Genomic DNA, 144,179 nt, shown 5'->3' with positions numbered 1-144,179 from the left:
TTCCATCCACAATGTAAAGACTCATAACAACGGAAAAAAACCCCAGCAGAATTAACTGCACTGACAGTTTGCAATAAAATCCCACTGTGCGTATCAGACATCTGCAGTCATTATCAAGAAGTGGGACATACTATCGCTAAGCTCCTCAGCAAATTCCAGACCACAGTCTTGGTAATCTCCCATTTTTTTCCCCACTAGTTGCCTATCAGTAAAGCCTAGGGATTTGAGAGGATATGCAGGTTTAAAACTGCACTTTCTGAAAGGTGATACATATTTTTCTAGCATCTTGTAGTATCTGGATTTCTCAGTGGTGATCTTTTTGGCACAGCCTTTTGTGGGACGTGCTTTATTTGCTGCCAGACTGCCACAGTGAAATTTCAGCTACATAAATGCAATGAAATCTTGCCTTTTCATGCATTCGTTACTATTAAGAAGACAGAACTTGACCTTCTGAGGAATTCCTGCATCTTCTTCTTATAGAATTCCTGTTTCTCAGTCCTTTTCCTTAAAAACCAGTTCAAACAGCTTCAATGAAAATTGAGACCAGTTGCTATTGAAGACAGAACCCATTTATCTTTTAGGCCCAGAATAACTCCCTCCTCCTCTATTTGCCCAGATGTATCTTGTTGCAATACTTTCTCATCTTCTCTCTCTGATGGCTTATAAATCCAGGTCATTGATTTCTCCTATGTTTATCCCCTCTGGGTGGTATAAAGACAGCTGGCACACTAGCATATTAAATTTTTAAGTTATATGATCAGATGGGATTCAATATAGTAAGAAGAAAAGGGCAAAGGCAGGAAATCCAACTAGCAACCGGGTGGTGGCTGAGGGAAGGGAACATTCCTGCAAAGAGCAAACTAGAACATTCCTGCTCAGAGCTTGAGTTTACTGTAGCATTCCTAAAGAGAAAGGCTTATTCCAAATGCCCTCAAAAAGTGGAGTAAAAATGCCTGAAACCTAGACACCAAATACATTTTTTGTCTGTCCTAAATGGACAACAAATATAAGATGCTGATCTTGACACTTGTAGGTGTGCTCAGCTGTAATACCAGTTCTAGATAATGTGAGTCTGGGATGGTGCCCTTTCCATCGTACAGAGCTTTGCGGGAACTTTTAGTTTCCAGGCTCAAGTTTTCCCTGCTTATTCTCACAAAACAGCTTCCCAGCATAACACATTACCTGCTGGACATGATACAGAGAAGATCAGGTGAAGAGTGGGTCATAATTTCAAACATTTTGGCTCCATGAAGCTGGTCTCAGAAGCAACATGTGGTCCAGATAGATGCTTGCTGCTGGTTGGTTAAAAAGGGGAACCGAAATTCTCCTTTATTCTCAACTGAAAATTATAGCTAGAATAATTTCCTGTCATGGGTGGTGAAATGGACTTAAAAACCCCACAACAACCCTTCAGATCAAATAGATGGGTAACAGCTAAAAGCTGACTCATCAGAGAAAGTCTGCGTGATCCCATTCTTCTATTCCTGCTTTTCCTTGGTTTAGGTGGATGTGACAGAGTAAGGGCAAACCACAGTAGGATCCAAGGCAGAAGGGGATTTGCAGCAGGAGAGAATCTTTCTTGGCACAAACCAGAGCCAAAAAAGAAAGTGTAAGTAGAAGGGAATGCATTTTTGCAGGAGTAGAAAAGAGAAGCAACGACGGTCCCCTCACTGCATGCGTGCAAGGAGAGGCTCATGGTCAGAGGAGGCCTGTTGCTTGAAAGCTCTGTCAGACAAAAAAGACAGTTCTAGGTTTTAGCAAGGACTCTGGGGCAGTCTAATCCCATACAGACAGCAATACAAGGAGTTAGTTAAAACAGAGTTCTCACAAGCTAATCAGACTAATCTCCTTGGGCTAAGCATGCTTAGAATAGCACTCTCCTCACTTCCTCACCAGCCATTCCATCCCTGCTGCAGTTCTGGGCTCTGAACTTCTGCTGCTTGGTATATGATAGGGAAGCACTGATAAATACAAAGTGTTTTCCCAAAGTGGGACCTATCCACACATTGTGCTGCTGTGCAGATACAAACGATTACCCAGTCATATCAAGCAGCGCTTAGCCACCCGCATTATTTATGTCTACACTTCAAAGACTGCTCTACTGGGAAGGGGATAGTCAGTGGTCTCTAGAACTAGTTATTTAAGTGTTTTTCCTTTGAACGCTCTCATCTGACTACTACAAACCCCTGAACTATAATGAGACAGCTGTTGGAGGCTGCTAGATCCTTCCCCGTGCTGCTACAGATGATCTATCTTTACATGCTAGCATGAATCCTATCTCACAGTGACTGGTACTATATATTATGAAGGTTAGTCATTAGGGAACACATGCAAAGAGGAAACACATTGTAGCTTTCTGCAAACCCAGGATTATTATCAGACAACCAACAGCAGATTTCTCTGCTAATGTACAGACCTCCAGTCTGATGGCTCTGGGAAGCCTCAGGTGTTAACTTTGGCAAGTACTGGCTTCCAAGAAAAAAAAATCAGAGCTCTTTTCTGCAGTGGCTCAGTAATGTAGAGCACAAGAAAACACTTGGTAAACACATTATTCATGCGGAGGAAACAGCTCTTTTGCAGTTCTGGGAAAAGAAATTATTTAGTCTAATTTTGATGTCGGAGTCTGCAGACAATCACTCTAACACAGTTCCTTTTATCATCATAATAGTATGTTTTCCATTCCTAGTGCGTGTTTTCCTCCCTGGTAGATATGAAGTATTGTGCTCTTGGGTTTCTTTAAGAGCTCTTTTTCTCTCTCAGTGCTGGTTTCTAAAACCATTCATTTTTATCCTGTCCTCACTTTACTGCTTAAGCATTTGTAATGTTTTAGCATTCCATCTATTTTAATTGAGAGCTTAGCCAATCCAATAAAGGCTGTTTTCTCCCTGTTTAGACTGATGATGTGGCAGGATTAGAATCTGATCCAGGCTGCTACAGGGTAGCTGACTTATCTTGGTGGGAGAGCTGGAACTTGGTGTTAATAAATTGCTGCAAGAAGGAACTGTTCCACAGCCACGCAGATTCCTCACAGCACTTCCTAGTACAAACATCCTTACTCTCACTGGAAAGAAAAACAGTGCTGAAAGGTGGCAGTGCCCCTAAAATGTGCAACGTAGAGCAGATTTTTAAAATTATTTAACTGTTTCTTCCGAATAGCAACATGGTGAAAGATTCCTTTTGCAAATGGGCTGTGTATGTTGTACCAGTTCAAAGCAAGGAGCAGTCTGTTCCTTTGCCCTGTTAAAGCTTGAGTCACTGTCCCGTAGGAAGATGGGTACGTCAGCAACTTAATTGATATACTGTGATTCATTAAGCACAACAGTTTGGAGAAAGCTCAGTATTTGGAGAAGGATGGTTATTCAAATGTTGATGCACGCTAGCTCCTGATGCAATTGCTGTCTGAGGATGTTGTCTGAAGGTATCCAGACGGAAGATACTAAGATACTGAGATTTTTCAAATGCCATGATGCCCAAGTCAGTATGTGATCCCCAGAGCACCCACTTTTCACTTGGAGGCTCAGCTCTGTTGTTGTTTATTCTGCTCTTCTGAAGTGCCCAATATCCTAAGACTTGAAAACAATGAATAAAGAGAAGGAAAATATTTCTCCTTTGAGTACTTCCATAAAACTGTAGATGACTTCTTAACTCCACTGTGACATTGGGTAACTAAAATAACTAGCCTCAGGCATCCAGCATACTGATATAGTAGGCTCTAGTAAGACTTTCTCCCTCTTTTCTCCAATTGAATTTCCAGATGATTAAACATCCTGCTTATAGTGGATTCAAATTCCCAGAAGCCAACTGTCTATTTTCCAGGGAGATATGAATCATTACCTTAGGTCATCAGACACACTCCATACATAAGGAACTTCACCCTGCTGAACACAGCTAAAATATATCTGGAGCCAGATACTCAGGGACAATAGGTTTGAATTCAGATTCTTCCCAATGAAGGCTGCTAATAAAAAAGGGGTTATCTCAAAAGATCTCTTTTTAAAAAGATTGTGCCTTACTTTCCAACCTCACTTTTTTTTTTCCCCTAAGGAATGCTTTCCTGCCCCCACCCTCCTGCCCCTCCACAGACACTTAGGCATCTTCACTTGCCTTCACATAAGGTGCAAGCTTCTTAAATTACTCCATGGTACCTGTACTTCCCCAATTCTTGAGCTGTCCCACTTTGAACAGAAAATTAATGCTTTCAGGAAACAAAATATTTTTTCCTTCTGGGCAGAACATATATATATATGTATATATATAAAATCTGCTTATTGTTATTGTTTCTTAATATGTTTTCAAAGGAAAACCCCAGTAAGATTCCAAACTCACATCTATCAAGCATATACCCAGACCAGAACCATGCCACCAAACAGCGAGCTGTAAAAAAAACTCACTTTCAAAATTTTCTTAATGTGTTAAGGCATTAGCTGATTTGAAAAGCTTTCCACTTACCCTGGACACAATTAATTACACCATCGGTAAAAACAAACATTATTTTTCCAGTCAAACATAATGAATTAAGGCAAGTCTGCTCATTTCTGCTTAATAAGGACCACAATTGTTTTGCAAGCATACTGTTTTTGCCTTAAATCCTATCAGTGCAAATAGGCAGAAACCAATTAGCAGTTTATTAGTGTGTTAAGGTGTAAGTAATTCTTCTTATATAATGAATCAATGTTTCTGCATTAGCCTTCGGTCAGTGGTTAAGGAACACACTCAAACACAGACTTAACTCCAGTTACGGGAACCGTCCTCTGAAGTGAGGCATGTGTTCAAGCCTGTAAATCATAAAGTGCATGTCATGTTCAGTGTGAGAGCCTTAAAACCAAAGGCGTTCTGGAACAAGGAGAAATTGAAGCTGACGTGTCTCCTACCACGGCAGCTTTTCAAAAGTACAGATACTGTTCCTGTCCCCACTACCGTGGTGTTAGTTAATGGTAAGTCAATTCAGGATAACTTTGTGGAGAGAGTGGCACAGGAAATTGCTGCAGGTCCTAGAGCAGGTGCTGGGTGGCAAGGCAAAGCACACCATGTAATAGTGGAAGGAAAGTTACACCCCATCTTCACATTGCCTTGGAGACCCTTGCACTACCACTGTGACTCTGAGCCTTATTAATGTTTATAAATATCTTAAGTATGGGATGCAGGGGAAATGTCCAGCCCCTTTTCAGTGGTCTGTGGAGACAGGACAAGGGGCAATGGCTGCAAGTTGGAGCACAGGAAGTTCCGCACCAACATGCGGAAGAACTTTTTCCTAGTGAGGGTGACAGAGCCCTGGGACAGGCTGCCCAGGGAGGTGGTGGAGTCTCCTTCTCTGGAGATATTCAAGACCCACAATACAAGAAAGATGTGGAACAGAGGGTTCAGAGGAGGGCCACATAGATGATTAGAGCGCTGGAGCACCTGCCCTACAAAGAGAGGCTGGGGGAGCTGGGCTTGTTCAGCCTGGAGAAGAGAAGGCTGCGGGGGGACTTCATTGCAGCCTTCCAGTACCTGAAGGGAACATATAGAAAGGAGGGGAATCAACTTTTTAAAAGGGTAGACAATGGCAGGACAAGGGGGAATGGATTAAAACTAAAGGAGGGAAGGTTTAGGTTAGATATTAGGGGGAAGTTTTTACAGAGAGTGGTGAGGTGCTGGAACAGTCTGCCCAGAGAGGTGGTGGATGCCCCATCCCTGGAGGTGTTCAAGGCCAGGTTGGATGGGGCAACCTTGTGTAGATCCAGGCCTGGAGGTTGGTGGCCCTGCCTGTGGCAGGGGGGTTGGAGCTCTGTGATCCTTGGGGTCCCTTCCAACCCATGCCATTCTATGATTCTATGAATTTGGATATAAGCAGTATATACTTCTCATTCAGGTTCCAGATCTCCAGCCCACAAAGAAGATAAGTGAAGCTGAGTGGTCACCACTGGTTAAAGCCAGGCTGAGCTTCCAAGCTGACCCAGGGCAGGGTCTGCAGCCTGGTCAGTCCTGATGCAGGCAGCATGATTGCCTGTAGCTTGTCTTTACTACCACACCAGCAGCCTGCCCACAGCCATTCCCTGGAAAGGGGGTTGGTGCAGACAGCAATTCGGAGTTGAGAACAACAGTACCACCTTGCACATGTCTTTCACTTGTAAAAAAAATGACAGAAGGCAAGTGTTACTGTTTTTTTTTAAATTTTATTTTTCAGAAGAGCCAAAAGTTTAACCTTCTCCCTGAAGTGATTAATTCTGGCAAGTTTCATCCCAAATGAAATAGCAAACTTTTAAAGATGGGTAACATTTGCTGTATCAGAGTTTTATTGCTTGCTTTTATAGCATAGCCATTTCTTGGGGCTGTCCTTTATTGTACCAATCAGTGACCTACTAAATGGTATCAGATTAATGAAGTACAGTAAATTCAATGCTTAAAAGCCCTGAACTTGACAGAAATCCTTGTGTGAGCAGAATAACATATTTTGACCCAAATAACTCATTTTAACATGCTTTCCTTATGGCAGTGAAAGGTAGTAGAGAGAGAAAAAAAGGGTACAACTCTTACCCTGTACTTTCTCTTTGCCATGTCTATGTTGGCTGTTTCCTTGCTTGGATATTTTTGGGATGGGAGAATTGAACTCCACTACTGTTTCCACTGGAGAATTTGTGACCTAGCTGATGTTCTTACCAAGAGATAAAAAGGGTATGACTAAGATCAAAAGTTATTTCCTCTGTGTTATTGCTGAAGACAATTTTTATTGTCTTACTCATTTTTGGAAGAAGGAGGAGAGAAATAAAGCTTCCTTGTCCCTGTAAATCTGTGGACAGTGTTTCATCCACTTAACCAGGAAAACATGACGTAAAGGAGCACTGAGTTCATCAAATGTTACTCCCTCACTGTTCTGTGAAGTCCCTGAAGGCACTCAAGCACAATGCTGTTCCCCAGGGAGACTAAGTGGGTAAAGCATGCAGGTGTCTGACATTTCTACTCTTCTTGCCATGACTCCTGGTCCTGCTGAAAAGAGAGGAGTACAGCCAACACACTCACTGCCTCCATCAGTTGAGTTATCAGCCTACGATCATCAGGTGGATGAGCTTCATGGTAGCACTCTGCACCTCTGACATCTTCCACCCTAGAAATTATTTCTAACCCCAAAGTGGTGTGAGGCGGTGTTGGATGGGGAAGATCTTCACACACTTCATGCAAGCCTGCATCATTCAGGAGTGGTGGAACTGTTGATGGCTACTCTAGGTCTGGAAGACAATGCAATTTCATCACTTTGCACCTATGCTTGCCCTACAGAAATGCTGCTGACAATGGCAATGTTTCAGTGGAGACACATCTCAGACACATCAGTTCAGATTTTATTCCCCTGTCATGAGCACCTTCTGGTTTTGCAGGCAACCAAACCCAAAAATTCTCATAAAAAGTGTTTTGTTCTTTCACTGCCCCATGACATGAGTACTCAAGGTGTAATTGCAAAGATCTCCTCTCTGTATCTGTGGTTCTTTCTTTCTGCTACAGCAGCACACGTCTATGCGAGGGCAGGTGCACTGCCTGGTGCCTGTACTGGTGGCACAGGACAGCTTGCAACTTTCCTTTCTCATTGCCAGACCTAAGTTACCACAAGCATCTTGCATGCATTACCCACCCCCACCCCCCGACAATGATTTTTACTTCATGGGCTCAAATAAATTGCTGCTTTGAAAACAAACAAACAAACAAACAAAAAATCTGTAGGCCTCTTGTTAAATCTTGTTAAAAGGAAGCATTGGAAGACTGATAGGCCTTTCTACCTGGGGGTCTTACAACATAGCCATTTCCTCTGTGGCTGCCTCATGATAATCTTTGCCAGTCAGCAGTCAGAATATCCTCCCTGGAGGCCTGCTGCAGTGCCTCACAGACTTAGCAACTGCTACCATTTCACAAGGTATGACTTTCTCAGGAGCTGGTCTGACACACTGGAAGTTGCTCTTCAGCCATGCCAGATGCCAGGAGCTAGGGAGCATCTCAAAGCTCAATGATATTTATTCAAAGTGTGAAGAGTGTTTTTCAGAGTTTGCCTTTTCTGATGTGAGTGTACAGCAAAACCAAAGCAAAACAACCTCTAAACAAACCTCAAGAGCTCACCAGCCCATAAACCATGACCTCCCTTTGGCAAAGAGGGTGACATTATGAACAAAACACCAGAACTGTAAATTTTATTTTTCATCATTTCTGAGAAGTGTTTGGGTGTCACAGCAGGCTCAGACACAATGTTAAGTCTCGCTCAGCTTCCCAGAGGAATGAAGTGAGATAAATTTTTATGCAAACATTCACATCAGTTACTTGTTATTTCACATATAAGTAATCAATATACTCTTGGAGGAACTTGCACAGCCTCTCTTGAAGGTATCTTAGTCCCTAAATTGGGGTTGTAGAATCACAGAATCACAGAATGTTATGAGTTGTAAGGGACCTCAAAAGGTCTTCTAGTCCAACACCCTGTCAGAGCAGGATCACCTAGACTAAATCACACAGGAATGCATCCAGGTAGGTTTTGAATGTCCCCAGAGAAGGACACTCTACAACCTCTCTGGGCAGTCTGTGCCAGTGCTCTGTCACCCTCACAGTGAAAAAGTTTCTTGATTCACATGGAGCTTTCTGTGCTCCAGCTTGCACCCATTGCTCCTTGTCCTATTGCTGGCCATCACTGAGAAGGGCCTGGTTCCGTCCTCCTGACTCTCACCCTTTATATATTTATAAACATTAATGAGGTCACCCCTCAGTCTCCTCTTATCCAAGCTAACGAGGCCCAGCTCCTTCATACTCTCCTCATAAGGATGGTGTTCCACTCCCTTAATCATCTTGGTGGTCCTGTGCTGGACTCTATCTTCTTCTTGAACTGAGGGGCCCAGAACTGGACACAGTGTTCCAGGTGTGGTCTCACCAGGGCAGAGTAGAGGGGGAGAAGGACTTCTCCTGACGTACTAACCATACCCTTCTAATACACCCCAGGATGCCATTGGCCTTGTTAGCCAAGAGAGCACACTGCTGGCTGATGGACATCCTGCTGTCCACCAGGACCCCCAGGTTGGGCTCATCCCCTCCTATCTTTAATCATCATGTTGAGGTGATAAAGCTGGGAACACAAGTGCTCTCTGACTCACTACAGGGACTGGAAGGAACCTGCAAAGGACAAGTTGGTCCAACAGAAAGCTGAATCATCTTCTCGGGTACTATCTCTCACCACTCGTCCCACACACATTGCTGGCCAAACACACTTCTAACTTGGTCAAGTGGGTCTTGCATCATCCATGTAGCTCTGTGCAGACCGTAGTGCTGTATCCAGGCACATACCTTTAAGTGCTTGTCCTCAAGTGCCGGGATCAATACCATTAGATTGTGCCTAAATATTAAACATTACTGTGTATTAAATCTGCCAAATGCAAGTCTATATATTCTCTTCATAACAATCTCCTTCCACCCTCTTGTTGAGAAGCCTTCCCTACGGCCTCCTTAAACTAGCAGAGGTTAAATATGTACAAACTATTTTACAGTAAGAAGCTTTAAAAAGAAGGAAGCCACAGCCTCTATTACAGAGGCAGAACATGTGCTTAGCAGTGCCAAACGCAGGCAGAGAGCTCATCATTGTGGGAGGCACAGCCCTGTAGCAGCGACTTGGCTTTTGTAAGAACACAGTGCCAAGTGGGGAGGCTCCTGCACAAGACATGAGACAAGACACTCTCTGGGGTGTTGAGTCTCTGTCCTGAGCCCAAGTATGCCCAGAGGCTGCAGCACTGAACTTGAGATTTAAGAGAACTGCAGTATGAAGACTGAGTAGGCTTAGGGCACTTTTTGAAGGGGTAGAGCAACCAAAATTTGTGGAAATGTCTCACAGGTTGAATCAGAGCATCCAGGTCAGGAGCTTCACCCTCTTCACTAAACTGATAGGAATCTCAAAGGGAGAAGCCTGACTTTAATCTGGGTGAATGTGCTTCCCAATATATTCATGTACCTCCGAGTGTCTCTTTCTCATGTGAACCTTTTTCTTTTTTTCTATCTCAGGCTCTTTGATCTATAAAGTCCTTGAATGTACAGCCCCACTTCAGCTATTTCTTCCCCATCGATATCTCTGCTATGACATTTATAGATGCAAGCTTTTATATGTGTGCTTACGTGGATGGGAAGTCAGTGGCTAGGCTGAGGCACACCTGGAAGTGTGTCCCTACTCTGAGCCCATTTTCTGCCTACATCCCTTTTCCTTTTTGGCTCTCCCTTGATGATTTCACCTGATACTATTTTTGGTTTGTAATGTTGTTTTCCTTTTTTCTTCTCTTCCATCCACTCCTTTCCTTTCATTCACCTCTGTTTCTTCTCTAAGCTCCCTGAACACCTTTGTTTCCCACACAGAGGTGGCAGCACAGGGGCTGCTTGGCTATTTTTATTTCCCTTTTGATTTTTTTTTTGGTTTTGCCCTCTCTCCAGCATGTGTTTTTCTTCTTTTAGTTCCCCCTTCTGAATCACTTCTCTGTTTTGGTCTTTGCAGAACCATTATCCACTGAATCGTCTTTGCTCTTGACTATTCAACACCCTCTGGGCTGACTCAGCCCAGGCTGTGTGGGAACTGATTGGGAGTGAATCAGCAGCTCAGTGCTCAGAAGGGAATTAACAATCTATTTACTCTCAGATGATTCCTGTCTCTCCACCTCCATCTCCAGTGACCATTTTCCAAATAAAACTATTTATAATCCTCAAATATATGAACAGGCAAAGTGCTAGAGAGGGGCTGGAAAAGTTGCATTAAGGCAGTAGGTGGCTGAAACCATTAAAAGTTTCAAGTGGCAACAGCTAAAATTAGTCCAAGTGGAGAGAAGATTATTAGCTAGGAGACTTAAGGGTCCTACGCAGCAGGTGGTCTGTTTCCAGAAATCAAAATGTTCTAAAACCCAGCAAATATCTTTCACATTCAAGTGTTATTTTTATTCAACTTTAATTACAAAAATGGCGTTTCCTCATGCAGAAGTGTCTCAAAGCAGTAACAGCAACATGTACCTATACAGGATGGGAATTTTTATGGTATACAGAAACTTCTTGAGGTATATTTTGAAGGACAGTTTCTGAATACTTTATTGCCAGCACAAAGGCCCTTTTCAGACATGGGTTTAGAGCAGCCGAGGGGTGAAAACCACAGAATGTGCAGAAGGTCTTCTTCAGCAAAGCCATATTCCTCCACCTCTGCCTCTGGGGAAATGCTCTTGTTATCAGGATGCTTCCTAATTCTTTTTCATAGTTTAATGTTATTGTATGGCTTGCTGTTCCCACTACATTGAATGCATGAACATGTGAGAATATAGTCTACTGTTGAGAAGAGTATAAACCAGGAGCTAATCTAGTAAAACCAAAGCCTTACAACGGCATAAAGGGTATATAAGCAACCAGAGGACTGATTCTGCAGTGGAGAGGGGACTGTTTCTGTAATGGCTGCAGTCTGAATTTGACAGATGTCCCTCTGGATAAAACTGTGTGGTCTTTCCCTTGTTTGTAGTGCTATTGGAACAGACGTGTTCTGTTTTGTTCCCCTTCACTGTGATCAGTGGTTCAGAATCAATTAGAAAAAGAAGAGCCTTGTCTTTTCTCTGAGTTTTTAGGCTTAGAGAACAGAATGATCATCCATGAAAAAGGCTCCTTGAAAATTCAACAAGACTCTTGTGCTTCACTCTATGTACTTTGCCTCAGCTGAACACATGTGCATGACTGGCCTGTAATTACAGTACTGCCAAATGAAACAAATTGAAGGGAGAGCACAAAACACACCAAATCTAGAGTAGAAAGCATTTGCTTTGAGGAAGCACCCTTTGATTTGCAAGATGGAGGGTCCAAATCCTTATTTAGGTGGAAATGCCTCAAAATATTTTCCCTTTGGGATCTGGTAAACATTATTTTTTTTAACTAGTTCAATCTGAAATAAGCTTTGAATGTTAATTCCAGAAGCAACGCTCCTTATAAGTACACTGTCAAAGGCTTGCCACAGAGGAATGGCGAGAGACCAAGCCAGCATAAATTGCTAGTAACTCGACTACTTGAAATAAAAATGTACCGCAGGAGAACCACTTGTTTGGCTTCCACCTTCACAATGATTCCCAGGTGATCAGGAAGCAGTTTAAGAGACCTGTGAATGCAGAAGAAAAAGAAGACAAGGTGGTTTGGGTTTTTTGACAAATTTTTTGCTTCCCACCAAGGCATATAATATAATGACTTCAAGAAATGTCTAGCAGAGAGTTGAAGGAGTTACTGGTCTTTCATTACCATTCATTCAGTTACCATTAGAGAAGGGAAGAATGAGAAATATTGGAGTTTTGAAGCAGAAACATTCTTACAGTTCAAACCCATTTCAGTGCGTTTTACATTTTGGAAGCTAAGGTTTTAGTTAGCAACAACTGAGCTTCACAGAGAAATCCCTGGAGAAGAGCAGTGCAGCACACTGACCTAATAAGTAAATGTGTGGAGGATTGGGAACAGAGTATATTTTAGGGTCAAGAAAGTAAGAGATCTTAATATTTGCCCTTTCCTCTTCACTCAGGGAACAATCCCATCACAAATATCATTATAGGAAAATCATTTACCTCTTGCACAGATAGATTATTAATGATGATATACCCCAAAATGTCCAGCTTAGGTTTCCAACTAACAATGTGCTTCCGTGTCACATAATATGTGACACACTGGTTAATAAGAAAAAAATTAAGAGGGAACTCTGAATTAAAAACAACAACAACAACAACAACAACAACCACAAAAAACCCAAAAAACCATCCTACCAACCAAAAAAACCCAGAGATGTTTTCTCTGCAGACAGAATCAGTAAGGTATGGACATTTCCATTCAACAGAATAATCAATTTCATTAGCCTTTCGGCTGCTCATGGTCCCAATGCAGTTGGAGCAGGATACAAAGTCATTCTAGGCTTCTCTTCTCTCTTCTGCATGAACTTTGTGTTTTGTTTTGCTTTTGAGGACCATCTGTTCTGCGTATCAAATTCTTAAGAGAAAAATATTTTCAGATTTAGAATTTTAAATCACTTTCTCTCCCCCTTTCCTTTTCTTAGTCTTCTTGTTAATTCTAATTTTAAAGATATCTCTTATATCAACAATCAGAGCGTATATCAAAGTGAGGAGTTGTGTGGCCAGTCGGGGAAACTGCATACACTTTAAGCTTAAAGATGCACCTTTATACCTGAGTCCTTTAGTGCTCATTCTGCTTTGGCTTGCTGCAGCTGTAGCAGAGGCAGTGTGATGGGGGTGGTTCACAAAACCCCACACAGAGGTCTCCTGAAGCTCACCGTCTCAGATCCTGGTGGGAGGCAGGGACACGTGTGTAGATGTATATGAAGCCAACTAAGAAGCAGCAACTACCTGCATAATGTTTTGCTGGGGCTGAAAGTCCAGGCCGAGCAGTACAAATATGAATCCACTCTGTCTTCCAAAGGCCCCAGTTTCTGCCAGCACAGACCCTGGCCTGGATTTCCTGAAGTATTTAACAGCAAGTGGCATAAGAGAAAAGTCAAATGGAGAAAAGAATCAGAGCTCCACTGGTGGTGATGGCTGCTGTGGCCTAGAGGAAGGGCACAGAAGAGAAAGAGGTGTAGGCTTCGCAGAGGGGAATGGACAGTGTCACAAAGACCAAAATATCTTTTTATGCACCTTTGTATGAACTGAGGCATAAAAGAGATGACTGCCAGATGGACCCCCATCCCCAACCTTGTTGTGCTCCACACCAAGATCCCCAGTCCCGCAGAATGGAAGAGTAAGTGTGAGGTCACTCCTTTCTCATGGTATTTTTCGGTGAAGGAGTGAGCTTGTTTTCCCAGAGAGATGATCAGGACTGACTCACACTGCCTGGTATTTGAATGATACTGTGAAGCTGGCCTCTGTAGAAGCTAACAACTATAGTCATTAGCATAGTGAAGGTATTTTTTGCTATTGCTCCTGGCATGCATTCAGAAACATTACCATGCCACCAAAGTACTTAAATAGAACAATTTGCGCAGAGTGGACTTTCAGACGACAGCAGCTGGAACCAACCAAAACCTAATAGAGAGTCACTTAATAGGTGCAGTTCCTGGCCTCCAGACAATCACTATCCTCAGCTAAGTGGATCTGGATACTGACGTACTCCTCAGACCTTTCAGTCTGTGTCTAACAGAAAAGAGGGTGGTACTGCTGCTGTTTCATGTGCATGATTTTCCTTCTGGAACTATCACACTGTGTCTGTTCTTGCATATAGAATCATAGAATCACTTAGGTTGGAAGAGACCTTTAAGATCGCGTTCAACCACAGCCTAACCCTGACCAGTCCACCTCTAGACCATGTCCTCAAGCACAACATCTACACACCTTTTAAACACCTCCAGGGATGGTGACTACACCACTTCCCTGGGCAGCCCATTATAGTACATGACTATCCTTTCATTAAAGAAATTCTCCCTGATATCTACTGTAATTCTCCCCGGTGCAGTTTGAAACCATTTCCACTAATTATATCACTTGTTACCTGAGAGAAGAGACTGACCCCCACCTCTCTATCCCCTCCTTGCAGGTAGTTGTAGAGAGTGATAAGGATCTCCCCTCAGCATCCTTTTCTTAAGATTAAAAAACTCCAGCTCCCTCAGCCAGTCCTCACAGGACTTGTGCTCTAAACCCTTCACCAGCTTCACTGCCCTTCTCTGGACACGCTCCAGCACCTCAATGGCCTTTTCGTAGTGAGGGGCCCAAAACTGGACACTGTACTTGAGGTGCAGCCTCACCAGAGCTGAGTATAATGGAACAATCACTTCCCTGCTCCCTCTGGCCACACTATTATATCTCACACTATGCGCTTTTCAGGACAGGGAATGATGACTGCTGTCATCTGACTGAGAATGATGTAGATGAACTGTGCAAGTGCAGATCACTGTCACACACACAAGACTGTGCTGCAGCACAGGCAGACACCCTGGGTGATGCACACAGAAGGGTGCTACTGACAGCGCACCACTGTGTCCCACTCCAAGACTGCAGCACAGGTAAAGGAAACAGGATATGGCTGGAACATCATCACCTGGCTAATCCCAGATGTCAGGGTGTTGGTGGCAACTAGCCATATGCTTCTTTATTTGATCTGGAGGATCAGGCAGGTCCAAAAAGTCACATATGAGCTGGAAAATTATCTTTCCCACTTCTATACAGAGGACTGATATGACAGCATAAAGGTGGATGAACTGCCAGTGAGTTGATCTACACTTTCCTTTTACTACCACTGAGAATATTCCTTCTGTAATTCCATTAATTTCCTGAAAGCTTCTTTTTTCCAAAACTGTATAGGCTGCAGCTGTATTAATCTGATATGATGCTTTTGTACTAGGTCTTGGAATGTCAAGGAAAAAAATGCTGCCCTCTTTTCTCAGAAATAAAGTTTTCTCACCCTCTCCAGGAAAACAAAAGATAAATACAGCACAACTGTTCTAATCAAAGGCCATATTTGTGTAAAATGAAATGAGCTTCTTGATACCTATCAGACATAATACTGGTTTTGAAAACAGTAACACTGTAGGGTTGGGATCTTTCAAATTCCTTCTGTAGATGAAGAAAAACATTAAAGCAAAGATACAAATGATCTTTAGGTCCTGATAACACTTTTGTGCGGCTCAACAGTTCTGTTCTTCTTCCATATATTGCCCCCTTATGGACAACATGTGGCCAGAAAGAGCAAACTGGATTTCTAGGAACAAAACACCCCAAACAAGCTCATTATTTAATATTTATTGGAAGATATGGGTTTCTCATCTCTGAAATATCCAGATGAAAGGACTACTGTAAGACATTGAACGCAGAAGCCAGGAGAGTTGTTAGAAGCCCACTGCAATTCTAGAGCAACTTCAACAGCTTGGATACTGGAACAGGAGCCTATGCAAGAGCCTGGTAGCAGACACAGTGACACAAAACTGTTGGAAGACAGAAGTGGAGCCTGAAATGACACCAGCAATATGAAGAGGCTGAAAATCCCAAAGAACAAATACTCTGCACTTAGGTAAGAACATGCTGTTACACTTAGGCAACAGTTCGTTTCGCAGCAGTCCTTCAGGAGTGGCTCTGTAGGTTTTTCACTGGATCATAACCTGAGCAGCTCCGTGCTGTTAGACAAAGGGCAGGTATTTTATGGGAGTAGAAAAACATAAGCAAAGTTAAGGGAAAACCCCTCTTCCTAACTCAGTACTATATGGCCTACATTGCTTGTATTAGGCAGTAGATATAAAAAAAAAAAGCAAAAAGAGCAGATCAGTTGGAGAGCAAGCAGAGAAGGAAAAGTTGCTGTTCAGAGGTGCAGAAAATCTAACTTCTGAGAAAAAAAGAATAAAAATTGGATTTAAGGAAAGAAAAGATTGAGCAGAGACACAATAATGTAAAAAAAATGTATCTGCAAACTGGAAGGAAATACATATTTTTGCATGTCATTTGTGAGAAAGGTCACTGCTTATATCATAGCAAGAAACATTTACATTTGGCACAAGGAAAAAGTCTGGAGCCACAAGGAACATCAAGCACCAGGTTGCTTGTCAGAGAGGTTACAGAATTTAAAATTTTATTGGACAAGAGAACCTCCTGGAGCAAAGTGATGATGAATTCTGGTGCAGAAGCATACCAGCCTTCAAGACTGTTGCCCTAAAAATAACTCTGAAATGTTGCCACAGAGACTATATAAGAGGCTGGTTAAGAATGCCTTAATATTTGTAGAAGGAACTGCAAGCCAACTTCTTAATATTTACTGAAGGAATCTTAAGAAGCAGCAGAACAATGTAAATTGCACATCAGAATGGATGACCTGGTAAAGGATAATGAAAATAACAGAAAAACTAAGAAGTCCAAGCTAAGTTAGTTACGGTGCTATCAGAGATTTAGAGTCAGTTTTTAGCACAGAGAACGTTTGAAACACAGCTGAGAAGCACACTTTCTTAGCTTTTGTCTCCTCTTCATAGACAATGTCTTGTTTCCATGGCAGGTAAAGATGTTGCCATGAGGGAAAGAGGGAAAAAGATAAAGAGGGAAAGAGAAAGACCACCCTATTTGTCCTCCAGAAAAGCTGCAAAGTATCACTGGGAGTCCAGCTTCAGGCATTACAAAAAATCCAGGAGCATCTCCATGCCAGTGATCCTGCAGCTGGAGCAGGCTGTGTCAGGCTGTGTCAGACATCTCTGGAAGGCTTACTTACAGGCCTGTGACAAGAGCCCTGGTTTCAGAACCCACATGGTAGTAATCCTATTGAGGAAGGAAGTGAGCCTTCCTTGTGTCCCCAGAGCACCAAGCAAGTCTGCAAGGCTCTGAGATGTGCTTGGTTCAGACAGCGACACAGAGTCATGGCGTGAGGAATAAAGTCATTGATATCTTTGAGATGAACATGCTGAAAGCCACTCACTGCAGTTTTCGCTCTCCTCCTCCTTCCTGGATGGAAGTCACAGCAACCAAATCCCAGGCTGCAAAGGATTTGCTTTCTCCTGAAGAAGCTCTTGGTTGCTAAGCAGTAACTATGTGGGCATTAGACCTCCACAAAATCTTGGGGATCTGCCTCACCAGAATGTCATGGTGAAGCTCAAACATCCCACTGAGATGTGATTACATGCAAAGTTTCCATTATATAGTGCTAATTTTACTGCAGCAGCTCAAAATAGTTTTTTTGAAGGGGTTAGAGAGGAGACTTCGGGCAGGGGGATTCAGTGTGGTGATCAGTGATATGAAACCTAGTTGGAAGCCAGTAACTAGGAGTGTACACCGGGGCTCAACACTGATTCTAATGTTTTTCAACAACTTTATTAATCAGCTGGATGATGAGACAGAGTGTGCCTTCAGCAAGTTTGCTGATCACAAAAAACTGGGAGGAACAGCTGATATGCTAGAGGTCAGGCTGCCTTCCAGAGGGACTTTCCAGAGGCTGGAGATACAGGATGAAAGGAACACCATGAAGTTCAGCAAAATGAATTTTAATAAGGTCCTGCACTGGGGTCTTACACTAATATATGCTGGGGACCAACAGACTGGAAAGCAGGTACTCAACAAAGGAGCTGGTTGTCCTGCTGATGCCTTTGGCTGGCAGCGTGCTGTGGCTCCTGTAGGGCAGCTGTGACATGACTATGGGCACCAGTGAAGACTCCTGGCCAGTTCCTCAACTTTGACCCCTTCCTTCAGGTACCCCATGCTAGCTTGAGTTGTGCCAGCTGTCTGGGGGGAGCAGAAGGGTGGGTGGTCTTGGACTGTGCACAGCGTTTCTGGGGGAAGCCGAGGGGGACAGACGGGCGGGGAGGACTGCCCTTGGGGCTGGCTGTGCCACCAGGCTGCTTCTGCTGCCACTTCTCAGCCTGCAAGGAGATCCTTTGGAGGCCCTCACCTCCCCTCTCCTCTCCCACCACTTTCTGGCCCTTTCTTTGCTTTTCCTTTCCTAGCACCAGGAAAGCTCTGAACACCTCTCTTGGCAGGTCATGGCGACGGGAGCTCAGGAGGTGGTGGGGCAGAGCACCTCTACCGTGACGGCCGCCACCAGCCAGCTGCAGCGGGCAGGGCAGATGGAAGCAGCAGCAAACAGCCAGTGCTCCACCTGCCTGGGGGACATCACCAGCACAGTCTGCACCGATGGATGCTTCCACACCTTCTGCTTCGACTGCCTATGTTGGTGGGCTGCCGTGAGAGCCACGTGCCCCATCTGCAGGCAGCCTTTCCACCACGTCCTGCACACAGTGAGGGCAGATGACGGCTACATGGTTGACTCATCTGCCCGCCAGCAGAGGACTGTAGCCAGGGGGTGGGTGTGCAGCAGATCCCTGCAGCTGCGCTACCCCCTGTGCCCCAGACCCACCATCGAGGAGCCAGCAGCCGGCAGAAGAAGGTCTGTGGGAAGGCACCAAGGGGCGTGGGGTGACACAGCTCCAGAGCATCCCAACACCTCTGCTCCGCAGGCTGAAGCCATCCTCCACTACAGCCTGGTGGCATTGAGAAGATGGCTGATGAGACTTCTAAACCTTCAGTAAATATATAGCATTCATTTGGGTGAAGTTTGTTTCAAATCCAAAGCACAAGACATTGTGGGGAGTGCTTTCCAGCCTTCCCACTTCTCCATTCCAGCTATGAGGGCAGAGTTGTCCAAATCACTTGCTCAGCAGCCAGGACCCCCTGTCCTGATGGTCTGCAAAGCTGGGTGCCATGGACAGAGGCCATGCTGACAGCCCTGTCCCCACTGGATCCTCCTTCTGGTACCTCCACATGCAAATAGCCTCTGTCATGCCCCAGTCACAGCCCTGTGAGCCTTCCTCAGACATTTCTCCTCAGCAGCAGCCCAGGTCCTCAAGCCCCAAACAGCGTGTCTGTGGGTGGGAGGCAGGAAATAACAGGAAAGACCTTTTTTTACCTTGAAGGTGACAGAGAAATGATACGGCTTGCTCAGAGACCTGGTGGAGAATCCATCACTTGAGATCTTTAAAAGCCACCTGGACATTGTCCTGGGCTGTAGGTGGCCCTGCTTGACAAGGAGATTGGACTAGATGCCCTCCAGTGTTCCCTTCTCATTTCAACTATTTTTTTTGACTCTGTGATCTATGTAATAGAACTTTCAGATTGATAGAACTTTGGCATTCTAGAGTGTCAGGGTTTAGCCCCAGCTGAGCACCATGCAGCCTGTTGCTCACCCCCACCCCTGCCACCAACATCAGGATGGGGAGAGAAAGGCAAACTTCACGGGTTGGCATAAGGGCAGTTTACTGGGACAGTGGAGGGAGACTTCTAAAAAAATACACAAAACTGGTGATACACAATGCAGTTTCTTACTGAACTGCACAACTCAGACTGTACAGCTCAGACCTGTCAAGAAGCTGGACCTTCCTGGAGCCACACTGCTCCCCTTCCTGCCTAGCCCCCTTTCATATTACAGGTGCCAGTCACAACAGTATGGAAAACCCCTTTGGTTAGTTTGAGTCAGCTGTCCTGGCTGTGTCCTATTTCTGGTGAAAATTGACCCTCTCTTAGCTGAACCCAGCACAAAGAAGAAACAACACAGTTTTCCACATCAGCATATGAAAGATATAGACCCATCTCATTCGAGTTGCTGAGTAACTCAATTATGTGGCTCGGAAACAGTACCCTGTCTTCTGCTGTTCTCACTGGAAATTCCACACACCCCATTTTTCTCTGAAAATGAAATATTCCTCCTCTCCTCTCAACCTCACTTACAAGAGCTGGTGTGTGGCATAAAACTGCCTAAATACTCACCAGTGGCACGGAGATTGTTCCAGGAGTGAGTTCAGAGAAAACAATGTTTTAAAAATTTGTCAGTCCTTCTTGTGAAGCCATACTTGCATGATGTACTCCCACACATGCACACTTTGCAGACTAAAGTAGGAGAAAGTGAGAGCACTTCTCACACTGCTGCAGTCACTGAATTAGACACTTGCAAACCCAGAAATCATTGCTGTCACTGCAGGCTGTAGGAGAAATGAGAGAGAAAATCTGATACTTGTTATGGCTGCTAGTTTGCTAACTTGTATATCACAGAATATCCTGAGTTGGAAGGGGTCTACAAGGATCATCAAATGCTGGCTCCACACAGGGCCAGCCAAGTCAGAGCGTGTGACAGTGCATTGTCCAGACGCTTCTTGAACTCAGTCAAGCTTGGTGCTGTGACCCCTTCCCTGGGGAGCCTGTTCCAGTGCCCAACCACCCTCTCAGTAAATAAGGACACTGCAAGCAGAGTATAAACATTTTGAAAGTGAAAAGCAACCATGTACTGGCTAACCCGTGAAAGGCAGGTAGGATTAGGCAAGCTATCAGGTGACTGTTAGCATGCTTACCACACTGAAGAGACAACCAAACAGTCTTTGCTAGCCAAGCAGCTATAATTTAGGAGGGATAGTATACCATATACTTCAGTGCCGTATCAGAGCTGGCCTAGATTCATGGTATGAGCATCTTCTACACCTTGGAGAGAACAGGGAAGTTCATAGTAAGGATTACAGAGTGTTCACTGCACACAGACAATCAAGAATTACCTTATGAAGAAGTGTTTAATTTTTAAAAATTACCTGTTTGTTAAAGCTGTACAGTGAGGAGTTCTTGCTTTGTGGAGACCAGCTGTTTCATGAGCTAGCACATTCTGTACTCTTCATGCCACCTGATTTGAAACATGCCATTTTAGCATTCCTGGGTTTGGGTTTTTGGTTTGTTTTTTTTTTTCCTTGTAAGTGTAGGGGCAGAGAGGGGTGATTCAACAGTTTACTGTGCTGCACCTCCGCAGGGCTAAGGAAGTGCAACTACACTGAGGCTTCCCAGTGCTGTTTGATGGCTGCCATGGCGGCAGGCCTGAGGTCCTGGCCCTGCTGGTGGCACCTGTCTTCTCACTGTTAACTCTCCTCTGTCCACAAACCAGATGGGAAGCCTCATCTGAAGCAGGCAGTGAATCAAGGACAGCTGTTCCACAGCTCTCAGCTGCGGGGTGTGTCCAAGGAACTGGCCAACACCAAGCCATAGCTTGGGAACAGTTGCTCTGGATTCCCTTCAATGCCACAAGTCCAACATAACATTTGCTTTTCCAGGGTGTTTGTATGTGATCCACTGGGCTCATACACAGTCTAATTAACTGTACATTAAATACACATGCCATTACATGTCTGTTAGAGGTTGACAAAAATAAGTCCCTGGTCCTAACATCCAGTATATCTCTATTGGCAGTTTACTCCTCTCTCCGCAGCATTCACATCTTCCTTGCACTCTGTAACATGTCCAAGCTTTCACTTCCTATACTAACGACCCACTGATTGCACATCGATAGGGCCAGTCATGAATTTGCTGTTCTGCTGGCATCCTCCTGAAGGTTACAGCCACAGTGCCTTTTCCTTTAACCCACTGCTTCATCATCCTTCATGCCCTCCACAGCCGCTGTACTGCAGATAATATAGCTGCCTGCAGTTTTCAAGACAGTGTATGAGCAGAGAGCACGTGGACCACCTTAAAATACTGATACATATCTATAAAAGGCAGATAACTATTTTAAGCTCAGAAAGTTACAGCCAGCCTGTTTAATTCAAGATCAAAACTATATTAATTAAGGGAAGAGTTTCACTAATGTGAAGACCTTAAATTATTTTTAGTCTTGTTTGAAAAACAAAAGTGTAAAAGTGGTGACAAAGACAGCTCTGCATAACTGTTTGGGAGTTCTTGTCACTCCTTTTGCTGTTAGCAAAGATCCTGCTTTTTTTAAAATATGAGGAATACACTACAAAGCACTTAGAAAGCAATCTTTCAGTAGCAGAACAACAGATGCTTCCACAAAGTGGATGGGGAAAGAGGACTTATCTTTTCTTTCCCCTTACTAAATTGAACATGATCTACCTACCTTTATCCTGTTAACTCAAGCAGAAGATGTACCTCAGGCATGATTAAGGCCAAAAGTAAGCCCTTCCAACATGAATGTTTCTTGCAGTGGAGTACTGTTCAGATCCACTCTAACTGTTGTTCTTCTTCCATGGGGATTTCCAGGGTCCAGCAGCCATGGAAGAATAACTAGAAGAAAAGCTGATGACATTTTTCCATCATGAACATGCAGGTGTCATGAGAATCCTACACTTCAAGGAACTGCCTGATTTATTGCTGTTTAACTGCCGAAATGATTCAGATGTGATCAGCAAGCCAAAGCTAGTTGGGCTCTGCTGAATTTACCAAATCTGTGCAACAGTAGCTGCAGTGCCATGCAGCAAAGCTGAGCCTCACTGCGTTGCAATCACAGAATGCAGCATGAATTCCTGCTGAAGAAGAATACAATAGGAGTATATGGGCCCTAGCAATAAAAAGGCAATTTTTAATTTGGGCTTAGTGACACAATAGGCTTTTTTTTTTTTTTTTTAAACGACCAAAAATGCCACAGTTTAACTTCCAAAATCTGTTTTTATACTCTAGAGAACGCCCTTTCTATAGCTGGGCAGGCTATTAGTATGTGTTCCTCTGTAATTCTGCTGTGACTGAATCACAAAATGCTCTTTACCTATTCCAACACATATTCTTTGTTTTGGAAGGAAAGCCCATACTTGTAAATTAAATACTAATACAGTTTATTTCATAAGCTCTAGCAGTTATTTAATAGCTATTTACACTGCTAGGTGCACATCTAGCCAGATAATATTTTTATTACTATTTGTTTCAGACAAAAAAAACCCTAACCTTCATGGATAAAGAGGATGATACTACTAGCTAGTAAGGGAAACCAAGGCCAGTGGATGTGATAGAATAGTGTGCAAAGCTACGACCCTTGTTATAAGGCAGCCAGAGTTTATTTGTGTTTATTTTTCTTTCCTGAAGGTTGTGCTTCATTCCACAAGTAACATTTGCCAGTAATTTTATTTTATTTATTTTTAAGATGGCAGGAAGTGAACAGGCACATACCTAAAACATGATTACAGATTTATGTAAAATAATCTCTGTTAATTTTACTTCAAAATGTAGTTTTCTTCTTGGAGAGCATGAAAATCAGATTTTTGGGACTACACTGTGCCTTCTCAGCCAGGCTCATGAAGTAGTAGGAGACAACCATTTTTACAGCCTCAGAAGGCTGAGCTATTTAAAGGGACGCTCAAATAAAGGTCTCCTTTTGCCAGCCATGGGATTAAAAGCCACACTGGCTTCTTGCCGGCTCAGTGGAAACCAGTTCTCCCCTGTACCTGCCATGGCTGGGGTCCAGCTCTCCGTTCTTCACTCCTCAGTAGCGTGGCAACAGCCTGGCAGGCTGACATTTGGCTGACATCTGCATTAATGGTGCACCATGAGCTACGGGTGACTTTCATCTCCGTTAGCGGCACTGTTTCTTCAGGGTTGGGAACAATGAGATTTAGAATGAGGGTCTCTGTAATACAAGTCCTGAAAATTAAGGTCCTATTTTTGCACAGATGTTTTCCAGAGTGGAACTGTGCTTGAAATGGTTAATTTTCTAATTGCTGACAAAATTACCATGACCAATGGGGTGGACAGCGTTGCCATTTCGATACAGGCTTTGTTCCGTAGGAACGGCGCTGCAGGGTGGTCTCTGGTCAGCAAATGCTACTTTCCATCATCAGAGGAAAAACTGACAAACTCAACGTGAGGAAATGAAGGCACTTTTCTAGTTCAGTCTTCATTCCACACTCACGTGGGTGGAAGTGGAAGAGATTCCCTCACTTCCTTGCTGGTTGTGTGACTATCTGAGCATACTGAGCTTCTTGATAGCTAGTAAATCTATCAGCAAAAAACCAGTAATGTAATCACAATTCTGCCTCAGAATGTGATTTTTCAAACACAATTCAAACCTCAATATGGCAGAAGGACTATTTTTTATCCTGAGATGAGGATGAATCAAACAGATTCTGTGGATACTGTGGATTTAGCAACAGTTTATTGGTATTATGCCATACTGGGTCTATTCTTACAACAGGCTTAGTGATAATGTGCAATTAAGTCCCACAATAGTAGTGGGCAGGTGTAGGTTTTTAATGTACCTGTTTCTAAAATCATCACAGAATCATATAATCATTAAGGTTGGAAAAGGCCTCCAGAATCATTTGATCCAACCATCCCCCTACCACCAGTATTACTTACTAAACCATGTCCCTAAGTATCTCATCCAACCTTTCCTTAAACACCCCAAGGGATGGTGACTCCACCACCTCCCTGGGCAGCCCATTCCAATGCCTAACCACTCTTTCTGAGAAGGAATTTCTCCTAATTTCGAGACTGACCCTCCCCTGGCACAACTTGTAGCCATCCCCTCTTGTCTTATTGCTAGTTATCTGCAAGAAGAGGCTGACATCCAGCTTTCCTTTCAGATAGTTGTAGAGAGCAATAAGGTCTCCCATGAGCCTCCTCTTCTCCAGACTAAACAGTCCCAGTTCCCTCAGCCGCACCTCATAAGACTTTTGTTCCAAACCCTTCACGAACTTCATTGCCCTTCTCTGGACATGCTCCAGGGCCTTGATGTCTTTCCTGTAGCGGGGGGCCCAAAACTGAACACAGTATTCCAGGTGCAGCCTCACCAGTCGCGAGGCCATTCTCAGTACAAACAGTAAACTTTCAGTGACATTGCCCTTTACAGAAAGAGCTAGGGCAAGAGCAAAGGTGTGCCTGCACGCATGTGCCCTGGCTTGCAGAAGCCTTGCCAAGTCCCTCCGCCTGGCATGGCATGGTAGCATCAAACTCTCTCTGGAGCAGAAAGACCTAAGCCAGGTTTGTGGATCAATACCGGTGATACCAGCAATATTTTAGTTCAGCACTATTTTGACAGTAGGAACTAATGTTTCTCTTCTTACAGTCAGGCCTGTATTCTAATGTCAGCACACAAGGGTTTACAAGCCTAACATAAAACCTGCTGAAGTGAAAAGAAATTGTTCCTTTTAATGCAATGTATTTCAGATCAGTCCAAATATTTATTAACAATATTTACAGTGTTAGGCATCAGCTTTTGTACTTTCAGGATGAAAATAACCTCCAGAATTACAGGTGAACTCTTACACTGTTCTTTGTGTAACTCACAAAATGTATTTCATAGAATCACAGAATCACAGAGTGGTTGGCACTGGAAGGAACTTTAAAGATCATCAAATTCCACCCCCCTCAGCCATGCGTAGGGACTCCTCTCACTAGACCAGGATGCTCAAGGCCCCATCCAGCCTGGCCTTGAACATCTCTGGGGAGGAGGCATCCACCAGCTCCCTGGGCAACCTGTGCCAGTGCCTCACCACCCTTGTAGTGAAGAATTTCTTACTTATATCCAATCTAAATCTACCCCCTTCCAATTTAAAACCATTATCCCTCATCCTATCACTATGTGCCCTTCTAAAATGTCCCAGAGCCTTCTCTTCTCCAGGCTGAAAAACCCTCTCATCCTGTCTTTGTAGGAGAGATGCTCCAGCCCTCTAATCATCTTTGTGGCCCTCCTCTAGAGCTGTTCCAACAGTTCCATGTCCTTCTTCTGTTGGGGACTCCAGAACTGGACACAATACTCAAGGTGGGATCTCACAAGAGCGGAGTAGAGTGTCAGAATCATCTTGCTTGACCTGCTGGCCATGTTCCTTTTGATGCAGCCCAGGAAATGGTTGGCCTTCTGGGCTGCAAGCGTGCACTGCCAGCTCATGCTGGGCTTCTCATCCACCAGTACCCCTAAGTTCTTCTCTGCAGGGCTGCTCTCTGTCACATCATCTCCCAGCCTGTATTGCTGACAAGGATTGCCCTGACCCAGGTGCAGGACCTTGGATTTGTTCGTGTTGAACCACATGAGGTTCACACAGGCCCACTTCTCCAGCTTCTCCAGGTCCCTCTGGATGGCATCCTGTCCTTCTGGCATGTCAACTGTACCACTCAGCTTGGTGTCATCTGCAGACTTGCTGAGGGTGCACTCAGCCTCACTGTCAATGTCCTTGGTGAAGATATTAAATAATACTGGTCCCAGTACGGCCCCCTGAGGGACACCACTTGTCACAAATCTCCATCTGGCCATTGACAACTACTCTCTGGATGTGACCATCCAACCAATTCCTTATCCACCGAACAGTCCACCCATCAAATCCATATCTCCCTAATTTAGAGAGAAGGATGTTGCGGGGGACTGTGTCAAAGGCTTTACAGAAGTCCAGATAGATTACATCCATCACCCTTCCCGTGTCCACTGATGCTGTCACCCCATCATAGAAAGCCACCAGGTTGGTCATGCAGGACCTGTCCTTGGTGAATCTGTATTGAATCACCTCCCTGTCTTCCACATGCTGTAGCATAGCTTCAGGGCGGATCTGTTCCACGATCTTCCCAGGCACAGAGGCGAGACTGACAGGTTGGTAGTTCCCCAGGTCGTCCTTTCTACCCTTTTTAAAAATGGGCACAATGCTGCCCTTCTTCCAGTTGCCAGGGACTTTACCTGACCACCATGACTTTTCATGTATGATGGAAAGTGGCTTGACAAGTCCATCAGCCAATTGCCTGAGGACTCTGGGATGCATCTCATCAGGTCCCATAGACTTATATATGTTCAGGTTCTTCAGGTGGTCACAAATATGATCTTCCCCTACAGTGGGTGGGGCTTTACCCCCTTGTGCTCCATCTTGCTGCCCACTGACCCAAGGAGGGCTGAGAAGAGGTGTTTCTAGTGAAGACCAAAGCAAAGAAGTTTTTGAATACGTCATCCTTCTTCTCGTTCGTTAATACAAGTCCATAATTTTTGTTCAAGGGTGGATACGCTTTCTTTCACCTTCCTCTTCTGGTTGACATACCTATAGAAGGCCTTCTTGTTATTCTTTGCATCCCTTGCCAAGTTCAGCTCCAGCTGTGCCTTGGTCTTCCTGACCCCATCCCTACACAACCGGGCAGAATTCCTACATTCTTCCCAGGTTACCTGTCCGTGCTTGCACTGCTTGTGCAGTTGCCTCTTGGTCTTTAGTTTGACCAGCAGGTCTTGACTCAACCACACTGGTCTCTTGTGGTTGCTCTCCTTGCTTGATTCCTACATCAGGGAATTGAGAGCTCTTTAAACATCTGCCAGCTCTGTTCTGCTCCCTCATCACTAAGGACTGTTTCCCAAGGGGTCTTACTGATTAGCTCTCTGAAGAGCTGAAAGTTTACTTTCCTAAAATTGAGCGTCCTAACCACACTCCTCAGCTGTCCCATATCCCACTGGACCTTGAACTCTACCAGTGTGTGACTGCTGCAGCCCAGAGTGCCTCAATCTTGATGTCACTGGCAAGCTCACACACACTGGTGACTATCAGGTCTAGTATTCACAGAATCACAGGATCGTGGGGTTTGGAAGGGACCTCAAGAGATCATTGAGTCCAACCCCCCTGCCAAAGCAGGTTCCTTAGGACAGATCAGACAGGTTGGCATCCAGATGGGTCTTGAATATCTCCAGAGAAGGAGATTCCATGACCTCCCTGGGCAGCCTGCGCTCCATCATCCTCACAGTGAAAAAGTTCTTCTGCTTATTGGTGAGGAACTTCCTGGCCCCAACTTGAGGCCACTGCCCCTTGTCCTGTCCCCACAGACTATTGAAAAGAGGATGGCTATTTCCCTCTGTGTCCCATACTTAAGATATTTATAACATTAATAAGGCCCCCCTCTTAGCCTTTTCTCAAGGCTGAACAGCCCCAGCTCACTCAGCCTTTCCTCATAGAGGAGATGCTCCAGGCCCTTAATCATCTTTGTAGCCCTCCTCTGTACTCTCTCTAGGAGATCCCTGTCTTTTTTACACCAGGGAGCCCAGAACTGGACACAATACTCCAGGTGGGGCCTGACCAGGGCAGAGTAGAGGGGGAGGATCACCTCCTTTGACCTGCTGGCCACACTCCTCCTGATGCACCCCAAGATCCCATTGGCTCTCTTAGCCACCAGGGCACACTGCTGGCTCATGGCCAACTTGTCATCAACCAGAACCCCCATGTCCATCTCCACTGAGCTCTTTTCCAGCAGGTCATCCCCCAGCTGTACTGATTCAAGTGGTTATTCCTTCCCAGGTGCAAGACTCTACACTTGCTTTTATTGAATCTCATCTGGTTTCTCCCTGCCCAGCTCTCCAGCCTGTCCAGGTCTCTCTGGATGGCAGCACAGTGTTCCTGCATGTCAGCCACTCCTCCCAGCTTTGTATCATTGGTGTACTTGCTGAGGGTGGATGCTATTCCCTCATCAAGGTCGTCAATGAAGATATTAAACAGGACTGGACCCAACATTGACCCCGATTGCATCCCTTGAGTAGGGGTGTCTATTACCTGGGCTAAGAAGTTATCTTAGGGTAGCTTTCTCTCTTAGGACATCTTAGGACTCTAGGAGTCTCCTGGATTGCCTACAGCTTGCCGTGCTACTTTTCCAAGAATGTCAGGGTGGTTGAAGTCTCCCAGTAGGACAGGAGCTTTCAAGCATGAAGCCTCTGGTAGCTGAGGGAAGAAGGCTTCATCTAAGAGCTCCCCTTGACAAGGTGGCCTTAGTAGACACCAACCACAATGTTCTACATAATGTTTCTACATAATTCTAAGCATGGAATGCTAAGAATGGAATGCTCAGACTGCGCAGACATACCACATAGCCCTGTCAGCATTTGCACTGCTAAGTCCTAAGTACTATCAGCAATTCTAACATCTTCTGCTGAAACATAAGTCATACTCTTTATAGGCTATTTCTAAATGCCAAACCCATCAAACACAAGAAAAATATGGTGTCTGGGAGTTTTTTGTCTTTCTTTTCTGATACATGGTTACAAACTGTGATGGGCCCCCCAAAATGGATGCAACAAGGCTCAAAAGCTCAAGCCATCTGAATGCAGAGTCATGTGGACTGCACTGTACATTAAGGCATCTGGAGAGAGTCAACTTCTTGAAAGTGAATTCCTGAACTCAGTGCCACTTTGTGCCTATCAAGTAAAAGATAACAGTAGATCTACCTCTAGGCTTTCTCAGGGCAGGAGAGCTTGCACCATATCCTGGCAGCTTAATGGTGTCTTTCAGGATCTGCCTTCCTCACTTACATGATTTTTCTCCCTACACTGAGTCTTAGTCCTTGTAAATTGTTTTTTGTTTAGAGTGCAGTTTGTTCTCTCTCCAAACAAGATAATCTCTCTAGGCATTTCCTCGTTTTATGTAGCTGAATGCAGACTGGATTTAGACATTCAAATCAGCACTGTTTAGGCTCTCTGAGTGGCAGGTCAGTTTAAAATAATTTACCCATATTTATGTGAAATAATTTCACATAAACAGGAAATACACTGTTTGATACTGTCTAATCTAAAAAGCTGAACCTTATGTATATATTAGCAAGAAAACAGTTTTTTCTAATTCAACCAAATATTTCTAAGGATGAGATGCCTCCAATGAGAACATTTTGCCAAGCTTGAATGTTGCAGTAGTACCCGAGTAATAATGCGTGGCAATAGATGGGGCCTTTGCTTTTCCTGTTAAAAAACACTATTTGTTGATATGCAGTTACCTTCAACAAGGCAGTTGCTTCTTACCTTCTCTGAAAAAGACACCCAAATAATTTCATGCTGCTTACCTTCTCACTGCCTGTCCTCTTTGCAACACACCATGTTGCTGCCCATAAGAGAATCCCACACTCGGGACAAGGATGTGGGTGACATTGCCCCAAATCTGGGACTTTTCAGATTTTGTTCAAACCACTACGTTAATCTCTGGAGACAGCCAAACCTCTGCCAAGCTGTACGTCTGCTGGACCCTGAGGAATGCACCCTACCAACACCACCATCTGCTCTGTGAGAGTTTCCAGCCTGCCTTCTGCCTCCTCTTCCTCCTCCTCAGCCTTTACAATAACACTGCCCTCAATACCCTTCCTGTCTTTCTTTCCCAATTAATCCTGGACCTGTTTCTCACCATCCTGTACACCTCTACAAAACACTCGCTTGAGACAGCAGGACACCACCTTGCTCTTTCATTCCCTTCTCCCCCCAGCAGGGACTCAGAACCGGCACTCTTTAATTGAAATGCCAAAAAGAGCTGTGGCTTAAAATAAATGGTCACAGAATCTTGTTTATCTTGCCTCAACCATCCCGTCCAAGCCTGCTATGACAGCGTGGAGTGTGGCTCCTTTGGGACATCAAGCATACAGGAGGCTAAAGCAACAAGCACATGCCTTGGTGGTGTTAAATCATAAATAAAAGAGCAGCAGCAGCAGGCACCACCTCTGAGCATAAAAAGCAGAAGCTTTCCTGTAACTCATTTAAGCCCTCTCTTCAGAAGCAAACCCTCTCTGTTAGACTGCTGAAATCTGCTTTACTTCAGGGAGACAGGTCTTCAGCTGAGCTCAGAAATTAGTCTGAGAGTGTAGTCCCCTGCGGCACTGTAGTCTCTCCAGAGAGGGCACAGCATGAAAAGCATTGCCTGCCTGCCTTAAGATTAATTCCCCTCCCCGCCCACCCCCCAGCATTCACGGGAGTTCGGCACCGCTGGCACTTGTGTGTTCAGCCTTTGGGGCAGGCGAGAAGAGTGCTGTACCATCAATGTGTGAAGTGCTTGGAAAAATGGTTTGAAAAAAGACAACAGGGGAAAATCAGCATCCCACTTCTCTGCTGGCACCAGCCACTTGTAGCCTGTCTGTGTTGACAGCCCTGAAACACTGCGCCTTCTTGGTGTGATGCTGGTACTAAGTGTAGGTAACAGGTGGGAGCAAGGTAGACACATGGAAATGTCCACCAGCCCAAAATTAAGAACACCAAACCGATAAGCACAAAGATAAAAAGCAGTGATGGAAAAGGGATGATCCGTAAGAAGGTCACAGGCAATTCGACTCTTCTCTCTACGGTCCCAGGTGGCAACCTTCCCCACCATCAAAACCACCGAGCTGACAGAGGGTGAAAGACATAGGGAAGACATACTTTTACCACTACTATCAATTTTCTTCCTACATGTGTTTCATGAGCACGTATTTACAGGTAATGTATTTACTGTCTGATAGTCTGCTGCGAGCAGGGTAGACTGCAGGGTAGGCTGCATACTCAAACTTACAGACTAGCCTGCTACTCACCCATTTGGGAAACGTACAGATTTCTAAGCCCCCAAGGTTTCTTAATTCGTGCATTTAAAGAAAAGAGTTGGCAAACAACAACACATGATATATTAACCTGCAGAATGGTTCAGTTGTTGACATTTTTACACTTTTTCAAACATGTCATCTTGGATTCAGGCTCCGGCTGCACTGGCAAATGATGAAATGACGGCTTTTATATATTGCAGTGAGAGATGCATTTATTTTATACACAGGCTTATCATCAACTTAAAAAAGACAGATATCACTGTCATTATTTTCACAGGGAAAGTACATTTCCCCCCTTTTAATGTTTGTATCTAACAAAACTTTCTTTTTGCCCTCAAAAGTACTGCTGTGTATATCACTAGGTGGACAAAGAAGTTGATTTTCTCTCCTGGCTCAGGGTGATTATGTGGTACTAACTACAATTGCTGATGCTGTGGGGGAGAGCTGTGTGTATGGCATTCACCAGCAAAGAGTAGACATCCCTCCCTGACACTCCCTTCCCTCCCTGTCCACTGACACTGTACTTGTCAGCTTTCCTGGGACTGTGAGGCAGGGTATCAGCCGTGCTTCACAAACTCTGGTGGCTCCATGCCCGTGTGCAGGGTAAGAGCTCCAGCCTTCTCCAGGGCAAAGGCTGGGTAAGCAGCATCAGTGAATTTGTGCTTGATGGTGAACAGCACCAGTCCTCTCTCTGCATTGAAGAACAACAGTCTGCCGGCACTGTAATCCAACAGGATGCCAATCCTGGCTGGGTGTTCTGTCACACGGACATCGCTCACCACACCGGTGTGAAGAAATCTGTAAAGAAAGCTACAGGAGAATGGAAAGCAGAACACAGTGAGTCTCCTCGTGGCGATTTACCAGAAATATCCTACAGCTTAATTCCCTCCTATTAACAGGTGTCCACATACAGAAACGCATCATGTGGCAAAAGCAATTCACGCAGTATGTAAGCAAAGCAAATGTGGCATTGGTGCTTCAAAGCCCTGCCTGGCATGCTGGTGAGCCTGTTCACTTGATACCCTTGCACTCTCAGGATAAAAGCAGACTTGCTGTAATCATATTAATCTCTATCTTTCTTATTGCATGTCTTTGTGGGGATTTACGCATGAGCTCGGCTTTGGCAAAACCCTTTGCATCTCAGATGTTTCATTTAGGTAGTTATGTTCAAGCCTCTATATGGATTCACACTAGAAGAGCACACTTGTTTACATCAAGAGCACCTTTAGACCAGGGTTGTGCCTAAGAAACCATGAAGCAGCCTGGTGCTGGCCTGCTGAAGTCTACCCCAGTGCCCAGCAGTCCTGCCACAGTAGCAGGTGGGTGGGTGTCTGTTGCTGTGGAGAACAATGCAGGAGAAGGAATTCCTTATGGATGCTTGACATCTGCAGATGGATGTAGATTCTAAAAAGTGCATTAATGGAAATTCATACACTTGCTGGGACTTTGCAAAGCATTTTGGGATATGAGCCTGGGGTGAGAAAGCAGTGCAAGCAAGTTTGTAAAGTTTTACTCACTGGCTGGGAGATGGGCAGTGAATTGGTCTGTGTGAGATTAATTTTACTTTTTAAGGTCCTCAATAAGATTTTTTTTTTTTAATTAAGAGGAGGTCTAAAATACCTTTGTAGTTGCCCTTTTGTGATTACTCAAATTTGCAGAAAGCAAGCAGACAGATCCTTTCTACTCTTGTGATTCTTGAAGCTGGCCAGCTTTATTTACACAAAATACAAATAACTTCCTAAGCAGCTAGGCTGACTCAGCTTTACCTGGTTTGTGTAGGACAGCACCGCATGCACCAGGAGGTATCACTCAGCCCCAGGATGCTGCTCCGTGATGTTGCCTCGTAGCAAATCCCAATCCTGTAGCTTCTGCAGGCAGAGACAACGGTTTCCCAGTAGTGACACCCTCGAGCAGGCAGCAGTTCACCCAGGACTGAAGCAAACCTGTTTGAGGAAGAGGTATACAGTAAAGCGAGTGTGGTGGTAGACCAAGCATATTGTGGTATTTCCTATGGTCATATTGTACAGCTGCATCTAAAATGACAAATGTGGGTTGCACTCTGTTCTTATAACTGCAGGGTTTTGTCAAAGATTTTAATATCATGTTAAAAGATTTTAATCATGTTTGCAACGGATGGACTCAGTCTGCGACAACCATTCTAACACATCCCAGGAGTACTTACTAGTTCCCCAATGCCACATATGCTTTGGAAAACAATGCTTTAGTTGAGGACCAAACTAAAAGAATGGATTAGGACAGATCACTTCTACTCACAATATTTTCAGAAGTAAGCCCACAAGTATGGCTTTTTTGGGGCTTTTTTGTGCTCTGAAGGGATTCAACAGTGACTGAGGGAAACCCAGCAGTCCCTGCAGGTGCCACTGCTTTGACTTTTTGGAGGTTCCTCCTTATGACAGTAAACTCTTCCTAGCACTTATGTCAATGCTGTGGCTGGCTTTATTGAGGTACTGCAGTCCTTGACAAAGGGGACGGGGCGGGGCAGGGGGGGGTTCAATCACACAACGTCAAGGGGCTACATGACTGGAGTGATTCAGTTCTTCTATAAAAATCAGTTAGTGCCATGTGAACACTACCTACAGACATACATAGAAGAGAGGAGCCCATCCTGAAACCCACAGGGTGGTCACGTGCATCACGCTGCTACTCACCCTGTGAGCTTGGCTTTCTCAGGAAGGTGGACCACCGTTGCGTTGGATGAGATTTGCAAAGCGGGATGGGCCGTGTCACTCAGCAGACGAAATCGAGTCCCTGGTACAATTCACGACAAAGAAACACCAGTTCTGAGAGGCTGGCAGCATTAACGTGAGATGAATCACAAAATGTCAAGCAACAGTTACTGCCATCTTAGCTGGTCAGAGCTAAGGTCTACTGGAAGGTGGGAGGGTCAGAAAACTGGGTGCAAATGCAAGGACTCTCCCAGGCTGCGCCCAACTGTGATGGCAGTCTGTTACTCAGAATGTAGCTAGGTGATAAACAAGTCTTCAGTGCTTCAGAAGGTTGAGTAATTTTTCAATTGGTTTTTCAAATTAGAAAATTTGCATTTTGAGGCTGGTGTGGAAAATCCATACCTGGTTTAACGCTTTTTCTCTGTTTAAATATTTTTAAAAATTTATATAATCCATTAGTTGTTAAAGCTGCTCTGCATGCTTCCTCATCCCTGAAACCCAAAGCTCATTAGGTCTTAATTGTGGGTTTCTTTTAAAGATCATGGCATCTTTTAACAGTCTGTGCTCTGCCAAGCTCAAATACACCGAGATCCCTGAAGAATATTAAATTATTTCATATTTCTGACAGTCAATATTTTTGCTGCTGAAACCACATCAGTTTTACATTGATATAAATCTCCCAATGTCAAGAGAAGTAGTCCCTGATTATGCTAATTTTAAGCAGATAAAATGCAATCTCTTTCATCTCAATAACTTGCTTACTCCCATATCTGAAAGTTCAGCTAAGATTTCCAGAGCAAAATACCATCTTTTGTTGCTTTACCCCTCCATCCCATTGTTTTGATATCAGAAAAAAGATGATCTACCTTTAGTTGAGATGAGAGCTGCTTCGCTTTGTTCACTTGTCCCAAATGGGTTGACAGCCCTCAAGTAGAAGAAATAGTTCACATTGGGCTCCAGGGATACTTTCAGTTCAGGCCTCTTAATACCAGCAAAAGATCTGCAAGTTTTGAAGATTTTCATACATGAAAATGTATGCAGAAAACCAAACCAGGACAGAATTATTTATGCAAACAGCTAAGCCACCTAACACTGTTGTTGATTATTGAAACAGGCACCATAAAGAGATTCCAAATCAGAAAAGCAAACACTATTTTAACAAACAACTGCTTTATGTAGGAGCTTCAGCATTTTGCTTGCAGGATCCTCATTACTTTGACAAATTTTCAGACCCTTGTTCCTGTACTACCTTCTCACTCAGTGCAGTCGTTTGGTGTAATGCTCATTCCATGTTCTTTTTGCTGAATAAGTCATCATATAAAACACAAGCAGCACAGAATCAAATTCTTCTCCACCTCTGTAGAAAGTCTGCATTACAGAATGAACATGCTTCTGAAGGAAAAAAAAAACCAACCCCATGTTTGTAATTAATTCAGTTGCCTGACACTGAATGCAATCCTTGTGTTTGCACTGATCCAAAACAATGGATGCCCTTATCTGGGAGCACAGAGTTCTTATGCCGCGCATATCTTGTTATGAACTCTTCACTCACAAATTGTTCCATCAACAAAGTTCTGGCTCTGTCTCCCTCACAGCGCTCCGTGTTCTAACAGGCTGGTTTCGCAAGAGGCAGCTGCAGGGGAACTGCTTTTGTACAGTGTCCTGCTTTGACTAAGTCTCCCCTTTGTGTTGTCTCAAAAGCTCCGGCCCTCACATCCTCCACTGCTGGTGTCCTGACACACTGCAGGAAAGCGAGAGTCAGCACCCACTCAATCTGCTTCACAGGCACTTTGAAGTACCAGTGAAAGTACCACGGATGGCTAGAAAGATGCCAGTTTTATTTTCTATATTGTCAGGAGCGCAAAAGATTGGCTTAACAGATTCTTAACAGATTCAGTGAACCCCAATTTTCCTCATTGTCGCCTTGTGTATCAGCAAATCTAGACCACGCTGTACATCTGCAGATAAAAAGGCTGTTTATTGGTGTAAATTAGACCATTTCCTCTCAGAAGTGCTTACAAGAACCTCCAAGGTAAGTATTTAAACTTTCAAGGGTAGTGCAGGTCCACCTCGACAGTCCCACTGAATGCAGCGCTGAATGCAGGAGTCTTGCTCCACTCTTCCTGCAAACTCACGAGCAGGATACATGCTTCTGGAGAGCATGCAAGGCACCTTCCCTTCCACCTCAGGTTTGAGAGTGGAGCCCAGGATGATCTCCCCTCCTCCTGGTAATGTTTCTGTGGGGACCCAGATTAAATGAATTACCTTTTCCAGCACTAATTACTGTGACTCCAGAGGAGGTAAGGCAGGCAAGTCAGCAATCAGATTGGATTATTGCTGTTCATATGTAGTGAATGTTTTTCTGCCATTGTCCCACCAGAGAGCAGTGTAATCTGAAGAATCCACCAGGATTTTTCACACACCCGTCTTTGCTGCCATTTATAACACAAAGGTACAATCTCACAGCCTTACACACACCAAATTTCTGCAAACACCATGTACTGCTCTGCATCTGGGAGGATGGCATCTTGGGGAAAAACTGGTACATCATCCCTATTGGTCTGCAACATGTATTTGACAGGGAGCTGTCATTAAAAGTGACTGAAAGCATTGAGAAAAAGCACTGCATGCTCCTGGAATTTTATTTTTTTTCCACCAATTTGAAAGAATTTCAGAGAGTTTGGGGCTCTTGGCTGTTCAGTGTAGGACCATGCTGCCTTTGGGAAACATGTTAGATTAATGCTGGAACCGATGCAGTAAGCCCAAACAAAGTAGCAGTTGCATGACTAACCAAACCTTCAACCATGAGAACACTTCAGCAAGGCACCAGGAGTTCAGCAGGCTGGTTGGTTGTTACTGAAAAGTTGAGAGAAGATGTGCAAACTGATGAAATGCATGGTGAGAGCCTGAGATCTTTAGACTTGAAAGAGGAAAAGGCTCATTTGAGTATAGGGGACAAGAAAAAAGGAAAGAGGAGAGGAAATAAAATGCAAGATGGGAACAGAGCAGAGAAGCAGATATAAACAAAGTGAGAGAAAAAAAAAGGAAGATGGAAGCAGACACATCGAAAAAAATATGGGCACCTAAGCTTTCAAGAAATTTTTCCATGCTTCCTAGACAACTCTTGCCTAATCTTTTCCTTAAAAGCACTATCCTGACCATTTTGGTGTGGATCTGAAGCATAGACAACTGTAAAGAAGTTTTGTACCGACAGTTACAAGTGAGATGACGGAAAGACACGCTAAGCTACTTACTGGAAGCTGTTTGTGCAACATACCTATCAATGTGTCTTAAGCAAAGTGATGCCCTCTATATGGCACTTTCTTCTGTCTTATGGAAAATGCCATGTGTCCTTCAAAAAAAAATACAGAGGTCTTCCTTTTCACTATGTGTTACTTAACTGATGGCTAGTTAATAAAACACAAAATTGTTTCTAAGTCCAAGTGGACAAGTACATTCTGGTCTAATGAGTGGGCCTGGAGTATACATATTTCTGGATTCTGGATCCAAGAACCTGGGTATTCAGAAAAGAGTTTTGGTCAATCCAAGTTCAGAACAGGGTTAAACCATCAAAGTTCAGACATGGGTCTCTTTCAGATCTGAAGTTCTCCATAAAGGACTTGGTTGCATGTTTAAATCAGAGCAATAGCATGCCTCTTTTCAGCTGTGATAGTGACAGAAAAGTCTGGACTTTAATCAGATCTGGTCAGTAAAACAGTGATCACATATTCGAATAGCATTCTCTGCTTTGTAATCTGTTTTAGCCAGCTTTAAGCTGCCTAAGAATAAGAGCCCATCAATTTTAGCTATGATTAAGGCTTAGAAAACAGTCCTGCTGCTGCCAACTAATGAAACAGAATATGCCAACAAGAAGGAATTTTATTTGCAACTCTGAGCCAGCTCCAAGCTCACAAGAGGCTGCATGGAAAGAATAAATAGATCCTGTTAGTGTCTTTCTGTTTAGAGGAGATAGTGAAGGAAGAAAAAGAATACTGAGGGGTCCCCAGCAGTCACCGTGTTTTGTCATGCTTCAGGTTGACCCATTGATACACAATTGAGGATAAGGAGAAGGTGTGATCACTGGTATGCTTACAGCACACAGGTTATGCATAGGAGAAGGGAAGGGAAGATGCATCCTGACCATGTTAGGGGGAAAGCTTGTTTCATTTCCAAGTTCTTTAAGCAACCATTGCAGCTACATCTTCCACAAGCTCACCAGAAGTATTGAACCATGTAATTTTGGCCATGAAAGAAAGAGAAATCCACCTACATTTTTTTTTTTTATGCCAGCTATTTTTTACTTTATATACACCTGCCCACTTTCTAGATAACTGGAAGTATACTAATGCTATTACAAAAGCATGAGCCATCCTAATCTTTAGCCTAAATCTTATCACATTTGCACTGTCCCTACAGTGTCTTGATATCATGATACAAAATTCAGTGCATAGAAATTCCAGAAATATTTGAAGTTAAGTATTTTAAGTGTCCCTCTCCTTATAAGAGGAATCTTTTAGTCTCAAAACCTATTCTCCAAATTTCAGGTACATGCTATTCAAAGCAGAACAAAAAGATGTTACATGTTCCTTCATCTTTAAATTGCCATGGATATTGTAGTAGCAGTTGTCTGTTAAAGTTGTGATTTTCTTGGGTTTAGGAGTGTCTAATGCTGTATTTTGATGCATGTTTCTCTCATCAGCATCCTCTTATTTCAAGGGAAGAACACCGATAGGATATATTTAATACTGCATGAACCCAGCAAATAATTCGCTTCACAGTGATTCAGAATGCCCTCTGTCCCATAATTGTCATTTCCTCCCCCACGATCCCACTGAAACAGCACCCCCAGACCTGTGCTGGTACCACCAATGTAGAGATAGAGCTGAAAGCATGTGAGCTTCTCAAGATGCATGTAGCACACAGAAGGGTTGTACCATGGGTGGAAGAAAGGCTCTTGGAGCTAAAGATAGAGATCAAACAGCTCCACGTTTGCTCCCAGCTGTGCTGCATGGTTCCTTTCCTCACCAGTCTGGCTCTCTTGGGGTTAGATCACCAAAGCACCACCAGCAATGGTCCTCACTGCTATCTCAGACAGCAAGACTAGCACAGCCAGAGGAAAGGAAGATTCCCTATTTTCCACACCTTGTTTCCTGAGTTGGCAGGACAGTCATGTGAGCAATGCAATAGGAGGGAGGCTTGCTCTCCTTTTTTTCAGCATTAGACTTGCTCTATGGGTGGATGGAGAATCTGGGACAATAGCAATGCTGGTCTTGCATTAGCACAGCAGATGACACTCCATTACTTCCACTTTTATAAACTCACTGCACACTGTACTTATTTCTGCCTCCCTGAGTCTTACAGATTTCTTATGATGTGATACATGGTTTCCATCTGAACAGCCCACACACCTAATCCCTGGACTACATTTTTCACAGTTTTCCATCTTCCACCCACAGTTCCATTGACTTCTCAACACAAGGAGGCTGAATGGTGAGAAAATAGCAGAGCTCTGTAAACTGAAAGAAACATTTCAAAGCCTCATAAAGATTCTGGAAACAGAATCAACCCAGGAAGTAGCTTTAAAACCACAGCAGCAGGCCAGGGACTCATTGTTAGAGAAGGTTTAAGATGGTTTTATACAAAACTGTGTCCCTCAGGTGGCAAGCTGGCAAGAAGAGAGAACCCAAAGGGGCAAATACAGAATGACAATTTTTTTAATGGCATTTAGAAGGAAACTTTTTATCAGGATTTATTTTGAGGATTTTCTCCCTGGGGAGCAGAGACTGCTCCAGGACTACTACAACGACCTCACTGGAGATGCTCAAAAGCCGTCTGGGCAACTGGCTCTAGATGGACCTGCTTGAGCAGAGGCATTGGACCAGATGACCTCCGGAGGACCCTTCAAACCACAAACATGCTGTGATTCTGTAACATGCCAAAGGCTACAGGGACCCAGCCCAGACCAGGGGCTCCACACACATCTCCAGCTGTTTGATAGAGGTATTACTCCTTGCATAATGCCTTGGTACTATGCCTTGTCCTGGATGAGCTCCCAGAATGATGTGTAAAAGCAGCCTTGTGGAATGGGACCATGTTGCCTTCTCCAGGGCTTCCTTTGGATGTCCTTCCCCCATCTCTGATGTCCTTCCCCCATCTCTGACTTCCTGCACTCCATGTCCCATGTCTGCACCACCATCACTCTCCGCCGCCTCCACAGCAGCTGTATGAAATTTCCAGGCTTGTTGAGATACGTGTTTGAACTCCCATCCAGGGATTGGGAAGTCACTCAACTACAGGGCCACTACAATCATGAGAGGCACAGACTGTCTGTCAACGGCTCCATGTTTATCTGGTCCCCAAGATAACTGTTGCTCAGGGAACCTGTGAAAGATACACTCCAAGCTTTCAAGAAAAGCAAATAGAAAAAAAGACAACATTTCCAGGCCCCAGCACTCCTACATGTGCATAAAGGCATAGTTTTATTCCACCTGAACAGGTACTCTTTGTAGGAAGCCCAAGCTCCTTCAGGTGTACTTCTACAAGGCAGCTTCTCACTATATCATAGCTATATCACTGTATCATAGAATCACAGTTTGGGTTGGAAGGGACCTCAAAGATCATCTAGTTCCAAACCCCTGCCGTGGGAAGGGACACACTCTGCTAGATCAGATTGCCCAAAGCCTCATCCAACCTGGCCTTGAACACTGCCAGGAAGGGATGGGGCAGCCATGTCTTCTCTGAGAAACCTGTTCCAGTGCATCACCACCCCCACAGGGAAAAATTTCTTCTTGAAATCTAATCTAAATCCATCCTCCTTGAGCTTGAAGACATCACCTCTTGTGCTATCACTCCATGCCCTTCTAGAACAGGCCCAGCTTTCCTGCAGGCCCCTGGAAGGCTGCTATCAGGTCTCCCTAGAGCCTCCTCCGGGCTGAACAAGCCCAGCTCTCTCAGCTTGTGCTCCAGCCCTCTCAGCATCTTTCTGGCCGTCCTCTGGGCTTGCTGCAACAGTTCCATGTCCTTCCTACACCTGGGTCCCCAGAGCTTGACGCGAGGTTGGGTCTTGTGACAGCAGAGTAGAAGGGCAGAATCACCTCCTTTGACCTGCTGGTCACACTCCTTTTAATGCAGCCCAGGGCACGACTGGCTTTCTGGGCTGCAAGTGTACAGCACTGGCTCCTCTAGCACATTTCATCCACCAACACCCCAAGTTCTCCTCAGGGCTGCTCTCAGTCCATTCTCCACCCAGCCCGTAGTTGTCTTTGGGATTATCCTGACCCATGTGCTGGACCTTGCAGTTGCCCCTGTAGAACTTCACACCGTTTGCATGGGCTCACCTCTCAAACCTGTCAAGGTCCTTCTGGACAGCATCCCATACAACAGCTACATAAGAAATTGATTTCTAGTCCTAACTAGCACCTCAGGGAACTTTGATAGCAGTAATATAGGCAGTGTTCTCCATCTAATACTGGGAATTTTTTTCTTTAGCTTTATAAAAAAAAAACCCAAACCAAAAATACTCTGAAAAAATTTTCTCCATCACTGAAACATCAAGCACCATTATAGGAGCTTGTGAGGGTAATATTGAGGGGCTGCTTTTGGAAAAGGAAGGCAAGGCATTGTTTTGAGGGAGAAGTAGTGGTGAAGTGGGGAAGTTTTGACACAGTACAGAGCCCACATCACTTCTACAAATACGAAAATTAAACTACAGCAATTCTGAGAAAATTCAGGATTTTTTCCTTTGGGAATTTTTCACAGTTGTCAAGGTAAAAGGCCAGCTTCTGCACACAGGGAGGGCAAAAAGTCAAATGTGACTCCGTATAATTATAAAGATGTTAGATTTTGCACAAGCTCACTGGAAAAAAAGGGAATGGGTCAGTTCTGGCAGCTTTTGGCCACAGTTATCACCACACAAACAAACTGCTTGCTGTTATCAACACTTCTCTTGTGGATTACAGAAACTGGCACACTTTCTTGCTTCAGTTTTGAGAAAAAGAGGCAATTCCAGTTAACAGCAAAAAACCTCCAAGGTTAAAGACAAAACACAGGTTTTGAGAGCAGCTAAATTATCCCTGATCAACAGTGACTTTGGCAGGTTGTCAGGGACATGGTGGCCTCATGAAATATGTATGATACAGAGCAGGTCATAGTTATCCTCTGAGAGGCAGCAGAAGTGGGCAAGACCTCTCATCGATTTCGTTAATACAGGAATTAATACACACTGGTACTGCATGGGATAAAAGGTCTCCCAACCCCACAGAAATTTTTATTTCATTTTTTTAGACTATTTCTTTTGTAAGGAGAAAGGTGCACACAACTTCAATGTCATACCTGTCTACTAGAAACCTGTGAACCCTTTAGTCCAGTAAACCAATTTTGACTGCAAGGGGTGGTGTTCTTCCCTCTGCCAAATCTGTATGTCCATGTGAACTAGCCTCTGGGTGAAGACTCTAATCAAGCTCCCTGGGAGGTGAAGACAGATAGACTCATGTGGGCTGAGGCTCTTCCACTGGGCTCCATATGGCAAGTCAATCCCTACCTCCCAAAGCTTCTCAGAGCTCTGCAACTGTATTTTGCCAGAATACAATTGTCTTTATTTTCTTTAGAAAACACACAAAACCCCCCATGCCTCAAGGATATACAGAGCATTGCATAATATTCTCTCCATTTCAACACAGTACATGGCTTCACAGTTCAGTGGTGCCTACATCCCCCACAGCCTCCTGCTCTATGCAGCACAGACAGTGTAGGGGAATCCACAGAGGGTCTGTCATAAGCAGACACCACCCCTAAATTCAGAGCTTCTCTTTGGGCTGCTCTTTGACCCCTATGCAAAGCTGAGCAGTGCTGTGTTCAGATGTTTTTTGGGAGAGATCTGCCCACACATCCAAATAGCAGTGCAGACAGGTCACAACATTATTGGGAGATCTGTATCACTCTGAACCAGCCACTCAGTTGGCTCCCATCTTGTTCAGCACAAAGCACAGAGTAAACTGGGCCAGACTCCTCCATTCCACTCCTTCCCGTGAAACTCAGCTGCCCTCCCCTGCCCTGCCCTGGGCCATGGCAGCTGTGGGGCAGGGACTGCTTTGCCAGCCAGCACAGCCCTGCAACTTGTGGTTAATTGCAGACAGTGCCACGTTTCCATCCCCAAATTAAAAGGATTGACCAGTTAAGCAGAATAAAAAGTATTTGCATTTTTATGTCTCCACCTAATCTCCTAGATTAGTGTCCGCCATGTAAATTCCTCAACATGCAGAAGCAGATTTCATCCCTGCATGGTTGAAGGCAGAATAATCTCTTGTGTAACCACACACAGTCTGAGGGATGCTCGTTAGTGGCTGCCTAATCCGACCAAGTGGCGCTTGCAACGCAGCACTGACCTGAGACCCTCTCCTTCCGGCGAGTGCTGTCGGCAGTACTCCAGGGTGAAGGACTCCACTGACGCCGAGCCAACGTGCCAGCGGACGGTGGCCATGTCCCAACAAACCATGCAGTCCTCGGCCTTGATGGTGGGGACAGTGGGCGCTGGGGACACAGGGACATGTCAGCTTGGACCGCAAGGAGGGTGCCAACAGCTCGCAGGGGATGCTCATGGGGGAAAGGAAGAGTCACCTCCCCAAAAGTCCATGGAATAGGTAGTTTTGCCCATGCAGCAATGATCTTTTGCTTGTTTGTGTTTCAGTGTCAGAGTGCTATGTCACAGGGGGGGAAACCCAACATGCTGGGAAAGCCATTGTGATTATTTGTGCATTTCCACACATTATTTGAATGCCTGTGTAGATTTTTATGCTTTTCCTCGAGCACATTTTCGTCATTCCTGCCAGTCTTCAAAGAGCAGAGCACCAAGGCAGTACTGCCTACAGCTCTCCCTGTATCACCTCAACCCTGTCCTCAGCAGTCCCTGTATAAACTGCATCAGAAACAAATGTGCTGCTGCAGAATTGACAGGGAGACACTGACTTCCTGCTTAATTATGTCCTGTTTATTTTTGCAATGCTAAAATTTAGTCCTGTAATTTCTCTTTTTTAGATCCTCAGTTCAAGAACTAGAGGCCTAACTGCAAGACAGAAAACTGAATGTAAAGTAGTGCACTGAATGCAAGTAATCAAAAGCTATTGTGTGAAATTGCACATCCAACATTGCAGGCTGAAAATGGATTAGTTGTATTCACTTGCTCTTTCCCTTTCCAGGGAATAGCAACATAATTGAACCTTACAACCTGCTGTTGAAACTCAGAAACAGTCTTAATACCAATCCTTAAAAGAAAGGGTATTAATAAAAAAAGATGCCATAGAAAGTTATCGTGCTTTTAAAGAGATCTGGTTCCAAACAGAAGGCCTAAGATGAGAGTAGAAATTGGACAATTTTGTGACAAGATAATCTTATGGAACCACAATCATCATTCCTGATGCATTCTGTTTTGTAAGAAAAATAATTTTTTATTAGTAGGAAAGAAAGAAAACCACCTACAAGTACATATTGATTTCCTGGTTTAGTGAAAATCAGGAGGTTAGCAGTTAAGCAGTTAGCAGTTAAGAAGTACTTGATGTTTTACTACAGGAACAGCTAATCTAGGTAGTCTGGAAAAGAAAGAATTCATGAGAGAGATTCTCATCTGGTAATCCATGTGTGTAGGTCCCTTAGCCGTAATCCCTTAATTCTACTCTGACATATTTGATTGTCTGTTTTTAAATGCATCTGCTTCTAAAAGTTGAAAAAATAATAGCTAAATCCCCTAATATCTGCATTCAGCAACTGAAAAACATACCCACGTTTACCTACGTGCAAATAGTATGTTGCAAGACAATAAGCATTTTTTATTATTTGAAAATATCTGTCTGAAGGGTAGATGTACTCACTATACCAGGAAAGTTGTCACTGTGCTTCTGAGATTTTTTTAAATGAATTAACTGCAGTTAGAAAATATATCTGACTTCCTGGTAATATTCCAGCACTCATACAAGTGATCTTGTAATAAGCAAAGAGATGGAAAGTGAAAGTTCTTTGTGCCTCAGATACAGGGTGTGAATTACATACGTTTGAACAACAAAAGGTACATTCACTCCTACATATTTAGAACTGCAAAGACCCTTCATCTGGAGATCAGTCTGAGATGGACAGGGAGGAGCAGAGGTGGAGGGATACTTGCTGTCCTCAGCATCATTCTCTCAGAGAAAACACTCCTTAGACACAGCATGATCCCCAGGGGAGGACAGGCTGTAAGTTTGGATGGTGGAGGAGCAGGAGACAGGAGGTGTTGGGTAAGACATTGCAGCAGCACCCACTTGTGTTCACCACAACTCTGCAGTTCCTGTAACTGCATGAACCAGCAAACTGCTTTCTTTTATGTGCCAACTTTTAATTTGAATTACTAAAAAACCCCAAACCTCTAAATATTTGCTTCTCAGTTCATGAAGCTACTTGAAAAATAAAAGTATTCTAGCTTTCTGCTAAAGTAGCTGGGCTCACACTGAAGAACAGTTTTCCATTACTGGTACTCATCTTTCTGCCTCTGATATTAAGGGAACACAATGGTTTTGCATCAGTCAGTACTCAGCAGTGTCCCCACAACTGCATCTGTGGCTTGGTGCACTTCAGATGGAGTTCACTGCAGCTTGCCGCAAGGTGTTTAATGAGCTCTTATTTGATCTAGTTTATTTGTTTTCTTAAAGAAACAGGCCAAAGGAATGCATCAAAGATTCGAGGAAATTAACTAATTAAGAAGACTTGGGTTTTGGGAAAAAGAATGGTGAGGCTGATTTCAAAAGGCAAAGACAGTTTTTAAAAATAACGGCTTCAGAGAGGTGAGAAGCCTTTTTTAACTTGCAAATTATTAACTAGTAATAATTCATTATTATTTCACCATTTTGCAGAAATTCTGCAATTCACAGTTACATTGTTGAGGCCCTAAAATTTGAATTCCTACTTTGAATCCTCTGGAAAGTCATCTTTGCTAAAAATGGGAACAGCAAATTGAATATCAAGGAGAATTATCAACACATTTGAAGTCTAGTGGATTAAAAGGAAGGCTTGAAGCTGTAGTTGCTGTCAAGTGATTACAACAACACCCTCAATATTGTACAGTTATTTAATTATGAAATTATTAAAGACAATTGTCTGTATTTTGTGACTGCAAAACCAGAATGATTTGTTTTTATCCTGTAGCACTAAAAAAATTGTCTGGCAGGAGGGCCTGAGACACAAGGTTCTTCACTTTTCCCATAATTCAAGAAGCAATAATTTTGTCAATACAATCAAAGAAATCAAAGCTCAGAAAAAATAATCAGTCAGATGAAGCTCATAAACAATACTCATCTAATTGCTCATCTTAATTTATATCAAACAGCAGCAGAGCCTCTTAGCCACACCTGAGATTTGTGTCCCACTGAGCTAGGCACAGCATGCAACCTAGGTAAAGCAGACTTTTCCCTGAAAAGCGAATTATTTCTATCAATGCAACATGGATGGATTTGGGAGGATGGCAGAGAGGCAAAAACTGCAGCTGTTGCCTCATTTTCCACAGGAGAAGCAGCAGCAGGAGGGAGCAGCCGTGTGGCTTTCCCAGAGCTGCCCTGGAGCGCTGCAGTGTACACAGATGTGAAATTCATCATGTGCTGCCCCAATGCTCCAGTCACGAGGCCTGGAAACGTCTTCAAATCTGAATGTCTTCAAGTTTTCTCCCAGGAGCAACTATGCCACTATCTCTCAGCAAACAGGGAAATGACTGCCAGTTGCCTGCTATCTGCCAGATGGGTTAATGAAGCAGTTTCTTCTGCTTCAGTAACACTAGAATTTGTCTAAGGACCTGAAACTTATAATAATCAAAAGCCAAAATAATAATTAAATGCCACAATATGTACATACCCGTTTTAAAAATGGCTTTTTCACTGGGTAAGCTACAGCCAGTGCCATTCACAGCCATGACCCACACACTGTAGCAGCGATCTGGCTCCAGGTCCTCCAAAATGCAGTGGCTCTCCTTCACCGTCACTCTGTACTCTTCCACCAAAGCTAGGAGGAACACACACAGGCAGGGGATGTCACACTCATGTGTTGCACTTGTAGGGCCTACAGTTGTGCCTCTCAACTAACATGTGAAGAATTGAAAAAATCCAGAAAGCATTCCTAGCCCAGATCTCTGCATTTGACTCAGTTTTGACAGAATGTTTCTGATATGCCCTTGAGTTGAGTGCACTCAAACCCCATTGGTGGCAGGGGGAGATTTTGACCTTCAGTCCTACAGAGGACTAGACTGCAAATTTGGGACAGACAATCAGCAGTTGTCACCCTTGGTTTCACTGCTCTGTAACATAAAAAAATTCTCACAATGAGAATTAGCCCTGAGCTATAAATTAGGTATGATAAAAAGCCCTTAGCATCCTTTATCATGCACACACATGCACACATGGATTCGTGCAGAGCCCAGTTCCTTAAAGTAACTTTATGAACAGACTGAGCTTTTTAATGAATGAGCAGCTCAATCTTCTTTTCTAAATTTCACATTTAGCATTTAAAGTATTTTTTCCATTTTGAAGAAAGAAACCTTTTTGAATAAAACTTTATCTACATGGGGAATTACTGTGGAAACACTGATTTCACAGCCCCATGTCTTTCTGTCCCCTGTGTCCTCCTCCGCCACTTGGCCTCCCCTCTGTGGACCCCAAACCAGAGCAGAAGGGACTCCTGATGTTGTGAAAGCAAGACCTTACACACCCCCGGGATCTTTGCTGGCTTGAGGCTCCTCCATACAGTAGACCTGGAAGCATTCAATGGCATCCCCATCGTTCACAGCCCAGTAAACAGCAATGGAGGTACTGGTGGCTGAATTTGGTTCCTGAGGTACAACAGTTGGTGTCTGTGGGACTGAGAGGAAAGTCTTATGTTGTTATTCAAGCTCCTGTGTTTTCATCCAAATTACCTACAGGTTCACGAGGCAAGCTACTTATTTTCACTCTGGTTGATTACTTCCACAGAACAAGTACATCAAGTGTGTAAAAGAAGGATAATACTGATGCAGTTCTGGAGCCAGCGGTCCTCCTAAACTAGGAACAGAAAAGTTAGTTGCTCAGCATTAGAATCTGTCCATGCCACTCAGAGTCTGGACAAAGTAGGATCCAGTCCTAGTACTGTGCCCTGCCCTGCCCAGTTCTTGGGGTCCTTGCATATGGGGCAGGACCATCATGCACATAAATTATGCTACACCTGCTCACTTCCAACCTCAGGGCATGGAGGCTCTCAGTCAATCCTGGCATGTGGCAGTCTTGACATGAAGAGCTATCTCTCTCCTTTCCCCAGGAAACCTGCTCCCTTCAGCTGCAGGGAGGGCTCTCCAACTTTGTGTGTCTCCGCAGTTGGAAGCAGAGATCCTGCATTAAAAGGCTGGGGAGCAGGAGTCTTCCTGCAGCGTTGGGTCCACCACTGCCCAGAGGTGGACTCCTACTGCAGGTGCAGTACCAGGCTCTTCCACCTGGCATGGTCATTTTCCCCAAACCCTGTGGATACTCAGTCAATCGAAGCTCAGCTAAAGCACTCGAGCCTCACGGTACAACCAAGAACTTCCTTCACAAAGAGTGCTTCAAAGACCTCCAAGGATTCCCATATTCCACATAAACTCTGTCTCCTGATGGGCAAAGATCCAACCCTGATGAGATATTGTTCCCCTCTACGATTATGGCTTAAAAGAGTGGGAGGAGAGGGAAAGAAGCAAAAAGCCCCACAAAATGTTAATTGTTAAAGTGATTGCAGGGAATGAAAATATATGGTTCTATTTCTTCACCCAGTGAATTTCCATATTGCATGAATTCTCTTAGAATCTCAGCAGAAAGCTTTTGATTTTTTTTTCCCAGTTATCTTCCCAGTAATGATGATGATCCCCTGTGGCAAGAACAAGACAAATGCAGATGCTGGCTGCTTCCTTATGATTTATACAGAAAGCTACCAGTACAGTAGGAATACATCTGCTTCCACTGAAAAATAAAATCAAATCCTTCTATTGTTAAAAGCAATCTGCATTTTGTCTTTTGACTTCATCTACAGTTGGTCAATTTAAAAATTGATCATCTATAGGAAAATACTTCTTTTTCATGGTCCCAGTAGGGAAACCAGCTTTATTTTTTTCCTGTGAAGTTGCCTAGAAACCACTATTTATGATAGCTGAAAAGCCACAACTGCCAGAGTTGTTGTTATGCCAAATCTGAACAGAAGCTAGCTTAATGAATGAAACTTCTGGAAAAAAAAGAGAAGTTATAGATAAAAATTCAGTTTGATAACATTGACAAACACTTGATTTCTAACTTCCTGTAGCATTATATGAAACAAACCTTTGAAAGGAAGTAATTTCAAAGCAGGAAATTGAACTTTTCTCTTCAGAAACAGAACATTTATGTGTTATCAAAGTGCTGGTCCCTTTTAAAATGAATTTTAGTCACAGAAATATTTGTACCACAAGTTTGACTTAATCATGTTTTTTGGTATAAAAGTTTAACATATTATCATCAGATCAGTTTTCACTGAAGTGCTGTGGTGTAAGGAAGCTTTTCCTTCATGCTACCTAATCTCCATGGCCCCCAGGATAAAGAAAAAAGAATTATTTTTAAGGATATTTACCCCTGTCCAGTATAATCACATTTCCTTGGCTTTGTGGACTAGAAGGAGAGCAGGAGAGCAGTTACGTTCCTCTGTGGCTTTAACAGTAGACTTGCAACTATCAGCAAGGGTCCTTGCCTTCTGGTATAAAAGGGCAGGACTCACAGCAGGATTTGGAAGTAATAATTTTTCAATTTTTAAATATTACCCACGCATTTTGTGGCACAGCCTGGGTTCTAGCATGCTCAATGGCACTCTTCAAGGGTTTTTATACTTATGCATTCGTTAACAGGCTTAAAGGAGGAAGAATTTGATGAAAAAGGGCTTTTCATTAGTAGATATGAAAAATTTGGGGCATTTTGAAGGAAAGATTTTTCTGAAACTTGTGAAAATAAGCTCTGAAATTGTTCAGCGAAAGACAATACTTCCTGAAGGATAAACATGGTTGACACCCTGGAGGGAAGGAATGCCATCCAGAAGGACCTTGGTGAGTTTGAGAGGTGAGCCCATGCAAACGGTGTGAAGTTCTACAGGGGCAACCGCAAGGTCCAGAACATGGGTCAGGATAATCCCAAAGACAACTACAGGCTGGGTGGAGAATGGACTGAAAGCAGCCCTGAGGAGAACTTGGGGTGTTGGTGGATGAAATGTGCTAGAGGAGCCAGTGATGTACACTTGCAGCCCAGAAAGCCAGTCATGCCCTGGGCTGCATCAAAAGGAGTGTGACCAGCAGGTCAAGGGAGGTGATTCTGCCCCTCTACTCTGCTGTCACGAGACCCAACCTGGAGTACTGTATCCAGCTCTGGGGACCCAGGTGTAGGAAGGACATGGAACTGTTGCAGCAAGCCCAGAGGACGGCCAGAAAGATGCTGAGAGGGCTGGAGCACAAGCTGAGAAAGCTGGGCTTGTTCAGCCCGGAGGAGGCTCTAGGGAGACCTGATAGCAGCCTTCCAGGGGCCTGCAGGAAAGCTGGGCCTGTTCTAGAAGGGCATGGAGTGATAGCACAAGAGGTGATGTCTTCAAGCTCAAGGAGGATGGATTTAGATTAGATTTCAAGAAGAAATTTTTCCCTGTGGGGGTGGTGATGCACTGGAACAGGTTTCTCAGAGAAGACATGGCTGCCCCATCCCTTCCTGGCAGTGTTCAAGGCCAGGTTGGATGAGGCTTTGGGCAATCTGATCTAGCAGAGTGTGTCCCTTCCCACGGCAGGGGTTTGGAACTAGATGATCTTTGAGGTCCCTTCCAACACAAACCATTCTGTGATTTCTCCAATATATGTATTGGAGAAACATGACAAATTCACATCTATTTCATCAAATGGCTTCAGTCAAAGAAAAAAAAAAAAAGCAGAGAGTGTCTGAATTGTGCCTCTAGCCTGTGATAAATAATGTACTCAAGGTGTTAAATTCTAAGTAGAATTTCAAGTAGTCATTTACTTCCATTTTCCTTCAGGAAGGGTGTAATCTTGAAAAAAAACCAAATTCTCTACCATTCACCAAAGTAAAAATCACAGTAACAATTGAAATAGCTGGTAGTAGAAGTGAAGAATGAAAAGCGGGTATTTTAGAAAGAGAAAGAAAAATCTAAAGGATGAGGAGCTCTGAATGTCACTTCCTAGTGCACAGTCATTAATTTCCAGTTTGTCAAAGCAAACGAGTCTGTACCCATTTAGTGTTCAGCAAACACAGTAGCTCAAGCAAATCAGATCAAAGTAGCTTGGAAAAAACAGTGTTGATTGATTTGTGGGAAATCAAAATGTCAAAATGGGTCTGTCCTCCTGAATGACCTTGCCAGTTATTCAGCAACCCAGAAGGAAAGAATGGTTGCACCTATTGGACTGCAAGGGTGAGTTTAGGAACTAAACCAAAACACATGGCACATCTGCTGTGGCTGACAGTGGGTTACAAGAAAGATCTTTATCTGACTTCATAAAGAAATTAAACTGTCCAACCTGACCTGAGAAGCTTTGAATGCCACAGATGAATTCATACAAATTTGACAAGGAAGTGAAGATCTCAGAGAAACTTATTTCCTCTAGGTTTCATAAAAGTAGGAATGTGGAGGAGAGTGACAATGCCCCCAGCAGAGTGACACAGCAGTCTCAATCCTCCACACCCCTGAATCTTCGTTCTCTAGTTCCAGTTTTCAGGGATCAAACATGTGAGAAAGAGGCATTGCTTGAAAAACCAGTGACTATGACAGCATTGGTGTATGTGATGGTGAATGGGAGATCACAAAGCATAGTGAGATGCAAGCTCTTGATAAAGAACTGGAGTGAGGCCCCATTTGAGGAAAATTAATCCAAGAATTGGTGCTGACAAGCTCTTCATTGTCAGCTCTCCATGTCCAGATACTTTCTGTAACTATATGTACAGGCAGAGCAGAAAGCCCACACAGGCAGGCTATTTGCAGAATATGAAATATCAGAGATAAATAAACTCCTTTATCACGTGCAATTTTCACCGTGGCCCTCTGAAGCTGAGGCTGTTTCCAGCTACAGCTAACTGCTCTCCCTTCATGTCCCATGAGGCTCTCAGGTGCCCGTGTTCATGTGGCACAAAACCAGGAATCTGGGCCATCAGGCAGCCCCCTGCTCTCCTCCCACACCAGCAACACTGGGGCTTCCCCTGTTGGAGGAAGGGGGCTCAGGAGACCTTGTGATTGCCTCTCCTGTCCCTGTCTGCAAGAGAACAGCATCTTCTTTAGCCCTGGGTGATTTACAGATAGAGACCTTCTGTTAGTCTGAGGTATGATGAGTTGAATGATGCAAGAATCCCCCACTTTAGCACTTTTCCCTGTTGCTCATCTTAGTGTCCTTCCATAAGCTAAACACTTGTGCACAATTAGACTTCATTTTACATTCAACTCTGATTGCTAATTATATGGTTTGCAAATTTATACTTCTCAAGTAGATTCTGGTTTTAGCTTTGTAAGATTTTCAGAGCCTTGCCAAAACATTATCTTTTGTAAGGACAATATTCAGAGATGCTTACCAGCTACGTGCTTTAAGGAGTGCTGATTGGTTTGTCCTGGGCTGTCTGCATAGTGCTCGAACAGTGAAAAAGCACTGGGCACCTTTTCTAAAGAGAGAGTAGTATCCATTGCAGAAAGTAACCTGTTTGGAAGAAAACACGTAGCCATGAAAATCCCTTGTGGTGTCACGTAGTTGCTAAAGGCCAGAAGAAAAGTCCATGCACCCTACGCTTCTCTAAATATTTCCCATGAACTTGAGGACAACATGCAAGGAGAAGCTGCTTCCCTGATTTTTAACATTTGGAGCATACTGTGATCTCAGATCAGGACCACAGAGAGGACACACGTGGTCTGCATGCGCTTGACCCGTGGGAACGTGAAGATTTGAAGTTCACAGCGAGACTCCCAAGAGCACCAGCGTTCGGGCTCCCTAACACAGGGCCTTTAAAGGTTACAGACCTTAGAGATTAAACTAAGCAGCTGACTCTGGAGGCATGGCATAAAGCAGCTGCCTGTGGCAAGAGGAAAAAAAAAATCCTAACACAAGGAGGAAGATTGATTCCACTTAATTAGCTCATATTTGCTGAGTTTATTATAGCAAAAAACAGCACATTTTGAGGCAGAAGCAGCTTGATGGAAAGAAAAGGTTATTTTTTTCAAGGAAACAGAATTTTACCTTTGTCTCCTTCCTTTTATTCAGTAACAAAGGACTTAATTATACATTATCTTAATAAAGCACAACAAATATAAAATGCACTTTCTTAAGAAAAACATGCATTGTTATACAGGTTTGTTCTTGACCTTTTTTAGCAAATCAGGTATTATCAAAGTAATAACCAAACCCATGCATAAAACAGTATAAACTCTATGTTTAGTGCATATGTTAACAAATAAAGAAAGCCAGCCTTAGAAAATTATACCCGCTCTACTCTCATGCAATAGACTACATGCAGATACATACAGCCAGACTGTCACGTTCTGACTTAGAATGGGGGAGTACAAATGTTTAGTTCTAATTCTGCAGATGGATGGGAAGCAGGAAGGGGAGTTTTGCACATTCTCTTCAGAGGCTGTAATTTGATCACGAACTGGAACCCTTGTGTCACTGTTATACCCCAGTCCACCAACACGTGTGAGCACGCTTACCACTGTGATGGCCAAGAGTGCACTGACACCCAGCCCCTTTGGGCATAGTAAGTGGTGGTGGTGTGGGCAAAGCAGGTTTGGGGGCTTGTATAAGAGAAGCCTGCAGCCAGCCTGTCTGAATATTTGCAGTTTACCTTTGAAGATTTGTTAGGGGAACATGGGCTTGTAGTTGAACACTTCTCCTATAAAGGCTGGGAGCTTGAGATGACATTTTAAAATGCTACTTGTTTAATTGATGTATTATAGAACATGTGGAAAACACTTCAAAACCAGTCAGTTACAGCAACAAGTACAAAATATCTTCTCTTAATTTCATTATTTGAAAGGTTTATAGAAGTAGCTATGAACATTAGCAGCGTGTTTTCAAAGCTTGCAAATACTAAAGGAAGCATCCAGCATGCTAGGCCCGGTAATCACTACTGTGCACTTAACCCATAACTCATATACCTTTTATTCAATTCTTTAGATGACTAAAGGAGGAAAAAAAGAAATGTATTAACAGTTTTCAAGACCCTGAAAATGCTGGAGAGCTATTCATCTAATAGCCTTGCTACTCTCCACAGACATATAATATGGAGGGCTTTACTGACTTCATGCTGTCTGTGATGCTGCTCATTCACACCAGCAGAATCGGTTCCTTAACAATATTCCACTTCATAGCTCTGGCTTAGGAGACTAATTGAGTCTAAATCTGGTTTTGAACTCCTGAGGGGTCAGCACTCAATATCCAGGTTTAAAGACCAGAGCACAGTCAAATAACTGCCTTAAACCAAGGCTTTTACAGAGAGAAATCACTTGCATGTTAAGAACACTTAAATCCAAATTCTGGCTGAAATCTCCTTCATAACTTCTGTTTATGAGAAACTGTACTTGTGGAGTGAGAGTTTCCCCCATGTGCCATGAATCTTTAGCTAGCAATTCCTGACTTGTGGACAGAAAAGTTCCTGTCCTCTATCGCTAACAGAAAGGGGCAGGGAACCTAACGATTTTCCCACCCCACAGAAGAATTAATCTTTTTGCCAAAACACTGATCCAGCACCTCAGAAAGTTCAGGAAAATGAGACATATTTCTCATCCAGCTCAAAATAGCCATTATCCCACGGCATTCAATTGGTTTCAGGATGTCAAGACATTGTGTAGCTTGGAGCAGGGGAGGAAGCCAAATATTGCTCCACCATTTCTCTAACTGCTGTTATATGGGCTGGGGGGCATGGAAAGCTGTTTTACAAATTGTCAGCCTTTAGACAGTAATTTGAACTTTTCATTTCTTGCATCACAGGACAGTTTCTCTGCTGCTTCCAGACTATGCACTAGTTCCATAACAGTATGAGATCATTGTCCCAGAAATCCCACCCACTTCAAGACAGCTGATAGGCTTCTGTGAAGGAGAAAGTGTCACAGCTCACTTACAGACAAGTCTGGCAGCACAAGAACAATCGTGAGAGATCCAGCCTGTTCATGATTTACCTGCAAGACCCTCTGACACGAGCTTACAACTGGGAACTGTAGGAGCTAGGTAACTCAAGTCATGTATATTCACACAGGATGATTTCTACACCCAGGAAGGACCATTACAGACACGCACCTCACATGCACATTCCTATACCTAGCCCATTGCCGTGGCTTAACCCTGGCTGGCAACTAAGTACCACACAGATGTTTGGTGTTTTTCAACAGTAAACATTTATCACAGCCTCAGTAATTTGAGTAAATACTGTGCATCTGCTCATAAAAAAAAAGAAGAAAAAAAACCCCAACCCCGAACAAAAAGCACCCCCCACCCCCGCCAAAAGCCCAACTCACCCACAACTCAATGACAACTGTTTCTGGTTTAGATAACTTTCAATTACACTTTCTTGTTTCACCTTTATTTTTCATACAGTAAAGTACCTTTTACTATATAGTTTCTTACTCTTCAGTGGATAGTTAATTCTAGATATATTGACTCTTAGCCTCCTCTTCAAGAAAACAGAACTATTTTAATGGCATAAAGCATGTTTTCACCCCATGCATCATCTTTGCAGTTCTGAGCATTCACCTGACAAAAGCAAATGATCTAGCACTTTCAGAGTGGAATAGCTGAGCTTGCAGGATTCAGCTATCTTTAAAAATAACATATATATATATATATATATAAAAGGAAGGTAAATATCTCATTCTCAGCCTAGGTACCGCATAAGTGCTCTTCCTAACTAGTATCATAAAAACTACAATATGAAAGCCATTTTTACTTACATTTAGGAAAGCAAATCCATCAAGTTCTTCCATTTCTTTTACTGTTGCCTCCAAAGTTTCCTTTGCTGAATCAACAGTTTGCTGGAAGTGAACCATCTGCTCATACAGGTACTCCATTTTCATCTTCTTCACTTCCTCAAAGTTATCTGATTTCTCATCATATTGTGCTACCACATTCTTAAGCATCTCTTCATTCTGCTTTTCCAATAAGTCTGCATTTTTCTTACAGTTTTCCTGCAAAGTAAAAACAGATGTAAATTGATCTGAAGAATAAAATTAAAACATTTAATGAATATGCAGAAACTCTCAATTGCCCATACATGAGCCATCCACCAGACTCTTTCTATCATCCTGAGAATAAAAGAAGTCTAATTCTGTCAGCAAGCTCATCTGGGAGAAATAGTGCTGGAGAAAGACATTAAAAAACAATGGTAGTTTGTTTGGGGTTTTTTTTAATTTACCATTAGTGTTTTAACTTCTATATTTAAGCATTGAGACAGGAAGTATGACTGCAAAGTAACTAAAAATCCATACTTTCCACTGAAACTTGTGCCATCCTCAAGACTTACAGGACCTTAAGAACTTAGGCATTAAGAAATCATTGGGCAAACTCATTTTGAAGCTTCACACTGGATTCTAAGGAAAGATACAAACAGTGTGAGGTTTTTATAAGCATTAATAGAATTGAGGTAATTTTTCCTCAAGTGCTTGACAGTCACATTTTCCCCTTTGCAATAATATGCAAAAAAAAGCAATCTTTTTCTTCCCTTAAAGTTAACACCTTCCTGTGGGAGAGGTCAGTTTGAGGACTGGAGCAACAGCCTGTTTTAGTGGAAGCAATGTGTCCTGGTTTTCAGCTGTGATAGAGTTAATTTTCACAAGAAGCTGGGACAGGACACAGCCCAGACAGATGACCCAAACTAGCCAAAGAGATGTTTGATAACATGATGTCATGTTCACTCTATAAGAGGGGACTTGGACAGGGAAGAGTTGTCACTGTATGGGGACACTGGTTTTCTGGCAGTGAGAAAATTGCATTCCGTATCACTATCTCCATATATTATTTTGTAAGTACAGTTGTTGTAATTTTCCTCTCCCTTTGCTGTCCCATTAAACTGTCCTTATCCCAACCCAAGAATTTTCCTCTGATTCTCCTCACCATCCCACCAGGGAGGTGGGGCAGGAGAAGGAGGGAGCAAGCAACTGCATGGTGCTTATCTGACAGCTGGGGCTAAACCATGGACTAGCAATACTACAAAACAAGCCAAGTATATCTTAGAAATAATTTTGTAGAGGTAAAGAAAACAAGTGTGGTAGAACAGTGGACTTACCTCAACAGAGTTAAACAGTGATTCAATATCACCCACAAATGCTTCAATCTTCATTGACTTTTCTTCCAGTGCTATTAGCAATTCACCTAAGTGATCCTGAAATGTTAAATGTTTCAGTAACATAAGTGTGTTATTTTTTAAAGCTTTTCCATAGAGCTTATTCTAGGTGAACATATTTTTTTTTTCCATAAGCCACCATTGGAAGTACTTCTAAATTAAGTTCAAGTATCTCCCTGGCTATAAAGACAAGCACAGAAATAGCAATTGGAACAGTCACAAAACTGTTTCCAAAGGGGGAAAATAAAAAGTGACCTCAGGTCAACAAGGTGCAGAGTGTCTATACCAGTTGTTGAACACCTCAAGTTCCAGAGCAGTTTTGCTAGAGACTGAGGGAACTCAGAGCCTCAATAGGTTCCTTGAGAGACTGCAGGAACAGGCCCATAAAAATAAGATAATTCAAGTAGTTATGAGGCTAATAGAGTATGCGGTGTTGGGATTTTTTAAAAAATATAATTTTGAAGATATTTCCTATAAAACCAGAATGCATCAAAATCACTGGTTGAATTAGATGTGGAAACAAAAGAAGTCCAAGAGACAGCAGAGATCACCGATAACTCAGAACTCCTTCTTTGTCCTTCTTGGCCTTTTTTGTGAAAGCAAGCTGGTCATCTGCTCAGGTGCCATTTATAAACATACTGTTTTAACTAGCTGGCATACATTTAAAAAGAAGGGGTAACCTCCTTTGTTAACAGCTTCCTCTTATGGCATACTTATTCAGCTAAAGCTGTTGAAAACTAGAGTATGTCTTTCCATTAATTATAAATGTCACATTTAGGGCCAATCACCAAGATTCAGAGACAAACTTCTCTTTGTCAAGATAACCTATAAAATCTGACAGATGCCGTCTATAGATCGTTTCATTTACTGTTCCTACATTTAAAATTCAGGTGACAAACATTTTGCTGTATTAATGTTTTCTCAGTAATTATACAGAAGTAACAAGAAACATACAAATGCCATCACAGAGTAACCTGAGCCCTAAGTGCTTGAAATCATGTGAAGCCAAACCTCTGTTGTGGCCAGATTTAATACTGGCTTCATCTGTGCTCCACAGCCAGGGAGTGACATCATGGGATGTTTATTTGCGGCTTAACTTGACCACTGCAATGCAGGTACATTCGGGGAATGGTTGGGGTCTGTGGCTTTATTACTGACTTACTGGTGGCTAATTATCACTTCTCAGTCAAGCATGAATGGCCACATATAAAAAGCAACTCTGCTGTCATGCATCTGCACACCATGGAGATAGTTTGTAAATACTGATATTTGAAACTGCCACATTGACTCCCCCTATTTTTAATTTATCATTCTTACATATCAGCTAACGTAAAGATAACATAAATCCCGTCAAAACAAGCCCTTCTAGAATTTTAATGAGGTTACACAAAATCTGTATTACCGCCAACCGAGCATGTGCCAGGAAAGAGACCTCACCTTTGAGATACTGGGGTTAGATTAAATAGCTGGAACATCAGTATACTTGTACATGAACAAATCTGATATGGTAGAGATGAGACATCGCTTGTATGTTGTTTTCACAAGCAGAACTGCAACTTAATGGAGAACAGATTCCACAGAAACAAAAGCATTTTCACTAGTATTGGCAGCAAAGGACTAGGCTGCTGAATTGAAGGGTATTTTTATCTAGCTTTTAGAGTGCTACAACTCAGTAGGGAGGAGTAGGACTTGCTAAACTCTTCCCTGCACCACAGCTAAAACACTGCTGGGACAGATAGACATGAACTAAACAGAAAATAAGGATGGAGTTTCAACAAAACTGTTAGTTGTAAACTGCAACGCATCCAACATCTCCGAGCAAGCAAAAACCCTAACTAGGACAGGGAACACTGGTCCCATTTTACAGAGGTTACTATTTCTTGTCAAGTGAAATGAGCTACCATTACTAAGATTGTCTTTTCACAGAAACATTACTCTTCCCATTTCTTCCCTTAGACATACCAGAACCAGCTTACAGGTGAGCAGGTTAACAGATGGAAGGTTTGATAACAGCTACATACAAACAAGATCATTCAAACTTATGAGCAGATAAACATATCAACTTAGCAAGTCTAGAACTCTAGAAAATACTTTCATATGATAGTCTTCCTTCAAGAGCTCTAACTGGTGCTTAGGAGTAGTTTTTATTTTATAGATACTATAATTTACCTCTGGGCTGCTCTCTGAAACCTCTCTGCTGACCACACAGAAGGTAGGGAGAAATTAGCTTCAGTAGCTCTTTCCCTCACCCAAATGAATTCTTACCTTCATCTTGGTTGCAGCATCATCTAGTGTTGTGACTTCATGGTCTTTATGTTCTCCAAAAAGCTTGTCAATAGCAGATATTGGGCATTTGCAGTGGTGACAATACGTGTCTGCTTGCATTTTCTTCAGTTCTCTTTGTGGGCTTTCAACCTGAGGAATGTTTGTTGCTGATTTTTCAGGATACATCACCACAAAGCCTGAATCTTCAAGTTCAACAGGTGTTCCTTGCTCTGGCTCATTAACAAATTCATAATTATCCCCAATATGCTCAAAAGAGTCTCTGTCTTCAAATAATAACTCCTCATGTGTGAATTGAGATGATATTTCATCTTGCAAAAGCTCTTCTTGTGTAATCACATCATAGTCCATTGACTCAGCAAGATCTTCATAAACATCAGGGTGCTGCTCTTCTCTTGGCAAGTCTGGCTTCTCTGTTTGCTGAATGGTAGGGAGATGTGAAAGATTTCCCTGCGTATATCGATCATCTTCACTGTCTTCAACAGGAGTCCGGGCATATGGGACATATTCTTCTATTTCAGGAATTGCTGTTATTTCATGCTGTTCTTCCTGCTTATTACTAGCTGCTTCTTGATACGCAGTTCCCTGATAATCCACTGGTTGACTACACACTTGATACCTAGATTGCTCTGGCAACTCTTCAGTTGTTTCTACAGGTACATTTTCTTCTTCTCCTTGTTCAGTGGTATCGCTTCTTGCACCTGAAAGAATTTCTTTGCCTCCAAAAGGAATAGCATGCATTGGCTTACAAATTGTTGCTCTAATGTTACTGTCAACCTGGATTTTCTCTCTCTCCACTACATCACCAGAACCCTGCTTGTGTTTGTCCTCTGAGCTCTGAACTGAAATTGCCCTACTAAAGGGCTCATCCCCTGGTATAAGCTCTTTTTGAGGCCGTATGGCCTTACTTGGAAGTTCATCTTTAAGAATGTATTTTTCAAAATATATTCCTGTTCCATCATCCGTGTCTGAATTTCTACTAGGGAAAGATGCATTAGAATTACCACTTTCCTCATCAGAAGGAGTCTCATCTTTCATCTTGTCTCCTACTGCTTCTGCATAGAGGTCCTTGTACAAAAACGACAGAGCAGGTGGCTCTTCTAGAAGCTCTGGATTAACTGCAGCAACAGTGGTAGGGAACAACAGAGATCGTTCTAGTACTCCTTCTTCTGAATCAAAGAGTTGGGTCCCTGGGGACTTCCGTTCATCTTCTACATTTGAAACCTTTTTACTGCTACTATCAATTGATTTCTGCAGAGGTAAAGGGTTTCGAGCATCTGCACTGATATGCATTTTACTTTCTCCTTTCACAGTGCCGTAAAAGACTTCATCCAGGTCCTCAAGTAAGGAGAACTCCTCTTCCAAAGTATCTACCTCAGCACTTTCTTTAAAAGATGTGGCTTCTTCCACGGGTTCATTGGGATCTTCTGTCACAGGAAACAAAGAACCTGTTCTTTCAAAATGTGGCTTAATTGGGGATTTGTCATCAATCAATGTGTATTTTTCAAAATAATCCATATCAGCCATACCATTATTAGGATCCAACCCACCATTATTATTATTTTCTGGCAAAGTGGGATTTTTTTGTTGTGTATCTCCAGCTTCCTCAGTATCATCATTTTTAACCAATTCTTTCAGTTCATGGCTTGCAGGCTTTCCTAACACTGAGCCCTCTGAAATTTCTGTGGTTGTTCCAGAAGCTAGAGCTCTATGGCCATCATCAGCTAATTTTCTTTTAATTGAAGGATTTGTTTCCAAGTATTCTAGTTTATCTGGCAGGTGTTTACTTTCTTCTTGATCAACAGAAGAAATATGTGTAGGAGCATGAATATTGAGTATTTCATAACCTTCTGAGATTATGTTAAATAGATCTTTTTGTTCAGTAGGCTCTGGAGCATGCTGACTGTCTTCTACAGTGCGTGCATGTTCCATTTCTTCCTCCTCTCCTCTCAGATAATGTTCGGGCCCTTCAGGCACCTTGTCTACCTCTGGTTGTTGCATTCCGTCCATTTTTGTAGGGTTTCCAATCACAGTTTCTCGCTTCTGAACTTTTTCTGGGCCTGGATTATCTCCTCCCAGAGATGGTAAATCATACCTTTCCATTTTATGACTACTTTCAGAGGATGCTCTGGGGGAAATTTCACTTGACACTGAAACAGAAACTGTAAACATATCTCCTTTATTCTTTGTATCACCAGGAACTCTAAGTTCTGGGAAACTTCCAGCTGGAAATTGTTGCGATCCAAGTTCAGAAGTTTCACTTGGAGAAAGTTGAATTCCTTGCCTGTTTACTTCTGCAGCTCTTATTGGGCTAATTGAGTGTGATTTCACCTCTTCCACCAGCCAGCTAGCTAGCCCAAAAGATGAAGTCTCTGGATTCTGCTTTTCATCGGAACTAGGGCTAACAGACTTCATTTCTGCTGAAGAAAGATTACCCTGTTCACCAGAATAATGCTGCATTGTGTGTGTCTCAGTTTCATAAACAAGATCTGATGAAGCAGCTCCCTCATGTTCTAAGGATGTAGGGTTTTGGTCTGCAAAATATAGTTGCATTTCACATCGCTCCTCTTCTTCAGTATAAATGCCTGAAATTGTGCTAGGTTGCTTTCCAAGCATGCCTACGACATTGGACACAGATGATGCAATATTTTGTTTCTCTTCGTTGTCAGGGACAACCACTGATACTGAGTTTTCAGGTAGTGTATGAGAAGGTGCAAATGAATCTGATGCTGCTGCTTGCCATTCTGCTACACCAGTCACCTTTATCACTGCAGTCTCCAACCTTGGCTCTGTCTGCACTTCAGGTTGCATTTTTTGCTTATCCTGCTCAGCAGTGAACTGGGGGGTGCTTCTTAGCTGGTCTGATGACAAATATTTTGCATCCCTCAAATGTCCTTGAGATTCTTGTTTATCTTGGTCTTGTGTGTGCATTAGAGACATACTCTCCAACTGCTCTATTTTCAGACTTGCTGATTCAGATGCACAGAGCTCAACTTTCTGCACTTCTTTTTCATCATGTGGTGGAACTACATATTTACACTCTGATTGTGCAGGCTGGGGAGTAAGTGGCTGTGGGCTTTGCTTTTCTTGTTGAGCAAGGGACCACATGGGAACAAAGTACTCAGAGGTTGGTTTTGAATAAGGTGAAGTTTCTTGTTGACATCTTTCATCAGCTGAATAAAATGGAACTGAAGGTTCAGACTCCATTTTTGAAGATACAGTTAAATAATCCTGACTTTCCAGAGTTTCTGCTTTATCTGTAGAATATGATAGATCTAATTGTTTGGATTCTAATTGCGTAGCTGTGTGGAAGTAATGTGGAGTCTGTTCGCTCTCTGTTTCATGTAAAATTGCATGTTCAGCCTCTGGTTGTGCAGCCACAGGCAAATGCAGATTAATTTTTGTTTTCTCTGCTTCTTCTCTTGCAAGAAAGAAACTTGATGCAGGCCGGGCAGCTTCTGTCTGCTCTGTTTTACAGTGAGTATAAGATAGATCTAAGTGCTTGGGGGACAGGCCTGCAGTTACAGGTGAAGACTTTGGACTTCCTTCTGGTTTTATTTCAGAGACAGAATGTGAAACATCTGAATGTGCAGACACTGTTTGTTCAGTAAGAGATGAGTATGGTTGGGTCTCTGCTTCCTCAGTGGCAAAGGGTAAATCTTGTTTAGTTTGTAACTGAGAATGTAGAGATGAGGCAGCCCCTGTGTCTTGCTTCTCTGAAAGTCCTGCTCTCGGCAGACCTGCTTCGTGTTTTTCTGCTTTGTCCGTAGGACTCAATAAACCTGATTGTCCAAAGTCTGTCTGTGCCATTCCCTGATCCTCAGTCCTGCCAAAGGTATATGATGCAGAAGGTATTCTGGCTTGCTCTGTTTCAACAACAGGGTACTGCAAATTCATTCCCTGCAGTTCAGGTTGAGCCTCATTCCTGCGGTCCATTTCATCCAGGAGATGTGATGCCTCTGGATGCTCCAGCTGGACAGTCTGTGGTTGCTCTGCTTTGACATAGGAGTATGGTAAATCCAGTGGTTTCATTCCATGAGGCTCTGCTTTGCCAAGAGAATATGAAAAGTCCAGACATTCTGATTTTAGATGTTCTGTTTGCAACTGCTCTGCTTTTTCTGTGGAATATGAAGAATCAGAAGTCATGAACCCTGGTGTTTCAGTTTCCTGTTTTTCTGTTTTGCCAAGAGAATGTGATAAACCAGGCTGCAGCAAGTCTAATGGCGAAGCTGGTGTCTGCTTTTCTTCACCAAAGGAGTACAAAAAGCCAGGTTGGGCAATTCCCTTTTCCTCTAGTTTGCCAAAGGACTCCAAATGCTCAGGGTGCAGTACTTTTTGGACAGGTTGTGTGTGCTGTAATTTGCCAGCAGGATAGGACACATCCATTTCTTCTACCTCTGGTTGTTCAAATTCACAGTGCTCTTGACCAAATGGCAAATCTGGATAGTTCGATTTCCAATGTGTAGCTTCCTCTACTATTTCTCTAACAGGGCAAGATAGCTGTGGATGTTGCAACTCTGGCAATACCATTTCTTGTTCTCCTTTGCCAGAAGAATACAACAAACCCGTACATTCCAGTTCACTTTGCAGAGCTTGTGTTTCATCTGCTTTTCCAGTGGCATATGTTAAATCTTGTTGCTCTAAGTCCATTTGTGTTGCTTCTTGCCATGGTGTTTTGCAAATGGAATATGATAAATTGTGAGATTCCCACTCTGGATGTGTGATTCCTTGTTGCTCTGTTTTTCCAATGGGATGGGGTGTTACAGGCTGCTCTGATTTCCATTCCATAGTCCGTGGCCGTTCTGGTTTGTCACCAGAATATGACAAACCTGGGTGCTCAGTCTCTGGTTGTGCTGTTCCTCGCTGTTCTGTTTTGCCAGTGAAATGCAGCAAGTCCTGATGCTCTGCTTCTGCTTGAACAGTTTGTGGTTTCTTTCTCTTCTCAGTGAGAGATGGAAAATCTGGTTGTCCTAACCCAAGTTTTGTGGTTTCTTGTTGCTGTATTTTATCAATGGAATATGATAAACTGGAATGCTCCATCTTTTCTTCTACCATTTTTTGTTGCTCTTCTTCACCAGAGAAATACAGGAGATCTGGGAATTCCCCTTCCAGTGGGGCTCTATTTGGTTGCTGTGCTGTGCCATGAGGATTGGAAAACACTGGCTGTTCCAAATTCAGTTGGACTGCTTCTTCCATGTGTAAAGTATCACTTCCCCATCCCTGTTTGACTTCCAGCTGTGTGCTTCGCTTTTCTTCACTAGCAGAAGAGGATAAATCAGGGTGTGGTACTTTGCCTGTGGCATCTGAGACGCGTGGATGCTCAGACTCCAGTGGAGCAGCCCATGATGGTTTTGTTTTGACAAAAGAATGCAACAAATCATGTTCTTTCCAGTCTGCCTGTGTAGTTTTAGAAGGTTCTGCTGTGCCAACAGACAGTGACAAATCTGTATATTCTGATCTTGATTGGGAACTTTGCAGTCCTTCTGTTTTCCCCATAGAGCCCTGCAGTTCAGGGTGTCCTACCTGCATTTCCACACCTTCCCGCTTCTCTTCTTTGTTTAGAGATGACAAAAAATCACCTGGCTCTGGCTGAATATTTTCTTCTTCTTGCATTCTGCCAGCAGAATACCATAAATCCGGATAATCCAAGTCTACTTCAGACACTTGAGATTGCTCAGTTTCTCCAGTGGAACATGATAAACCCATTAGTTCTGGCTCTGGTTGTATGATTTCATGGTGTTCTAATCTGCCAGCAAGTAAGTCTGAACAGTTTGATTTTGCATGTGCAGTTTCTTGTTCTGCCTCACTAACAGAAGGTAACTGTGAATGTCCCAAATCTGACTGTTCTTTCTCTCCTTCTGCAGCCTTTAAGGGATACGGGAAGCCTGGCTGCTCCTCTTGAGCAGTTTGTGCTTGCCCTGTTTTGCCAGGCCAAGATGCCGGGAGTGATTTTCCTAACCCCAGTTGTGTTGTTTCTTGTGTCTGAGTTTTATGAATGGAATATGATAAATCGGGATGTTTTGGCTCTGGTTTTGCCATTTCTCTTTGTTCTCCTTTTCCACTATGAGATGATGCACCTGGAGCTCCTACTTTCTCTTCTGCAGCTTGTGGATGCTCTGCTCTGCTGACAGGCTGTCCCTCATAAGAATGTCCCATGTTTGTCTGCTTCATCCCTTCCTGCCCCACTTTGTGAGTGGGGGGAGCTAGGTCTGCATGGCCCCCTTCCAGCTGAGCAGGTGGAATTTGCTCTGTTTTGTCATGAAAATACAACACATCTGGCTGTTCCAACCCTGCCTGGGTCGTTTCTTGCACTTTGTCAAGGGAGTACGCTGGATGAGGGTGTCCAGGTTTCAGCTGTGCAGTCGGCAGTCCTCCTGCTTTGAAGATTGAGCAAGGCAAGTCAGGAGACCCCTGACCATGTTCTGCCATTTCTTCTTCTTCTTCCACACTCACTGATTGGGCTAAACATGGAATTTCAACTTCTGGCTGATCTGTTTTCTGTTCTGCTTTTCCAAAGGGGCCAGTTAAACCCGTTTGCTCCAATTCTCCTTGTCCCCTTTGTTGCACCTCTGTGTTGTCCAGAGGATATAATATATCTGCCTCTGGTAGGGCCATTTCATCAGCTGGCCTGGCAATGGAAGATGATAAATCTGGTTGTTCCAAGTCCTCCTGGGTATGTTTTAATTGTTCTGTTTTACCAGGAAAATGTGGTAGCTTTTCTTCCTCTAACTGCTGTTTCATGGTTTGCTGCTGCTTTTCTCTGCCAACAGAAATTTTTCTGTGTTTCTGATCTGACACTTCTTGTTGGTTTGTGTCATCAGTGCGATGTGATAAATCAGAATGCTTCTCTTCCCATGGTGCAATTTCTGGTTCATTTGCTTGGCCAAGGGAACATGTAAAATCTGGGAGTTTTGACTCCATTTGTGCTGGAGAAGCTCTTTTTCTGGCCATTTTAGGCAATTCTTGATATTTAGACTCAAACTCTTGAGTTCCTTGTTCCTTGGCTTTACCATAGGAAAATGATACACCTGGAGATTTTGAGCTCAATTGTGAAGTTTCTTGCTGTGTTTTCTGGCCATCAGAATATGTCAACTTTGAGTATTTAGATTCCACTTCCATATGTTCATCCTGCACTGCTTCACTCAGGGTTCTTGGTGAATCCAAATGTTCTGCTTGTCTTTCTGTTTCTCCCATGGAATATGAGAACTCTGGATGTCTTGACTCCTGCTGTACAGTGTCTCCTGGTTTTACTTCACCACTGTCACATGAAGAATCTGAAGGTTCCGTTACCAGTGGTGCAGTTGCTTCTTGCTTCAGGCGGAATGGCAAGGTTGGATGTTGCAACTTTTTTTGTTGCTCAGCTTCGTGAAAGGAATATGACAACTCTGGGTATTCTGAACTCACTTCCATTTCCAGTGGAGCTTCTTTTCCAGTGGAAGGTGGCAAAAATGTTTGCTCCAGCTCTGGAGGTACTATTTCTTGTTGCTCTGCTTTGCCACTAAAACTTAAAAGAAATGGTTGCTCTGATTTGACTTGTATCCTTTCCTCCTGCATGTCTGTACTTACATAGAATGCCTGTTCTGGATATGCTCGTTCTGTTTCCATTTCTTCTGGCATTTGTTCACTGGGGGAATATGGCAAAGACGAATACACAAACTCTGTTTGAGCTGCTTCTGGCTGTGCCAAAGTAATTTGGTCTATGGCCTGTGGATCTTCTTCCTCCCGGGTTTCTGACAAACCAGAATACTCCATTCCCATTTGCATAGCTTTTTGTTGGACTGTTTCCTGCTGTTCTAGCTCTCCCTGAACTGTATCTTGTACCATTCTGCCAAAGGAATCTGGCTGGATCATGTCCAGAGGTGTGGTTTCCTGATCCTGACTACCAGCAGTGGAGCAGGAGGGGAGTGACTGTTCCTGCTCCAGCTGTGCCATTTCCCAGGTCTTTGCTCTGGTAGTCAAATGTGAGGAGCCTGAAGATTCTGGTTCCACTCCTCCTTGCATTGCTTCTCCAGTGGTAAATGAGAAATCCCTTTTTTCTGAAAGTAGTTGCACATTTTCATGTTGCTCTGCTTCACTAATGAAGTATGTTGGCTCTGGACCTTCTAAGTTTTTTTGTACAACTTCTTGTGCTGCTTCTGCATGGGAGCATGGCAAATCTGCTTGCAGTATTTCTTGTTGTTCTGTTTGGCCAGTGGAATATGTCATCTCTGTCTCTTCTTTCCTCAGCTGCAAAGTTTTATGTTGCTGTTCTTTTCCAGTAGAATAGGGCAAAACTGGATGCTCTGACCACAGTTGGGTAGTTTCCCCTTGCATTCCCTTGGCATGAGAATACAGCTCTCCACCAGGTTGTGAATCCTGCTGTACAGGCTGTGGCTGTTCTCCTTTGTAATCAGAATACAACATAAGAGAATTGTTCACATCTACTCGTGGCAATTCTCGCTCCTTTGTTTCATTTGTGGGAAATGGTAAATTGGAATGTGCTGTTTCTAGATACCCAGTTTGCTGTGCCTCAGCTCTTCTGGTGGAATCAGATATATCTGGACATTCCAAGCCAGGTTCTGTAGTGTTTTCTTTATCTAGTTCTTCCATAAGACATGAGGAACCTGAAGGTACCAGTGGAAGCTGTGCTTTTTCTTCTTGCTCTCCTTCTTCACAGGAATAAGTCTCTGGCTGTTCCAGTTGCAGAGGAACAGATTTTGGTTTTTCTATTTCGTTCCCAGAAAATGAAAACTCCTGATATTCTGTCTCCAGATGTGTACTCTCCAATTCCTCTGTTTCTTTCCTGGAGAAAGAAAAGTCTGGACTTGCCACCTCCAGCTGTGCACTCTCTGATCCTTCTGCTTCTTCTGTGGAAAAAACATCTGGATGCTCTGTCTCCAGTCGGGCACTATCCAATTCCTCTGTTTCTTTCTTGCAGTATGAAACATCTGGGTGCTCTCTCTCCAGTTGGGGACTCCCCGATTCCTCTATTTCTGCACTGGAGAAGGAAGAATCTGGATGCTCCGTAAGCAGCTGTGCGCTCTCCAATGCCTCTGTTTCTTCCTTGGCAAGACAGAAGTCTGGATGCTCTGTCTCCATCTGTGTTCCCTCTGATTCCTCAATTTCTTTGCTGGAATAGGAGAAATCTGGATGTTCTATCTCCAGCTGTGCACTCTCTGATTCTACCATTTCTTCTCTGGGATAAAAGAAATCTGGGTGCCCAGTCTCCAGATGTGCACTCTCCAATTCCTCTGTTTCTTTCCTGGAGAAAGAAAAGTCTGGAGGTGCCACCTCCAGCTGTGCACTCTCTGATCCTTCTGCTTCTTCTGTGGAAAAAACATCTGGATGCTCTGTCTCCAGTCGGGCACTATCCAATTCCTCTGTTTCTTTCTTGCAGTATGAAACATCTGGGTGCTCTCTCTCCAGTTGGGGAGTCCCCAATTCCTCTATTTCTGCACTGGAAAAGGAAGAATCTGGATGCTCTGTAACCAACTGTGAACTCCTCAATCTCTCTGTTTTTTCCTTGGCAAGACAGAAGTCTGGATGCTCTGTCTCCATCTGTGTTTCCTCTGATTCCTCAATTTCTTTGCTGGAATAGGAGAAATCTGGATGTTCCATCTCCAGCTGTGCACTCTCCAATTCTACCATTTCATCTTTGGGATAAAAGAAATCTGGGTGCCCACTCTCCAGTTTAGCGCTCTCCGATTCCTCTACTTCTTCCCTGGAAAAAGAAAAGTCTGGATGCTCCATCTCCAGCTGTGCATTATCTGGTTCCACCATTTCTCCCTTGGCATATGAAAAATCTGGGTATTCTGTCTCTAGATGAGCACTCTCTGATTCCTCTGCTTCTTTCCTTGAAAAAGAACTGTCCGGATGTGCCACCTCCATCTGTGCACTCTCTGATTCCACCATTTCTCCCTCGGAGTATGAGATATCTGAGTGTTCTGTCTCCAGTTGGGTGCTCCCTAACTCCTCTACTTCTTCCCTGGAAAAAGAAAAGTCTGGATGCTCCATCTCCAGCTGTGCACTCCCTGATTCTTCTGTTTCTTCCTTGGGAAAAAAATCTGAGTGTTCTGTCTCCAGATGGGCACTCTCTGATTCCTCTGCTTCTTCCCTGGAAAAAGAAAAGTCTGGATATGCCACCTCCAGCTGCGCACTCTCCAATTCCTCTGTTTCTTCCTTGCAGTATGAGACATCTGGGTGCTCTGTCTGTTGTTGGGCATTCTCCAATGCCTCTGCTTCATGTGTGGAAAAAAACAATTCTGGATAATCTGTCTCCAGTTTTGCACTCTCTGATTCCTCTGTTTCTTCCCTGGAATATGAGAAATCTGGATGTTCTGTCTCGAGTTGGGCACTTTCAGAGTTATCCATTTCTCCTCTGGAAAAAGAGAAGTCAGGATGCTCTGTCTCCATCTGTGCTCCCTCTGCTTCCTCAATTTCTTTGCTGGAATAGGAGAAATCTGGATGCTCTGTTTCCACTTGTGCACTCTCTACTTGTTTGGTTTCTTCAGTGGAAAAATCAGGGTGATCCAAATCTGATCCTTTATTTATAGATGAAGTTTTCTGAGTTTCTTGTGTTTCTGTGTGAACAGGATATGAAATGCCAAAATATTTAGAATCTGTCTTTTGAGGAATAGGTAAGTTTACTTTAATTCCTTGCTCCTCAGATTCCATTTGCTTCTTAAATTGAACATTTTCAGTTTCTTGTGGTGGTGTCTTTTGAGTCTCACTGTTTTTAACAGTAAACAACTGACCTGAATGCTCCGTCTCTGGCCATGCAGGTGTTGATGAGTGACACTCAGGTTCTTGCTTCTCTGTTTTGTCTACAGAATGTGGTAATAGCACATGTTCAGACTCGGATTGTGCAGCTTCTGATGACTGAGGAACAATATCATCCTGTCTTGCCTCAGATACAGCAGAATATTTTGATGTAACTGATGGAATGTTAGCTAAGTAAGACTGTTCTGCTGACTTCTGTGCTTCCCTCTCAGGATGTTCTGACATAGAAGCTGTGGGCAAAATAGGTTGGGTGCTTTGCCTACCTAACTCATTAACAAAATCTGTTGAAACAGACCGTGGTGGAGAATTGGGCTGAATTTCCTGCTCCAGCGGTTCATCTGGAAGACCTGATGCTGTCAGCGTGGATTGGTCTGGTTCCTCATTTGTAGTTTCAGGAACTGGCACTTGTTTCTCTGATACAGCATCAGACTCTAATGAAATGGAGGCTGATTGCTCCGTTATTGATGTTTTGGCAGCAAGTGAGTAACTTTGATGCTGCTTGGCTTCTTCAGGAGGGCAGGACTTCAGTGACTGCCCTGATACCTGGCTTGGAATCTCCAAAAGAGATTGTCTGTCTTTTCTTTCTTCATGTTGAAGAGCTGTTTCTGTACCAAAACTTGACAATCTGCTTGGCTTATCTTTCATTTTAATAGGTTTAATGTTTTCAGATGAAACATCCTCTTTAATACTAAGCTGTTTTGCAAGAGGCGATGTTGGTGAAGAATAACTTTTACTTGCATATGTTGTGGGTTGCTGTCTTTGCTCCCTTCTTCTCTCTGATGGTGTTTCGAGATTTCTATTTCTTGCTCTCTGGAAAGTTTTCCGTTGCATTGCTTCTGAAAGTGACCTGAACTTCTGCAATCTTTCCCTTACTGATGTTTCAAGGAACTGTTCGGAATCTCCTGAAACTGAGCTACTTCTCTGGATTCTGTTTTTCTCCAGTGTTTCAGGGGTTGGCTCAATCCCCCCAAAAATTGAGTTGAACAGCTGGATTCTAGCTTGTACTGGTCCTCCAAGGATCGGCCCTACTTTTCTCAGCCTGCTTTCTCTAAATATTGATCGTATTGGAGCACGTTTTACTGGTTCTTCTGCAATGTCCTCTAGATCTTCTTTGTCATCCAACATTTCCTCATCTGTGTCTTGTGTTTCCACCTGCCCAACGTTCAACACGGAACCCTGTACATCTCCTAGAACAGTTCTTGGTTCTTGCCTCTGCATTCCAGAAGAGTCACGTTTCTTCTTGCCCTGGCTTCCCTTCAGGCTTGTAGCCATCGGCACCCTGTTTGAAGATTTACGCTTCCTTTTCCGAACAATCTTACCTTCATCCATAATAAAGATAACTTTTCCTGGAGGAGAACCTACTGGTGAACCTTCCATACTGTAAAGATCAGAAGTTGTACTAGTTTCCGAGGCCCAGGGAGTAGAAGATCTGCTCGAGCTGGTTTCCCAGGTTATCCCACTATCCTGACTTTGAACTGTTACCATAGAAAAGGAAGGGTTAGTCATGATGTACTGTAGCTTGGGTTTCACATCTTCACTTTGGAGAACATCTTTTAGACTAAAAAAGAAAAAAAAAAAGGAAAAAAGAACAAAAGAGTAAAAAGCCATGAAATCACACAGCAAATTAAATCATCACAAATCTAAATTTTTGCATTAAATCAAAAATACTTTTGAAAATTATAAAAGTACCACGTGCATAGATTTTGAAACACAAGCATAAGCAAAGTTCTATTTCACCTAGAAAATGTATTTTAGATAATTTTTTGTAAAGCTGCATGTTGCAAGGTTGTTTCAGTGAAGGGCAGTTGTTTTCATGCTCTTGACAACACAGAAAACTAGGCTTTGATCTGACCTTGTTTTGTCAGTGTGAGATTGAGCTGATTCTGGGGCTGTCCTCTAGTTCCTGGTTATCTCATAGTGTAATTTAAGCTTTGCATTAACCAGGGTTTCAATCTCTTTCAGTTAAAAAAAAGAAAAAAAAAAGAAAAAAGGCTGGAGAAATGTTTTCTAGGAAGTTTAAGGCAAAAAAAAAACAGTCCCAAAAATGAGCATGTAAAGGATAGCAAAAGCAATTAAAAGACATAATGCTATTTTTTAAAAACTACTTTTAGGGCTACAATAGTTCCTTCAGAAAAAGCAAAGAGAAAGCAATCACAACACTCAGTCCCAACATTTCTTGAGTAGACAATGGCTTGTTTGGTGCTAGTAGCTGATGGAAAGAAAAGCAGAGCATCTGCTGGCAGAGGCTTCAGTAGAGCAGAAGTGAAATCTCTGTTACTCCCTTGGAGGGATGCAAACCTACAGCCACACAAGAGCCCACTTCCACCAAACAGAGGTCACGTTCCAGGTGATGAGGATGAAATTCTTCTTCATGAAGAGTGGCTGGCTTTTAACCAAGGGATCAGAGAAGCAGAATCCATCCAAGTGTCAGCCACAGGCTGCAACCCAGCACCGAGATGCCTGCAGGTTGCAGAGGTGGGGGTACAGCCCTGAGGAGCAGCTGACACTGCTCCGGAGGGTGTTGAAGGGCTGGAGGTCATCGAAGGAGGAGAAGAAATCCTGACGACAGCCAGCAAAGTCCCCAAACTGTACAGTTTTTGTAAAGGACCCTCAGCAGTAGAGGTCAGTGCCTATCAGACACACAAAGGCAATCCTGACAGTAGCAGTGCTGGCCCCACCTTCCGTGCATTTGCTCTCCAAAGCACAGCACAAGAAGGGCTGCCCTGGGCTAGTCCATGCTGAGGTCCAGGCAGACGGATGCACAATCTCATCTCTGGTTTTCTCAGTGCTCACTAAAGACTGCAGTCACCCTGTGGGACAACAGGCTGGCCAGGAGGTGGTGGCAAAGCATGCTATTGGAGTCCAGTGATGGCACTTAGGCTGTCGTGGTGACTGGGCTGGCCAGGAGACTCTGGCTAGCAGGACAGCTTGGACTGAAGTTCACAGTTCAAAGTGAGTCTGACAGGGCAATACAAATCCCAGTCAACTCCACCCCCCACCAAGAAACCAACCCAGACCAGTCCTCAAACAAATACAAAACCTCAGCACGTATGGCCTTGGTGCAGTGCTCTCTAGCAAGGCTAGCTTCGTAAGGCAAGATTTACAGGTTTGAGAAGAAGGCAAAGCAGATAAATCTATACCAGCTTTCCTGCTAGCTTTTGCGTTGTCAGTTTCATAGCTTAGCATTAGGTTGACTGGAGCATAGCAAAAGAAAATAAACTAAAATAAATCAATAGCGATAGTACTAAGGAAGCATTCGAGTCCACAACAACAGATGGCTAATTTAATTTTTTTTTTTTAGATTTTTCAAGTTTTAAATAACACTCATATATTTTTTAACCTATTTTTCTGCACTACCTGGTGTTATTTAAAAAAAACAAACAATGATGCATAACAGAGCAGTGCTCCCACTTCAGATGATGTTAGTGAGCAAGATTTGCCCTGCCTATGCAAAAAAGTTTTGATTGTTCACATCACTGTCTCATTTCCAGGGTCACAGTCACAGTCCACATTCCTCTACAGTGCAATGAGCTGGTGCCTTATATTTTTAAGACCAGAATGAAAGACAGGTAATCCACACATTTACTCCCAATATACTTCCACGTGCTGTCCTGGTTTTGGGTGCAATTTGCGCACTGCACAGTAGTAGCTGAAGGACTACTCTCTAGTCAGAGGACGTGTCTGCCATTGCAAAAAGACCTCTCAGGTTTCAGCCCCATAAATGCAGATGTGAGGTCACTGACATCCAGGGAGGAAGGCCAGCGTTGCCTTTTCCCCACGCAGGCCGCTCGCACTCAGTCCTGTCAGCACCCGTGCTGTCAGTTTGTTATTTCCATGCTAGGGCATTGATTCAAACCTTTCACAATTCTTGAGGACACTAATAACTGACTTTGTGCTTCCTGTCACAATAGCTCAAACCCAGATTTTTCTTACCACCCCTTCCTGCGCTCTCTGGGCTTTCTCACTGATTCCATGCTGTGTTTGCTGGGATTTCAGGTTTCTAGTCCAGCCCAGCAGCTGGCTGGGAACACATTCCCTTATGCATCATACCAGGGAACAGTTTTCACCTCCCCAGCTGTCAAAGCAGTCATGTTCAGACATGCTGAGTGAGGTCTGTCCATCTGGGCCACATTGCCACTGTCGTAGACACGTATAATCAGCCCCATCAGCTTTCTAAAATCCCCCAGAGCTCTGTCCACTTCACATCAGTCCTTTTCCCTCCTGGAATCATCAAAACTTGTTGCTGTTTGCTGTGCACACCTCGTGAGCTGAAAACAGCCTCGATAAAATGACTGCGATGTCGAGCTTTGGTGATGGCCTGCGCTGATGAGACCTCAGTCCCCAGAAGGCTCATGCTTGAACCCTGCAGGCACGTTGCAGGGGAGGTGGAAATTGGTACTGGCTAACTTGCCTTCCCAGCTGAAGGAAACGTTTTATTTTTCTGTGTGCTGTCTTTGTTCTGTACATTCCTGTAGTTTCTGCCTTGCCCATGCTACCCCTTTGCCCTGCAACAATCTGTATGCTCAGCTCAGTCTCTGCCAATTGCTCTGTGCTTGCTAAGGCTCAGCTGTTTCCTTCTCCAGCCTAAGAGTGTAGGAGCTACAGAAAGTCACCATCTTAAGTCCGGCCATTCACTCGATAACCTAGTGCCAACTTCCCTTGGTGTTAATGACACAACTTCTGGCAGCTCAGTGGCTCATGGATCTGTCCAAATTAAAACAAATAATTATCTAAAAGCAGGAAGACTACTGCTTCCACTGCTACAAAGCTGATCTTTATAAGTGTAGCTGGGAGCCACAAGCCAGACCATCCCTGACACTTCCAAATACCTGGGAAGTGATGCAGCCCACTGCTGTGCTGGTCTCTTTTCCCAACGCCAGGTCATGGCATGACCCGGTGGCACTGCCATTCACAGGTTCCCTTGCTGCTTGGGTAACTGCAGCCCCTGCACCCAGGAGGTCTGCCTTGCTCCTGTCTCCCACATTGTCTGCCCAGCAGGTCGTGGAGCAAGCACAGCTATCGAGCAAACACCTCTGTCTGGGTGGGAGGCTTCCTTTACACAGTGATCCCTTTACACAGTGAGACCTAACAGGGAACTTCTCAAAGTCCACGTGCTGTTTTAAATCCAAACTGCAGTCTAGACCTTCATCAAGGGCTTTATATTTTTACATTATATAATATATGTTTATATTATGCTATAAACGGATGAAGGAAAGCCAGCCATGGAGTGAAGCGTACTTCCCGCTTAGCCAGCCGTACCTCTCCCCGCTGCGATGCCCCGACACTTCGCCTGTTCAGTGGCTCCTGGTGCCCTGCGGCTCAAGGCTTTGCCCCGTGGTGCAGAGCACTGGAAAGGCTTCGCTGCCTTCCCCACATGTGTGCTGGCAGCCAGCTATGGACAAATGGCCCAGCCAGCCCCTTCCGCCCCCACCCCAGGCAGGCACTTCCTCATCTAGGACACTAAAAATCACACACCCTTTCCCCCACCGCCTGTCTGCCTGTGTTTTGGAGAGAGTATGGCAAGCTTTTCCTTGGGAAGGCAAATCCCCAGCACTCCCCTTTCCACACTTGCACTTGCCAACATTCCACTCCTTCACTCCCTGCGATGCTGCAGCATCCCACACGTGGTAAACAGACCTTACCTCTGCTTTGCTTCCCCTTTCATGCTTTTCACCACTCATCCTAAGCTAGATTTGGCTCTGAAGCTTCCATACCTTTGACTTTCTTGTGGAAGGACTGCTTTGTTTAGAAAGAAAATAAAAAATAAAAAATTTCCAGAACTCCAGGACTTTCTCCCCATTTATGATCCTAGGTTATCACAAAATGAATAGATAACATCAGCCCCGTACCTAAACCAGCTACCTGGAAGCACATCTAAGTTGGCTGCAGACCAAATTTCATGTAAGCCCTGCACACATAGACACATCCAGAGACCTTCCCACTGCAAAAAGACATTAGCTGGGAACAGACCAAGAGACAGAACCATGTCAGAGAAGCTCACCCACCATGTAGCTGTTAGAGACTTGAATATTCCCGTGGGTACAGATACCAGTTAACCAGTAAACTTTTTTCCTCTAGCTGGACTTCTATCTCATGCCTCTCAGTACAAAAATCAAAACCTATTACCTTCAAACTCACATTTGCCTAAAAACACGCAATGTGTGCTTTCAAAATATTTTCCCCATTTAGATGATTAATTCTACACGGAGTTGGAAACAAAAGACATCTGCCATGATCTGCCTGTCTCGCACCGTAAAATGCCCAAAGACAAGAAAATTCCATGTGAACCCTCTGAAGAGCAGCGGGTTATGTATGCTGACAAGGACATGATGCTGTATCCCATCATTGTAAACAGGTTCTGATGCCTGGCGCTACTCTCCTTGCTTGAATAAAAACTTCTGTTAGAAAACCAAAGTATTTAAAGATCACATCAAAAAAGGGTAATAAAGATGTGAAACCTGAACTTTTCCGCTTTTTACGTGCACATATCCTAATTTTGAGGCAAGTAACAGGCACTGCTGCAGCCTCTGGTGTTTTACTCCTTGGGCCTGCTGCAGAGGAACTGGCATGGAAACAGACCCAGGGCTTAGTGTCCCGCCAGAATACCAGAGCTCTTCTGGCACACAGGCACCTGCAGACCTTGGCCCAGACATCTCACTGCCTAACTTTCTTATAAAACAGGAATAGGGATGTTTGGCATGTTTGAAAGGTGGAAGCAAGAGCCAGAGGGGAATTTCTCCCAGACTGTGACGTTGCACAACCTGGTGCTGCTGTTCAGCTGGACACAGAGGAGGGAGACAAAGCCAGCAGAGAGCTTGGGGGTTGTTAAAAATAGACCAGTGATGGCAGGGCTCAGGACAGGCTGTCTTCAGCCAGGTTTGCATTTTGGTTACGTCTCCTCTAAGCTACATTTTCAAAGCTTGCACACACACTCACAAAATGTGTTCTGCAATGGGCTGCAAAACCTGTTTTTAAACAAATAATTAGCTGACAGCCTTGGTAAGGACATCCCAGGGGCTGGGGCAGGCTGTTCTGGCTTAGCTCTGCCTCCCAGAAGCTCTGCCCAGGCACTCACAGGGGAGAAGGCTGTGAGCTCAGCAGCCATGCTGACATTTGCAACAAGAAGAAGTTAAGTGGGCAAAGAATCAGTTTTATTTAACTTTACTAAGCTGTACTGCTGACTGTTTTGTGCAGTTACCATCTGTGCTGGACCCCAAATTTAACATCTCCTTTAGCATAATTAAGCTGATCAAATGGATTAAGATACACTCCGTCACCACTGAGCACAGCTGTTATAAACCTTTCTGGTTGACTCTGACCTTTCTTACTAGTAAGACAGTTCAGGATAGAGACAAACTCTGCAGTTCTTAATGTAGCTGGGAGCTGAAGGGAATGGTTGCTGTGATTCAATTAAGTGGTGGGACGCAAGGCCTGGGTTTGCATTGCGGAGGCTTCAAGACCAGCTGGGGGATCTGCTAACCAGCACCCATGGAGAAGCCATTCTCCCAGAGCGAGCAGCGCATTCACTGCACAGCTACGTAGGTCGCTCTCCCTTTAAGGGAAAAGTTACCCACTCCCACCTACATTTCACAGGTCAAGCTTTATTATTAGACATCTTGTTGCAGATTGCATCTAAGAAAATCCAGTCAGTTGTGTTTTAGCTGTCTGCAGAGAGCAGCTCTACTCCACCACTTCCGCTGGTATTCTCACCCATGTGCCAGTGGCACTGATCAACCATACAAACCCACCCTCTGCCTGGTCGGGGCTGAAGACTCAACACCTCCCTCGGGAGAAAAGCAGTGTTACACACTGGGTGGTGTCCTGTCCCCCAATTGTTTGGAAAACCAGCTCTCTGTTACCACTGCAAAGTTATTTTTCTATGTTCTGGACTACGTTTCCCTGTTTTACTTATGCAGCCAGAGCACTCAGGGTGGATTAGGTGGCACAGAGTTTACCTGCCTCTCTTCTGGCATCATTTTCTCTCTCAGTGACCATCAGCATTGAATTCTGATACATCAGGGTGGCTTGTCAATACAAGATGTCTCCACAGCACTGAGGTTTTAGGAACCGTATGACCCAAATTTCTTTAAAAAGTGGTTTCTGGAAAAACCTTAAGCTGTCAACATCATTGCCTTTGGTTTCCCTGCAGTACCCACCCAAATGCGATGGGCTTTACCCAAGATAAGGAAGAAAGCTGGCAACCCAATACATGCTGGGGCACTCAGGCCTCACGGTCCATTTTTGCCACCACCAACTCTGGCAATGCTGGAGGAGTCAAGTCTGTGCGTGTGGATTGGGTTGCAGACACCTCTGCATCCTGTGCAGGACCAGGGCCGTGCTCTGGGCACCCAGCCACTGCCTCGCTTGTTATTTTCCTAATGGAGGGAACGCAGTATTAGGACAAAAACTGTTTCTGTGCAAGAGTTCTTAAGAAAAAAAATATTATTAATAATAATATTATTACAGAATATTCCTCATTGCACCCCAAAAATCAGACACACAAATCATGGTGGGCAGTGGTGGGCATGTGTCACATTTTTTCCTTTTTTGGGGAAGAAGAGGCTGAAGACTGGGGGACAAGTGGGAATAAAGGAAGGGCTGTAAGAAGGAACAAATTTCAACACACCATTGTAATTTTTGACCATTTGCTCCCTGACAAGGCAATCTGCAGAGCATTTAAAATTGATATGTGACAAAGAGTGAGCCAGAGAAGTAGAAGCAGAGGGAGATACCACTTGAGCTGGCACACCAGAGGATCCTTAAATAGAACAGCTTCCAGGGAACTCAGGGCAGGCGCTTACCGCACTAAACTTAATTACAGCCATACTCATATGAAACACCCCCATTATCAGCCGCTCCCCCTCCCGCCCCTGCCCTTCCTGCCCCCCATCCCTTTTATCTGCAGTAATTGGGGAAGGGGGGAAAGCACCAAAGCTGGCACCAGGCCCCAATCCTGTCACCTCCCTGTCCTCCCCACCCCAGCTTGTACTTTGGGATGAAGCTGCCATCTCCCCCTCCTGTGAGTCCCCAGGGAAGCAGTACCTGTTAGTCAGCTCCTCTGCTTCCTCTGGGTCTACAGCTGCCTCCTCCTCTTCCTCCTCCTCTTCTTCTTCCTCCTCTTCTTCTTCTTCATCCTCTAGGAAGGACGAGGTCTCAGATGCCCTGTCACATTCTGCGCCGTGGTACCCCTCCATGCCCTCCCCAGCTCAGGCCCTCACCGGTGATTTTTACCCCCGACCCTGTCCTCCCCAGGGTTGCCTGAAGCAACTGTCATCCCCAGCAGCTCTCGCTTCTCCTGACTCAGGGCAGTCTTTAAATAGCAGGCAGCAAAGTTACAGCGCCGAGCTGGTCGCTGCTGGTCCTACCCTGGGTCCTAGCACCAACCGGGTGCCAGGACACGTGGCCAAACCCAACCCAATGGGCTGTTCATCTGTCTGTCTGCTCAATCCCTTGGCCCGCCTGCCACCAAGGTGGTGTTACAATGTCTGTCTGTCTGTCTGCTTGCTCCCTTGGCCTGCCTGCTGCCAGGGTGGTGTTACAACAGATGCAGGGCAGTGGGCAGAGGAAGGTGCTGGTGCCCTGCGGACCTTCCCAAACCACCTCTGGTGAATTTGGGGTGCACTGCATAGGTGAAGTTGAAGGAGAATTTTCTTGCAAACTCCCAAAAAAGGTGTATTCAGAATGTTCAAAAGCAAGTTCCACCCCAAGCACACCAGAGGACTCAGAGTGCCTCAAATTTAAGCTAGAGAGGTCAAACACAACTCCTCGTGGATGAGCCAAGGAAACATGCCTTTATTGGTGACTCCAAAATGTAAGAGGGTTTTATCAACACACAGGGAATACATTTGAATCCCCAGATTTGTTGGTGTGTTAAGATTTCCTCTCTGAGAGGACTCAAACTGATTTTAATTTAAAGCTAAGACAGAATATATTACCATGTAAGCCACATTTGACCTTTATTATTCTGCATTTCAGACAAAATGTGGTGATTTTCACAGACAAAACGGAAGTACTTCCAACCCATACTAACCAAAGCAATGATTTCCTTTTAAAAGTTGTTTTTCAGAAGAGGCAGAAGCAGCATCAAAACTCATATTCTAAATAAAGAAATTCCAAGTTATTTCAGGTATAAAACCCCATGTACACAGTAAAACTCTAATCCCAGTTTGTTTTCCGTCCCAGAATCTTACATCCCTGGACCTCTAGAATGTCTTATGGGGCCAGATGAGATGCATCCCAGGGTCCTGAAGGAGCTGCTGATGTGGTTCCTGAGCCGCTCTTCATCTTATTTGAAAAGTCGTGGCTGTTGGGCGAGGTCCCTGGGGACAGGAAAAAAGGTCACGTCACTCCCAATTATAAGAAAGGGAGCAAGGAATACCCAGGGAATTACAGGCTGGTGAGCCTCACCTCTGTGCCTGGGAAGATCATCGAACAGATCCTCCCGGATGACACGTTGAAGCACATGAGGGATAAGCGAGTGATCCAGGACAGCCAGCACGGCTTCACCAAGGGAAGGTCGTGCCTCACCAATCTGGTGACCTTCTATGATGGAGTGACAGCATTGGTGGATAAAGGGAAGGAAACCGATGTCATCTACCTGGACTTGTGCAAGGCCTTTGACACAGTGCCCCACCACATCCTTATCTCTAAATTGGAGGGATGTGGATTTGATGGGTGGACCATCCAGTGGATAAGAAACTGGTTGACAGAACGTAGACAAAAGGTGGTGGTCGATGAGTCTGTGTCCAGGTGGAGGCCGGTGACAAGCGGTGTCCCCCAGGGGTCTGTCTTGGGACCGGTGCTCTTTAACATCCTTATCAATGACATCGATGATGGAATTGAGTGCACCCTCAGCAAGTTTGTGGATGACACCAAGCGGAGTGGTGTGGCTGACACAACAGAGGGAAAGGAAGCCATCCAGAGGGATCATGAGAGGCTGGAAAGGTGGGCCCGGTGGAACCTAATGAGGTTCAGCACTGCCAAGTGTAAGGTGTTGCACTTGGGCCGGAAGAATCCCAGACAAAGATACAGACTGGGAGAAGAGTTCCTTGAGAGTAGCCCTGCTGAGAAGGACCTGGAGATTCTGGTGGATGAGAAACTTAACACGAGCCAGCAGTGTGCTCTTGCAGCTTGCAAGGCCAATGGTATCCTGGGTTCCATCAGAAGTGGGGTAGCCAGCAGGTGATTGTCCCTCTCTACTCTGCCCTCGTGAGGCCCCATCTGGAGTCCTGTGTCCAGGTGTGGGGCCTGCAATACAAGAAAGATATAGAACTGTTGAAGAGGGTTCAGAGGAGGGCCACAAGGATGGCTAGAGGGCTGGAGCACCTCCCCTATGAAAAGAGGCTGGGGGAGCTGGGCTTGTTCAGCCTGGAGAAGAGAAGGCTGCGGGGGGACCTCATTGCAGCCTTCCAGTACCTGAAGGGAACATTCAAACAGGAGGGGAATCAACTTTTTAAAAGGGTAGACAATGGCAGGACAAGGGGGAATGGATTGAAACTAAAGGAAGGAAGGTTTAGATTAGATATTAGGGGAAAGTTTTTTACAGAGAGAGTGGTGAGGTGCTGGAACAGGCTTCCCAGAGAAGTGGTGGATGCCTGGTCCCTGGAAGTGTTCAAGGCCAGGCTGGATGGGGCCCTGGGCAACCTTGTGTAGATCCAGGCCTCGAAGCTGGTGGCCCTGCCTGTGGCAGAGGGTTGGAGCTCTATGATCCTTGGGGTCCCTTCCAATCCATTCTATGATTCTGATTCAAATTAATAGCCGGTTATAAACCAATCAGCAGATTCTTACCTGTGTTATAAATACACAAACACCTAAGGAGCTATACCCGAGTACCAGCTTTCTCTGAAATGCTGTATTAAATTTCTACTGACAGGTTCACGTGAAGTAAAATATTTCCCAAACAGTACATACAGATAAATCCTGTCTGCTCTCTTCTACCACTGAAGTACATGATTTAAAAGGTAAAAACATCATTTCTCTAAGAAGTGTACCTGAAATGGATACTACCTTAAACTAGTCCACATTTTATCACGAGCACAGAGGCAGTGTGCAACAGCACAATGGCATTTAAGGTAGCGGACTTCACGTTCTTTACATGTGGAAGACAAGAGCATTATCACATTGAGAAATGCTTATATACGAAGCATACGTATGTAGACAAGTTTTGATCCAATCTTCAGCACAGCAAGAGGAAGGCAAGTACCCTTTTACCAGAACCCCTTCAAATCATTTCCAGACCTAGTGCTCTCTCTTCTGTGCTTCTGTGGTGGGTTGTCCCTGGCTGGAGGCCAGATACCCACCACAGCCACTCTATCACCACGCTCTTCAGCTGGACAGGGCAGAGAAGGGCTGGATCAAGGTAAGGGCACTCATCTCAGGAGAAAATAATTTATTATCAAGCAAAACAGAGTAATAAGAAAAACCCTAAATCTCAAAACTCCGCCCCCCACCCCTCCCTTCTTTTCAGGTTTAACTTCTCTCCCACTGCTCCCTCAGCAGCACAACGGGTCTGGGAATGGAGGTTGTGGTCATCATGGAGGTTCATTATGTTGTCTCTGCCACTCCCCCCTCTTCAGGGTTGGGACTCCTCACACTCTTCCCTTGCTCCAGTGTGGGGTCCCTCCCACAGGAGACAGACCTCCACCAACTTCTCCAAAGTGAGTCCTTCCCATGAGCTGCAGCTCTTCATGAACTGCTCCAGTGTGGTTCCCTCCCATGGGGTGAAGACCTTCCGGAATGGACTGCTCCACTGTGGGTCCCCCACAGGGTTACAAGTTCTGCCAGCAGACCTGCACAAGTGTGGGCTCCTCTCTTCACACTGGGTCCTCTTGCCACAGGTCCTGCCAGGAGCATGTTCCAGTGACAGACGCTTTCTGTCACCTCCACCAGCATGGGGTCCTCCATGGGCTGCAGGTGGCTATCGTCTCCAGCATTAGACCTCCATGGCTGTAGGGTGACAGCCTGCTTCACTGTGGTCCTCTCCATGGCCTGCAGGGGAATCTCCACTTTGGTGCCTGGACTACCTCCAGCCCCTCCTTCTTCACTGACCAGGGTGTCTGTAGAGGTGTTCCTCTCACAGATTCTCACCCCTCTTTGCAGCTGCCGTTGTGTAGGTGTCCTCCCACCTTGTTAAATATGTTGTTCCAAAGGCCCTACCAGCATGGCTGATGGGTTTGGACTTTGACAGCAGTGCATCTGTCTTGGAGCCAGCTACCATGGGCTCTATCAGATATATGGGAAATTTCCAGCAGCTTCTTGCAGAAGCATCAGCTTATAGCCCTCCCACTACCAATAATTTGCCATGCAAACCCAAAGCATCTTCTCACAACTTAATTTGACCTGTAATTTGACCAAAACAGCGTATCCTTTCCTGCTTTGCCTACAGACATCTTACTCTGTATCTTTCCTTCAGTGAGTTTACATCAAAACACATGACTGGAGAAAACAAGACAAACATAATAAAAACAAATAGTACAAAATACATGAGAGAACCCAGAGCAAGTAGAGTCCAGACATTCTCTGATGGACTTACATTTAATATACAGTGAATTGAGTCCAGTGAACCAAGTTAAAGTACGTCATTGGTTTCAAATAAGCGTTTGGAATGGTATACACTAACACTAACTTCTGATTATCTACAGATCATCTTACATCCTTCTATCACGGCTGCCTACTTCTCCCAAATAACCCTGTCACCCTTCTATTGATTCTTAAAATTGGTTTATACTGAATTCTTTATAAGGGATTCCTTAAAAATAATCTCTCTTACAGTCAGAACACCTTAAGATACATAGATTACACTTATATAATCACATTTCAGGAGAAAGCAAGAGAGCTAGAAGAGAAACTGCATTTAACAGCATACAGCCTATTCCTGTTCTGGCACTAGTATTATTGAATGGGAAGCTCTCGGCAGCATTTGGTCCTCTTGTACATCTCTGAGCCTGCTAATTAAAGGCACTGCTAGAAGACTAGAGTTCCTAAAATCCTGGATAAGACACTAGTAGTTCTTGACATTATATAAAGGTGTGATGTGGCAGGCAATACCACTGCCAAAATAAGCAGTCAAAACTAGTCCTAAAATAATGACGAGAGCTGAACTAAAGCTCTAGAGTAACATATCCAAGTTTGAACAATTTTCAGAAAGGGCAAGAATGATGATCCAGGAAACTACAGGCCAGTCAGCCTCACTTTCATCCCTGGAAAGATGTTGGAGAAGCTCGTTCTGGGGGTCATCTTAAAACATGTGGAGGAAAAGAAGGTTATCAGAAGTAATCATCATGGATTCCCTGAGGGGAATTCATGTCTGACTAACCTGACAGCCTTCTACGAGGGCATGACTGGACAGGTAGATGAATGGAGAGCAGTGGGCATTGCCTATCTTGACTTCAGCAAGGCTTCTGACACCATCTCCTACAGCATCCTCACAGGCAATCTCAAGAAATATGGGTTAGATGGACAGCGAGGTGGTGGGTTGACCCTGGCTGGAGGCCAGAGGCATACCAAAATCACTCTATTATTTCCTGTTTCAGCTGGACTGGGAGAAAATATATATTGAGAGGCTCAGGAGTCGAGATAAGGACAGGGAGAGATCATTCCGCAATCAGCATCACGGGCAAAACAGACTCAACACAGAATAAAGGAAAGAAAACAGCTAATTTATTACACTAAACACACACACTCTGACACCAGAGATGGGTAATGAGAAGTCTGACCAGATCATAAAGCACCCCCCCCCCCCCCAATCCCTTCTTCCTGGGCTCAGCTTTATTGATGATTTCTCTCCCTTCCTCTCCCCCAGGTGCCACAGGGGGAGATGGGGAATGGGGAATTCAGTTGTTTCCTCACAACTTGTTTTCCTTCTTAGAGGGTGGGGGCACACCCTTCCCCTGCTCCAGTGTAGGGTCCCATCCACGGGAGACAGTCCTCCATGAACTTCTCCAATGTGAATCCTTTCCCACAGGGCTTAATCTCTTCACCAACTGCCCCAGCGTGGGTCACTTCTATGGGGTGCAGTCATAAATCATAAAATCATAGAATGTCTCTTGGTCTCTCAGGGCCAGACCACTCCAGCCTGGTCCTTCACAGGGTCACAAGCCCACCGCCCTCTCTCCCTCCAGCAAAACTGCTCCAGCACGAAGCTCTCTCATCTCTGTGTCTCTCTCTCCACGGGCTGCAAGTGCTGGCAGAGGCTTGCTCCAACATGGATCACAGCATCTTCCATATGTCTCCACCCACTCCAGTGGGCTACAGGTGGGGCTCTGCTCCCTGTCATCTTCCATGGACTGTAGGGAAACAGCCTGCTTCACCATGGTCTTCTCCATGGACTGCAGGGGAATCTCGCTTTGGCCCCTGCAGCACCTCTTTCTCTCCCTTCTTCACTGACCTTGGTGTCTGCACAGTTTCTTCCATCTTCTCACTCCCTTCTCAGGCAGCAAAAAGCAGCTTCTTGTGTTTTTTGTCCTCTTAAATATGTTATCCCAGAGGCACTGTGACTGCTGTTGATGGGCTTGGCCTTGGCTGGTGGTAGGTCCAGCCTGGAGCTGGCTGGTGTTTACTCTGTTGGGCCCACAGAAAGCTTATAGCTGCTTCTTGCAGAAGCCACCCCTGCAGCTCCCCCTTCTCCACCAGAACCCAGCCACACACAAAACCGCAACAGGTGTACTGAAAGTTGGCTAAAAACAGAGCCCAGAGGATGGTGATCAGAGCCGAGTTGGAGGCCTGTATCAAGTGGCGTTCCTAAGGGCTCAGTCCTGGGTCCAGCGCTGTTCAATATAATAATTAACAACTTGGATGAAGGGGTAGAGTGCACCCCCAGCAACTTTACTGAGGCACAAGACTGGGTGAGTGGCTGACACGCAGGAAGGCTGTGCTGCCTCCAGCGAGATCTGGACAGGCTGCAGAGCTGGGCAGAGTAATCTTAGGAAATTCAACAAGGGCAAGGGTAGGATCCTGCAACGGGGGAGGAACAACCCCAGGCACCAGCAGAGGTTAGGGGCTGGCCTGCTGGGAAGCAGCTCTGTGGGAAAAGACCTGGGAGTCCTGGGGGACAACAGGTTAACCATGAGCCAGCAGTGCGCCCTCATGGCCCAGAAAGCCGATGGCACCCTGGGTTGTATCAAGAAAAGTGTGACCAGCAGCTAGAGGGAGGTTCTCCTCCCCCTCTACTCGGCTCTGGTGAGGCTTCAGCTGGAATGTTGTGTCCAGTTCTGGACTCCCTGGTTCAAGGACAGGAGCTACTGGAGAGGGTAGAGAAAAGGGCTACAAAGATGATGAGGGGACTAGAACAGCTCTTGTGAGAGGCTGATGGACTTGGAAATTTGTAGCCTGAAGAGGACTGATGGGGATCTTATCATTGGTTATAAATACTTGAGGGGTGGGTGTCAGGACAGGGTCAGTCTGCTTTCAGTGTTGCCCAGTGACAGTGCAAGAGGCAATGGGCATAAGCTTGAACACAGGAAGTTCCATCTAAACATGAGGAGGAACTTCTTTAATGTGAGGGTGGCAGAGCAGGGGGACAGGCTGCCCAGAGGGGTTGTGGAGTCTCATCTCTGGAGATATTCTAAACCTGCCTGGATGGTGTCCTGTGCAGGTGATGCTGCTGTGGCAGAGGAGCTGTACTAGATGATCTCCAGAGGTCCCCTCCAGCCCTTGTCATTTTACGATAAAGCATATTTATCTCAAGGCAGTAAGAATCCTCAGAAATGTTAGCTGACAACTTGAGTCAGACATGAGAAATACCTTTAACCAAAAGTGCCTCTGAAAACCTTCTTGTTAGGTTGTACCCCAAGAGATAGGTGTGTAAAATTTTTTATCATGAGGTTAAGGAGAAGGGAAAACTTCATGGTAACACAAAGATTTATGATAGCCATTAGTGGATTTTTCACTCTGGATACATGCCCAGATAAGATTAAAATCCAGGTCATTGTCTCTGAACAAGTTCAGACTGTGCAGAACTGAATGCAAAGTTAGACAAAGTTCAGCTTCTAGTCAATGTCCTCAAACCATTTATTACAAGCTATTTCATCGGAAGTTCTCTCATGAACCTTGCAGCCCACCCTTTATCAAGTATCATTATATTCACTCACCGGTGAATAAAGTTCCAGTTGTCTGGCACTTCCATGAAAAGTGGTGCTGATCACTGCCTTGACAGAGGAATAATGCACTATGACATCTGGGGTTTTTTTAGCATGTCAGAGCACTGCCACTTTTCATGCTCTTGCCAGATTTCCCACTAGCTTCTTTTGCTATAAGCTAAACCAAGTCACACCACCTTGTGTAACTAACAGCAAATTACTGTGGAGTTTTCCATTGTTGGAGGGGATGACAAACAGGCTTCCTCCCAAACAACTGCAGCAAACTACCACCTAGGCTTGACATCTCTGATAAGCTGAGCTTATCAGAAGTATGGAAGGCTGAGGGGAAAAAACCCAAAACAACCAACACAAGTATATTTTTTTCAAGAGACACAGGTCAGCATGGTTACACATCTTGACTGGTATTAAAAAGATCACCAAGTTAGCAAGTCAATTTTTCCAGTTGCACAGAGGTACCACACTTTTAACTGTCCATTTAAAAACAGTAAGAAGCTGTTTCAAACACAAAGCAGTAATTTAAGGTGTCAGATGTTGACACCTTAGGTGATGCAGCACAAACTTCTAAGTGACAGACCTGCAAAAAAGTTTTATGCCTCACATCCAGCACGCACTTGAAACATATTTGAATACTTGGAGGACTGAGCCAGATTCTTCTCAGTGATAGGACAAGGGGCAATGGGTGCAAGCTGAAGCATAGGAGGTTCCATGTGAATGTAAGGAAAAACATTTTCACTGTGAGGGTGACAGAGCACTGGCACAGGCTGCCCAGAGAGGTTGTAGTGTTGGAGACATTCAAAACCTGCCAGGATACATTACTGTGTGACCTAATCTAGGAGATCCTGCTCTGTCAGGGGGTTGGACTAGATAATCTTTCAAGGTTCCTTCCAACCGCTAACACTGATTCATGCTTGGTTTAAACATGCATGTTACTTCCTAGTTATCCTACACTGTAGAACAACCTTGAATACAGGGAATGTCTCACTCAGACCAAGTCCTTTGAGGGCAGCATGGAGGTAGAACACGTTAGCAGATTCCTAGAATTGGATTAAAGTGTAAGGACTGTTCAAAGTGCAGAAGGAAGCAAGACAGCATTTTACATAGACTGGATGGTGATGAAGTGTGTAGTCTGCTCAGATTGCAGCAGGTGAGAGTCTACAAGTCCTAGAATTTCTAAATTAAAGTTTTACAAACTAGAACTTGAAAGTTTGTACAAGAAGAAAGAACACCTGTGTAACAGTTTTCACAATCTCATTAGAAAAAGCAATTGGTGAAACTTTTACCTGTATGTAGATGCAGTGCAGAACATCTATACAGAAATTCATAATTTGCAACAGGGGCCTTACCTATACAGGAGATCATATTTTCTACCAAATTATAAGAAATATTTTAAATATGCAACATAAAGTATCATAAAATTGAAAAATACGCTGTATTTCATGTATATTGCTTTTATTTCCCTGGAAATCATAGAAAATATTCATCTTAAATACAAATTTGACCTCAACAGTAAGTACAGTTTTAAGAGTTAACTGGTCTTCAATAACAAATACAGGAGGCACAAATTGTGCTACAGCAGGTCTAAACAAGGCTTCACAACTCTCCATTAGAAAAGCTAAAATAAGATGACTTAGGTAGACTCAATTTACAGTAGCTGATCAGTTTACAAATATATACACAAAAAACAAAGACAGAAGCCCAACTTATTTTAACAGTGGTAGGATTGTGGGGTTTTCCGTGGTGGTTTCTGTGTATTGATTTGTCCTTCCTTTGTAGTAGAAGATTCCAGTTTACATTACAGTTTTTGATACCCAGAACAGTACCAACCAAAGAGTATAATTCTCATAAGTGTTGCTTGTTGCTCCATATAAAAAGAGGAAGAAAACTGTAAAGTGCCAAGTTGAGCAAAAGTTCTTACTGCAGTTAAGCAGATGGAGAGCACAGGTTGTTTATTCATCTAGGAGTGATGTGCAATGCCTTAAGGATATACTCAGACTTCTGTATTGTGTGTAGTGCTCCATTATCTTTATTTCATGACTTGATGTGCCTCAATTAACGGTAACACAGATTGTGGAAACAAATCAGTGTATTCCCTTACTTCCCATAAAATGGATTTACTCCTGTGTTTTACTATAAACATTTCTGTAACAAAAGTTTAAAGAAAAACATGCCATAAGACACCATGGTTAACAGCCTCTCACTTTTGATACAGTTATTTCAGCAGGAATCAAAAATAAGTGAAAGAAGTTACTTCTCACTTCGGTACCACTGTTCTAAAGGGTAATACACAGTTCAGGTCCTTCCTGTCTCGTAATATCTGCCAAGACTGGGGAAAAAAGTACAAGGTATTAGAAGGCTACTTAACTTCATCATTAATATTAAATACCACTGCAAGCAGTGAGCCTCACAGATCCACAAAAGTAAGTTTGACATTTTCTGCCTTTTTAAAAAGAAAGGGCTTTTGGCATTGCTGATTTAAAAAAACTCAAAAGAGATAGTAGTCAGTGCTTGCAGTTTTAAGCAACTGTCATTAATTATGGTTCCTAGTGAAGAGGAAGGCCTTTAACACTGGTAGACAGGCTTCCAGACAGCTGGGATCAAACAATGGCTCTTCCATTTTTCAGAAAGCCACAGGTTTGAAACCAACTTAAGTGAAATCTCTGAAAAGAGAAGTTCAGTCTGATTTTACAGAACAGAGTGAGAGTTTACAAAGTAAACAACTGCTTTAGCAGGTTCACAAAATCAAGTATTTTATGCAAAAGTTTGTGAACAAGCAGTTCAGTGTTTTGTATGCTGTTTTACTGCCCTAACAGAATTGCAGAGCAAAAGGCCACACCTTACAGGATTTATTTTGTTACAAGGATCTAGCATTGATTTCCCTTTTGCTGGAACAGCCCTCTAGATATTTAAGAGCTATATTAGCTGGAGTAAACAGGAGCCTCACATGACAGCATAAAAGGGGTGTTTAACTGGTTACGGCTGGAAGCCAGTTCCTAGTCAGAACTATGTTACAAATAGTCACAGACCTCAGAAAACTAGAATTTGAAATGAAACTCCAAATGCAATGCCTGATAGGAGACAAGCATAAAAGATCTGTCAGCAAGGCCTATTTAAAACCAAGCCAAACAAAAAGCAAACCAAAAAAGCCAAACAGCCCCCACCAAAAAATCAAACACACCAGAAAATTAAAGAAGTTTAGTCAAAGCTTAAATCTTCTCTTGCTTCAAAGTGTCCTTGCCTCCTCTACTGACCAGAACACTGAAAGCTCTAGTTTGAACTACACGTGTTCTAAATCTATGAGTGTGATCTCCCTACATAAAATTGCCAATTACATTCAGTTGCCAATAACAAGCATAAAACCATTGGTTCCAATATTTATAAAAAGGGGTAGTAAGAAATATAAAACATTGCTTATAACCAAACTCATGTAGGAATTAATAATGAAGATAAAGCTGTAATTCTAAAACCATTAACTATCATTATAATTTTACACAGGGAAGAAAACCTAAGACAAAAGACTATTTCAAGTGCCCTTTTCAACTTAATGTATGCTTAATGGCAATCATTAATAAATACTAATTAATGGCAGTCATTAATAAATACTAATTTTTTTTTACATTTCCATTATTTGGAAAAATTTACTCCTAACACAAACATCAGAAAGTCGGGTTCAATGACTAGCATTTGTGTTACTATCTTGAAAAACCAAAGTGCCTGAAAAAATTAAACAACATGTACTTTTTACCTTCAGAAATTCATGTTTGATCACCTCAAACTTGTGTTTTTCATGTACAGCTCTGGCAGTGTTTGTCCCATCAAAGGGTTCTGCAACATCAAACAGAAATCCTTAGAAGTATTACACCCACACCCCTCCCAGAGTTAGGCTGTCTTCACTGAACAGATAATCAGACAAAACCCAGAAGAGTCAACATACTGTTGCTTCCTGAGACTGTTTTGAGTGTCTGATTCTGCCTTGTTTCTCAGTCTTTATATTTATTTAGCATTCATTAAAATAGCCCCAAACTCTGAATGGCCTAATGGTATGTAATCAATAATAAGTCAGGTTATTATACCTATTGAAGCATGCTAAGACTGTGCTGCACTTACGCAGCAGTAATAATTTGTTACTGCTTAGCAGCCTGTGATGAGGTATGAGAATGATTTCACACATTAACAGGTTTTTAAGCTTTCTACACAGGTGCCTCTTAGAATTGTGCTCTTCAGATTCATCTCATTCAACAGCTTGTCAGTGAAATACAATGAGTAAATTATTTATTGTAATTTTCTTATATAAAATGTATCAACTGCTCTAAAGATATATTTTATTATTTCATACCTACTTTACAGAATCTGTTCTTAAGTTAACTATCTGGGGCTTCTACCCACTAACAGACTAGGAATTTATGTAAATTTTTTTTGTTAACAAAATTAATACTCTCAAACTTTTTTTTTCATTTAAATTGAAATACTCCTTGTTACTGATAGGGATGCCAACATCAAAGGAATAGTGATGTACAGACTATGCATTACAACATGCTTTGTTACAGAGCGTATAGTCTTTTTTGCCTTAGTAGAGAACTGATGAAGTAGCATTGTGTATTTCACACTGTCAGAATATATGAAAGTCCTTATGGGCCACAGAACCACAGAAGTCTTTGCAAGATCAAGAAGCTTTTTTGTTTAGCTGGTTATGAATTCTTTCTTTCAGGTAGGGACATACAGTAAAATAAAGCATTAAACAGACATCAGAAGGGCTTAAAGACATTATGGAGACTGGATTTCAAGCTTGGAATGTGCTCCATGGCATTGGGGTTTTATTTCTGCAAGCTATTTAAATTGACAGAAATGGTTTATGTAAGAGATGTTGTATTTGAGGAGAAACCTTTTAGAAACCTGCCAAACTACCTACCAAGTTTTCAGTGGATGTTTATAGGCAGGCTTATTTTACATTAGAGAACATCATACAGTTATATAGGTACAGAGACCTGGCAATTAAATAAAAAGCTGCATAGTCCTTTGAAGTCAGTGACATAATTTGACAGTGACCTACTGTCTGTCATTATGAATACCAAGTCCCTTACCAGTGCATTGTTCCTTTTGTCTTAAACATGATGTTGTTTCTTTAATATTGGGACCTTCACACAATTTATGTTGAATCAAGGGATCTGTATTTTTTTAAAGTAACAAGAACAAAGCTGTACAATATTTTGAGACTGACACAAGGGGGAAAAAAAGGTACTCAAGTCACAAAAGCTGACTCGCATTTTCCCTTATTCTTCCTGCATATTTACTGACTATCAAAAGAAACTCATTCCCTGGACCACAGCAAGAATAATTTTGCTATCAGCTACTATTTACACCACTACATTTTCTAACCATCAAGATAGTGAGAATCTATCGTAAGTTATTTTGTTCACACAAAGATGAGAATATTAAAAGAAAAAAGTTATACAACACTACTGGTGCTTGAGGGAAAGACTAAAGGGGATCATCTTTCCAAATGAAAATACAAGAAATCATAAAACTTCAGAACTGCTGCAAACCAAGCCCTGAGGAATTATTTAAAAGTACAAGCATCAATCAGGTGCAGCTTAGATGGCTTCTGATCCAGCTTCCCTAAATGACTATCAATTTAATTGTCTCACAAAATTGCCATGTTTCTAGCTTTTCTAGACTGTGTCTTTTTCAACAAGAGTACCCGGTATTATTTGATATAAGCATGATTTAAACCAAAACCAGAATAGTTGCTGGTAACATAATGCTCCTACAAGGAACGTTCACAAACACAGCTAGAAGCATTGTTCTCTGCATCCCCATAATGGTAATAGCCTCCCAGATTTTAAAGTGTCAGAAAAGAGCATCTCTACTATATTTGTTTCTCTAAAAGCAGAAATACAAGTGAGAATCAGCCTTAAGGCCGGTAAAAGTCAAAACCCCACATTTTTTCTTTGATCAAGCCTAAATATAGTACCACATGTAGAATTTCGGCCAACTGCAGACACAGACTTATATAATTTATCAACAAATATATGTGAAATGTTAGATAATACAGAAAATACTAGTAACTGGATTTCTAGTCTGCTAACTAGAAAATCTAAGAGAGACTTGGAAACTAGAATAGGTTGACATATTAAGCTAGCTTTTAAGTGCTTCTCAAAGTACACAAGTTTATATCTACATACTGTGTTAGACTAGTTCAGTCTAATAGCTGTTACAAGGCCGCTTTGTGTTGAAATAGGAAATTAAATTTTCCGCTTCCAATTTAGAAGTAAAACCTTGGTATGTGAGCCTAAAGCCCATTCTTAATACTTGAAGCATATTGTAACAGGAAAGAATTTCATGTGCCACCTATAGACAATCTTGCTTTTTTAATAGCAAAGGCCAGATGAACTCTTCAGGAAAAGATTTGTGCAACCAAGCCCACTTATTGCAAATTCTAAAAAGCCTATTTGTATGTTGCTACACTATTTTCAAAGCTGATTGAAAGAAACTTTAATTATTCAACCACTTTTTAATGTGATAAAAAAAATAAAGAGCTTGAAACACACAGCTCCCCCCTCTCCCCCTGCCAGTGCAGCAGATCAGCACCATGTGACAGCAGCAGACACAGCTGCCCAGCATTCCCACCTCCCACATTCAGACCAGAGCCTTGGCAGTGCCTGCACTGTGCTATCGCAAATCATTTCAGCTGTGCAGATACTCCAATTCTCACATTCCTAAACTCCAAGACTGCAGATCCAAGCATGCAATTGTCTTTCAGTGTGGTTTTTCTCCCCTTTGACTGGGAGTTGATCCCCCGCTTCGCCCCCAAAAGGTCAAATAAAGAATGAGAATCTTATGTGGCTTCACACTGCCATCCGTAATGTTACAGCCACACTGGTGAGCTTTGGGCCACATTACTAACCTTACCAGCAGGTAACAACACTCTGCACAGAGAAACACAAACAGGAAGATACATGTGCCTGCACACATGGGTGCAGTCACACCCCATGCAATCCTGAAAAATGTCTGTTCAGCCACAGGGCTTCTGCCTTGTCTCCATCTTCCCACAGCAAAAATTTTCCAAGGTTCTAAGAACTCTTTCCATACCATGTGGCCCCTGCCCAAGTTCCATTCCTTGCTTATCCTAAAACTTCAACCCTTGATATCCTGATCCTAATAGGCTCTATTTACAGCTGGGGCCCAGGCCACCTCTCCCATTTCAAACACTCCCTTTCACCACCTACTTCTAATTATATCCCCATTCCACCTTGGTTTCTTATCTATGCTTCCTTATCCAACCAATTCCCCTTCACCTGTTGCACTCTGATTCACTCCACTTTCTTACCTCTGCATTAACTGTTTCCAGTTACACAGCACCTCTCAATCCCTTCCTTTCTTAGTATTTCAATCTTCCTCTTCACCTATTATCTTCTCTTTCTCTTACCCAAACTTCATCTCCTACACATGCTAACTGTTCATTATCTGCATGTAGATTTCCCGAGGCAGTTGAATGGCATAAAGAGCACATGAAACAGATCCCTAAGTAACTGCCCAGTTCAGCTGAAGGCTGAGAGCTTTAGCAGCAAAAGATAGCTTAGGTTTACCCTCTTCTTCTGGTGAGCATCATGATGAGAGGGCTGGGGCACCTCTGCTATAAAGACAGGCTGAAAGCATTGGGCTTGCTCAGCCTAGAGAAGAGAAGGGTCTGAGAGGATTTTATTGCAGCCTTCCAGTACCTAAAGGGTGCCTAAAAGCAAGCTGGAGAGAGACTGTTTCCAAAGGCAGTGAGTGATAGGACAAGGGGTAATGTGTAAACTGAAGGAGGATGAATTTAGATTAGGTATTAGGAAGAAATTCTTCCCTGTGAGGGTGGTGAGGCCCTGGCACAGGTTGCCCACAGAAGCTGCTTATGCCCCTCCCAGTGTTCAAGGCCAGGTTGGATGGGACTTAGGGCAACATGGTTTGTTAGAGGGTGTCCCTGTGCCCATGGCAGGGGGCTTGGAACTAAGTGATCTTCCAACCCCAGGTTCCTTCCAGCCCAAATTGTGATTCTATGATCATCCAGTCTCAGCAGAGACTCTACCTTCATAAGCCAGCCAAAAGTAGTAGTCACAACGGGACAAACATACACATAACCTAGAAAACTGTTAGGACTTGGGATGTCAGAGCATTTCTAGAGCAAAGAATAATATTGAGAGGAATCTGTGCGTATGCCTGCTGTGTTCTTCCAGTCTTGGCAAAACTGATGATTATATTTGCAGAGCGGGAAACTACCACCATCATAACTGCTATTTGTTGTCAAAGTCCTAGTCCCAGTTCCAAAAGTAACAGAGCAGCAAGTGCTCTTGAAGAAAAGGTCAAGAGTACTATTTTTAAACACTATAGAACTTACAGCTTCCTTCTCAAATGTTTTTGGTGGGACTGTTTCCAAAGCTATTTACATTGGTTAAGCTTCATTTGTCTATGAAATGGTATTACACATCTGCGTTACTAAAACACAACCAAGAAAGTCTAACTGACAGATTTATGTATTTAGTGTCTTAACAGTAAAAATAATGTAGCTTTACATTTTACCTTCTACACAAATAAATTTTTGTCTCCATTCAGCACCATCAGGTCTTGGAATAGCTTTGGCCTCACGAACTGAAATCATTTGATGGCTCCAACTAGGGAAAAGGAAAACGATAAGCAGAAATTTTAACTTGATTCTAAATTAATAATATCAGTTTACATTAAAAAAATGTAAAATTGTGATGTCACAAGCCAGAATAATACAATATAATGAGTAACTCAGTGTAGCAGTCTAGTCTTCATAATTTACTACATAAGAGAAACAAAGAGAATTCTCCACAAACAGAAGTTTATCTATCTGCAAAACAGAACATTCAATGTATCCATAAGTAACATTCACAGTAGAATAATTTAAAAAGTTATCTTAAATATGGACACCTGCATTTATTTCTACGTTTAAGAGAAATTACAGCCTCAAATATATTTTTCAGAATTTTCTGTGGGGAGAAAAGGTATATAAAGAGTTTAAGTGCAGATGAAGTCACACACTGCATTCCATTAAAAAAATTAAACAGTATAAAAACATATAGGTAGGTTGCATATAGGCCAGCACTCCTGGTGCAAAGAATCTAATATTAAAAAGCACCAACACTTTGTATATGGTCAATTTCAGATTTCTTACAACTGTAACAGAACAACCACTCAAATACGTGTTTGAAGACATTCTACCTCTTTCTGCATGCTGTTTTACAACAACAAAGCAATGGGAAATAATTACATTGAAACAGGAACAGTGGGCAGTTTACAGGGCAATCTTTATGATGTGCCAAGCATCTTTATGATCTTTATGATGCTTGACACAACAATGTGCCATGGTAATGGAAGCCAAAGCAACCACTTGCATGTTTATGTCCTTAACTACCCAGCCAGTTTTCAGCTGCTCTTAACTAAACCCAGGAAGTACCATATCAGAGGAACATCTGGATCACCAAAAACATTATCATCACATGCCTTGACCAAGTGGGGCTTAGAAATAGCTGGGCAGCATTCTGCTAGCTGTACCAGTGTTACATACACCTGACTTCATTTGCCGACTCAAGAAATATTTTGACAGAATGCAAAGACAGGAGCTTGGCTGGGTGCATCAACCACCTGCAGTAAATCTGTAAATATCAAGTGTAAATCAAAATACAGTCAGTAATTCATCAGTGAAATTTGGAAGAACACTGTGCTCCCTAGGCCAGAGGTCAGCATTGGTAACTCCATTAAGTCAGTGGTGATAAAAATCCATGCCTGTAATTCTACCAATTATCTTGGATACAACTCGTGAAAATGAGCTGTTTGAGCAACTGTACTTCCATCAAACATGTGTATTATTCTTCTATTTAAGAACATCATTAGGGCATATTTCAAAAAGGTCATTTGAAGCATAGTTTAGTTTTAGCTTAAAAACAAATGACTTACTCGCCCAATGCTGTGTATGTTTAGATTTCTCTTAACATATTCTTTAGAAAACTGGTACAGGTGATGACCACTTCTAGCATCCAGTGCCAATTAAAGCATTTTTCCTTCTCCTTTATTCCTATAGTAGACTGCTTTTGCAAGAGTTAGAGATATTGTGAAGCATCAAATACTTTTATGTCTTTTAATAAATTACCCTCAACACAAGTTTAACAAGAAATTTGGACTAATTGCTAAAAAAAAAGACACCTAAGAAAGAAAAAGCATGTGAGTAGAACATCAAAGAAGCTAAAACTTCAGCTCCAGAATGTTGGCCATGAGAAGAAGCAGCTGAAAGTCAAACTCTAAGCTTTTTCTAAAAGCTTATTTAAAAATCAGAGGGATCCAGGCCAATGGAAACAAAAGTCAAAGTATTTGATTTGTGTTTGAGTAAGCTAGGCCACAGTGTTTCACTGCAAGCATGTAATTCTTCTCTTGACTTCTCCTTTAGGTTATACTTGGCTTGATTACTCAGCAAAAGAGAAATGCATTTTTAATGCACTGTTTAGCAAAAGGCAACCAAAAAAATTCTCTGAATAAACTTTCAATCCCTAAGTTCCCACAAAGATTTAAGCAGCTTTTTCAATTATCAGTAACTTTTGATGTCACTGCCCACATTAGGTATACACTCCTATTGAAGTCAAGACTTTGAAAGGAAGAGACTAAGACATTTCCAGCAGTGTGCATGCATACAGAACAAATATATAACAAAGCTTATCTTTTCCAGAATATTTTTATAAGCCAAAGCCACTTGCATAAACACACTAAGATGGGTACAACTTGCAAGTATATTTAATTCAAAATACCATTTAGAAATGATACCTTTATTACCTTAGCACTTATATCCTAAAGACAACTGTACATAGAGCAACAGTATTTTGTCACAGTACTGTAACCAAGCTTTTATTATGTCCAAATACAAAAACACAATCTTAAACAACTGCTATACAACTGGAAACAGTAATTTCAGAGAAGTATAGTCCCAAAGGACAGTCTCTAGGTTCCCTAGTGGTAACTTCAGGGGAGTAAGGTCTGTCTTGTTTCAAGTTCTTGCCAAGTGAAAACCTGCTGCTTTCACTCACAGCTGCAGAAATGAAATCAGACACTCTCTCCAGGGGGGCTGGTAAACACCGACCTGTTTCCAAATACTTTTTTTTGAGAACATCTCCATACATTTTTCACTTGGTCACATTCACTGTGTGTTCAGTGGACCCCCTGATAGTTTAAAATACTCAAAGTTAAAATGGAGTTCTAAGCATACTTTTTGCCATCTGTGTAACATGAAACATAATGTAGACCTGAACTCTCACAGCAAGCTAATTATACAACCACGTCAGCAAATCAGGCTTTGCAATATGTAGTGTGTAAGTCCAGTACACGCAGCAATTTCCAAGTCACATTTCTGGTAACACATGAAGGGGCACAAAAATTGCTTCTTACGGACACACTGAAAGTCCCAGAGTAGGACTGAGGAACATGCCCCATGTAAATGCACAGTGATCAGCAATTTTCTGAAAGAGTTTGTAGTCTAAATAAAGCAGATTAAACGCACAAGGGAAAAAAGCAAAACGAAAACCAAACTGCCAAACAACACAAGGAGATAAAACTTATCCATGGCTGCAGAGTGTGCAAGGTTCCTGTTGCTTCCTTTGTGCCACTCCTTTTTCCCTTTGTGCCCTACAATTTGGGGCCAATCTGACCTTAAATATTTAACATATAATAAAATAAACCATAGATTTTTTTTATACATAGCTAATGGCCTTTGCTAATGTAAGGGAAGGAAAGTTTAAAACAGTATATGTTCATCTTTGATCAAGACATGTAAAAATCGCTGATCAGTTAAGTGTTCCAGGCAGGTGACATCAATGACTCATTACACTCAAAATTGTAATCTCCACACATGATCTGATTGTTTAGCATGCTGTTCTTTCAGCAAAACAGATCCTACGTATCTAGTGTTGTGTCCAATTCTGTAGATGGGAATCTACAAGAGGCACTTTTATGAAGATTGAGGTAGTACTCTCCTTAGTAATATTTTCAAACACATTACAATTCAATAGTGAAATGTTACTGTCACAATACATGTCATTTAAATTTGATTGAACAGTCAAAGTATCTCAAACACAACCTCAAAATTCCTGTGCATAAAAACAGTAGTAAGTGTTTTACAGGGAAAATAAACACTGGAAAAACTGAGTATAGCAATGAAAATATTTGACACAAAGGAGTAAAATACTAGTTCTTCCATGAAAGGATGAACTAACAGAGCATTTAAGTCTTATCCTTAAAGCAAACATCAAAGCAAAGATGGCAGATACTGTGGACTGTGTGCCACTCTGCATGTTCTCATCAGCTGGCTATCGTACACACAAGTGTTCTGTCTGCCTTTTCCCCAGCATGGGCATTAATTTGGGTTTCTCTTCTCTAATTACCAGCTTCTACAAAACTATACAGATTTAGTGTCTTGAAGACATAGGCCCTGCTCTTTTCAAAGAGGAGTTACAGTGATCAGGGACACGCAAATGGTCAAGTAAACAGTACATGTGACTCAGTTTTGTTTCTGTAGCAGAATGACTTAACAGCACAGGTTGCTGCATTAGGTGCATCATTTCCTGATGTGACTTCTCAGCTATGTAGTATTTTCAATACAGGAATTCTAATGGCTAGTTGTAATAGGTGATTGAGCAAGGGGACCGTGTTGGGGTTTTGTTCGTTTAAAATTGAATAGGGTCAGTCAAATGTTTAAATACTTAACAGGCCCTTCACACTTCAGAAAACAAGCCAGATTTTTTTGTTCAGCAGTTTTTAAGTAACTTTTCATCCCTTGTCAGCAACTATACCATCTTAATTGTCTGCTTTGTTTTAACCCCTGTGACTGATTAAGTGACTTTTTTCCTTACTTAAGATAATAATGAAAAACCATCAATTCAAGTATTAATATTGCAACATTGCTAGTCTTCACAGTTCTTAGGATACTCTGCATGTCTAACAGCAGGCAAAAAGAAAAGTGTCTTCCTGGACCAGCCACTGATTTACGCAGAAATCTGCTCTGGCCTATGTTCACAAAAGCCCAAACCAGAGAAATCAAATTAGGTATTGTTTCTGCATTTGGACAAGATCTCCTCTGCTAATTTGCACTGGCAAAACAGGGACTTCCTTTCTTAGTGGAAAAAATGTTTACTTTCACATCTAAGACTAACAGCTCCTTATACAGACAAGTAATACCGGATCCATCTAGTGTCCCATATAAATTAGGTGCTTAAAGATACTCTCTAGCACTGTCTTCTAATATAATTCTTTAGCAGAAAGCACCTTGCCAGGAGGAAAGACAGGACCTCCGGAGAAACTTCTAGCATCAAAGACCATTCCCTTATCTACGGAGTTCACATAAGGAAAATCCTTCACATTAAACTCTCTCAGAATCAGGCTTAATCATGCACAAAGTGCACTTACTAACACATCGCCACAGGCCATGTAGATTTATTTACATATTCTACATGTGCACACACCAGAGATGCTTTCTTATAAGGAGTTCATGATTATTGACTTCTTACACTGAAGTAAATATGAACAATTAAAACATTATGAGTATCTACCACTTATACATTTTGTTCTCCTTCCAAGAAATGGATGACGCACATACACAGGAAAGCAACACGAATGAACCAACAGCCTCAGAAAAAAGTTCTTCAGAGGATCTTCAACCTTTTGAATTACAGCCATTTGCTATTTTATACGGACAAGCACTTTTTCTAAGAAATTCTCAAGTGACAGTCTGGCAAACTGTTTGCAGCCTACAGCTTTCTCAAATGCCCTCACAACTTCAGCTTCTCCTCTTCTAACAAGAAAGTCCAGGTGCCAAAATTAAACTCAGATTCTAGCAAACCAACAAGGTTACTGAACCAACTATCTAAAACAGAATCCTTCAGCCTATATTGATGTAAACTCTAGTCAAAGTCAGGAACCATCTGGTCAGTTACTTTCATTGACTTAGGCTGACAGAAGGCCCTTAAGGGCCAAATAATTCATATCAATACCTTAAACTAAAACTAAGAACAGACTTTTCTCACACATGGATAGGCAGTTTTAAGAAACAGTGTAATATAACAAAACCCAGCTATTCCTATAAAACAAAGCTCTCTAACTTATAGCAGCTATTTTAAGTGATAGGATGCTTGGCTAAGCAAAAGATGTCAGACACTAGCAGCATTCCTGGTGTCCTCTAATCTTTTCACCCATTTTCTCGCTGGCATTTACCACTCTTACCTTACTGTTACTCTTTCCTTTTGAATGAATAGAATAGAAAGAATCAGAGTCTTGAATATCTAAAACACTAGGATTATCTTATTACTTACTCAAATTCTGTGGCATAATATTTGAAGAAGCCTATTAGCAGATCCCCAAGGCTTGATCCGTTTTTTGAGAGGTAAGGAGGAATCAAACATGGCGCTTGATGAACATGATGCAACTGTATAGCAGGATGAAAACATTCCTGTCAAAATAAAATCAGACAGTATGTATATGCAGACACACAAATCCTTAATCTAGGTGCATATATATTTTCACATCAAAAGAACTGCCTATTATTTGCTTATCAGAAGTTCAAGGACAACTTACAAGCAAAGGACTATCTCTCTTGTGCTCCTCTGTTGGATACTAGTCACTACCCCTCAACTCAGGTGGAATCATCTTGCACAGGAGCATCTGAGACCATCCCGTGCCTTCTGTTTGCTAAAGAATTTTAAGATGGGACAATCTTAGAACTGGACTTGCACTTACATCCTAGTAAAACAACAGGCAGAAGATGAGTAAAGTAGCCTGCGCTAAGCTGGCCGCAGCTGAACTGAAATAGAGCAGGTGAAGGTAATGCAATTATTGCCTTGTTCCCATAACTGTGTAAAGAAGCAATCCAAAAGGAGGGCCTGACTTATTTTTCCTCACAGCACAGAGCTAAAATTGCACATACAACCCACTGGCTCTAATATGAACCTGTATCCTCCCACACAATGAGTTCGAAGACTGCAGCAGCACCTCCTCTAGCCAACCTATCTGAAAGAATAAAAAAGTAGTTGTACAAAAAACCTGAATATACAGAATGCAATGTTTCAGCTGAAGTATGCTTTTCTGGGCAGAGGAAGTCAGGTTTGCTACACACAGAAGTCACTATGGTCAGCTTCAAAAGGAATCTACACAAGACTACATGAACATAGAGCTAAAATTCCTAGCCTGCATAAGGCAATTTCCTAAATCTCCATCTAGCAATTGTAACTCTTCAATTCTGCAACCTAAAACGATAGGGTTTTTTTTCAAAAGCAAGTTCAAATTTCATGAAATGTATATTTCTAAGTTTACCATGTATATTAAATACACTTGACTCAAAGGCCAGGCAAATCAAAGTTACCCTTACTCAGACACACATTTGCCTTCAAAAAATAAACAAGTAGTATTATACACAAACAATCTAATGAAAGTGCAGGTTACAGTCAATAGCAGCTAAAAACTTAAACAGCCAATCACCTAGTTTGAGACATATAAATAATTCTTTCCTCTACTTGCTTTAGTGATTATACTGCCATGAAAACGCTCTTAAAAAGACAACTATTACCAAATGGAGAGCATGACTGAAACATATTTTCTTGAGAAAGTTATTTATACACTAACTAAAACAAACTGTAAATCACATTTCTGATAGTCAACTTTTTTAAACACTGAGTTGCTGATCATCACATGTAGAAGAAAACTGTTTAAGGTTTCTGAAATACAGAAAACTTATTACAGAAGAAATTGCTATTAACAGATTAGCAAAGTTTACACATAAAACCAAATTAACTACTTAAAACAGGGAAGATATAGTGATAAATTCTGTCAATATATCTCAATATTCAATATAAATAACCAAGAGTGTAATTTGTTTAAGGTCAGTTCTTAAAGCAATCACTTGGTATCCAGTGAGCAAGAGGTCAGACCAGCTACAGGATACCTAGGTGAACAGAACAATGTACATTTTGCAGATTCTGCACATAAGGGAGGTTGGGAATAAAACAGAATTACAGCATCCTGCAAACAAGCCTAGTTTCAAGTAGGCCTTTCCTCTAAGCTTTCCTTTCTTAACTTACTCTAGAAGGCAAGAAGCTAATCTTTGTTTAAAACTAGTCTCTTGCTTGCTGTGTCTTTGCCTCATGCCATCTTAAGGGAAAAGAAATTCAGGATCTGATTGAGCAGCAAATATAAGCGAGTTCTCCATTATTTCAAAATGCCCCAGAAGGAGAGGCCCCGAAGTCTTTTTTGCTACATTTCTAATCTTTACCTTGTCTGGCTGGTTTCTCAAGGAAACACTAGCATTCAGCTACATGCTTCATGTTCAAGCTACATAATGCTTACGCATATTCTCATTTCACCTTACACACTGGAAAGGAAGACAAGTGACCATCAAAAAAATCTTTAGAGTATCTTGATGTATAATCAGTTTCATTCTGACTTACAAGGTTTTTCCTTCAAAAAAGTTAACGTTAGTATAGCATCTTACCATTTTGGTAGTTACATATGTTCATACACAAAATAGCCTTCCCCAGTTATACCAATTAAACTAAACTCATTTCTATACTTAAAGTGCAACTCAAGGAGTTAAGCAGTGTCTGTTCAAGGACTGACTCCCATGCATGAAGGAGTTACAATAATCACCATCCTATCCCATCTTCTGCTACACCTTTTTCAAAATAGGACTGCTTGTGTATCTGAAGCAGTGGAAACAAAAACGTGTTCATCCTAGAGTCCAGGAAGCTCATGATCCAGAGCACAAAAAGAGACCACCTCTATATGGATTTAGGGTGATAGACCAGACTGCTCCAAAACATTTGCATCTCAGACAAGTGTTCCCTTCTGACTCCCAGTTGCAAAAGTGTTCACCTCTGGTAAACACACAGGCAAAATAACCAGAAGCCACAACAGCCTAAACTGCCACAGGTCTCCAGAGCTCACCTGTAAAAGTCCTGACTTGGAAGCAAGTTCTATATAGAATTCAGAAGCAACCAACATATTTTGTGGATGCCCCTCCCACCTGACTGGGGGGAAGCAGGAAGCCCCAGAAAGCAACCTATTAGGGTTCAATACTCCCTCAATGTTTGCAAAACACATCAGCTTGATGCTGGCTAGAGATTCCCCAAAGACTACACAACACACATGTGAGCAGATCTGGTGGCTTTCCAGCTCTTCTAACCCTTCACATCTGCAGTAGGGAAACATCAAGTCTCTGAATATGCCTTTTCTTTCTTGCTCAAAGTGAACCCATCTCTTTTGTATGGCACCTACAATTTAAAGCCAGGAATTTCCTTCAAAGTGCAGAATTATCTTCAAGATGCAGTGTGCTGCAGATTTTATTTTGAAAAAAAAACCCAAACAAAACCAAACCACAGACTGTAGGTAGGGTGGTTTGTTTCAGATGGTGAGAAGTCGTATTTATGAGTAGTATTAGGATGGGGACATGGCTTTGACCACCTACAACCACAGAAACCCCTATATAGTTTGTTTGGATACTGGTATTTGCCCACGTTTTGTAATTATGTAGTTTGCACTACAAGCCTGTAATTGTTTTGCTGTATTTCTCATTTTCATTTTGAATTTCCTTGCAATATCACTATTCAGATATTGTAACTTCCACAATGAAAGAAAAGATTTGTATTTCACATCTGCTGTTTCCATTAGGAGTATATTTGCAAAATTCTAGCATGGTTAAAAGAGTCTTAATCCACGTTTTTGATTCGTTTTTATGTAGGCATGTAAAAAATGTTCTATTTATTAGCAGTCCTTGAATACTTAGTGCATCCTCCAAAGGCAAGATAAATAACAACAACCTATGCTGAAACAGGGTAGAAGTTGTTCTCACAGCAGTGCTCTAGAAACACAGGAACCTGCAAGTGATGTACCCTCTTCAGCGTGACACAAGATAAAACCTTGCAGTTACTACAAATTCATTATCAATTTATGTATACTTTTGCTTTAATCATTTAAGCCTGAGATCTGGAGGCCTTTTCACAGTTCCAGACTACACCTACAGATATTTGCATTATTACTACAAAGGAATCAAGAGTTACCAATTCTTACAATTGCTTTAAGTTACATGCTAAACAATACTTAAAATACTACAGCATATGGGCTTTAAGAAAACATAATTAGCAGATTTAGCAATTAAAAAGCCTATCAGATAAAACTTAGCATACAAAAAAAAGCTTCAAATGTTTCTGAGCACCAAAGAAGAAATTAGATATATGTAGTACAGTAAAAAGTCAGATGTAAAAATAAAGGCCATATAAATTTAGCAGGTTTACAAAACAGAAATAAAACTGCACTGTACTATAGCTCAAAGCTTTCTTCTCTATCTCTAATAACCCAAAATAACCACTCTATTGTCTCCCTGGGGTAAAGTGACAAATATTCCCATTTCAGTGGGAAATATAAGCAAAAGAAAGAATGGCTGATACCACCTGAGCACAATTATTTGTAACAGAAAAAATCATACATAGACAGAAGGACCAACTATGGCTACTATGAATGAAGAAAAATTTAAAGAGGAACACCTGAGAGAAAAGGTAATGAAGAAGGAATTCAGGAATTTCTCTAAGTTATACAGCAGAGCCATTCAGCATTAGCTCTTTTGTCCCCAAACAAATATTTTAAAGGGTGGCTCTTATTTGTAGGTAATCTTCCTTACATCACGTCTCACTAATTACAGACCTAACTCTGCAGAAGATCAAAGCATACCAATTTACAAAATTTTATGGAAATCAATAGAGTATGATGTGGACATAACAGCAAAGTCCCAAAAAGGTGTGTTCTTCTTGGACTAAGACCCAATTTTGCAAGATCTCAAAAGTCTGCTCAGTAAACCGCTCATTCACTCTGCACCCAGAAATGAGGCAACTTGACATTTGTGGGAAAGTATGGAAATCTGAAACACCACAGCTGGATTGGAAAAAACACTACTTCACATAATAAGACACAACCAGAAAGTTAGAGATAACATAGGGATATCTTCAGGCCAGCATAAAGAGAAATAGGACTGCAGCCCTCATTAGCACCCATTTCCAACCATGCATGAAATCTTATCATATAAACAAACTGTTTTCATTAAGGAAATTATAGAAGTAGCAAATAACCTGTTTCATCCTTTTGTTTAGTGTATCAGTGATCAGTCTGTAAGACTGAGTTTAACTTAATCTACCAGAGATATTTAAGAAATCATGTATTTTAAATAAACAGTTTCACACTCACATGTTGTAGTAAATTCGTAAGAAACACTTACTGGGTACATTTTCTGGAGGGATGGAAGGATGGGCTCAGGTAAGGCTATAAAAAGTTAAAAGTTGCTGTGATTCACGTAATTTGCAAGAAACAACATAATATCAACTACACCAAAGGGGTGGACTGAAATTCCATCTTAAAAAACATCAGGAAATTAACTTTAATTTTGTAAAATAAGAGTTACTCAGCAAATCTTACCATATTTTGTGTACAGCAGTGTAAGAAGTTAATTCAGCTACAGGAAGCTGTTACTAACATACTATTTGTAAAAGACATGACTGATTCTACAGCAGCTGGCCATGACTTCACTTTTAAAATTCATGTTAATCCATGGCCATAAGAAACTCATTCAGATTCCTGAAAAGAAATCAGGGCTTCCACTTCTCCGCATCCCCCACCTTCATCTAATAAAATATGATTCTATCACAGTATAGGAAGCTTTCATTCACTACAAAAGTACATATTCTTCAGCTGCCAAATATGAGATACTGAGTCTCCAAAAACAACCTAAAGATAAAACGTCTATCACACTTACCAGGCATTACTAGATAAATCCCCATAAAACACTTAAAAACAGTCTAATGCTGTTAACTGGTCTACTAAACAGCTGACAGGTTATAAAAATTATGCAGACATTAGTGGTAGTAAACAATTGTAACCTTTAGTAGGAAAGTCACAGATGTGGATGCCATTTATTGCACAATACAACAGGGAAAAACTTTATGTCCCAGATTAGGTGGTCCTACAGACAAACAGAAAAAAGCCGGTCTAAAGCACTCACATGCCACTCAGGCCTTAGAACAGCTACAGCACTGTTACAGCACTCCTCATACTAAAGTTTCAACATCAAGTCTTCAGCATTACTTTTTGTTAAACAATTGGTCTACATCGCTCACTATGGAGAGTGATAATAAAGTTCAGCACACAGGACTTGAGATGTAATTCACCCTTCAAACAAGGTCTCACAAAGGATGAGATGTTAGAGAATCCTTTTTTCATACTGGCTAAGAATGAGACAGCTAAGAACACGCTTGGGATATCTTCAAACAGTATACTAATGGTCTTTGACATCTGTCACCTTACAGAAGAGGGGAATCAGTGGGAAAAAAAACTAACCACGTGGTAGTGCATTCTTGTATATACATGTCCCCCATGTTCAGTCTTTTGCTCACGAGAAGACAGAAAAGTGACCCCACAACATTTATTTTGCCTTTGAATTTTCTTGGAAGTTTCCAAATAAATAATATAAAACCAAAACCAAAACCCACTGACATAATCTTAGGTTTTTCCCTTTGTTAAAAGGTAGATTTCTGTTAAAGAGAGTTTGTTTTCCCTGTGTTAGAAATGAATATTTTTGATAACTAGCACTTGAGTTTGTTTTCTAGCCACACAGTGTCCTGCAGATACACTGGTTTGGTTTTTTTTTTACACCTTCTTAAAGCTGATAACTATCTTCAGAGAAGAGGTCCATTGTTACAGAGAAATGTTGCAAAATGATGAAGTAAACCCACTTTGTTTTCAGATTTTTCTGTGTGGAAGATGAATCTGCTAGTGTTTAATTTTATTAAAGAGTAGAACTATGTAACTATGAACTTAAGACAGTTTCAACACACAAAAGATACTTACTCTGTAAATAGTGCAAAACCATTAATACAAGGCTATAGCTGCTTAAAGTACCACGACTGGCATCATTTATATCATGATAATTAGCCCACTTCTTAACGACAACTACTAGTGGACGAACACGATTCTCAGCTGCAAATAAAATAAATAAATCTCAGAAAAGCACATTTAAGTAGACAGTAAATCAACATTTTTTGAACTTCATTGACATGATACTATTATATTAAAATGTTAGCTTTCACAAACATTTTATCAAATTTACTTAGTTATTCTATAACTACTATCCATCTTATAAATATCAGAAAAAGATATTTGCGTTTGAAAACTGCCTTTTTAAGGAGTAAGATCCACAAATACATCACAAGGGGTATGCCAGGTAACTTGCAGATATGACAAAACTGGATACATCAGTCAGCATAGCAGTGTCACTTTCTACTCACTCTCTAGTTTTCAAGTTCTCTCCAGTTTATCATATTAATTGTCCCTGAACCAACTTGTTGTCAGGACAGACCACATGTAATTTTTTTTTTTTCATTTAGGTTATACAAATGTTGAAGGCAGGGAAAAGAATTCTCCTGGTTGGACAGCACAGAACTCAGTAAGTTTCCCTCCAGATCTGTGAAAACAGTAACTCCTGCACACAAATGTTACTTTTAGATTTGCCTTGCCCTGAATAGTTTTGTATGTAAATGTTAGATACAGTAACTTGTTAAATCAAGCCGTATGCTTCTTGTAAGGAAAGACAAATACAGTCATATTCCAGGTATGATCATCTGAATTTCTGGTGTAGCTCTCTAGCTAAGGTAGTAACGTACCATGAGGAGAGGTCACTCACCAGCCACCCTCTTGGTACCTTGCAGTGCACTTAACATATTACTTGCTGATATGTGGAAGCAGATCATCAGCTCTGTCACGTGCCTTATACGGCACTGAAAGGTCAGCGCATGTCCTGAAGTATCTTTTTCTAACCTGACAACATTATGCAAAGTTTTCTACTCTGCAAATCAGGACAGGACTATATCAACAGGTAATCACTTCATCCAGGACAAAACATCTGACACTATCACCAATTGGCATATTCTGTTTTTCTGAAAATCATAAAATGTGATTCTCACACCCTTCATAGTGCTTCAGCACAGATGCCCCTTAAGTACTCTTCTGCCAGATGCTTGCCCTGGATCTAAAGACCTCTTCAAAACAAAACTCCTTACCACCAGTCACCTCATTACCAACATTATTCACCAGTAGCTGAACTAAAAAAAGTTTATTAGTACAGTAACTGAGATGCAAAAGAATTACCGTGCAAACATCATATGAACATGCTTAACTGAAATTGCATATTTGTCTCATGGAAAAAATATCTAATAACCTCCAAATCCAAATGCAACTCATGTGTGTCACAGTAGAAAAGATTTTTTTTCTCTAGTTAACCTTATCCTGAAATAGGGTTTTCTGTCTGCTAGTGCTTGGAATTAGTACATAACAAAGTTAGCCTGCAACATGGGCAGCGCACTTTTCCTGATATTCTTTCATCAGTCAACAAGCTGCCCCCTCAAGAAAACATTCAGTAGTGTCACTTGCTCAAAGGTCCAGCTTCCACTAATGGAAAAACACCTACCATCAATTGCTGATTAAATTAGTTAAATTAGGTAACAGTACAGAGTTAAGTTTCTAGCTCTACTTAAGCTACTTGTATTTCCTGTGGCCATTTTTCCCACATCTCTGGAAAACATCTGTTTTCCACAGCATGTATGCACCAATACAGAAGGGCTGCTTTTGAAAAAGTCACAAGAGCAACCACAGAAATACCTATGGTTTTGGTTTTTTAATCATGTGTCTTTTGCTTGCCTGAGATAATTTTTCTAATGGAACAGAAATCAAAACATCTTCCATGTTGAGAGGTAATTTGACTTTTTTTCTTGCTCGGGGTAATGTCTGTTCCCCACCAATTTAAGCAAGCTGTCTAATACTCTTAATGCTATCCATCCTGGTTGATATGCCTTCTGAAAGTATGTAGAGAGACTGTTTGGTAAAAGTCTCCATTTACTTTTGTTGGCCATATGTCACCTGAAATCTTCTGGTCCAGACAAGACAGACTGCTTGATACAGTTCAGCTATTTAAGGTGGTCTGGCACATCGAGGAGATAATCTTTTCAATCACAAGTCTCTCTCAGCTACTAACTCATTGCTTGACCTCAAGAAAACAACAGTATTTATACTTCATCAGGATACATGAGTTAATTTTGCTAGCCTTATAAAGTGATTTCCTGACAGGAATAAGGGAAATCTGTGGCAAAAGTTAGGTACAACTATATCCATGTTACTTGAAGTGACCCCCAACCTGTAGCTGTGAATGATAGATTATTTCCTCCTTAGCCTTTTCAAGCCTGGAAGGAAATCTTTCCCCAGCCTTCCTGGCTGTACAGAGAAACTGAAGTTAAGTAACTGATCCAGGACAAATTGTAGATTCTCCTAAAGTGAATATGGAACACAAACTACTCTGACTGAAATTAGTAAAAATCAGCTAGTCAAGATAACTTGTACTGGTAACTGCCTACCCTAAAAATGAACCCGTGTATGCAAGACCTGAAGGTGGTAAGGTAAGGGAAGAACCTCAAATGGTCTAAAAGTATTAGCCTGAGGTCCTCTCTTTATATGTTTATCTGCCAAGTGACATTGCAATGTCATTTGTAAGAAAACTTTAGCTTACTACTATGCTGTTCTTATTACCTCCCCTTCAGAAGTCTGTTTTACCATGGTTCCCTAAAATGCAAACTCCTACGGAGACACAAACCACTTTTGTTTTGGGGTTAATGTAAAGCCTGAAGTAGTAGTTTGGATTTGCCAAGGAAAGACTGTGTACCAGCATGCAGACATAGCTAGCTAGCAGCCACATATACCTATCAGTGGCTGAAAGGAAATTAAATAAACTGGAGATTATACCACTAGACAATCATTAGTATAACAATCTTATCTGCAGAAAACTGAAGCAGCCCTTGCAGCAAATATGTGAACCTTAAATATGTATCTTTGTTATTTTCTGCATATTATAACACTACATTAAAATATACCTGGCTGAAATCAGTTTTTTCCATATATTTAAGGTAAGCAACAAGGACTTACTTTAAAACTATCTAAAGTAACTCACTGGGTAGTTATAAATAGTAGTCTAATATATTCAACTGAATTATTAGTTTATCAATACCAAAACGCTAATTTAAACTCCAAGTTTTATAGAAATAGGAAAGTATATAAAACTTACCATGTGCATAGGTTCTCAGAAGGAATGTGTTTCTTATTCCTACAATATTGTTTACATTCAAGTCAAACTCCACACAGCTGTTGGGGAGGAGAAAAGGAAAATAATTCATCATGGCATTCAATTTCAGAATATTACGTACGTAATGACAAAGATGAAGAAACGTCTACTAAGATAATACTCTCTAGAGTATTATCTCTACTAAGTATAATACTCTAGAGAAGTACACTCTTCAGAGATTTGATGCTGTGATTTCTACTCTAGTAGACTTGAATTCCACTGTGATAAAAAAAGTAATTACGTTTTACATAAATAATGCATATACATCTGAATTGGGACCATAAGACAATGTAATGTATTAAATACGTTTGGGATTTAAAAAAAAAGCCTAGGACAGGTCACACAGGAACATGTTCAGATGGGTCTTGAATATCTCCAGGGAAGGAGACTCCACAACCCCCTTGGGGTCTCAGTGCTGTCACCCTCACTGTGAAAAAATTCTTCTGTATGTTGATGTGAAACTTCCTGTGCTATTTAGTGTACATATTAGAACTATCCTATTGCAATAAATGCAACAGCAGCTAAATGGATATGTATTAGTTCAAATTGTAAACATGACGGATCCAGTTTTATCACAACAGAGTTCATGCCCTGATAAAGGGATATTGTGATACACTTCTACAGAACAGGCAGAGAAGTGGGCTTGTTTGCTTTAAAAGACAGAGTTGCAAAATTTTAGAAGCATATAGGCAGAATATGGTAGTTAGATACGAGTTGTTCAAAGTCCTATTTATGAAGAATAGTCAACCCATGTTATTACACAATGGTGATACAAGGTCTTACAAAATTTAAACCCATATATATAGGAAGATCTGATAATCTGACTCCCAATCAATCTGAGCGTTGTGCAGAATTTTTTCCTTCATCAGATACTTTTATCCCATTTAAAAAAATCAATAGATTTCTGTCCCAGCACATTACTCTTGACTTTTCATTTTCATGTCTTCCTAATGAAGATACAATGAATACAGTAACATACGACATTTATACTTCTCTGCATCTACCTCCCCCTTTAAAAGGTCTTAAAATTAGCACCTACCACTGTGAATAGTACACATACTACTACTTTGTTAAACAGAGTAACTTCCTAGAAGACAGTAGAATATACTCTCAACAAAATGTTTTTAATCAAGAAAACATGACAAGAAACTAAAGTTTGGTTTACTGTTGCTTGCATAGCATAAGCACTGTGAATTAGTCCTTAGTAGCTTTACACTTATGTCTGCACAGCAAGCAAAATTATTTTTCAGGACAGTTTTCTTCCCACTGTTTATTTTCTGTCATGAACCATTTGTCAGCTGGAGTACACTACTATGGTGGTTTAGCCCTGGCTGGAGGCCAGATGCCCACCAAAGTCAGTCTATTACTCCCCTTCTTAGTTGGACAGGGGAGAAAATATATATTAAAGAGGCTCAGGAGTCAAAATAAGGACAGGGAGAAATCACTCTCAGACTTGGGCAAAACAGACTCAACACAAAGTGAAGAAGAGAGAAACTATATTACAGTACACTACAACTACAAAGTACAGTGAAGAAAAAACGGATTTGGGAGTATGACCAGATTGTAAAAACAAACGTAACTAGATCTTACTTTCCCCCCCACTAGTCCCTTCTCAGCAGACTTTAGTCAGGATTTTGCTCCCTTCTTCCCTGTTCACTGTACGGGGGGGCAGGGACTGGGGAAAATGGGGTTCTTGGTAGCACCTTCCCCCCACCCCTCCATTCCAAGCAGACTTCCCTTTAGCCATGATCTTGCTCCCTTCTTCCCCCTGCTCGCAGTACAGGGGGGCAGGGACTAGGAAAAAATGGGGTTCTCGGTTACTTCATGAGCTGTTTTCCTTTTCCAGATCTTAAAACACCTCTAAACCCCACCACCACCACCCCGACCCCCGCTTCCTTCTTAGCAGACTTCACTCTAGTCATGATTTCACTCCCTTCTTCCCCCTGCTCGCAGTACAGGTGGCAGGGACTGGGAGATGGGGCTTCGGTCAGTCCCTTGCAAGTTGGTTTCCCTCTCGGCTAGGGGGTGGGGGGTCATTCATTCCACACCCTCCCCCTGCTGCACCGTGGGGTCTCACCCACAGGACAGAGTCCTCCACAAACTTCTCCAACGTGAATCCTTTCCTCAGGGCTTTATCTACTCACCAGCTGCCCTAGCATGGGTCACTGCTATGGTGGGCAGTCATAAATCACAATGTCTGTCAGTTCCAGTCCTCTGTGGGGTCACCAGCCTTCCCCAGCAAACCTGTTCCGATGCAAATCTCTCTCACTCATCTCTGGGTCTCTGTTTCTCCTCATGGCTGCAAGTGCTGGCAGCAGCTTGTTCTAATGTAGGGTCACAGCATCTCCTGTATGCCTCCACCTGCTCCATCTAGCATGGAGCCCCTGCATGGGCTGCAGGTGGGGTCTTGGCCTTTTCCATGGGTTTATCCACGGGCTGCAGGGGCATCTTTCTCTCCGGCACCTGCGTCGCCTCCTCCCCCACCCTTCTCCGGCCTTGATGTCTGCACAGATCATTACATCATCTTGCTCCCTTCTCCGGTGGCAAAATGCAGCTACTTCTGGGTTGTTTTCTCCTATATGTGATTCTCAGAGGTGCTGTGACTATCTCTCAGGCCGCCACTTTGGCCTTGAATTGCTCGTTGTTTATAGTTTAGGCTGGCAGAAAACTCTTTAACTGCTACTTAAAGAAGCAGTCTCAGGAGCAGAGCCTCACAAAACTGCAACAACTATGCATAACCTAACCATCGAAATATATGATGTACTGCTACTGATTCACATCACAGAAACCAGAGAACATCTGAAACACAAGGTGCTTCAAGCCATCAAGGAAGCAAGCTGACTGTATGCTAACTGTACAAATTTGCAATACAACTGTAGCACAATCCAAATAAACAAACAATGACTTCAGAGGAACCACTCATGTGGACAGTAAACAAACAAATCAGAGTCTAAAAAATGATGCTGAACACACTACTTGCCTGACTTTATCTCTGAACTTCACTATTGGCACTTTAGCTTGAATCAGCTGAGGTCTCTCAATGTAGCCTGCTGAAAGGGAGAAAAATATGCATTTAAGTTTCATGTAAGATGCTGAACTTAAAAATAAGATCCTAAATCAGTCAACATGAATTCACTTTATGGCAAATAGTTTAGCACAACTCATCTAAGAAAATTTTTGCTAAATTTTCTTCAGGTACTAAGAAACATTTAGCAAGTGCACCAAAAATTGAATCCAGGAAAAAGAGCATGGAAAACAGAGACAAACAGTAGTGGAAGATTGTTCCGTGGGAAGGATATTCAAGAAATTTTAACAGAAGGAATGCAGTTCTGTGCACACAGCTCAGTGAAATCACCGCAATACTGCACAGTTCTGATTAAGGTTCAAAAAGGTGGTAAGAACAGACTCCTGTACAGGACGGCCAGACACTGAAGTCCAGCACTATACTGTAGCAAAGGGCACATGATCAGCTGCACAGCATTTAATCATGTCAAGTTCTTTCAGCTGAAATTATGTATTTTATTGATCAAAACATATTAACTGTATCTTCCCTATGCACTGATCATGCTTAAAACTTCCTTTAAAAAATGTTTACGTGACTGAAAGTACATACCAAAAAATACGCTTACTATCCAGTGTCTACTGAAAAGTGGACACTTCCCAAAGGCAGAATAAGCTTTAATGTAACAGAATGTGCAATAAACACACAACAATGAACAGGACTGCACTTCAGATGATTATCCACACAGTATGGACATACAGAATTCACTTACCCACCTGCATAGTCCTTCAAGAAATTTAAGAGTTCAAGTTCCCATGCTTACCTTAGCTGTTGCATGTTCCCCCCTAGACAAGCATTAGGTAGATTCCACTCTGATACCCTACTACCAATGCTGCTGCACGTCTCTGCATAACTACGAGAGTATGAGCTCTTTGCTATATATTCTGATAGTGAACAGTTACCCCAGGACTGCTAAATTGCTTATCAAATGAATCCTGCTTAGATTAATCTGAACAAAGTAATCAGTTTGACATTTACTCTCAGTTGTTTAGATTATAACCCTCTTCAATATGTTGTAACAGTTGTCACCCCAAATTCATGTTTCAGATTAAGAGACACTGGCTTTAGAATACAGCTCTGGGAATGTCAGTCAATTATTGTGAAAGACAGCTATGTGCAGGTTCCTGAACAAATTGAGTCACAGTTACACATACTCCGCTAGTCTTTGAAACAGACCATTAACCTTACATGACTACCGTAGGAAAAAACACAATACATACCTTTAAGACTAAAATGCACCACAAAAACAATGAATATCAGAAGTTATTCTCTAATTTGACTAGACTATTCAGAACAGAACACATCTTCATTCCAGTTAGTATTCTAGATGCAGAATGACAATGACTGCATCTAAATCTGTTATGTTCGAAATACTTGCTCACACTTGTTACCTTTTACAAGCCTAAAATGAAGATAAGCTGGAGCTTAGATAATTTTTTAATTCATTTACCAAACCTCTGAAAACGAAACACTAATCTAACCATCACAATTAACAGCATACAAAGTGTAAAAGAAATGGCACTTTAAATTCTGCAGATTATTTCCCTGTGAAAGAGACCGATCTAATCTGCACTTCAATTGATAAATTAGGAAGCATTCCATCATGGAATTAAGATGAAATAATCAGACAAGCACACTCTTATAGCCATTAATTTGGAACATACAGGAACACATGGGGTGCAAAAAAAAAAGGAAGATGTCAGGAGAAGCACAGCTATGGAAAATCTTCTCCAAAGTTTCTGAACCTGAATTATACAGTAAAAGGTTAAAAATAACCTTCACCACAAAACTTTTCCTTATTTCTTTTCGGCTTTAAACCAGCCCAAGAACTTAGTTTTAAACAACATCTTTCCTCCCCATCTTGGAACATGCTTTGCTAGCTTTCATGTTTGGCCCAAGCAGTATTTATGTCCATTCTCTTCTATGGAGCAGGGAGTGAGTTTAATGACAGCTTACACACGTGTTGAGAACACACTGCAATTTTTCTCTGACAGAAGAAAGAAAGAAATACTTAACTAGGATTGTCAAAGAGTGACTGCCTTACAGAATAACACCACACCTATTAACTGGACAGCACAAATCTTAAAGATAGTGACCAGAGGAAGTTTCATACCTGTTAGGTTGTTAAAAACAACAGGTAATAGAACATGAATACTGCTGGCCTGAAATTACATTTCTTAAAGAACCTTGGTACAGACAAACCTTAAACTTCCTTGTCCACAACGCCTATATGTGCATTGCTAACCCTTTAAAAGCTGCAAATCTAGAATTCTGGTTCAAGCTGAAGTAACACCTTGGAAGAAATAAAAATTTCTGTACACTTTTTCTTTAAATGTATGTACTTGTAGATTCCATCCATGATGATGAAGCAGCAGCTGACTGAAGACAGTGGAAGTTAGAGAACGACCTAGATCATCACTTCTACTACTGTTTAAGAAGTCTAAAAACCACAACTAAGGAACAGTAATATCAGCAGTGTTTTGTCCTGCCTCACCTTCCAACGAATGCTTTGATTGAATGAAGCTGACCAAAGGCACTTGCAAGATAGAGAATTAAGTGTGCATCAAAAATGAGCAATGGCCTAAACAAAAACCTTCAGGATTCTCCTCGACATGATCAATTCTTTACAATATTCATATCCCCTGGCAAACAAAACTGTTTCACTCTAAAGCTTTGTCACACAACGCAACCTCTTGAAAAGAATCATAGTTTATTTAGATGACCCCTTTCTGATAGTTTTCACACAACTGTTTTATCACTGTGCTTTTCAGACAGCCCTGGAAAAATCTGCATCCTAGGTAAGCCTAGACTAAGTAAAAGTTCACTAACTGAGGTTTCCCAAAAAGAACTTGGCTTCCCCACTGCCCACCCCACCTGAATTCAATGTAATTTCAGATGCTATCTGTTATTCAAGTCCATTAGTTTGCAAGGCAACCATATATTTTTCTAACTACTATCCATCAGTAGCAAGAGAAGCAACATTACTAAGTACTATGGCTTTTCTTCAAACAATACTGTTATCAGAAGCTAGACAAGATCAATTACATAATTACAACTATGCAACAATACTTCTTCCACAATTGCCAATAATCTTACCACCTCACTGCAGCTGAGCACTTACAAAGTTTAGTACAGAAGAGGTTTAGGACTACGCTGAGTATATGCCTGGCTTCAGTCTTCTGATTTACCTGAAATATGATAAAGAAAAAAGTTACTATCTCTCATTTAGATGTGCCAAGTAAGCATGTTTTACTTTTAAATTAAAAAAGAGTAAGACATGAACACATATAACACATACCACAGCTTTCATATACATCCAATGCAGCAAAAGCCAGGCACAATGCATATGGAAAGAAACTCAGACATTCACAAATCTTAAATCTTAATGAAAACATAGTCCAACTTACACAAAAATGTCCTTTCCTTTTCCAATTATACTTCAGTGCTTTCAAAATTACACCGTTATCTTTTCAGTCAACCTAATAATCCTACCTAATTTTCTGTTAATTTATAAACATTTTCTCACCAAGAATATTTTGCATATCAAATTCCTTCTGTCCTTCTGGTGGCTATGAATCCAAAGAACTAAAAAGCTGTACTTATTAAAAGATGTTCCTGCATCCAAAATCAATTGAATTCTCTAAACAAGTTTCTTCATGATTCTAGGCAATTTAATTCTATTGTCATACTTTTTCCACTTATGGAACAAATGTAATGCTTACTTTTTGAATGTTTTGTTGGCTTAAAGGATTTATAGTGTTAAATCTGTATTTGCAGTATTATTGGGACCACAGTTCATAACTATTCCAAGTGCAAAAATACGTAAAGTAAAAAAATTTGACCACTCGATTCTCATTTTAGAATCCAGTCTTATAAAATCGCATTAATTTAAAAATAGACTTTAACTTTACAGGGTTTAGATTACTTACTGGTTCTTGTTTAACCACCAGGCACAAGTCACAATCACTGCTACGAGTGCCAAATCCATTCAGGGTGGACCCAACCAAAAAAAGTCTGCTCTCTGTAATACAAGAATCACAGAATAAAAACTGATCTGACATTAGCCTAGCCTAAGAGGAAGGAGGAACCGCAAACCTGAAGAACATGCAAACTGATATTAACTAATAAATTCAGAACATACGTGGAAAGATTTGCTGAATTTGTCTCTGAAGTTCTGTTCTGCACAGCTCTTTTTTGTTCAAATCACAGCTCTGTTGCTGACATGCTTGAAACAGTGCCAAAACCTGCTGAGATAACTTGATACACACATTCAAATAGATACAGTAAGTGAACATTATTTTCTGCCAGAGATGCACACTACATGAAGTACAGAAGACTGCATTAAAAAAATAACCCATCATTTCATACAACCTATCCCACTGTCTACTTTTACCAGATTTGAATTCATATTGACCAACTCCTTAGAAAAATATTCTGCAGAGTTCTTAAATTAAAATTTGTTCAATCTGTTCTAAAATGTCTGTACACAGAAAATTTTTGCTTCATCAGTATCTGCAGCCTTTCAGGGAAATACGCAATGAAAGACCAGAGTCTGCTGACTTGAATGTCAGTTTGCCTACCTGTAACAGGGAGAAAAACAAATATTAAAATGGATTTCAGTTATCTATCTTTTTTAATTACACACAAGCTATTAAAGCAGTTGTCAGATCTTTAGTGAAAGGCAGTGTTAGCTGTTTCACAATACTGCTATATGCTATAATCAACATTGGCCTATTTACACAAAAAACATGATCTATCATGCTGGTGCAAATAAAGTATGAACAACTGATTAGCCACCTTCCGGGGTTTTTTTTTTAAATACAGAAAAGAAAAAGGACAGTTACAACTCCACTATCCACCTTAAGATGACATCCTATTTGATGTTCCAGAACAGCCAAGACAGTAACTTTTATCTCCTTCTGAACAGAAGCAGAGGACATCTTTATAACCACGATACGGTATTCAGAATGGGCTTCTCTGACATTACTAGGGTGGGGTGGGTTTTTGTCCCCATCAGGATTCTTTTCACCCCCAATCACACGACAAAAGAACCATCCCTTCAATTTCTACAGGTGGATTTTCTGACATTAATATGGAAACCAGACAACACAAACACCAACCTTACCCCCAAAAATGTCCCAAACACTAACACACCAAAGAAGGTTATTTAGGACCCCAGCAGCAGCTACATTTACTGATACCCTTTCTAATGACAGCTCAGCTATACAGACCCTGCAACACTGTCAAAGAACCTGGAGGAAATATCTGTGGTCTTCTACAGCGCCATCAGGCTTTGTCTACTCAGAAGGAAGACATAAAGCACAGACACAGAAAGATCTTACCTTATCTTTGGCCTCAGGAAGAGTGGTTTCTATAGGGTCCCGTAATGGAGAAAAATATGCAGATAAGCCTGGCATGTAATATGCATAGAGCAGCGGAGAACTAGTTGACCCCGGGAGGGAGTATCTACGTTCTTCTGGCAAAGGCACTGCTTGCTTATCAACAGTTGTTCCTGAATCATTCGAATGAAACCGCTGCCGTTTGATAACACGTTGACTACTTTGTTCGCTTGATCTCCTAAACATAGAGAGAGTAACTCCCCTAGTTCACAAGCTTCAAAATATGATTCAAAGACAAACGCTACAGAGTATAAATACCAATGCTTAATTATGTGACTAATACACTAAAACCAAGTATTCTACAGAACAAAGGGCATGCTCATTCTGGATATTAAGGTGAAGATAACCTGGAATGGGGAAACACAGACAACTACAAAAACTACCCTTGAAGTGAATTGATCCAACTGCTGTATAAGAGCGCCTGTATTAACCAACTGAAACTTAAACAGCCAGTTCAGCAGGACAACTTAGAAAGCTGGTTGTGCTATTTTGGTGACACCATAGGTTTTTGGGGGTTTTTTTAAGTGCATACAGACTATATAAGGGTATTATATAAAATAAATCAACTAAGTGCAATGAGAAGTTTTATCAGTTTCAAGTATCCAGCAATGAATAAATGAAATTTATTTTTCTCCCCTCCTTACTACTGAATTTATCACAACAGGCTTTCAGCATATACTGTTTTTTCCATGTCTTAGATTGTACAGACTGTAAACTCTGATCTGAGCAAGAAAGAAATACTATTCATTTTGACAAAGCAAACTAATGATTGTTTAAAGCTACACGTCACAAAACTAATATCTCATTTTCAAACACTAGTCCCTATGTTCTTATTAAATCGTTTATCACTCAAATTAAAACTGCTGATGACACCAAGCTGGGTGGTGCTGTTAACATGCCAAAGGTCCAGGGTGCCATCCAAAGGGACCTGGACAAGATGGAAAAGTGGGCCCAGGTGGACCTCATGAGGTTCAAAGCCAAGCGCAGGATCATGCACCTGGGTCGGGACAGCCCCCGTTATCCCTACAGGTTAGGAAATGATACACTAGAAAGCAGCCCTGAGGAGGAGGACTTGGGAGTACTCATGGAAGCAGGACACAACCCACTGATGTGCATTTGCAGCCCAGAAGGCCAAGCGCATCCTGGCTGCACCCAATGAAGTGTGGCCAGCAGGTCAAGAGGTATGACTCTGCCCCGGAGAGACCTCACCTGGAATACTGTGTCCAGCTTTGGAGCCCTCAGCACAAGAAGTACATGGACCTGTTGGAATGTGTCCAGAGGGCCACAAAAATGATCAAAGGGATGGAGCACCTCTCCTACGAAGCCAGGCTGAGAGAGTTGGGCTTGTTCATCTTGGAGAAGGGAAAGCTCTGGGGGGACCTTATAGCAGCCTTCCAATACCTGAAAGGTGCCGATAAGAAAGCTGGGGAAGAATTGTTCATGAGAGAACGTAGCAGTAGGACAATAGGCAATGGTTTTAAACTAGAAAAGGGGAGATGTAGATTGGATATTAGGAAAAAAAGTTCTTCACTATGAGGGTCATAGATCACTGGAACAGGTTCAGTGATCTACTCCACTACCCCTGTGAGGCAGTGCAGGCCCCATCCCTGGAGATGCTCAAGGTCAGGCTTGATGGTGCCTCTGAGCCACCTGGTCTAGTCAAGATGTCCATGCTTACTGAAGGGGGTTGGACTATGTTGTGGTTTTACCCTGGCTGAGAGCCGAGATCCATGCAGCTGCCTGCTCTTTAAAGGAAAAAAGGAAGGGGAGAAGTGTGTGTGGGGTTATTTGCAATTTCCAACAATTGTTATTAGACAAGCTTCTTCATGGGTACATTAAAACCAGAATTAATCATGAACAAACACAAGGAACTTACTTTCTCCCACCGAATGACAAGAGGTCATCAGACCCAGGTTCCTGACTGCCATTTCCACTTCCACCAGTCTGTCGCTGTGGTCTAGCAGCTGAAACAGTTGCAACGTTCCCAGCTGCATGAGCCCTGGAAAGACCACAATTCCATAACTCACTCACATAACTAAAATGCTTTTTATGGGTTAAATATGAAACTTGGCACATCCTATAATTTTTTCTCTTACAAGAAACACATCTGTCTTTTCTATCCAAAATTTAGAGTTATTTCAGTACATAATATATTTTTCATTAAAAAATAGAATACGGTCGTTATCCACAGTACACATGTAAGACAAGATTTGCAGACAAATTAATTTAAAAGTACTGTTAAATTTGAGAACTTAAAATACCATGTCTTCAAACCTTGCCCCAAGAATAAATGTCTCTGTCCCTTATCTCCCGTTTTCCTCAGTACACAAAAAAAATCCAGGTCTTTGGAACTGAAGATCTTTGAAACTGAACTGTGGATTATTAACACTAATCACTGTAATGGCATTTCATGCATTAAACACAGAGGAGAGCATTAAAACTCGTGGGTCACTAAGAGACTTGATATAGCTCTGTTTTACACATAAGAACCTTATTTTTTTAAAGTTTAATGCTGTTTAACATTAAAACCAACAGAAAACATCCTCTAGAAACGGAGATACTTATTTCAACATTCTCTTTTTCAACCCAATCCCCACTATCAAATCTTACTGTACTTACTCTGCACTAGCAGCACCAGTCTCAATACCAACACTTCGCTCCTGAGAACAAGGAGTAGGTGGTTTACTTGAAGGAAGCTTAGCGTGGGAATTACTCTGCTGTTGATGTTTCGGCAGAGAGTGGGAACGGCCCAATTTAGATGATTTTGGGAACATCCTCCTTCCTACTTGAAGTGAGCATGTAACCTTCCTCCTGAACGTAAACAAAAAAAAATTAAAAATTTGAAATTAGGCAACAAGAAATGATGGTTACCTTTTCAACTATTGTTTTAAAAATTTGAATATCCTAAAATGTATTTCCAGAAATCTTGTTTAAAAGAATTGTGACTCTGGGCTACTTTTTTCTCCTTTCAGGAGAGGACACTAAATAGAAGTATATACTCTTAAGTTTCACAATTATATTTAATTTATGTTTAAAAGTGATTTTCTTTATTTGCTCCCTTCCTTTCTGAGTTTGATTCTAGAAAAATTATGCAATACAAGAGTTTTCAACTCAAGTACACTTGACTACTTCATAAGAACATAGAGATGTAGCTGATCATGAACTGCAAGTAACTATTTTTCATTATATGGTATGCAAAAGAAGCAGCTGAATTGTAACAGCGCTTGGAAAATAACCTAATTATGATTGAATAATATCATATCATATATAGTGTTATTTTACTTTTCTACTTACTGAATGGATCCCGTGATAGTAAAGTGTAGGTTTACTACCAGCTATATTTAAATTTGGTTATGGCACTCCTGACTGCTACAATGATCTTGTTGCATTATATGCATTACACATGAGCAAAAAGGCAGGATGAGTAAGAAAATCTTAACCTTAATCACTTTTTTAAAACTGTGTATTGCATCCATTTTGCATGTTCTCAGTATTTTACCTTAAGCTCAACTTATACATTGGAAACAATAAAAGTTCAGACTCTACACTGGAAAAAAACCCATCTTTTTAAAAACAGTTATCAATACAATGCATATCTCTTAGCTGCAGCAGAACCTTGACATTATTTTCAGGTTTCTTAATTTATTTTTTACTTCAGCCTTAAAGAACTCTATAAACAAAGAAGATATGTCAACAACAAAAGTAGTTGGACATGACAGATCTCAATACTCAATCCACTGCAATACAGGGATTCAAATAAAAGAGAAAGTTATTTAAAACAACGTTTAACTGGACCATTTAGAAGTCATAAGAGCAACAGCAATATTACCCTAATTATTAAATAAAACCTTTTTTATCAACCTAATGCTTTGGCAATACAAGTGGAAAAAGTGGTGATAGGATTTGAGTGCTGGAGCATGGATCTATGAGCACACAGTAGTCTAAGTCTGGCATGAAATTAAAGTATTGCTCCTGGGTCCTCTCAGACACCAAAGTAAAAAAGTTTTTAAAAAGTATCAGCTGTTACATTAATAGACATTGTCTCATACAATTAAATGAAAACATTTACTCCTAACTTTACCGCAGTGAGGTCTCACACAGCCTTAAAGTCTTCTTTCACCTACCACTATGGGCTGTTCTCACATTTTAAGCTCCTAGGACAGCTCCAATTGTCACGACAGGCAGCATTAGTGCAGAACACGTGCACATAAACAAAATTTGTTTATTTGCTCATGTTTGACTTTGTTCCTTACTTCCTGTGACGACCACCCGCGCTACTGAAAACTTGGTACTATCTACATCTGCCTTCTCGGACATTGCTGTACTAGCTCCAAGAAAAAGCTGGCAAGATTAGTGCTCTCAGCTTGCTCTCCACACCCCCACCCCAGCCCCCACCCCCCCGCTTTTTGGGGGGGGTTTATATATTTGGAGGTATTATGTATTAGTGAAAGTTTTTTTGGGGACGCTTACTTCCGATTCTGCTGTAACAACACCACGGAATTGCACGGTAAGGAAGCCCCACCTGACATTTACATTTAATCTGAGCTACATTTACAGGTGACCTGAACTTTCCCACTTCCAGCGCAGGCACTCACACAGCCCCGCTCATCCTTGAGCAGCCGTGGCACCACATGCCACATACGCGGGCAGTCTGTGGACAGAAGTTGCCACAGTTCCCTACCGGGCAGCAAACGTCATGTGCTCTCCGAAGTGACAAACACCAGGAGTGCTGTAAACACCAGAAAGAAAAGCAAGGAAGGAGCTCCCCTAGACCGAAACCTTCCCCAAACCGAAACACAACACTGCAGTCCCACAGGGGCTGTAACGGCACGTACCAGGACCGTCAGCAGCGACTGCCTCGGCAGGACTGCCCGGCTCGCCAGACAAGGCTACAGCTCAAGCACACTCCCACCAAGGGGTACGTACTACAAACAAGCGCGTACGTCTCGGGGAAGCCCACAACTCAATGCCGGCAGACTTCCCGCACAGGCAAGCCCAAACGCACAGGCCGCGCCCGAACCGACCGGAGGCCCGGTAGACTCCCCAGCTCCAGCGCCCAGCGGGTGGCGGCCGGGGCCCCTCTATCCCCGAAACACAGTCCCGGCCTTCCCCCTTCCCCCGCTCCCCCGACACACTGCCCCGGCATTCACCCTCCGCCGCCGACACACCGCCCCGGCCTTCCCCCTCCCTGCGCCTCGTCTCATAGCTAGAGGGGATTCCCGCCGGGCCTGGGCGGAGGCAGACGAGACGTGACGACATAAACGAGGAGACCCTTACCTCCGGCTCTGCCCCTTCGGCACTACCCGGAAGCGGCTACTGCTCCCCCAGCTGAGCGCTACCCTTTCACCCGGAAGCGGAGACAGCAAGCAAAAAGAGGGTACCCTCCGCCCCCTTACCGGGCCTCTTTTTAAGGGCTGCGCGGCGGCCCGCCCACCGTGCGTGGGGGCGGGGCGCAGAGGAGAGATGGGACGTGCCGTGCGTAAAGGCGGCCCTGAGGTGCCGCAGGTGCAGGGCTTGGAGGCAGGGGTTTGGGGAGGCGGCGCTGCTCGCTGAGGCACCTGGTTGGCGTCGGGCGGCATCGTGCGGGGCAGGAGCCCGCAGCCGCCCCGTTCCTGCGCAGCTGTCAGGCTGCGGAGGTATCGGCTTGGCCTTCAGGCTGGGGCTGCAGCAGCTTCACCTCCCGGTACCGACAGACAGCGAAAGCTCAGCTGCACGGCATGTCTCTTCTCTGTCCCTAGCTGTCATGGCTCGCAAGCGGCTTGCCTGACGAACATCTGGCAGCCTCTCGGCGCTGAGGAGGGGTTGCACGGCGGAGGCTGCACCTCGCGGTGCTCCGCTGACAGCTGCGTCTGGCTAAGGCCAAGAGAGAGAAGCGACAGTGCGGGTGTTCTGCTTCCTGAACTTACTGACTGACAGCAGTTGAACTGCTGTTCAGAAGTGTATCAGAAAGATAATGTTTGAGTAAATAATGTAGGATTTGGCTGCCAGAGACTGTAGATGTGCCAGGATAAATCTTAAGAATGGGCTAAAAAACACTTGCACTCTGAAGGGTCAGGTGTTCAGGAGCTAAGCCGAATCTGGGCTTAAGGACTACCTGGCCACTGTCAGGATCAGAAGAGAGACAAAGCTGAAAGGTCCTGTTCTGGAGCTGCAAAAGGGCTACCAAGGGCAGGTTTGTGAATCACAAAGAATTATGCACTGAAAACTTTCCTATCTTGGAAGTTGGTTTGAGGTCTTTGGCTAAGGTCAGCCCACCGTTAGGATAAGGGCTAGGGAAAGGTTCAGAGCCCACATAGGAGTTGTTTGATGGGCAAGTGTTCATAAGGATTTGAAATGGGAAGTATCAGGATGAAAAAAAGACTTCTCCCAGTGAAGGAATTCAGTCCTGAGAGATCTTAAACAGAGGATGAGCAGTACTCCTGGAGTACTGCATCACTACCTGGAATACTGCGTCCAGTTAGGGGGTGTCCACTACAATACACACATGGAGCTATTGGAGCAAGTCCAGCGGAGGGACATGAAGATGATGGCTGGAGTGCCTCTGCTATGGAGACAGGCTGAGAGAGTTGGGCTTGTTCAGCCTGAAGAAGAGGCAGCTGTGGGAGACCCGACAGCATTGTTCCAGTACCTATAGAGGCCTACAGGAAGGTGGAGACGGACTGTTCACAAAGCGATGGTGTGACAGGACAAAGGGTAATGGCTTCAATCTGAAGGAAGATGGATTTAGATCAGGTATTAGGAAGAAATTCTTCCCTGTGAGGGTGGCGAGGCCCTGGCACAGGTTGCCCAGAGAAGCTGAGGCTGTCCCCTCCCTGGCAGTGTTCAAGGCCAGGTTGGATGGGGCTTTGGGCAACCTGGTCTAGCAGAGGGTGTCCCTGCCTTTGGCAGGGGGAGTTGGAACTACATGATCTTTGAGATTCTTTGCAACCCAAGCCATTATGTGATGCTGTGTTTCTAAAATAGATGTTTAGTTTCATTTCCCAGTTAGGTGGGACTTATTTCCATTTGGAACTCATGCTGTTTGGAATCAAAACTTTACAGTTTCTGCTTAAGATGAAAACTTCATGTCTTAACTGTTAAAGCCAGTGACAGCTGGAGTTCCCTGTTTGGCCCATTCAGCCATTGTTCTCCAGACCATTTGACCATTCTTTTCACCATAAGCTATTCATGCAAACTGATACAATCAATACGCCTGGTAATAGGCAGTGTTTATAGCAGTGTAGTAAGCATCAACTTATTTTGTACAGCAAACACGAGAAACAACAACAAAAGAGAAAGATTTAGAGATGCATTTGCCTGATTACAATAACTTGTGTCGCTGTGTCTTTCCTTCACCCCTATTCCTCCGCTCCATTTGCCTGAACCTAGATATTAAATCTAACCAGGGTTTTTTTGGTCAGAGACTTGTTCACTCCCAGGGATTTTTATTCATGTCTTACCTGAATCCACTTTTCAAAATAGCTATGTGTTTCAGTGAGGCACCTAAAATAACCTGAGGTTTTACAAATTGCCAACAGCCTTTTGAGACAAATCTCAGTGCTTTCACATGCTGAGAGCTGTTCTTTTTTCTCTTCTTTTTTTTTCGGTATTTGCCGCCTTCCTGACCCTGACTGTGATCTCAGAAAGTTAACAGGTTGGATTGTCATCCCCAAGGAAAGACCTACAAAGTCTTACTTCTGGTTTTAGTCATTCAAGCAAAGAATCAGACTGCTGGTCAAGAGATGCTCAGCTGAACAAGTGTAAAACAAGGGATCTGCCAAATCACACTAGGTATTCCGACATACCCCCTCAAATACAATAGGATTAGGACCAGTGTTATGGGTTTGCCTCCAAAAAGAAATACTGCTTTAGAATAAAAATGGGATATTTGCTGTAGCAGAATAGCGTGTACAACTACTTTGTTGGGAAAATAAGAAAGCAACTGAATTACTAATGGGAGAAATTTATCATCTGTAATAGAAGCAGAGACCGAATTCAGCCTCTGAAAATGATAAACAATAGTTCTGATGGACAGAAAAGAGAGTGGTTTCCAGAAGTCCTCAGCAAAGTGATCTGTGATACATCATCTGCAGTCTCATAGAATAGAATCAGTTATGCAGCATTAAAGTCCCCTTTTGCGTGCTGTTTGCAATTTTCTTAAATTTTTGAGCTGAAGTGTTCCAGGTATAGATGCTGTCTGAAGGTAAAGTGCTGGGGAATTTGGTCAAAGAAGTTCAACTTTAAATAGTTTGAAGAGAAAAAAATAAAGGAAAAAAAAAACAACATCCCTTTTCCTCTATGGAAAGCTTTGTTTAATTTTAAGGAGTCTACAGGTTCTCCCTGTCTCTTGTCACCAGAGGAGGCCTACAGGAACTGAGACAGGTGTATGCTTAGAATGTGCCTTACCATAGCAAGCAGCCTTATAAAAGAGCATGTGATACTCCTGTTTTTAAGAATGCTATCTGATTAAGAGTTACTAAAAACATACACTCATGTAGTTGTCCTTTCCTCATTGAGAAATTACTCAACTTAATTGAAACATTTTTCAGTTTCAAAACAAGATGTAGTGTATGATCATTTATGATGTTATTAGTTTCTAGGACCATGTCTGAAATAATGAAACTTTTATCAGTAGGGTGCTTCATTTTAAGTATGCCATTTTCATATTTTGTACTGAGACATGGCAAGTATATTAAAACAGGAAATGTAACTCCAATGAAATAAATAGAGGTTTAACAGGGATTAATACAGTGCAAGATCCACAGTGAACACTGCAGCTTCTTAATCATCATACCCATATGATATGCTTTGCAGTTTGTTAGAAATCAGGATATTCTGGGATTTAAGCCAAACTGGAGATTCAGGTCTAAAATAAATTTTATGTACCAGGCAAAAAGCAGCTTTCCTCAGGAAAACAATGCAAGATTTTAATAATAATACAAAGAACCTACATTAGCTATACATTAAGAAACAATATTAAAAAGGCATAAATCAATTGCTGAAGGTTGGCAGGTGTCCATGTGAATACCCCCCACATTAAAAGCAAGATTCAAAAGTTTGCCAAATAAATGCTGAAAGAAAAAAATAATAAATTTCTTAATTAATCAACTGCAGGGTTTGTTTGTGGGGTTTTTTTTAACCACTGTACAGCATTCCAGTTCTGATCAACATTCAGCCAGGTTCACTGATTTTCATATATGCCTTTATTTGCTCTCTTTAGTGCTTTTAAAATGAGAGATCAGATGGTATATGTATTAAGTACAGTATTTATGGAGAGTAATTAGGCATTGATAGGAAAATGCTAAGTAACTGTGCAAACATGTATGTTGTATCTATGAATTCCAACTCAAATTCTACAGATTTTATAAATCTACCATGCTGATTTATAATGAAATATATATTTAGATATTTTTATTTGGGATTATCTAAAAACCTGTCTACATATGATCCCTGTGTCTTTTTTTCAGATGAGTTGTTTGTACTATGCCACTTTAGATTACTGTTGAAAAAACACTATTTGTTTTTGAAGAGAATTAAGGCTGTTGTGATAAATGTTTAATGCTGTGCACTGGTTAGATTATTGAGTATATTTGCTAGTTATTTTATTTCTTCAGCACTTTGATTTTGTAAATTGTGTGGTTAAACTTCTTTAAATGCAACTTTTTAAAAGGAAGGTCCAACTTTTAGGTTTTCCTAAGTTTTAGTATTTTCTTTCTGGTGTGAACTAAACAATCTGGGTCATTAATTTTGGTTGAAAACAGTGCATCATGACAATCAGTTCTGCTCAAGTTTACAATTTTTTTTTTTTTCCACAGTTAGCTTTGTTTTAATCCTTTGTACCCTTGGGAGGACATTCATGTTCCCCAAGTCCTAAATCGGTAGTTTTTGAAGGGTTTGTCTGGTCAGTTCCCAAGGGTTAGATGTTTAAGAAGGATTGGTTAGAAAGGTCTAGCAGTTACTTCACTATGGCATGGTTTTTATCAGCACCGATTTAGGGTTAATGAGTCTGGAAGCAGTACCTCGTCATTAACTTTGTGTATATAATAACATCCCTAAACTGCCAGACAGACAGATGCAAACTTTTTCATTCTTGAACTAAGCATTTTATAGAGACAGGAAGTATTGCCTCTATTTTAAACTTTACTAAATTAACCATCCACTTAGAAGTTATGAGATCTCAATGAGATTATTGAGATATTATTGAGATTTGAACAAATTGGGAAGGTCCTACTATGAGTTAATAAATAAAATAAAACTTGCTACCTGCTGTTTTTTCCCTGACATCTACTATGTGCACTGCTAAAAGTTGAGTAAGGTGCAAGAGCTAGCTGGTGGTGGTACAATTGAATTCTGTTGTATTACATTTCTTCACTGTTTTCTTCAGATTTTTATGATTTTGATTGTGTACTTATCTGTGGAAAATGCATCTGAACACTCAGCTTATTTGATTCAGTTTTCTCATACTTAAGAACTAAATTCTATTAGTTGGATGTAAATGATGGCAGTGTTTTATTGAAAAAAAAAAGCCCACCACATAATATAGTGGCTTTGCTGGGAAAGATGTGTTCCTGTTAACTAAGAAATCCCTTAATCTTATTCCGCAGAGGAGATTATTAAAGATACCACTATTCTGGGTGTTACAAGTCTCCTTACACAAAAGCTACAGTAAAGATTGCCAAATTTCAAATGCATTTGGCAGTATGAGGAACGTTTTCATATAACATAAAAACTATAAAATCATAGAATCATAGAATATCCTGAGTTGGAAGGGACCCATAAGGATCAAGTCCAACTCCTGGCTCCACACAGGGCCAGCCAAGTCAGAGCATGGGACTGAGTGCATCAGATGCGTCTTGTGCTCAGTCAAGCTGGGTGCTGTGATCCCTTCCCTGGGGAGCCTATTCCAGTGCCCAACCACCCTCTCAGTAAAGAATCTCCTCCTAATATCCAGCCTAAACCTCCCCTGCTGCAGCTTCATGCCGTTCCCTTGGGTTCTGTCAGTGGTCACCAATGGGAGGAGATTGGCGTCTGCCCTTTCACTCCCTTCATCAGGAAGCCACAGGCTGTGATGAAATCTCTCCTCAGTCTCCTCCAGACCAAACAAACCAAGGGACTTCAGCCTCTCTTCATAAGACTTCCCCTCAAGATCCTTCCTCTGGACACACTCCCAATATTTTTGTGTCCTTGGTGTGCTTGTTGCAGAGGGCTGGACTTCCCCTCCTCTTGACACTCTCCATAATATTTGTGTCCCTCTTGTACTTTGGCATGTTTGAGTAGTTTTTACTTACGGAATTGGAACTTTTTTATGTTAACAGGTTTAAAGATTACCTTAAACTTTACAATACATGTAAATGTGTTTTCTTCAGGGCTATCTGTGAAGCCTTGCAACAGAAATAACGAAACCTGCCATTTTCACTTACATATAAGTAAAGCAGCCTATAAAGAGTTGGACCTACGTACTTTGGCTCTGAAAACCCAGATCACTGTCTCTGAAGTTGGTACTATTTATGTTACTGGTAACCTATAAAGTGCCTTTCATTTTAAGATGCAGGCATTTAAGAGATGGATGCAAACCAGTGTGCTCATACACACTTGCTGAAGTCAGTTACAAAAGTCTAATCAAAAGTTATGGGCTTAAAATTGAAACAATTCTGTCTAATGCAGCAATAATAAGCAGCATTGCTTTTATTAATAAGCATTTTTTTTCCTGGTGCTCTTGCTTTATGTTACTTAATGAGTTGTAATTCAAATAATTTTTTTCCCATTTTACATTTGCAGAGATGTTCCTTCTTGCCTTCAGTTTTAATCTGGCATTTTTCAGGCCAGATAGCTTTTCAGCCACTGTCATAGAGGAAATGAAACAGGGCTCCAAAGGGAAGCTGCCAGCACCTTATCTATGAAGAGGCCACCGCATATCCATAATACATTTCACCAGCTTGAGGCAAGTTCAGTTCTTCTTGTGAACTATGTATTAGTACAGTTACTTCTGAATAATTTATAATGTTGCTGTGCAAACTAGGTTAATATTAGGAGCCCTAGAAATGTCAGGTTTCAAAATAATCCTCCTATTGGTAAAAGTATTCAGTATGAAACACTATATTAAAGCAACATTGAAGCTGAGCTTTTGAAATCACAATAGGCAGGAAATACAGAGTTAAGGTTTCCATGGAGACCTTAACTCTACACCTTGAGGTAGATAGTCTATGGTTTTAATTACTTCTTCGTACAACTCTAGATAGGTGTTCTCCTTTTATTATGTGAATTCTAATTACGTTGAATGCTTTTTCTATAACACATTAATTGTAGAGGCTACTCAGCAGACATTAAAAATCAGGCATTAGCTGTGGCTGACTATCTTGCATTTCAGGATTCATGTGATTGTATGATGTGCATCTAGAGAAGAATATTATGGCTGATGTACTGGCCAAGGTATTAGAAAGTGATTGGTACGTCCATCACACTATGGAGTATCACCACAAGGAGAACAAAATCTTAGAAAACAGACAATTTACAGGAGGTAAATTGAAAATGGTACTTCAGTGGTACTTCATGGAAGTTTAACCAGCATAATGGCACACATCTTCAACACAGAATTAGTACTTTGCACCCACCAGTACTGCATCTTGTACTTCACGAGACATAGCTCTTGCTTTTTGGCGTTCAGATTCCTTTCCAGCAGCTTGGTGAGCAGTATGAAGCTTCTGCAATGTTTGCATTAGGCTGCAAACCTGAAAATCCTCCAGCTCAATTCAGAACTGCTGTATCTGCCTGCTAAGGAGTCAAATTCTTCTTAAGAAGTTTTGTGTTCTTTTAATTAGCCATTGGCTCAACTGATGTGCAAGGAATGCCCAGATGTTCAGTATTAGGAACTTCAAATTAAAAGACCTAATAAAGGCAGCAAAACTGAAAAAACTGGCAAATTATGTGGTATGTTGCTCAGAAGAAGTCCTCTGTCCAGAACAGTGATTCGTGTGATGTCTGGGAGAATCTGTTCCAGGAGAGGGCATGTCCACCACTAAAATTTCCAATATGTTCATTAAGGTTTGGAAGATTGCAATCAAAATAGTATAAATAAAAGGGTGCACGGTGAGAAAGATGTTAACGTTCATCACTAACTTTGTTTCTTAGGTAGCACAAGTGGAAGCACTCTTTGGATAATAGTAAATATATTTCTAGAGTGCATGAATATTACAACAGACAAGCATGATGCTTTAAGTAAAGTGAAATCCTTGTATCTACAGTTTTCATTGGTAGATGTGACCTAGAACCCCCCAAAACCAGGCTTTAAATCTGAAGAGAGCATCTGCTTGCCTCCTGATGGCTGTGGTGGCTTCTTCTCCAGCCCTTTGCTACAAGCACACCAGGGCCACCCAACAGCCATAGTGAGGATGGCTGCAAACCAGCACCTAGCATCATCACACTGATAGGCTAAGAAACATACTATATGGCTCTACAGTCAACAAGAGGATTGAGAAGACCTTCACCTCAAAGTTTCTGCCATTTTGGGGCATGAGTTGGAAGCCAGTAAGTACCAAAGTACCCTGGGGATAATACTGGATCTAATATTTTTCAACATCACCATTAATTAATAATACTCTCAGCAAGTTTACTTATGACACAGAATGGGAAGGAGTGGCTGGTATGCCAGAGGTTGTACTGGCAACCCGTGGGACCTTGACAGGCTGGAGATACAAGGTGAAAGAAACATCATCAAATTCAACTAGAGGAACTAAAATGTCCTGCTTCTGGGAAGGAATAAGCCCACACATGAGTATATGCTGGGGCTGACTAACTGGAGAGCAGCTTTGCAGAGAAAAAGAAGGGAGGGTTCCTAATGGGCACCAAATGGAAGATAGGCCAGCAATCTGCTGTGGTGGCCAAGAAGGCCAACAGTCTCCTGGGGTGAATATGGAGTGATGCCAGATGGTTGAGTCAGCAGGGCTACTCAGTATGACAAAGTCTGACAGGGAGCCCATCAAGGTGAACAAATATCTGAAGGGAGAGTTTAAAGAAGATCGACACATTTCCCAGAGAATTGGGGGGATTTCCATTGTTAGAGGTCTTCAGAAGGCACCTGGACATGGTCCTGCGTAGCTGTGAGTTAGCAGCAGTCATTGAGCTGGGGGTTGGAGAAGATGACCTTCTAGTTTTCCTGGGACCTTAGTAAGGATTACAGGAAAGATCAAGTTTTATCTTTTTGTTCTCTTTTTACCTAATCCACTCTATTCTGACATCTGGAAGCTGAAATGTGGTTTTGTTTGTGCTTTTTCTCTTCTCCTATCTAATCAAAAAACACCTATTTTTTTCTTCCCTGAAGACACTATTGCACCTCTCTGCTTCCATAATAAATCATTTAGTGAAACCCTAGCCCATTTGTGGCTTAAGCCAATCAGATTGGTCAGACTTCCCCTTGGTAAAACCATGTTTGCTGCTCTTAATGACCCCTCTTATCATTGATATGCCTATAGACTGCATCAAGAATAAGTTGTTCCATCACCTTTCCATGGATGGAGGTGAGGCTGACAGGTCTTTTCTTACCTGGGTCCTCCTTCTTGCCCTTTCTGAAGACTGGAATGATGTTTTCTCTCCTCCAGTCCTCAGGCACCTCTCCTGTTTCACATGACTTACCAAACATTATGGAGAGTGGCCCAGCAATGACTTCCACAAGCTCCCGCAGCACCTGAGGGTGCATCTGGTCAGGACCCATAGGTTTATGGATGCCCAGGTTGCTTAACTGATCCCTAACCCAGTACTCATCAACCAAGGAAAACTCCTCGTTTATCCTGACTTCCTCTGGGGCCTCAGGGGCTCCTGAGACAAAGGAGGCATTCAGTCATGGTACATTTGGTCCCAGGGCTCCTGAGAGCACACATGCACAGCGTGCAAGCTCCCTCAGGACTCTGGACCTCCAGCTGGAGCACTGCCTTTGTGTTTGGCTGGCAGGGGTGCTGTAGGTCCTGATCCATGGGCACCTGTCGAGGCTACCAGCTGATCCCTTAACTTTCCCTGACCCCCTCCTTCAAGTACCCCATGCTAGCTTGAGTCATGCCAGCTGTCTGGGAAAAGCCAAAGGGTGGGTGGTCTTGGAGTGTGCGCAGTGTTTCTGGGGAAGCTGAGGGGGAGAGTGGCAGAAAAGGAAGTCTCAGGCTGGCTGTGCCACCAGGCTGCTTCTGCTGCCACTTCTTAGCCTGCAAGGAGATCCTTTAGGAGGCCCTCACCTCCCCTCTTCTTCCTCTCCTCTCCCTGCTCTGGGGGACATCACCAACACAGCCTGCACTGATGGATGCTTCCACACCTTCTGCTTTGACTGTATCCATCGGTGGGCTGCCGTGAGAGCCATGTGCCCGATCTGCAGGTGGCCTTTCCACCACGTCCTGCACACAGTGAGGGCAGATGACGACTACCAGTAGCACGTGGTTGACTCATCCGCCTACTGGCAGAGGACTGTGGCCCTGAACAGTCTGCAACTGGAAACCAGGCACAAGTGGTGTTCTGTGGTGGGACCCGTACTGCTTAACCTCTTCATCAGTGGTGTGGACAGTGGGACCATGTGCGCCCTCAGCAGGTCTGCAGATGAGACCCAGTCAGGCTTGGGGAAGGGGCCACGCAAGGTTCACAATGTTCCACAAGGGCAAGGTCCTAGATGTGGGTTCGGGGACCCGCCACTATCCATACATACTGGGTGGGGAACAGGTGGAGAGGAGCCCTGTAGAGAGTGATCCCAGTATACTGGTGCAAAAGAACTGGATGCAACCCAGCAGTGTATACTCTCACCAGAAAGCCAGCCATACCCTGAGCTGCCTCCAATGAGGTGTGACCAGCAAGTTAGGGGAGGGGGATACTCCCACTCCACTTTCCCAAGACCTGACAAGGAGCCTGTATCCAGATCTGGAGCTCTCAGCACAGGAGGGACATGGAGCTTTTAGGGTGATCCTAGACGAGTGCCACAAAAATGTCCTAAGGGATGGAGCCCTCATCCTCAGCCTCCTGCTTTTGAGCCTTCCGCCAGAAACCACAGCATGAGCCTGGTGCATTTCCATAAACCCCAGCAGCTCATTCCAACTTTTGGCCACACCTGAGGCCATGTCCCATAAGAGGAAAGGCTGAGACAGGTGGAACTTCTTTCTGAGCCCCTTTATCTGGACCACAGAATTACACAATCTCTGCCTGTGGTTGGATGAGACTTCTGGAGGCCATCTTGCCCAAGCTTCATGTGCAGGGTCTTAGCAATGTGCATTGATAGCTGATGGAAGGGATTAAACACGGAAACAGTCTTTTCTCAGTGGTATTCTGTGACTTGACTAGAGGCCACAGGCACCACTTGCACTACAGGAAGTTCTTTCTAAAGACAGGAAAAAATGTTTCCGGGGTGAGGGTGTGTCCTGGTAAACCTCCCCAAGCAGCCAGCACAGGTGAGCTGAGTTAGCCTGGGCTGTTTTCCACACCACTTGACATCACTCCCCTGTAACAGGGGCTGGTTGGGGAAGAGGTATTTCTGTACTGCTCTGGGGTATTGTGGTCAGTCCTCCTGTAGGTGCAGTGCTCAGTGTTACTATTGGGTTGGTAAAGTACTCTACATTATCACTGGGTGTGTGCACTTTGTCCTGGGTTTTTGTTCTTGCAGTGCTTGTCAGTAAACTGCCCTTATCCGTACCCATGGGAGATCTGTCCCTTTCTCTACTGGGAGTGATGGGTGTGTGGTGTTCATCCACCGCTTGGAGCTGAACTGCCACGGTTTGGTCACACTTTCAGCAGTGTCTGACAATAGGTGGCAGCTGCTTATGCCTGTCTCCTTTCCAAGTACATGCACAAGACAGAAAGTTCAAGCACGTGAGAAACATTCTGATCTTTAGTCCTTCTTTCCCTCCCTGTCTGTGGACTGATCCCACATCCCACTTGCACTTCTACTGTGCTGTGCAGATCCTCAGGAGAAAGGAAGGCTTGTGCTTAAGGGCAGCATGCAGCAGGTGAGGAAAAGGTTGATGCCTGCAACTTCCTTGAGTGTTGCAGGTGAAGTAGTTTTTTCTACTTGCCTAGCGAAAGCTAAAAGGTGAGTTAGCGCAGGGGATGTATGGTATGAGTATCACTGAGTGTATGAATCATAACCAAACCCCAGAGTTTGTTCTTTTGATTTCTCACAGTGAGAGCTGCACTCTTTGTGTTGCTCCCTGTAAGGCAAAGACACAGATTTGCACTCTTCTTCCAGCTTGTCGAAGCTGTGCATCCCCTGCCAATGTTGAAAGGGCTGACTGCAGTAGAAAGCAGGGTGGGAATGGGGGATTTTTCCATGTGGCATCTCTCCTGGTTACTGCGGCCTGCTCTCCCTCTTGGATGCCACATGCTGGTGTAGTGGTTTGACCCTGGCTGGAGGCCAGATGCCCACCAAAGTTGCTCTATCACTCCCCTTTTCAGCTGGACAGGGGAGAAAGTATGTATTGAGAGGCTTAGGATTTGAGATAAGGATAGGGAGAGATCACTCTGCAATTAGTGTCATGGGTAAAACAGACTCAACACAGAATAAAATCTTACTTATTACACTATACACCCAGTGACACCAGAGTCGGGTCATGAGAAGTGTGACCAGATCTTAAAGCACCTCCCCCCACCCCTCCCTTCTTCACAGACTTAACTTCATACATGATTTCTCTCAGTTCTTCCCCACATGGTGGCATGGGGTGGGGGCTAGCAATAGACCTCCCTATTCAGTGTCCTACATGTCTCAAGTCTCTCTTCTACCCTCCAGCTTAGATTTTCCCCATCCTAGTTTTTATTCAATCAGTTGCCTTGCCTGTTAACCTTTTTGCTGCTTCTTTCACTGTATTTTAGCCCTGATTGGTTTTGTGATATCTGTCTTATTCTTGCTTTACTGGTTTCCACTGCTTTTCCTGTCATTTCTCTCTCTGGTCTTTAGTCATGGTTTCTACTTGTAATTCTCATTGTTTTCCTGTAATGTGAAAAGTTGGTCTGGCTTTTTAGCAAGCTGATCCCAGTCTCAAAGTCATGTTCCAAGTCTGTTGTAGATTTGCACAGTGGGGTTCTCATGGAGAAGGGGGGCTGCAGAAGCCAGCAGAAGCTCTCTGCAGGCCTGAGATAGCAAAACACTAGCTGTCTCAAGGCCAGAGTTGTTGCTGACCGAGGCTGAGCCCATCAGCGATGGTCACAGCACCTCTGGGAATCACATCTAGGAGAAAAAAAAATACAAGCAGCTGCTTTTTACCACCAGAGAAGATGTAAGAAACTCTGCAGACACCAGTGGCAGGAAAGAAGGAGGAAAGGGAGGTGCTTCAACTGGCAGAAAAATTTCCCTGCAGCCTGTGGAGAAGACAGAATCACAGAATCACAAGGTTGGAAGAGACCTTTGAAGATCTTCAAGTCCAACCATTCCCATCCTATGCTAAACCATATCCCTAAGTACCTTATCAACCCTTTTTTTGAACACATCCAGGGATGGTGACTCAACCACCTCCCTGGGCAGCCTGTTCCAGGCCCTGACAACTCTTTCAGTAAAATATTTTTTCCTAACATCTAATCTGAACCTGCCCTGGTGCAGCTTTGTGCCATTTCCCCTTGTCCTATCTCCTGTCACCTGGCTGAAGAGACCATCACTGACCTCTCTACAACCTCTCCCTTCAGGTAGTTGTAGGTGGTGATAAGGTCTCTCCTCAGCCTCCTCTTCTCCAGACCATGGTGAAGCAGGCTGTCCTCCTGCAGCCTATGGATGATGATGGGGAGCAGAGATCCCATCTACAGCCTGTGGAGACACCTGAAGGACACTGTCACCCTGTGGGATGCCCATGTTGGAGCAAGCTTCTGTCAGCAAAACCTGCAGCCTGTGGAGAGACCAATCCACACCACAGCAGGTTTTCTGGGGGGACTTGTGACACTGTGGGGGACAAGACTGGAGCAGTCTGCGCCTGAAATTCCACACCCTATGGAAGGGAGCCACACTGAGGCACCTGGTGAGGAGCTGAAGCCCGAACAGAAAGGATTCATGTTGCAGAAGCTTGTGGAGGACTGTCTCCCATGGGTGGGACACCACTGCAGCAGGGAAAGGGTGTGAAGAATGCCCTGCACAGCTACTAAGGAAAACAAGTCATGAGGAACTGACTGGAAACCTCCTTCCCCCATTCCCTGCCCCTCCCTATGCCACAATGTGGGAGGAGAAGGGAGCACAATCATGACTGAAGTGAAGACTGCTAAGAAGGTAGGGGTGGGGGAGGTGCTTTAAGGTCAGGTCGTGCTTCTCATGATCTGACTTAGGGATCACTGGGTGTGTAGTATAGTGTAATAAATTAGAGAGTTTTCTTTATTCTGTGTTGAGTCTGTTTTGCCTGTGACACTAATTGTGGAATGATCTCTCCCTGTCCTTATCTTGACTCCTTAGTCTCTCAATATGTATTTTCTCCCCTGTCCAGATGAAAAGAGGCAGCCAGGGTCAAATCACCACAAAGTCTCAGCTATATAATGACACGGGAGCAAGCCTTACTCTGCAGCTGAGTTTCGTTAGTTTGTGTGAAAAGGGGTTTTTCTTAAGTTTAGCCTGTTGTAAATTGGACCAACCTTAGAGAGAAGTGGAAGATGACTAAAATTGAAAAGAAATATATTCCAAATATTTATTGCCAAATTGCAATTCCTGCTTCACAGCATGAAGATGTTAATGGTTCTCAAAGGTAGGTAAAATTTTTTTCACAGGGAGAAAGAACTTCGTAGAGACTAGGATTTCATTTTCAGCAGCAGCTGAAGTCCAAAAGCTCGGAAGCTGTGGAAAGAGTTGGAATTTCTGGATGTTCTCCATGGAAAGATTTATAAAAATACAGCATTTTTTTCCTCCAAATATGACTCTTTGAAAATATCAGAAAAACTCATCTATAAGAAGGAAAACTTCGGTGGAAAATTAAGCCATTTCTTCAAATATTAACATTCTATGGTTAGAATTTCTACAAGAACATTAAAAATATAACTGTGAAAGAATTCTGAAAATACAAGTTAATTGTTCAAAGGCAATCTTATCTTCACTAGTGAACGAATACTTCATATACTACAAGCTTTCAGACCCTGGGAAATAAAAACCCCACAAACTATTATTTCAGACATAGGAAGAATGGATGCAGAAATCCTGAGTGATGTTTGGAATCTGTTCGTTCTGCTAGAAATCAACGTGGTCTGGTTTGGCAGGAGTGATGAAAAAGAAAAGTGCTGTATCATTGCTAAGACTTATCCTGAAAACACAGAACATGTTTGTAATCTAAAGATGACTGAAAAATCTTTTGATCGGTATTTGGTTTCTCGTAAGTGATCCACAAAGGACACAGTAGGAAAGAAGAGTCATTGTGTGCAAGTTGTTTTGCCATGGAAGGAACACTTCTGGAGATGTTTCAGATCCACAGTGCCATTATTGTTACATTTTTAATCTTGTAAGTAAGAAATATGCTGGGTTTTTTACAGTAGTTTTAGCATCTTCATCCAAAACTGCAAAAATATCTGCAAGGGTTTGGGGAAGAAAAGCTGAGTGATGTATTTAGATAAACTCAGAGTAATTAGACAGAAATGACAAGCTGAAATAAACTGTTTTCTGCATGGTCAGAAAAAACAGGGGAGGAAATAACAGCCACTGATAAACCTGACTAAGAAATGAATGCGTTACTCAGGGCTCAGTATCTTTAAAATATTCCTGTAGGGGTGTAATGCCACAGAGCTGTGTAGGAGATGTGCAATCTATTCCTGGTGGTAAGACAATCAAATGTTGGAAGTGGGTGCCGGAAAGCTAGCATTCATTGGCAACAGGACAGAGTTATGAATATTGGACCATAAGGCATCTCAGGGAATTATGTCATACGGTTGCTTTCAAAAACAACTCTAGTCTCAGTTTCAGAGTACCATTTTTACCTGACCATAAGGCAGGACTTAACGTTTCTTTATCTGTTCCAGGAGAAAAAATGGTGAATGTAAATTCCTCCAGAATCCCTTCAGGCTCACCTGATAGGACAATGAAGATTTTTCTAGGCTGATGAAAATATGGACAGAAACCTTGGGCTATTTACTCTTTTCCCCTCTTTTCTCTACTTCATTTATAAATCAAATGCAGATCCTGCAAGGGAAGATGATGGAGAATTGATCCCACTCACTGAAAGAAGCATGTGCGTGGGGAGGGAGATCTGTGATTAGACAGGAGAAAGGAGGGCAAGGAAAGGCATAAAGAAGTAGGAGGAAGGAAGAGACACAAAATAGCAGCAGTGCATGAGAAGTGAGGGAAGTGTGAGGTGCTGGCTCCCTCATCTTCAAAGGGAATAAACATCCATGGTTTCTTTAGAGATTTTGGAATTTATACTCATCTGGTGTTAAGCGGAAGGGCAGCTGATGTCAGGGAGCAGCAGAACCTCAGCCCAGAGCCCTGGAAGAAATGGTGTCTGCAGGCTGCTAGCCACTGCAGGAAAGATGTCTCTATCCTTCTAGCTACCTCCACCTCCTCCCACATGGAAGCAGTGATAGCTGCCATCTGTGATTTATTTTTCAGTCATTGTTTCTTTTACACCCAGTCCTTATTTTGGAAGGCTACTCTTGCAGCAACTGGCTCCTTAAAGATCGGCAACCTTGGGAGTGCCAGGAAAAAATACGGGGTTTTTATAGTGAGTTTATATACTTTTTCCCTTTGTTAGCTCTTTTTGCTCCCTTGCTTGTGGTAACCTCAACCAAAATATTTGGAGACCATAATAGTATGTCTTATTGGCTATTAGTTTGATAAACCAAACCAGCCAATTATTCTGCTTTCAAACCTCTCTGCGGTCCCTTAAACATCCTTAGAATTTCTCTCTGGTTTTGGTTCAGCTAGAATTCCTTTTCTTTGAATGTGCTGACTAGAACTGCACAAGGAATTGCAGTTCAAATCTTTTCAGTGCTTTATCCAGTGAAATGGGCTCTTCCTGTCTCTTACAAGCATTTTTTTCTTTTTCATGGGAATGACAGATCCTAGCCAAAGCACTATTAACCGCTACAAACCCAGTTTTGCATAGAGAAAACAGAGGTACCACAGAAAGTTAGGCAAAATGCTAAAAATGGTGCTTCTCATTTTTTCCAGCTCTGTTCTGATGCTCTTGCTGGATTTTGACCAGGACAATGGCCATGTCAATACTTAGCAGGTTTGAGATCCTGGTAGCACAGCCATCTGGGGCTTTTTTTCATCTGCAGGTACTCCACCAGGAGGTTCAACCCAACACTCCTTTCAGAGGTATTGATACTGCTGCCAAGTTTACAGGTGTTGCCCCAGCTAGTTGACCATTCCGGACAAGGGTGTCCAGAACAGGGTTTGGTAGCTATATTGTTGCCTGTGAATATACACATTCCAGGAATATGCTACTTCAGAGCAGCAAACAGCTTTCATCCTGCACCCACTTTGTCCTTTGCACTGCCTCAAACTATCCACCTTGTTTGATTGTCACATTGTTTGGTATCTTTGTGGAATAACAGCCACTGAGCTGCTGATAGTTTCTCTCAGGCAGCTCAAGACTGCCTCCATCAGAGCGCTCCAGGCAAAAAGTGTTCTAAAATAGCAGGGGAAAACCCCAAAACAATCAACTTAAGAGCTGAGCCTCTTGACATCAACATTTCTTCATGTTATATTACTTATATCGTCAAAATGAAGTGATTGTGTACTGTTTCTCCTGTTAAAAGGCCTGTCTTGTGTTCTTTGTATCTGCATGTACAGTTCAGCCTTAGCTGATGGATGCCACCATCATTTTGTATCATGTATTAACTTGGGGAATGGAAAGACAGAAGTGATTTCAGTAAGCTTGGCAAGCATAAACGAAGGCTTTTTCCCCAAAAGAAATAATGTTAGCTCAACCAAATCAACCTGGAAGCTGATCAAAACTGTAAAAGGGTATAATTAAGACAAACCTTAAGACTTCGAGAAAGTTCAGTCAGATCTGAGGGAACAGTAACCATAAAGTAACCATGGATGAGAAGTAGTCAATTAGGTGGAGATTCTACGCTCAACTGTAATAATCAAATAGCACTGTTTTAATTAAGAATGAAGAAGAAAAAAGATGGACTACAAGATTTACTTGGAGTGATGCTTTCTTTGTCCCTACTGCTCTGTTCCCGCACCCAGAATGTTATCTGTCCCAGTACTTGTAGCTTATTACTTGTAGAGGAGCATGAAATGTGTATGGCATTTCACAAGTCAGTACAGTCTTTGTATCCCACATGATGATGTTCTGGAGATAGCAGTGTTTCTTTGCCCCTGAATCTGTTCACACCTCCGATTCTCAAGTGAACATGCAATTCTTTTCCCCTAGGGCTGTGTGCATTGGTTTGTTTTACATTTTTTCTTTTATCTTTAGTCTTGGGGATTTCTGGTTTTGCACCCATACGGTGGGGAAACATACTTCATGCAAGCCAAATATGTGAACAAGCTGAAAGGCAGAGACAGATGGAGCCATCTCTGTGATACCTAAACAAAATACATTGGACATAGTGAAATACTAAATCATTTGCATTATTGTGTGAGCTTGAGCTGAAAGAACAAAAATGATGCAACAGTTATTCATATGTGGATTTAGAGCCTTAGTTTCTTTGCTCTTGGCCTGCTGTTACTGCATGCAAAATGTCATGTGGTGCTTTTAAAAGCTAAGGAATCTAGACTCCTAGCTACTTGACATCAAGAAGTAGGTTTATAAACTGCATGTTGTTTAAACTGAATTATTTTTGACAGTAATCTCTTTCATTGTTATCATGTGGAAGAAGGAATGCTTGTGGATCTTCATCTTTTCCCCACCAGCACCAGTGACTGCCTTGAACAGTTTTACTGATAGAAGCCTGTACATCTAATCTGAGTTTTAGTGGGAAATACAAAGATCTTCCTAAGTTTCACTGTT

The 144,179-nt window shown here is 42.5% G+C and overlaps 2 protein-coding genes across 2 annotated transcripts; both read right to left on the bottom strand.

Annotated features, from left to right (window-relative positions):
• Positions 1–31,678: 31,678 nt before the first annotated feature.
• Positions 31,679–79,803, bottom strand: CMYA5 (cardiomyopathy associated 5). The gene is made up of 13 exons (XM_084278936.1): positions 79,585–79,803; positions 59,767–72,100; positions 57,445–57,540; positions 56,114–56,347; positions 54,326–54,348; positions 52,753–52,874; positions 47,888–48,037; positions 47,039–47,185; positions 43,555–43,699; positions 35,038–35,171; positions 34,154–34,253; positions 33,251–33,427; positions 31,679–32,294 (listed from the first exon to the last, which is right to left on the bottom strand). Exons 1-13 carry the CDS (start codon positions 79,734–79,736, stop codon positions 32,042–32,044), a joined length of 14,067 nt encoding a protein of 4,688 aa, XP_084135062.1. The 5' UTR covers positions 79,737–79,803; the 3' UTR covers positions 31,679–32,041.
• Positions 79,804–89,806: 10,003 nt separating this feature from the next.
• TENT2 (terminal nucleotidyltransferase 2) lies at positions 89,807–125,586 on the bottom strand (the record flags this gene model as incomplete). The annotated part of the gene is made up of 15 exons (XM_084278500.1): positions 89,807–89,961; positions 91,381–91,460; positions 96,192–96,283; positions 101,984–102,120; positions 106,927–106,970; positions 108,552–108,680; positions 111,811–111,887; positions 114,848–114,917; positions 118,050–118,116; positions 118,858–118,949; positions 119,070–119,184; positions 120,271–120,505; positions 122,204–122,326; positions 122,947–123,138; positions 125,240–125,586. The coding sequence occupies 15 exons, from the start codon at positions 125,584–125,586 to the stop codon at positions 89,890–89,892; spliced, it is 1,872 nt and encodes a 623-aa protein (XP_084134626.1). The 3' UTR covers positions 89,807–89,889.
• Positions 125,587–144,179: the final 18,593 nt, after the last annotated feature.

This window comes from Gallinula chloropus, assembly GCF_964237585.1.
Source record: "Gallinula chloropus genome assembly, chromosome: Z".
Taxonomy (NCBI): Eukaryota; Metazoa; Chordata; class Aves; order Gruiformes; family Rallidae; genus Gallinula; species Gallinula chloropus.
This window is presented reverse-complemented; position numbering and strand designations above follow the sequence as displayed.

Bases quoted from the DNA above. Each gene is read 5' to 3' on its own strand.
- CMYA5 (XM_084278936.1), bottom strand. From the start codon at position 79,736: ATGGAGGGGTACCACGGCGCAGAATGTGACAGGGCATCTGAGACCTCG. The intron at 72,101-79,584 runs GTACTGCTTCCC...TTTCTTTTTTAG, and splicing joins GCAGAGGAGCTGACTAACAG to TCTAAAAGATGTTCTCCAAA. The intron at 43,700-47,038 runs GTATGTACATAT...CTGTGTCCCCAG, and splicing joins AAAAGCCATTTTTAAAACGG to CGCCCACTGTCCCCACCATC.